Source organism: Festucalex cinctus, chromosome 8 (genome assembly GCF_051991245.1).
Source record: "Festucalex cinctus isolate MCC-2025b chromosome 8, RoL_Fcin_1.0, whole genome shotgun sequence".
In the NCBI taxonomy this organism is placed as follows: domain Eukaryota; kingdom Metazoa; phylum Chordata; class Actinopteri; order Syngnathiformes; family Syngnathidae; genus Festucalex; species Festucalex cinctus.
Genome location: NC_135418.1, coordinates 18111920 through 18252753, shown reverse-complemented (window position 1 = coordinate 18252753; position 140834 = coordinate 18111920). Strand labels below are relative to the sequence as shown.

The 140834-nt window shown below is 38.1% G+C and overlaps 13 protein-coding genes across 25 annotated transcripts in view; 6 read left to right on the top strand and 7 right to left on the bottom strand.

Moving 5' to 3' along the window:
* The window catches only part of arhgef25b (Rho guanine nucleotide exchange factor (GEF) 25b), a 28079-nt gene extending 23878 nt beyond the window's left edge, over window positions 1–4201 (bottom strand). The window contains exons 1-2 of one of the 2 annotated variants that reach the window (XM_077529883.1): window positions 3982–4201; window positions 1–80 (exon numbers count right to left, since the gene is read on the bottom strand). The exon at window positions 1–80 is cut by the window's left edge and continues 40 nt beyond it. The gene's annotated coding sequence lies outside the window, so the exon portion shown is untranslated. The remainder of the gene's footprint in view (window positions 81–3981) is intronic. The other variant, XM_077529884.1, reaches the window with a different exon arrangement.
* Window positions 2369–8662, top strand: ankrd33ab (ankyrin repeat domain 33Ab). Of its 2 annotated transcripts, none has more exons than XM_077529892.1 (5): window positions 2369–2773; window positions 3952–4250; window positions 4365–4494; window positions 5910–6050; window positions 7599–8662. In XM_077529892.1, exons 2-5 carry the CDS (start codon window positions 3996–3998, stop codon window positions 8414–8416), a joined length of 1344 nt encoding a protein of 447 aa, XP_077386018.1. In that variant the 5' UTR covers window positions 2369–2773; window positions 3952–3995; the 3' UTR covers window positions 8417–8662. The 2 variants fall into 2 exon arrangements, with proteins under 2 accessions (XP_077386018.1, XP_077386019.1); XM_077529893.1 differs by lacking the exon at window positions 2369–2773 and adding an exon at window positions 3766–3807.
* A 1615-nt stretch (window positions 8663–10277) lies between these two features.
* LOC144023928 (activin receptor type-1B-like) lies at window positions 10278–18396 on the top strand. The gene is made up of 9 exons (XM_077529891.1): window positions 10278–10498; window positions 11623–11871; window positions 13394–13663; window positions 13734–13964; window positions 15076–15243; window positions 15380–15536; window positions 15610–15734; window positions 15821–15951; window positions 17188–18396. The coding sequence occupies exons 1-9, from the start codon at window positions 10435–10437 to the stop codon at window positions 17311–17313; spliced, it is 1521 nt and encodes a 506-aa protein (XP_077386017.1). The 5' UTR covers window positions 10278–10434; the 3' UTR covers window positions 17314–18396.
* An 883-nt stretch (window positions 18397–19279) lies between these two features.
* Window positions 19280–27073, bottom strand: prkag1 (protein kinase, AMP-activated, gamma 1 non-catalytic subunit). The gene is made up of 13 exons (XM_077529899.1): window positions 26912–27073; window positions 25468–25519; window positions 25298–25398; window positions 24669–24750; window positions 24526–24584; window positions 24396–24441; window positions 24251–24305; window positions 23811–23937; window positions 23539–23704; window positions 22229–22266; window positions 21212–21358; window positions 20989–21088; window positions 19280–20909 (listed from the first exon to the last, which is right to left on the bottom strand). Exons 1-13 carry the CDS (start codon window positions 26918–26920, stop codon window positions 20899–20901), a joined length of 993 nt encoding a protein of 330 aa, XP_077386025.1. The 5' UTR covers window positions 26921–27073; the 3' UTR covers window positions 19280–20898.
* A 497-nt stretch (window positions 27074–27570) lies between these two features.
* On the bottom strand, window positions 27571–32839 carry rhebl1 (Ras homolog, mTORC1 binding like 1). Of its 2 annotated transcripts, none has more exons than XM_077529900.1 (8): window positions 32224–32839; window positions 31053–31124; window positions 30712–30779; window positions 30510–30592; window positions 30332–30388; window positions 30194–30241; window positions 28978–29059; window positions 27571–28877 (listed from the first exon to the last, which is right to left on the bottom strand). In XM_077529900.1, exons 1-8 carry the CDS (start codon window positions 32273–32275, stop codon window positions 28785–28787), a joined length of 555 nt encoding a protein of 184 aa, XP_077386026.1. In that variant the 5' UTR covers window positions 32276–32839; the 3' UTR covers window positions 27571–28784. The 2 variants fall into 2 exon arrangements, with proteins under 2 accessions (XP_077386026.1, XP_077386027.1); XM_077529901.1 differs by lacking the exon at window positions 32224–32839 and adding an exon at window positions 31991–32147.
* A 592-nt stretch (window positions 32840–33431) lies between these two features.
* LOC144023926 (zinc finger protein Eos-like) lies at window positions 33432–41105 on the top strand. Of its 3 annotated transcripts, none has more exons than XM_077529885.1 (8): window positions 33434–33795; window positions 34574–34632; window positions 34723–34830; window positions 34911–35147; window positions 35297–35464; window positions 35566–35715; window positions 36687–36818; window positions 38136–41105. In XM_077529885.1, the coding sequence occupies exons 2-8, from the start codon at window positions 34593–34595 to the stop codon at window positions 38978–38980; spliced, it is 1680 nt and encodes a 559-aa protein (XP_077386011.1). In that variant the 5' UTR covers window positions 33434–33795; window positions 34574–34592; the 3' UTR covers window positions 38981–41105. The 3 variants fall into 3 exon arrangements, with proteins under 3 accessions (XP_077386013.1, XP_077386011.1, XP_077386012.1); XM_077529886.1 differs by lacking the exon at window positions 33434–33795 and adding an exon at window positions 33802–34308; XM_077529887.1 differs by lacking the exon at window positions 36687–36818 and having other exon boundaries at window positions 33432–33795.
* Window positions 41106–41161: 56 nt separating this feature from the next.
* On the bottom strand, window positions 41162–42484 carry LOC144023939 (small ribosomal subunit protein eS26). The gene is made up of 4 exons (XM_077529905.1): window positions 42317–42484; window positions 41540–41717; window positions 41320–41450; window positions 41162–41240 (listed from the first exon to the last, which is right to left on the bottom strand). The coding sequence occupies exons 1-4, from the start codon at window positions 42317–42319 to the stop codon at window positions 41205–41207; spliced, it is 348 nt and encodes a 115-aa protein (XP_077386031.1). The 5' UTR covers window positions 42320–42484; the 3' UTR covers window positions 41162–41204.
* Window positions 42485–43172: 688 nt separating this feature from the next.
* fkbp11 (FKBP prolyl isomerase 11) lies at window positions 43173–48898 on the bottom strand. The gene is made up of 6 exons (XM_077529398.1): window positions 48500–48898; window positions 48355–48417; window positions 45920–46007; window positions 45777–45810; window positions 45575–45645; window positions 43173–43825 (listed from the first exon to the last, which is right to left on the bottom strand). The coding sequence occupies exons 1-6, from the start codon at window positions 48602–48604 to the stop codon at window positions 43620–43622; spliced, it is 567 nt and encodes a 188-aa protein (XP_077385524.1). The 5' UTR covers window positions 48605–48898; the 3' UTR covers window positions 43173–43619.
* Window positions 48899–49633: 735 nt separating this feature from the next.
* Window positions 49634–54566, top strand: LOC144023937 (ADP-ribosylation factor 3). 3 transcript variants are annotated; one of them, XM_077529903.1, is made up of 5 exons: window positions 49634–49694; window positions 51342–51562; window positions 51636–51746; window positions 51826–51950; window positions 53057–54566. In XM_077529903.1, the coding sequence occupies exons 2-5, from the start codon at window positions 51415–51417 to the stop codon at window positions 53216–53218; spliced, it is 546 nt and encodes a 181-aa protein (XP_077386029.1). In that variant the 5' UTR covers window positions 49634–49694; window positions 51342–51414; the 3' UTR covers window positions 53219–54566. The 3 variants fall into 3 exon arrangements, with proteins under 3 accessions (XP_077386029.1, XP_077386028.1, XP_077386030.1); XM_077529902.1 differs by having other exon boundaries at window positions 49694–49751; XM_077529904.1 differs by lacking the exon at window positions 49634–49694 and adding an exon at window positions 49856–49879.
* A 5846-nt stretch (window positions 54567–60412) lies between these two features.
* erbb3a (erb-b2 receptor tyrosine kinase 3a) lies at window positions 60413–89536 on the top strand. Its single transcript, XM_077529330.1, has 29 exons — window positions 60413–60690; window positions 68044–68201; window positions 68489–68675; window positions 70543–70668; window positions 71812–71877; window positions 71949–72067; window positions 74177–74318; window positions 74412–74525; window positions 75344–75461; window positions 75552–75625; window positions 75708–75798; window positions 75891–75908; window positions 75998–76215; window positions 77723–77855; window positions 77959–78052; window positions 78135–78289; window positions 78362–78415; window positions 78507–78648; window positions 79745–79864; window positions 79941–80039; window positions 81660–81845; window positions 81920–82075; window positions 82158–82233; window positions 83451–83597; window positions 83694–83791; window positions 83866–84066; window positions 84265–84333; window positions 86489–86750; window positions 88338–89536. Exons 1-29 carry the CDS (start codon window positions 60585–60587, stop codon window positions 89099–89101), a joined length of 4293 nt encoding a protein of 1430 aa, XP_077385456.1. The 5' UTR covers window positions 60413–60584; the 3' UTR covers window positions 89102–89536.
* Window positions 89537–91170: 1634 nt separating this feature from the next.
* Window positions 91171–101250, top strand: stat2 (signal transducer and activator of transcription 2). 2 transcript variants are annotated; one of them, XM_077528608.1, is made up of 24 exons: window positions 91171–91368; window positions 91696–91827; window positions 92139–92283; window positions 92453–92548; window positions 93604–93696; window positions 93782–93860; window positions 93973–94052; window positions 94128–94279; window positions 94497–94655; window positions 95796–95885; window positions 96195–96254; window positions 96377–96397; window positions 96491–96584; window positions 96772–96819; window positions 97379–97462; window positions 97583–97681; window positions 97765–97900; window positions 98465–98517; window positions 98956–99041; window positions 99128–99264; window positions 99343–99525; window positions 99598–99652; window positions 100029–100120; window positions 100933–101250. In XM_077528608.1, exons 2-24 carry the CDS (start codon window positions 91697–91699, stop codon window positions 101100–101102), a joined length of 2343 nt encoding a protein of 780 aa, XP_077384734.1. In that variant the 5' UTR covers window positions 91171–91368; window position 91696; the 3' UTR covers window positions 101103–101250. The 2 variants fall into 2 exon arrangements, with proteins under 2 accessions (XP_077384734.1, XP_077384733.1); XM_077528607.1 differs by having other exon boundaries at window positions 91172–91368; window positions 93967–94052.
* On the bottom strand, window positions 100845–108327 carry gpr84 (G protein-coupled receptor 84). Of its 4 annotated transcripts, XM_077528615.1 has the most exons (3): window positions 108161–108327; window positions 103151–104076; window positions 100845–103045 (listed from the first exon to the last, which is right to left on the bottom strand). In XM_077528615.1, the coding sequence occupies exons 2-3, from the start codon at window positions 104073–104075 to the stop codon at window positions 102864–102866; spliced, it is 1107 nt and encodes a 368-aa protein (XP_077384741.1). In that variant the 5' UTR covers window position 104076; window positions 108161–108327; the 3' UTR covers window positions 100845–102863. The 4 variants fall into 4 exon arrangements, with proteins under 4 accessions (XP_077384741.1, XP_077384740.1, XP_077384738.1 ...); XM_077528614.1 differs by lacking the exon at window positions 108161–108327 and adding an exon at window positions 105547–105683 and having other exon boundaries at window positions 100847–104076; XM_077528612.1 differs by having other exon boundaries at window positions 100848–104076; window positions 108161–108322.
* Window positions 108328–108484: 157 nt separating this feature from the next.
* LOC144023315 (zinc finger protein 385A-like) lies at window positions 108485–134718 on the bottom strand. 2 transcript variants are annotated; one of them, XM_077528609.1, is made up of 8 exons: window positions 134326–134718; window positions 122364–122512; window positions 119789–119899; window positions 112663–112840; window positions 111760–112071; window positions 111372–111559; window positions 110627–110713; window positions 108485–110290 (listed from the first exon to the last, which is right to left on the bottom strand). In XM_077528609.1, the coding sequence occupies exons 1-8, from the start codon at window positions 134462–134464 to the stop codon at window positions 110057–110059; spliced, it is 1398 nt and encodes a 465-aa protein (XP_077384735.1). In that variant the 5' UTR covers window positions 134465–134718; the 3' UTR covers window positions 108485–110056. The 2 variants fall into 2 exon arrangements, with proteins under 2 accessions (XP_077384735.1, XP_077384737.1); XM_077528611.1 differs by having other exon boundaries at window positions 111760–112005.
* Between the last annotated feature and the right edge of the window lie 6116 nt (window positions 134719–140834).

The following is a 140834-nucleotide window of genomic DNA, read 5'->3' as shown; positions in this document are numbered from 1 at the left end:
TGTACTTTTTGCCAAAGTCTTCATCGTCCTCCTCATGAATCAATGTTGCCCCTTCATCTCCAGATCGTCTCGTCACTCCACTACACATGGACGGAGGAAGAGTTAGACAAACATGCCAGTCGGTGTGTTTGGTTTTCACTCCGGGACAACAAAAGCAGAGACGCTTTCTTCTTTTAGGCACATGAAGATAGCTGGTCAGACGCAGAGGGTTCACTCCTCAAGCCATTGGAGTTAGGAGGGGAGGGGAGGGAAGGGGGATCGATGTGTCCAGACAGGCCCACAGCCACATCCCACAAGTCCCACGGACTCATTCCCACAGCAGGCCTTTGAACTGTCTCAGAAAACCTGAATAACTGTCATCGTGAACATTCATTGGAAATGTTACGATCACAGTTTAGACAGTTTACATCTTCTTACATTTCCTAAAAACATGCACATACTGTGAGTATACCAAAAACAAACTAATTGGTCCAGAAAAAAAGAAATTTCTGATTTTAACCAATTTCACTTAACATTTGAGTAGGATTTTGTTTATTTATTTATTTATTTTTACTTTTCTACCATGTTGTTTTCACCCATTCAACAGGAGAAGACAAGAAATAAAGACAAAGAGTTCAGGTAACACTTCTTAAATCCAGGAGGCTGAGGCAATGGCCCGAGTGGATTCTACTTTTTCAAAGAAAGAAATGGAAAGGACCCATTTTCCTTGTACAATGTAACCTCCGACTCAGATTTCACAACAAACTTTCCCATAGGAAATAATGGAAATAGAAATAATCCATTCCAGGGACCAGTTGTTGTTTTTTTTCTTTGTTAACTCTACCGGCATCATGTAACATTTTAAATCCTAAATGTAATCCAATTAACCAATTCATTAAAAGCACTAAGTCTTTATTAAAAAAGAAAAAAAATCTTGAAATTAATCTCTTCTCATGTTCTTGTTCTCTTTAAATCCCATATTGTTCAACCCCAGAAGCATTCCACTAGTTACACTGATTATAATTGTATTATTGTACATTTCATATTTGGCTCCCATCTGCCTTTTTTAGTGGTGGTCTATTTAAACCATGCCAATACATATACAGCTGAAATGTTATTCACTGTTGGGCCAAAACATAAGGGCTACAGTCTGTGAGTGCGGTAATGAAAAACAGGTCGCCATCTTGTGGTGCGTTTCAACAACGACGCCACACAACACAGGCTGCCATTGTTTATTTGCACTTGAGAGCTTGGAAAGTGTCCCATCTGTTGGGAGCGCCTCAGTTCTCACTGATGGGATTTATATTGTGCGTGAGAGCCAATACATGAGATTCCCCTGGTCTTGCCTGATCATTTTATGTCATATTACATCACTTCCAAATTGTTGACTCATCCATGTGCCCGCAGTCGTTACAATAATTATGGTACATGTAGGGAGAATGTTTTAACATACATTTTCACCGCGCAGAAATCACATTTTTAGGACAATTTTTCAGCATTGTGACAAAAATTAAATGTAAAGAAGCTGGTTACATTGCTACACTTCATAACAGATTATCAGGAATTATCCAATTTCATTTTGATTGGGCTGAGAATTTTCATTTGCATACTAATAATATATATCTTTATTCACCAATCCATTTTTGTGACGTAGAACGGCAGGCAGAACAATTACATACTCTTCCACTAGATGGCAGAATGTCGGTAAAGGTTGGGAAAACTGTTGTCAGTTTTGCAATTCAAATTAAAAAAAAATAAAAGTGGAAAAAATAGTTTTGTAATTTAACTGTTGGATTGACACTATTGAGTCAAAGGTTGGGTACGTGTTACTAAACACTGGAATGGATGAACTTATTATTTGGGCAAAAGGTCTACCACCCACAACATATAGAAAAATGCACTGATTTCATAACCCAACTATTGAATTTGATCAACAAAAATGGGTAGCATGCACACTAATATTAGTATTGGAAAAGACCAGACTTTTCAAATTTGCTATTTTTGTTTCAGAATCCCACTTTTTCACTCATTTGAGACTAGTACATGCTTTCAACTGGACAATTTTATTGAATGTTATCAATAATAACAGGAAAATATTTTTCCAGAATAAACAATGTGGCCTCTTAGTATGTTTTCTATATATAATTTTAATAGAGACATTGAACGGTTTTGATACTATATATGGTAAGTAAGTCAAGAATATCGATTCATAGATTAAAATTTGAATAAACAGTCCACTGGATTAAATAAAAATACATTACAGAGCCAAAAACACAGTAAAATATGACAAGCTAAGACAAAAATAGACTTTTAACATTGCTAAAATATCTTTAGCACAGTACTGTACTTGTTAAAAGTCCATCCAACATAGAAGAATGTCCATTGAGGGAAATATAAAATCAAATAAGTACACAATTGTCATATAATGGAGTCAGGTCAAGTTTTTGAAAGCCAAGCATAAGTAAGCAGTCTCCCCACACCCACTGTTGAAAAGAAAAATATGGCGCAAGCAGCAAGCAATCCTCCCTCCAACGGTTTACAGTAAGTGGGATGAGTTGCCAACAAGTGTTGAACAGACAGTTCCCTCCTCTCAGTTTCGTGTCACCGCGACAAAATCTGGGATGGAAATTAAGGCTATCCATTCGGAGGCACCGCGGGAAACTAACTTCTCGGCTGCTTGGCGGGAGTGTCGGAAGAAGTTGGAAGTCACCCAAAAGCAGAAGTTACACGAGGTGTCATCTGCATGCGGATATCTGTAGGCTCATATTACACTTGCTGTTTAATACATGATATGGTAAGTTTGATATCTCGATGTGAATTTCAGGTTGTGTTGATAGATAGATAGATAGATAGATAGATAGATAGATAGATAGATAGATAGATAGATAGATAGATAGATAGATAGATAGATAGATAGATAGATAGATAGATAGATAGATAGATAGATAAATAGCAAACTAGCTAGCTAGTTATCTACATATAGATAGATAGATAGATAGATAGATAGATAGATAGATAGATAGATAGATAGATAGATAGATAGATAGATAGATAGATAGATAGATAGATAGATAGATAGATAGATAGATAGATAGATAGATAGATAGCAAACTAGCTAGCTAGTTATCTACATATAGATAGATAGATAGATAGATAGATAGATAGATAGATAGATAGATAGATAGATAGATAGATAGATAGATAGATAGACAGACAGACAGACAGACAGACAGACAGACAGACAGACAGACAGACAGACAGACAGACAGACAGACAGACAGACAGAGAGAGAGAGAGAGAGAGAGAGAGAGAGAGAGAGAGAGAGAGAGAGAGAGAGAGAGAGAGAGAGAGGGGGAAGAAAGTCAAGTTTATTTCATTAACTCTTAATCACAAAAGAGTCTCAAAGGGCTTCACGTGCCCACAGTTGACAAATATTAACGACATCCCCTGATCAAAACACAAGAGGGCAAGGAAAAAAATAAAACAAAAAAACATCAATGGAATAATGAGGAACCTTGAGAAGGAACCGCAAATGTGGTAATCCCCCTTCTGGATGGCTAAATGGGAAACAATTTACATAGAAAGAAAGAAAGAAAGAAAGAAAGAAAGAAAGAAAGAAAGAAAGAAAGAAAGAAAGAAAGAAAGAAAACAGTAAGACAGACAGACATATCTGCTGTTGATGGTCACCACTCGTGACTGAGGTTATTCTGAGGTGGAGGGTTATTCCCTATTTAGCATACGTGTGCGCTCAGCAAGGCTTTTAATTCCTGATCCAGTTACTTAACTGTGAGGGCCCTCACATGGCGACACACACTCCATGACAGACAGGTAATACAGCCATAATCCCTCACAGGCAGACCTTCGCTACCACTTTCTCTGTAAACAAACTATTGTCTGAATGTTTTAGACCTCATCGTTGGACTGTAATGATCGCCTACAGCTCGGCTGCTTTATTCCATCCCGTCTGTGTAGATGTAGTCAGAAGATAGCGCATCATCTCACCTGCTGTTGGAAAAATGGCCACTGCAGCAGAGGACCCCCACTTGGGCGCAGGCCCCGATGAGGAGGACGAGTCTCCGTCGGGGTGGGACTCAGACAGCATCCTGTCCGACGACTCTGTCCTGCCGGACTACACGCCGGAGACATCCGGTGGGCAAACGGCATCCACGTTGTACCAAGCGTGCGCTCGCAATGACCTGGCCGCTCTACGGAGGGTTCTGGAGAGAGGGGTGACAAGAGAGGAGGTCATGGATTTGGACATCAATAACTGGGTAGGGGTGCTGGATTTCTATTCTGTTTAATTTTATCTGCTGTGTGTAGCAGTGTCTAAATTGCCTGAGCAAATGTTCGTTAATTGACTTCATCTTGTGAACTACTTCCTACAGAATGGCTTGATGGTGGCTTGCTGCAAAGGATTTATAGACATTGTATATGGTCTTAACACTTGCCCCTATATAGACATCAATCATCAGGACAATGAAGGCAACACAGCGCTGATGATTGCATCCCAAGCAGGTTGGTCACAACTTAACCCAACACAGTAAGTTTTGTAGAGTACATTTCACTCTAAACAGTCTATTTGGTGCCACTCAAAACAGAGTAAAAGTTCCATTTGGAAGAGAGTAGATATTACTCAAAGTATTTTACTGTGTACGACAGAATTAGACTATCACATGACAAACACCGAGTAAAGTTTTTTCACTCATAAATTCTAAGTATATTTTAGAATGATTTTTTTTTGTACATACTAGTTTATAAAAAAGAAAAAAATTACACAGGTTGAGGAACGAATACCCGACCTACAAATACACGACCTACTGTTTCACTCTTTTACCGCCAAAAACGCTTAATGGCGCATGCTAAAATCCAGATGAATGCCGCCAAAAACGTTAATTGACGTTAACTACGTTTGTTTGTTTGTTTTGTCTCTCAATGCGTAGTGCAACGTCTTGTGCGGCGCTGGTTTGTGAAATCCTAAAACACCTCCTAACTATGGCCAGCAAATGGCAGCATTGTATCGCTTTTCAATGAGCTCTTGTGTATCAGATTACGTGAAAACATGGCAGATCTTAGGATGTAGATCATTTTCAAGGATGACGTGAATAATCAAAGTGTTTGTCCACATTAAATCTAATTCACAAAGTGTCACTAAAAAAATATTAGTGTCAAAGTCACTGTTGTGCAGAAAATGTATCTTCACAAAAAGCTTGTTTTCTCCTTGTTTTCCATTTTCGCTTGATGTCACTCAAATGACCTATTTTCAAATGGTGATCAATGGTGATTACATAAGGTAGAAACATACTTTTTTTTTCTAATGAAAGAATGGAATGCATGCTTTCATGTGGTAGCCGCCATGTTTATGTAGTCATAGCGCACAATATTCTGTTAACCTTGAAAGATGAGTGAAAATGCTTGAAATCGGCTGCCACTGTCGGGGTTGTTTTTTTGGATAACGTTTAGCAGTAAAAGAGTTAATAATATCCAAAAGACCAAAACGATGTTTTTGGTCTTGGAGACGAATATTCCAGCTGACACGAGCAATATAATAACACACAGTAGGAGCAGCATGTCTCAGGGAGTAGATTGGCCGTCTCCTTAGTTGAAGTTGTGGGTTTGTTCCTCAACCCTTGAGTGACTTTTTTTTTTTTTTTAATAAACTAGTCAAATTTAGTCAGAATCTCTCCTTGAATTTCGTAGTAAAAAAAAAACTGTACACAATAAAATTACCCTAAATATTTTACTCTCTTCCAAGTGCTAATTTTACTCTGTTTAAAGTGGGACTGTTTAGAGTAAAATGTACTCTACAAAATGTACCGTGTACAAAACAGCCATAACAATTTGTCATAAATGGCGTTCACTTCTGGCAATAAAAAATGCATTCAAATAGTGTTTACATGCTTTTTTTTAATTTTTTTTTTTTTTATCCCCAGGTCATGTCAACACAGTCATGTACCTCCTAAACTATTATCCTGGAATTGACACAGAAATAAAAGACTGCCGTGGCTTCACTGCCCTCATCAAAGCTGCAATGACGGGCCGCGATGACGTGGTTGCTGCACTTGTGATGGCCGGTATGTAAGATAATTCAACAATGAAGTGCATATTTTCTCATCTTCATACCCAGTCAACATTTGCAACAATACTCCCACAGAAGAGCTACTCTACTATGACGACGCAGATCTTTTTTTTTTTTTTTTAAAGCTGGCCATTATCCTATTAACCTCCAAACGTACAGTTCCAGAATAGCTGGCCAGGCCGTTGAGCTGTGCATATTTTAAGCCAGCTAATTTTGTCCACCAGAGTATGACGCCAGACCGGTTTAAGGGATCATTCTGAACATATTATCACACTAAAAAAAAAATAAAAAAAAATCCAGTTGTAATCAGTGATTTTCTAATCTGGAACCTTGTTGATTAGCTACTGCAAGTCTGATGTTGCAATGATAATCAAGATCAGTTTTGAGTAAAGGCAGTATTTTTTTTAAACAGATCTCATATTGGATGTCATTAGATTGAGGACCAGTTTTTCCTCAAGCTACAAAACTATACTATTAAAAGTGTGCACCCACACTTTTCTACGGATACTTATACATTTGCACTGGACAACACTGAAGAAATGACACTTTGACACACTGAAAAGTATTGTAGTTATTGTATAGCTTGTACATTTATTGTTTCATCAAAATAACTAGAAATACAGCTATTAATCCCCTAGCAACAAAAGTGAGTACATCCCTTAGTGATTTTTTTTTTTTTTCTGGGCTAATAATGAGATGATTAGGCAAGTAGGCGACAACCGACATTTGGAGCCGATATTCTTTTGCTGTTAAGTAAAAAAACATTCACATCTAAATAGACAGTTTTGTTTTACAATTTAAACAATAAATAAATAAAAAATAATAATTAATTAATAAAAAAAATACTATTGTATAGGAAATAAAGTTTTACGAAATTTTTAACATAACTGAAATGTTAGCCTTTTACTTTTTTTCGTATTAATTTTAACAAAAGCAAAAACTGCAGGCAACTTCCAGTGTCAGCAACATCTTATAAAATTGAATGGAATTTTAAATAAATAATAATAAATAATGTTTCATGAAATGAACCCAGTTTTAAATTGATACCTTATGATGATATCACCCTGAGAGACGTATGTGACATAATTTGTGACATAAATATGTTTTTGACGAGTAAAAACTATGTGAACATCTTTGCAACATTTTACAAACCTTGATGAAAACGCAAAATTCAATAATTTCGCAAACATTTGCTGCTCAGAGAGAGACCAGCTTTATCAGCCTTCAGATTTGTAAAAAAGGCTGAGGCCGACAGTCGTCAAAATGTCAAATATCGGTGCCGATAATCGGTCTATTGCTAGTTACAATGTCCATATACACGATATATGTGATTCGACAAATGTAACATGTATTGCTAAATTTATAGACTTGGATTTGCAAAATGAGTTCTTGATGTATGGTGGCCCAAGAGGACAAAAAGACTCAATATTGGACTGGTGGCTACATACTGGACAAACATGGTCACTATAGCTAAATAACAAATCTAAAGGTGCTTAAGACTTTTGCACGGTGACATTCATCTTCTGCTCATCTTCTTGCGCAGGTGCTGACATCCACGTGACAGACACCGCAAGAGGAAAGTGCGCTCAGGAGTGGGCGCTAAAAACAGGCCGCTATGAGACGCTGCATCGTCTGCGCCGCCTCAAAATGAGGCCTAAAGCCGAGCAGTTTTGTGAAAGCTACATCCCGGAGTGGCCCGAGCTCAAGGAGAGGGTCGCAAAGGCTGTGGCGGAAAAAAGCGCCCGTGAGAAAATCACCCATCACATCAAGAGCACATTTGGATTCCGATTTCCTCGTGACCCGGAAGACAACGGTGTTTTGGACCATATGGTTCGCATCACCACCAGTATACACAGCCCGCTCATTTCCACTGGGTGCCGCCCACTGTGCCCCACCAGTCCCCCCGAGGTGGGCAAGAGGCGCCTCGCAGTACCGGAGCTGATGAAGAAACACTCCGAGAAGGAACTGGAGCAAAGTTCCGTGTGCCACAGCAACGGATCCGTGTCACACATTCGTCCCTCCATCCACTCGGCAGACTCCATCGCTACAACCTGCTGCGCTGACACCGAGAGGAGGGGCAGCGTCCTGTCGCTGGCCTCCACCAAGGTTGCGTCCACGTTCATCCCCCGAAGCATGGCCAGGAGGAACAGCGTGTTCCCCTCGGGATGTATCCCCCAGATCAACATCAACAGACCGACAGAGCCCACGCCAAAGAAAGAAAAGAAGAAGAAGAAGATGGACGAAGGCTACCTGGAACCACCAATTTGGAGATATAAGGAGATCAAGGAAGAGAAGAAGAAGAAGGAGAAACTGGAGAAAGAGAAAACTGAGAACAAAAAAAGCACAAAGGCCAAAAAATAACATGTTTCCTAAAGCTTTATTATTCCTTTTAAATCAAAGTTGTTTTCCCTTGTAATCACAACTCAGGGCTTGAAAACAGTAATTATTGATTAATGGTAACTTCAAACAAGAGCTAAGAGTTAAAGCAGTGGAACCTTGTTTTTTGTATGCCCTCGTTTACATACAGTGCAATTTTTGGAGACATGCTCCCAAACCATGAATGGTATCATTCCTTTGGAATGGAGTATTTTTTTCTCTCTCTCTCGAATAGTAGACAGATTAATTGATTATTTAAAGAATTGTTAGATTTACATTTATTTCACATTCTATTCTGTAAATTAAACTACAGTCATTCTCTTAAAGTATACTTTTATTAATATTTTTGAGTGGGTGGAACTGACAAATTGGATTTGGATTATTTCCTATAGGAAATAGTTCTCCAGTTTTCATACAATCCGGTTTTAATCCCACTTTAGGTAATGGTTTAATCACGAAAACCACTGTAAGTCGTTTAATACCTGTCCATCTTAAAGAACATGACAATTTTTTTTTCTTTTTTAGAGGACTTTTGACACAATATGCAAATCCATGGTTACTGATTTTGGTGCTAATTTATGCATCGAGCCATCACTACTGTATCTACCTCATGAGTTCAAAAGGCACAGACGTCAGGAGTGGGCAAACTATGGTTAGTTAAAATGTACATATTATTTTACTTTTTTATTATTAATGTATCGAATTACATAATTAGCTAATGGTAAACAATAAATGGATTGCACTTATATGTATAGTATTAATTATATTGAAATATACACTTAATATATTTTTAATTAAATTGTCTCATTGACTCCAAGTAAATTATGAATATACATAATCAAAATAAGAATGAATTATTTCTATAAACAAATTGTTTATAAATAAAATTTGTTAAACTTTTTATTTTTAATCTTATCTGCTAATGGCCTGGCCTTCCATCTGTCCGTCTTATTATATAGTTATATGTGGCCCATGGGCATAAAGGTTTTCCCATCTACATTTTCCATAAGTGGTGTGTGCGTAGGTGTGCATGCATGCAGTCTTAGAAATAGTAAATTAGGCTCCAGTTAAAGTCTTTCACTGCGTATTTGTGCACCAAACATTTTGGATTTTTGTTTTAAAGTGTGTTGATATTATTAGAACAAACCACAATGAGCTGTTTTGGGGACTCTCAAATCATTACTGGGCAAACACCCTCTTTGCTCCACAGGAAATATGAACGTTGCGAAGATGAGGACGGCAGCTAGTGTTGGAGCTATTTATTTATTTATTTTTATTTTTTTAAGCAGTTGCCACAATGGTTGGAAAGGTGACAATCTCTCTCTTGGCAACAAAGAAGACAAGTCACTGTTCCTGTTCACTTTCATTGTTGGCACGTGTGCACAGTGCACATCAAAATAAAAGCAGCGCATACTTTTTGTTTTTCTTTGACGTCATAAAAGCAGTGAGGGCCGCTCAGAGATTGTGGATGGGCCCAAAGTGGCCCACGGACCCTACTTTGCACAAATTCCTTTAAGTTTTAAAGTGCATCCATTCGGTCGGTGGGTCTAGGGAAAAATGAATGAGCACCACAAAACAACCTCTGGTGCTCATTTGAGACAGCTGTATCATTAAATATGTACATTTATTTTATCTTCTGTTTTGTAAATGTATTATTTATTGAACAAAAACAGAAATATGTGTGAATATTGTAAATATTTAGCAAACTTTCATTAAAACTGAGAATGCCAGAATCCTCATGTGTATACTTCGTTTCAGTTATTTACAGTATTATGCCCAATAAATTTAGATAGATAGATAGATAGATAGATCTATTTATGAGTTTTTTTGTTGATATGCTTGTAAACAATCAGTGTGTTGTACTGCCTGCAGGAGGATTCATGTCATGTGTCCTCGCCTCGTCTCACGTTAGCTAACTAACTTAGTTAGCAAAAAAAAAACAAAAAACGTGCTACGATGTAGTGAAACGCGGCTCAGTTTTTTTTTTCTCCTTTTCATTCGTAATGGCGAATTTACGCATCACGCTGGTGTTCGTCAATTGTCTGGTGGTGTACCGAAGCTGTGAAGGTGAGTCGCATCTTGTTTATGTTCACCTCCGAACCAACAAGGCGAACCATTGTGGCGTTCGCCGCTAGCATAATTATGCTAGTAGAGTTAGCCTTGTCACAAGATTGGGTCTCGCTTTTTGTGTTTGTTTTTAACGCTGTATTAAACTCTTGAATAACACCTCGATAGTGCATTCTTCCAGCTAACGTAGAGTTGTTTACAAACACGTAATTTGTGACGTTTTGTTCGTTAGATGAGTTATCACATCGTGGCAACAAGAGTTCCGAGTTTGTTTCAGCAAACATGTTTTCTTACCGTTCAGCCTCATACCATACGCTCTTCTGAACTAATCGCATGTGTCTAATAGAAGTAATGACAGCTTGTTTACAGTGAAGCTCTCGAGTAAATCATCTTGTGGTGACACTGGAGACGTTTGTTTTGTTGAATGTATAATATACAGCATTAGGTGGCTGTGAGCAGTGCACAATATTTTGTCATTTTTAGAAATCCCTATCCTAGCTGACTTCAGGCAAAAATCTGATTACACCTTGGACTCAGTGGTTACCAATCACAAGGCACATAATGTATCAGACAGATCACACTCACACTCACATTCACTAAATTGCAGAAGTGAGGTAAGTGTAGTGCGACACCATCAGTGAGTCTCACAAGTCATTTTCTCTTTTTTCTCCCCCCCTCATTTTCAAGTCAAGTCCCAAGTCAACGATTCTTATTAATGCAATTGTATCTTCTATATCTGGTTGTCCATAAAGACAGAAGACCAAGCCCAAATCGAGTCTCAAGCCTTTTAGTTTTATCAACTTGCACGTGTTCAAATCAGTTTAGTTTTCTTCTGGGTCATAAATGATTCATGTTAAATTGGTAAATTAATCGCTAATGATGTGATTTTTCTACCCCTGGCCGGAAGGTATTATAATGAAAGGAGTTTTTGTCCCTTTTTGCCATTACTGCTGTACTTCTGCAGTGGTCTCATAAATCTGCAACTAACAAGTCTCATGAGACATGCTGACGTTCCTCGTGTCGTCACGCATGATGATGGTTTGAACTCCTAAGTTTTGTTTGATTTTTTTTTTCAGGCATATCTTGTGACTCTCTTCATGCCTCCATCCACTGTATTTCCACAGCTCTTCTGTGCAACTGCACCACTGCGCAGTGTGAGAGGACAACAGGCTTCTGGTGCGAGACGGACGGAGCCTGCATGGCCTCCACGTCCCTCATCGATGGTCAAGAGCAGCATGTTCGTACTTGCATAACCAAGGACAAGCTCGAACCTCCTGGACAGCCTTTCTACTGTCTCAGTGCAGAGGGCCTGGTCAACATCCACTGCTGCTACACCGACTACTGTAACAGCATTGACCTCAAAGTGCCATCTGGTAGGGCTCGGTATTGATCCTAATTTCCTCAATCGATTCGATTTCTATTTTAGCCCGATTTGATTCACTTTAATTAATTATGGAACATCAATTCTTCTAAATATCATGACATGGCAATAACTGGTTAATTGATTTAGTTTATTAATGAAAGTAACATGTTATAATGACTTGTGTTTCACAAACATCAGCAAAGATGAGATGAAAATATTTTCAGAATTCTATTTAAGTACAGAGAGTCCTCGAGTTAAGGCGCACTCGACCTAAGGCGTTTCGACTTTACAACGGTTATGCCTGGTCCACCATTTTGGCTCCTCGTCCACCATTTTGGCTCCTCGTCCGCTAGTTAGCCCTTAGCTAGTGCTAGCGCTTGTGCGAGTGTTTTTGGCTTTTTTGCTCTTTTTTTTCTACATCATGGCCCCAAAGAAGAAAGCTATGTCTTCTATCAATATTGGTCCAGCCAAAAGAAAATTAATTACCATGGAAAAGAAGCTAGACATCATAAAAAGATCGCAGAAAGGAGAGACACTGACGAACATCGGGAAAGACTTGGGCTTCAGTCGGACAGCATCTTTTTTATTTTTATTTTTTTAAATGTATTTTAGATTTTTTATGCAAATTATTTTTGATGTAAATATTAACTTTAATGGGGAAATTCGACTTAAGTTGAAATTCGGGTTACATCGCTAGCGTAGGAACGGAACTCGAGGACTCCCTGTAATTTTAAATATTAATGAAAAATTTTCTGAATTGCTTTAAAGTGCAAGGTTAGGTCTTTCAAAAATGTAAGAAAAATACTTTTGAATTTATGTGTACAGTAAATTTCAATAAAATAGATACAAAAAAAATCAGCCTTTAAAATATTTTCTTAGGAATTTAAGGGAAAAGGAGATATTAAAATAGTTGGTTCATGGTTTTAGGAATCGATATCAAGCTCAAAGTAAAACCAATTCTATATCGATTATTCTTTTTTTTTTTTAAACTTATCCCTACCACCTGGTGAAAAGAAAAACCACAACAGTGAAAATGTGAATACTGTATGATTATAATACTGCCCCCCCTGTGGCAAAGGCGGGCACAACATAAGGAGCAGCAGAATGAATTGAAGCGAAACATTAAATCATGATGCGTTTCTAGTTATTTATGTTTATATTCTACGCTTTTATATAATACTATATTACCGAATGCACTACACTTAGCACGCGAGTGTCTGCATATGAGGTGACCACCAAGTTTACATGTTTCGTGGCCTCACAAAATTAAGACACAGTGTCCTCAACCAACTCAGCCCACACACATTCACTGCCGTCTGCTGGATTATGTAATTACTTCTACCAAGGATGTGATGATTTCATCATCAGTAAACAGCTTGGGCTCTACAGATTTGGGTATACGTAGTGTAATTGCAAAAATGGTTCCATTTGAAATTCAGCCTGCACACTCTTGTTTCTACTTGCTGAGCAATAAGTATGAGCTTTAGGTGCGTTATTGCTTTCCATATTAACACCAAGTTCATTCTCCTCAGTGACCACCCAGTCAGACCCCGATGAAGCTTTATGGCCAGGCGGGACGTGGGGCCTGCTGGAACTGGTCGCTGTGATAGCGGGGCCGCTGCTCCTGCTTTGTCTGCTGCTGCTGTTGCTCGGTTTGCTCGTGCGTCAGTACCAGCGGAGGGCCGGGGGCCACAGACGGAGATTGGAGGTGGAAGACCCCTCCTGCGACCACCTTTACATGCCCAACGACAGGAGCCTGCAGGATTTCATTTACGATCTGTCGACATCTGGTTCCGGCTCAGGTGAGGCAAAGTGTAATTACTGAACCGCGCGGTGATTTTCATGCGCACATTGTTTTCTTTTGCTGTTCAGGCCTGCCTCTGTTCGTCCAAAGGACGGTCGCCAGGACGATTGTTCTCCAAGAAGTCATCGGAAAGGGCCGCTTTGGCGAGGTGTGGCGAGGACGTTGGCGCGGCGGCGACGTGGCGGTGAAAATCTTCTCCTCCAGAGAAGAGCGCTCATGGTTCCGCGAGGCTGAAATCTATCAGACGATCATGATACGACACGAGAACATCCTGGGCTTCATTGCGGCTGACAACAAAGGTGAGCATCTCTCACGATCTAATATGATCAGAAAGATTTTTTTTTTTCTCGTGCAGTGGAAACTCCAAAGACTAGTTTGGAAATGAAACCAAAATTTTACAGATGTTCAATTCCATTTTTTTTCAGAGCGGTACCAGTACGAGTACTCAAATTTTGAGTAACCACCGAAATCACTAGTAGTACTGTATTTTTGAGAAATATAATTTACCTTTAAGTGGAAGTCAACCTTTAACATTTTTTGACAATATTTGTTATATGTGACCTTACTAGTCTAAACATAACATTCTAATTAATATTACATTTGTGCAATATGAGTTATGAAGCAAAATTCAGCCGTTTTTTTTACATCTCAGGGGGCGGCCATATTGCCACTTGTTGTCAACTTAAGATGACGTCACAGTTGCTCAGGCAACGACCAATCACAGCTAACCTGTTTTCTGAAGCTGTGCGGTGATTGGTTATCACCTGAGCAATGCTGATGTCATCTTCAGTCGACAGCAAATGGCAAAATGGCCGCCCCCTGAGATGGATAAAAACAGCTGGATTTTGCTGCTTAACTCATATTCCCCTAATGTAATACTAACCAGAATATCATGTTTAAACTAGTGGGGCTGCATATAACATATTATTGTCGAAAAAAAAAAACCTGACTGGTATTGGTAATGTTTTTAACATTTGGATACTTACAATGAATTTATTTTTTTACATGTGATTGGCTTGATGTGATTTTGCAATGGCAACACTTTTGACCCTGGAATAGATTTCCATTGTCAATGTTTCTGCGGATCCTTAAAGTCTTAACGGCATTGAATACATACATCTAAAAACAAGGCCTTAATTGGCATTTAAATGTCGAAAAGAAATCTTTCAAAAGTCTTAAAAGCATTAAATTGTTTGAAAGGCTCACGTGGGCGACTGCAGTTTGTGCACTACCAAACAAAAAAAAGTCACAAAAAGTAGAGCGAAATGCTGATCAGAGGTGATAGTGGAAGAGAATTGAATTGTTCAGTATGTCACTACACATCACAGGCATAATAAGATACATTATTTCCCAGCAAGACCAGTTAATGGCATCCGGCTGGTCAATTATTCTTTGTCTGTCTTTGTGAAGACAATGGCACATGGACTCAGCTGTGGTTGGTGTCAGACTACCACGAGTACGGCTCCCTGTTCGACTACCTAAACCGCTACTCCGTCACGGCTGAAGGGATGATCAAACTGGCCTTGACTGCTGCCAGCGGCCTGGCACATCTGCACATGGAGATACTCGGAACGCAAGGTGCACACACACTTCCTATTTCTTTGACTCTTTTAGGCCACTAGGGGGAAGCAATACTTCAGTTGCAAATAGTGTCAACTCAGACGCAACTGTAGAATTCTTGTGTACTTGTCGAGTTCATCTATCAACTTTGCAGGAAAACCGGGCATTGCCCACCGTGACCTGAAGTCCAAGAACGTCCTTGTGAAGAAGAACGGCACCTGTGCCATCGCTGACCTGGGTTTAGCCGTCCGTCACGACTCTGTCACAGACACTATCGACATCGCTCCCAACCAAAGAGTTGGAACCAAGAGGTGCGAGGAAAATACTTTTGAACGTTTACTTCTGTCCATCGGCAAAAATGTATTATTTTTTTTCCCCTCACAGGTACATGGCTCCAGAGGTCCTGGGTGAGACTATCAACATGAGGCACTTCGACTCGTTCAAATGTGCCGACATCTACGCTTTGGGGCTGGTCTACTGGGAGATCGCGCGCCGCTGTAACAGTGGAGGTCACGCAGGATGCGTTTGCACTCGAGTTATTCGACCTCTGTGCTCGCAGTGCCGCTCTTAATTCTGTGTTGCCTTGTGCTAGCAGGTATCCATGAAGAATATCAGCTACCCTACTACGACCTGGTGCCCTCGGACCCGTCGGTGGAAGACATGAAAAAGGTGGTGTGCGACCAAAAGACGCGACCCAACATTCCAAACTGGTGGCAAAGCCACGAGGTAATGATATGCGGGCTAAATGGACTTTCCTAAAATTAAGACCTTAAATATTATTAAATACATAACTTATGTAATATTAGTACTACTACTACTACTACTAGTTATGTAATTACTTTGTAATTTTAACATAATTTATCCTTCAATTTCCTTCATAGGCATTCAGCTATTAGCATTCTGTTTTCAGCATTCCCACACAATTTCTCCAGAAATTGCACTTAGTCTAGTGTTTTGTTGTTTCTGTAAAGCGCTTTGTCGCTATATAAATAAATTATATAAATAAAGATGACTTAATTGACTTGACTTATTATTAAACTTTATTTTTAATTTAGTTATTTAAATTATTATTATTAATTTGTTATACAAATATATTATTATTATTATTACATAATTTTACAAGTTGCTTTGACAAAGCAATGAAAAAAAAAAAAAATCCAGATCATAAAATGCAAACAACTATTAAACAAAATAGACAAATCCTTACATACATAAACACATAAGAAGAAGGGAAACCCAAACAAGGTAATACAGGGTTTTCTGCAGGTGTCAGCAAATAGCATTAAAAAACATTAAATATGATGTCCTGTGGCATTAAAAATTTAAATACCCTTGATGTAAACAATTGCTCTAAATTTGAAAAGAAAAATGTACTATTCCTGTGCCCAACATGAAACACTAATGCCACCTAGTGGCAGAAAAATTATCGCAACACAAATTTATGTTTCACACTTAGTATAGCTTATTAACTTCAAATAACTTCATGAATTACTTACTATAAAGTTACTGAAACAATTAACTGAATAATACAACCACATTTCTCTTTGGTAACCATATTTATCCACTTTTGTGTTAACAGTATTTTATTGTACATTTGGAACTGATGACATGCGATTAATCGCGACTTTACTACGAAATGAAGTGATTAATTCCGAATAAAAATGTTAATCGACGGACCTAATATATAATCAGCATATGCATGTATGTCTGTATGAGTTTGCATGTGTATATATGCAGTACGACATGGTCATTAAATTAGTTTTTGTTGCATTAAATTAGATTTGCTGATACCTGCAGAAACCCTGTAGTAAAACAACTGTGTCGTACAAGTAATGGCTTTTCCATTACTGTATAACATTTCTGCAGGCTATCAAGGACTATTTATTTTAACGGATGTTTTGTTCTGAATCCATTTAAAGTTTTCTCCTAACTGAATGAAATCTGCTCTTCCTACTATTCCAGGCTTTGCGGGTGATGGGCAAAATAATGAGGGAGTGTTGGTACGCCAATGGTGCTGCCCGCTTGACCGCCCTGCGCATCAAAAAGAGCTTGTCTCAGCTTACTGTCAAAGAAGATATGAAAGTCTGACCTGAAGGCAGCCAAACACAAGCAAAGAGCTCATGGAAGTGTCACACCCTCAAGTTAGCCTTCCTCAGAATATGTGACACTTTGGGGAAAAAAAAAAAAAAAGACTGCAAAGACAGTAACTTTGCAAGTTTTTCAAGGCACTTGATTCCTGACAAACCCTACCTCGCCTACCCAGAAACCTGTCTGGTTCCACTTCTCCACTACAAGCATCCCGGGACTTTCCCTGCACTTGGAAGCAATTGATGACAGCGAATGTATTACAATTTAAGAAAAAAAATGTTTTGAAGTAGTCAGAAGTTGATGGATGGTTTCACAGTGTTGCTCGGAGGCAAATAACTTATCTGGTTACCAGACAACCTCCTTCAGGTCTTCAATTTAAGGATGGACTGTTGTAGTCTATACACTGCCTACAGCATCACACAGTTTGTGTTACCGATGTAAATGTTTTCTCACAGAGTAGACGTAGTCAGACAAATCCGAGGATCACAAATGTTTTAAATGTCATCTCGGCATCTCATAGGATACTACTGGTTCCAATATGTTGACTGTATTTGTTGACTGTGTTCAAGGGGTGGAGAAGCTTTTAATTTTTTTTCCCTTTTAGAAAGTCCCCCATCATTTAAAAAAACAAAAAACAAAAAAAAAAACAAAAAAAAAAAAACCTGATGCAAATGACCTGTACACATTTTAGAACAGTTCATCAGTGTTAACGTTGTTTTTTGTGTGTGTGTGTGTGTGTGAGCACATATGTGACATGCTACTTTTAAGACTCCAATTCTCAGAAATAGGTTTTTGTTTCAGGGAACCGATGCACTTTTGTTTTTTTTGCTGTAATGTTTATTTATATTTGTCTGCTATTGAACAACCCCAAAAATGCCTCATGTGCGTTACTACTGACCTCGCATGGCTCACAATCGTCTGTAACCGATATTTAACATGACTACACTCACAATGGTTATGCGTGCGAGAAGAAAATGCTGAAACTGACCACTGTACACAAACTGTCGATGTATCCATTTTTTGTCACATGCACTGTAAAAGCTTGTCAAGTTATGCATTTGGACGTTAAAGGCAATAATGAAAGACGAGGTGTTTTGTCCAATTTTCCCCCATGTGAGCCAAAATAACAGTTAATTGTGGGAATGCTGAAGCATTCCCACATATGTTATTGTGATTTTTATTCTCCACACTTCTTTTTTTTTGCCATGAAACAACTCCCACATAATACTTCATATTTAAAGTGTTCAAATTTCAACTTTTGTCAAAAATTCTCACCTCTCGGGTATATATATCGTCTGATTCCACATTACAGTATTCGCACAAGTTAAAGTTAAATTTAAACTTTTCCTCATTCATTTTCAATGGAACTGACACAGAATTTTTTTCCAAGTCCCACTTTCCAAGCCCGCTTCCATACATTGCAAATATATCCATGGCCAATATGTTAACTAAGTGATATACATCTATACCATCTGACTATATCAGGAAATTGATTCTAATTTCACTGAAATGATTAAATGCACGTTAGCATTCAGTATCAGACGACACTTTTCAATAATAAATACGCCATTAGCCATGAATTTGAACAAGTGAAGTTAGCTCAGTACTTAGAGCGCTTGCCTCCCACCACGGAGAACCAGGGTGAAACCCCGCTTTAACCACGTCAGTACATTTGATGGTTCGATACCAACTGACTATCATATCAGAAAATGGGTTATAATTTCTCTGCAGTGATTAGACAGATTGCAGTTAGTTTGCTTTTTATTCATTTGCCATTTAACTACAATTAAAAATGTGTAATTTTCATGCAAAGTATCTTTCAATTTACTTCTTAAGCACGTGCATCCGAATCTTAGCATTCAGCTCTTCAGCATTCCCCCTCAATTTCTGCAGAAACTGCACTTTGTCTAGTGTTGCTGTGATGTTTCTACACAAGGAATCTGATAACATGACTATAAAACACACAAACTCTCAAAGAACATTTATTGCTCTTTACAACTGACTGCAGTTTAATACAAAAACTGCATTTCCATACATGTTCAAAACTCCAAGTGTGATTCTTTCTTTGCTTATCCCCAGAAGGAAAAGAAATGCTACACAATATATAAATGCAACATAAATAAAAGCAGAAACGTAGAAATAGTTTTTGTTTCAAATGACAAACACCAAACAAATAATGGATAAGTTTGACCATTTATATTTAAGCGTTGGACCCCTTTCCAAAAAGAGCCATTTCACAGCGCTGTCATGAGTAATATAAATCCCTTTTAACGTAGTATATGTAACAAAACGTGTCATTTAGATGTAAAATCTTTTAAAAAGTGATACACGATGCCACCAAAGTGGTTGCCATAAATCATCTTATGGTCACACGAAAGTTAGTGGTTAGTTAAACTGGCAGATTGGATGGTTCTTCATTTGCTACAAAGCACATCACAACCTAAGCCTGTCAGTTCAAATTCACACATTCAATGCAACAGGTCTTAGTGTATTTGTATAACAAAGGGGTGGGCCGTGGGGATGTATCAAATCAGCTTTGATGACAAAATATCCACCTGTATACAGTGTTCCCTCGTTTAGCGCTGGGGTTACGTTCCAAAAAAATACCAGCAATAGGTGAAATACGCTAAGTATTTAGCTTTATTGTTTACATTTATGTTTTAATTCTGTAAAACCCTGAACCACATACTTTATTCAATTTATCTGTTGTTTAAACACTCAATGTTAAATCTTCATAGATTTTAAAAAATAGGAAAACTGTCAGAAAAAAAAGCATGCAAAATTGCACATAAAGTCCGCGAAACAGTGAGGCTGCAAAAGGTGAAGTGCATTATAGGGAGGGACCACTGTAAGTAGCATATAAACAATACGATAATTCAAAGGGGAAGTCAACCTTAAACATTTCTTAACAATATTATGTTATATGCAACTTTGCTTGTCTAAACATGACCTTCTGATTAATATTACAAGTTATGCAGCAAAATCAAGCCGTATTTTATCCATCACAGGAGGCGGCCATTTTGCCACTTGCTGTCGACTGAAGATGACATCACAGTTGCTCAGGGCTCAGGCAACGACCAATCACAGCTCACCTGTTTTCTGAAGCTGAGCTGTGATTGGTTGTTACCTGAGACCTGAGCAACTGTGATATTTTCACTCAACAGCAAGTGGCAAAATGGCTGGATTTTGCTACTTAACTCATATTCCACTAACATTATTGTCAATATATATTTTGGGGGTTGACTCCCCTTTTAATCAATGTCCTTGGATGGGCTGCTTGGCTCACCACAACTAAGAAGAAATCAAACCAATGTAAAAATGTGTTATCCTTTAGCTGGTAGCTGACATGTTGTTCAATATTCATATCAGCATGTTGGCTACTTTGTGACGTAAAAATTTGGCTCGGTTGACAGGAATTGCTCACTCCATAAAGCTTGGTGACGTATTTTTGCACGGACGCAGATATGAATAAGAAAGATGGGATGACGATCATTAATTTTGCTGTCAAAATCACCCACCCATTCCCTCACGTCACTACTTTCTCCCTTTACTTCGGCCTCACCTCCTGTGTGGACACCGTTCGCCTCATGCGGTGCCTAAGGAAGAAAAAAAAAAACATCAAACTATCACTTTGAGTTGACCGTGACTTACTGTGCAATGAAACGCTTGGCTTACCCTCATCTCTGTCAGTGAGCACGAGTGCCTGAAGGATATCCGAGAGGGAGACGATACCCTTCACCACATCCCGCTCATCCACAACCACCAACCTGTGCACCTTGTCGACACACAAACACAATCGCTCTACTTACACTGCCCCATTTTCACTCTATGAAAAAAATATGTAGGTAATTTTCCTCATGACATTATTAGTGTGAAATTTATGACCAACTTGTCTCACCTCAGCCTCCACCAGTCTGTTGATGATGGCCTCCAGCGTCTCGTGGCGGTTGCAGGTCAGCACCCCTTCGAAGTATTGAGAGCGGTGCTGCAAGGCTTTGGTCACGGTCAGGTCAAGGTTGTTGTAAGTCTTCTCTGCTGCCAGGTTCTTCATAATGATATCGTCATCACTTTTGGTTGCTCACTGATGAACTAAATTGTCACTCAAAACAAATATTTTAAGTGTATGCGATGGAATTTTCAGACCTATCAACCTTAACTAATATGTTAAAAGACTCTTTCCACAACAGTAACAAATCCCTAATCCCCCCGCTGCTTACATAAATGAAGGAATCTCAACAACGTTCGATAATTCTTACAATATTAAATCTTTTACTGCAACACATTAAAAAAAAACAAAAAAAACAGTGCCAACCGATTTCAAGCATTTCAACTCAGTTTTCAAGGTAAAAAGAAGAGCTAAGGGCTGCAGCTACCAAATTTTTCTCTTTTTTTTTTCAATCTGCTATTCTACGTTGAAGTCACTGGTTAAAAATTTGACATTATTTAAGTACATTATGACGGGCATGTGAACTTGTGGTAGCTGTGGTTTTAAGTGTGAATGGCTTTAAAAGGTGTGACCTGGCCTGGTGAGTGACGTGGGTGTCAACTAATGAGTGTAGTTGGCTGGCTATTCTGTGGATGGATGTGCTTATTTGCTTTCTTACTGATTGTTCAGTAAAGAGACTGGAAGTGCACTTGTGGCTGTGTCCTTGACTACTTGCAGGTGTTACAATACATACAGTGTCACGTCGCATATTCAAAATTCACTACTTGTAAATCCAGCTTTTGGCTGGGTGTCAAGTATTCGTGGGTTTTCACAATTTGTGGCATGGGTTGGTCCCTATCCACCGCAAAAATAGCGTATCCATCATCATATGTCATCATTGTTCACCTACATAATATAATGCAACTGTGGATTTTACATTACTTCTAATCGGGAAAAAGTATAAACAAACATGGACTATTGTCAACTTACAATGACATCAAATTTGGAGTAAATGTCCACCACTCGACCTGCACAAGAGAGAAGGTGTCAGTAAATAACAACACAGAAGATTTATGCATGGTGGTGAGGAGTGATAAGGATATTATTTTTAGCAGGACTGCCAATGTTTAATGTCAAACCATCTGTGTGGCTGCCAGGAATTATTTACAAAAGATGATTAATTAAAAAACAAGAAGTTGCTGAGGTTATTGGGGAAAAAAGTATATGTAATTATTTAAATAACACAAAATGATTATTACTATATTTATAATTAATAAAACCTGATTATAATGAACCAATATATCTAAAATTAAAATTGTTATGAAAAGGTGTAATAAATGAAAGAAATGAATCTAATTTTGCTACCATTTACAATTAAATATTAAAAATTTTTTTTTTTAATTGTTCATAGGTAAAATTGAATTACTTTAACATTGACCAATTATTTAAAAAAATGAATACATATGTTAAGTAATGCAACAATTATGGCATCTTAATAATGTACATCAGTAGTTCTCATCTTACTCCAAATAGCAACTTTAAAAATACTAAAGCCACTGTAACATTATGCATAGTTTGAACACTGACATAGTGCTGCTTACGTAAAGGAAAGAAAAAAAAAACAAAAAAAACAAAAAAAAGAACAATGACCACTAATATAAGTACTCAGGAATGGAGCCGGCCATATTTTGCCCACTCCTGATTGTGGGGATGCTTCAGCATTCCCACATATGTTATTGTGATTTTTATTCTCCACACTTTTTTGCCATGTAACAACTCCCACATAATACTTCCGATTTACACTGTTCAAATTTCAACTTGCTTCAAAAATTCATGCCTCCAATAGTATATATTGTCTGATTCCACATTACTTATAGTATTTGCACAATTTAACGTTTAATATCAACTTTTCCCAATTCATTTTCAATGGGCTAGACATTTCTAAGTGGCACTTTCCATGCCCACTTCCATACATATAATTTATCATCATTACCAGGTGTTTGATACTGCTCGTTGGCACAGTTGGTAAAGTGCATTGTCCAGTAACCAGGAGTTCATCATTTCATAATTGATCTCTCAATTTTCTTCATAAGCATTCCACATTTAGTCAAATCTTAGCATTCAGCTTTCAGCATTCCCACGCAATTTCTCCAGAAATTGCACTTAGTCTAGTTTAGTATAGTATAGGTTGCCATGTTAATGAATTCAGTTCAATAAGTTCAGTTGCTAAGTGACAAAGTCCTGCTTGGCAACGCAGGCTCTTTCACATTCAACAATGTTTTCTCAAGCACCCCACCAACCTTTGTCGTCCACCACGGGGAGCGCAGACACTCGCTGCTCTACAAAAATACCCAGCGCCGTGTACAGAGGCGTATCTGTGCGCACCACTGCTATGTTCCGGAATGTCCCTATGTTCAGCTCCTCTAAAGTTTGACTTAGGAACGTCGGTTTTGGCATCTCCGATATCTGAAAACAATAAGAGAAAATGTTGATACTGTACAACAACTTTTGGTCGTTCCACGTTGAAAATTATGTACTTATGTTGGCAGAAGTGAGGCCAAAAGAAACGTACAAAGAGCTTCAAGAACTTGAGGATCCGTTTGTGTGTGAGGATGTAGAGGGTGTTTCCCGTTAGGGGGTCGATTACTGGCAGCCTGTGGATCTTGTTCTTGAGCAGCGACGATACTGCGTCATACAAGCTGAAACAGAAAGTGGGCGACCATTTTGTCTCTTGGTGTTGACTGAAAATGACATCACAGGTAACAACCAATCACCACTCAGCTTGCGAACATCACATGACCAAACTCAGAAAACAAGTGAGCCGTGATTGGCCGTTACCTGAGATGGATAAAAATGGGTGGGCTTTGTTGCTTAATTCATATTCCACAAATACTATTAATCAGAATACTGTTTAGACTAGTGGGGGAACATACAACATATCAAAGAAAAAATTTGGGTTGACTTCAGCTTTAAGAGGCGAAATTCAATCAAACAAAAATTTAAAAAACAAACCTGGCATTGGGTGATATGCTAACCAAGGGTTTGAATGAGTCTTGAAGATATAGCTCTGTTAAAATAAAAGTATAAAAAAAAGACAATTTATTGAGATTAGTAATAATTAAATGAAATACTTTAAGTGGTCAGTAAAAACTCACACCTCTCCATGTTTCTATTTTGTGCTCTTCCAACTCGTAAATCTGAACCTGAAAATGATTTCACAGCAATACCATTAAGTGAGTAAAGAGTTATCGAAACAAAACAGCACACCTGCATATCAACGATCTTACCAGAGGAGATTTATAGTAGCGATGAAGGATGTTAATGAAGTCTGTGATGGTTAGCATGCCTGTAGAAAATATCAGGTCATTTTTTGGTTTTGTTTTAAACAAACTAAAATTACGAAATATAATAATTTTCTAAATAATCTTACCGACAAAGCACTGCTTGTTACTGTCCCATAGGGGAGCTGCCCTCACCCCATTGGAAACAAGAGCAAAAAATGCCTTCTTGACCTGTGAAATTAAAAGATATGTAATTTTTTTGTTGTTGTTTTTCACAAAGTTCTTCAGTCTGTGATATTTTTGTCAAAATACTTCAAAGATCAGAAATTACAACACCATTTACCCTTATATATATTTATTTATTATATAATGGATGAAATTAGCCAGTTTTGAGAGGGGGCGGTCCTGTCTCATGCAAATGAGCCACTGCCCACCTCGTCCGCATCTATCCAAAGCTGAGAATGGTTTTTGTTACCATAATGACCTGCGGGTGGCGCTAGAGGGCTCGGATAAGTTGTGACAAAAAAGACGAACAAACCGAAAACAAATTTGAATGTAGTGTCTTGGTTTTTTCACTTGTGGAGGCGCTTCAGCAGAATTACAAAATAAAAAATAAAAAATGCCACCATCGACAACATCAATTTGAAGGTGACGGTTATCAGAAGCTAAAACTGATGACACTATTAGCTAATGATTCCCAAAATATTTCCCTTTCACACTTGTGTTTCTGTTCTATAAGGACAGAATTGACTTTTAAGAGTAACAGATTATACCTGACCTGGAGGGATGTGTCGAAAACAACCAATTTGGAGCTGGTGGGTACGAGATCATAACAGCGATGGGACTTCATGAATCTGGTGTACACATTGTGCTCAGGGTCTGATGGCAAGCGCAAGACAGAGGTTAGAAAACTTTTAAATGTCATCATTATATAATTTAGTCTCCTACCCTCAATAACAGGATCCTTTTTGCTTTCAAGATCTTCAATAGTTGCCGGGATCTTAAAGAAAAAATGCCAAGACAAGTTTTAAATAGCAGGATAATAATGGGCTTCATACACAGCTCATTTAATAATGTCACTTTTTACCCAAATGTCTTTTAGACCCGTGACCCTAAGTAACCTCCATTCCAGTGAACGATACAGCCTGTCAATGAGTTACATATTGCATGCTTTCGATATTGACACTCAGGGAATCTTGCTCGTTACCCAAAAACAGCTTGAATTCATACCCAAACTTCTCCTTTAAAATCACGCTTGAGTTTCGGTTGTGCCCCTTAAACTGACACAGTGGAATTTGGATAATAAAGATATTCTCGATGTTATTTTTATGCCGTTATTTAGAGCTCATGTTTTTATTGCAGGCCACATCGTAGTTGGCCGTTTGGGATTGTAACGGTAGGCTACGCCAAAAATTGCAGTTCATTACACACCTTGAATTTAAGTTCACTGTTCTGTCTTGTGCAATCGTGAATGGATTTATTCATATTAAAAAAACAAAACACATGGCTACTGTTTTTTTTCTTTTTAGAACAGTGAAACATCAGCAGATTCTCTCGGCACTCTTCTTTTTAGGAAATGACGCATGTTATTTTTATAAATTTGTTAACAGTCTATTAAGCTACAAAAACAATGATACTAGTACTCGATTAGCTTTGGATCCACCTGAAGCCCAGGAGAGGCCATGTAAGTTATCCTCTAGCCAGAAACTGAGCTACACTGTGTTTGTTAACAAACTAGTAGCTAGAGTGCAAGACAATTGTACATCTTGCTCTTTATATAATATGATTTGTGTGGACCCCATCATATTACATTATTGCATTTGGGGCTGGTAATTAAAATAAAAAATAATTCATGTATCCATTTGGTCCCATTTAACAACTTTGAGTTCAGGTCCAACTATTCAATGTATTAAATGTCATATTCGCATGCAAAATGTGTACCACAGCTGGTTCAGTCAAATTTGAGATGCTGTATTAGAAAAATGCCTCCAGACCGATTAAATTAACTTTTTTATGTCTTTACAGATAGATGACTTAGAAGACTTGACTGGGGAAACGACAATTGTTTCTTTATTGAGTACAGTAACTGCTTCGAACTCCAAGCTAATAACGTTAGCATTGACTAGTCAAAGCCTGTGTCCTCCCAAGGAGAGGTGACTCCTTTCGTCCAACAAAACGAAAGAGACATTTAAATTACTCACTAAACTCATTTCATTAATAGTTATGCAATAGTAACGTCACACATATCGAGCTAGCTACTTCGCTATGTAGTCCAAATAGTTGGTTAGCATCGGTGCTATTGTTAGCAGTCGCAGACTGTCGCGCGAGATAAGGTCAGACAACGTGTTAAATAGTTAAAACAAGACATACAAAAGTTAGCCAGCGGACTTACACACTCCATATTCCATTCACGGTGTCACGTCTCCTCCGCAGCCGGCCGGGTCGTGTGACAAACAGCCAAGGGCTCGCAAATCCGGCGCATCGGCTACGAGACAAACCAGAGCATCCTGAATGGCTGGCAGGTCATTACCGTAATACTGGTACAGTCGGCGCAGTGGAAATATCTAGCAGCTCGGTTTGGGTCAACCGCTTTCAGCTAGATTCTAGCTGAAAGCGGTTGACCCAAACCTCAAAGGGTCAACATCTCACTAGTGGTTAACTTCTGAAAGTGCCTGTAAAGTTGAGGTTTCAGGATCATTTCTAAATGGAAATATTTTTTTTTTTATTGTAACAAACTGAAAGAATGGCAGAACATATATCAATTTCCTTTTTAAAACTCTTTGACTGCCACACGTTATGAAAAAACACAAACCAAAAAAAAAAAAAAAGTGTCAACCGATTTCGAGCATTTTAACTCATGTTTCAAGGCAAAAAGAATATTGTTTGCCTTTATTACATATTCAATGTGAGTACTAAATGAAAGATCGCATTCCATTCATTGTAATTTTACTAATCGTTATTAATCGTCGAGTTAATATCCTGGGATAATGTGTGTTTTTTAATTGCATGTAACTAGGTAAATAATAATGCAGGACAAAGCACACAACCACATCAAATGAGTAACAGATTTTATATACAAACTGTTTACAGCAAGATTTTTGCATGAACGCTGACCATCATTGGCATTTTGGCGTCCATTTTGTGTACACCATCACCACCACTATCAACACCCATGAGATCAAGTTAACAGGCAGAAGAAGAAACCCTGTAAGAGCACCTTTGGTCATGAAGGGAACCAGATGTGAGAGTTTTGAAGATGTGTAAGGCACAAGACACAGCACAACCAGCCTCCTTCATCAACTACATACTCAGCAAAGCACTTGATTAAAAAAAAAAAGAAAACATTCCAAACTATAGGAGGAGAAAGATGAATATGTAATGTGATTATAGTCCACAGACGAGAGTATTTTAAGGCAACGAGAGCCAAGAAAAACTATATGCAAACATTGCATCTCAAGTGTCTTGACAGTGATTGATGAATCCAGAGTTCAGATTAAACCCACACAAAACGTCAAAATTACTTATGATAAATTACTGCTATGCACTACTTTTAATTGATGGCGAGCGAAAAAAAGCATGTATCACTCAAAAAAGAAAAGAAAAAAAAACTCTATAACTGACAGAAAGCCATACATGGCAAAAATCGACACTCTTTTTCTAACCTGTACTAAATTCATGAGCATTCCATAACAGCTTTGTTACTGGTGATGGAAAATTAAAAAATGTAGAAATGAGGGCAGTGGACTAATCTGCTCAGCAGAAGAGCTCACAGGTGAGTTGCTGTATGTATAAATAGCTTAAAATGAAACTGCTAAACATTACAATGGAAAGAAATGAGTTATGAGTGTTTTGTGAACGCTCCTAATAGAGCATCCAAGGCAGTCCACCACTGTGACATAATCAACTAAATACATTTTGAGCAATACACCAACCACTCAAAAATTACACAAACCAATGTTGTCTCAACATCAGGCATTCACAAATATTTACCATTACATGTTCAAGGGAATTCTGTATACAGTTAATGAGGATCTGAGTTTTCTGGGCTAAAAAATTATACCCACTCAAGAATATAAATATTGAAAGCAAAAGTCCAATGAAGGTGCTTCTCTGCCTGAGCATCTTTACGTGGAATAAGTTTAATGTGAATTGAAGATGGCAGCGCTGCCGGGTCTTGTTGTTGGGTGAGGTCGTCGTCGGTATGCTGGTGGAGCTGTGCCTCCTGTCTTCAGCAAGTGACTTTTATCATGTCCTCAATTACGCTCTTACATCACCGCACACTTCTTCTCTTCAGGAGGGGCATTCCCGTCGGCTTTCTCCATCTCCAATATGATTCGCTTGAAAACCTCCACGGCGGTCTGGAATGAAGTAAGAGGAAAGTGGAGAGTCAAAGTATGCGGATGGCGTCGACGAGACGTGCGGAAAAAAGAAAAGAAAAAAAAAGATGACTGGAATTACCTCATTTTCCTTGGCGGAGGACTCCATGAAAGCAGCACCCCAGGAATCAGCCAGCTTCTTTCCCTCCTCTGGCTTTATGACCCTGAGAAACAAGACAGTGAAAACACTGGTTATGAAATTACAACAGCACACAGTTGAGCACCAAAACTCCACCAAGGAAAAAATAATAAATAAATAAAAAACTGATTTTGCGAGGCCCACAAAATATTGCGTTGCATTGCTATAAAAATGAAAGATTAGAGTCTCTTTTTTTTTTCATCAGGGAAAAAAAAAAACCCTTACATTTGTATCTGTTTCTGTTTTGCAGCAATTAGCATTATAATATAGCTACGTTTTCACATTATTCACAAACCTGAAAACACTGGGGAAAAAGAGCTTGTTGCAACATGGCCCTGGTTGATCTCTTATACTCTGTTGCCACCTGCTGGCCGTTTTTTTTTTTTGTTTATTTTATTTTTTTTAAATAACTACCATTGCTTTAAGCAACCGATTTAGGTCAGAAAGAAATCAAGTAGCTAAATGAGTCAATTAACTGGATCTATAACTTTGTTTTTGTCTTGCTACACATCGCTATAAGATGAGAGGAAGAAAGCAAAAAGAATAAGAAAAAATATTTCCGATATAAACATCTGAAATAACATTACTAGTGCTGTCACTATCGAATATTTTTTTAGAATCAATTAATCTATCGATGAAGCAACTGATTAATCGATTCATTTTCCAAAATAAAAACAGATGTTTGCAAATATCTTATTTTGATTCAACACATCGGATAATTAGTCTTCTACAGAAATCGGTGAACAATTATGCTGTTGGTATGCTGAAATCAGAGAATTTGGACAATTTTAAATTAAAAAATAAACTATTGCTCGATTATAAAAAATAGCTGTCGATTAAGTTAATAATACATTACTTGTTGATTAAATGATTAATTTTGACAGTTCTAAATCTCCCCATTTCTCCTGTTTATTTGTTTTAAGCACAACATTATCCGTTTACCCAAAACTTTCTTCCTTGTATTCTTCCCCTCACGACATACCCACTCATCCCCGTTGCAAAGTTACTTAGAATACAGAAATTCGTCAAAATACATTAGTAAGTGCCAGAAATGAATGATCAATATCTACATCATCGGTCAGGCAAATGGACTGGACTCGCATACATCCTGATTCTTACACAGAGATAGTAAGTCCGTTGAAACAAGTATCATGCTTACCTTTCCATGTGGAGATCTTTTTTGTTCCCAACAAGAACGGTTGGAACTCTATGTAGAAAATATAAATGGTGAAACATTAAAAGCAGAATGTATTGGGGATCAAATGTTATTGTATTAAAAATATTCAAGATTACTTACTGAATCTTTCCAACCATATCGAGCAGTTTGTCGTGTAGAACCTGAACAACCTCAAAACTGAGAAGAGAATACATAAATCATACATCACAGCGCAACTGACTCAAGGATTAAATGAACACAAATGCAAAATATCTATTTTTTCAATTTGTAAAGGATTCATAAGCATGCAACTTTATACCTTTTCATGGATGTCACAGAATAAACAAGGACATAGCCGTGGATGTCCATTGAGTGGGACTGTGGAAAAATTGAGTATTCGTCCTACAAATGATAGGATGACATATCTCAGGCACAGGCCACTGTACAGTATTTGCAAGTCTTCATTTATTTTCACAAGTTAAGATCATAAAAACTTGAATATTGCTGAACAAACAACTCACTTGTCCAGCTGTGTCAACCAGCTGAAGATTGAAGTCTTGACAATTGACGCTGACCATTTTATTGAAGGCTGCGATAGAAAATTAACAGGTTTATTAAGCATTTCTAACACAATCCCAAATTTCCTCATATAGTGGCCTCCACGTGACTTGACGCCATGTCTCATTTAATTACTAGGTATGCCATACATTGGAACCACTTGAGTGAGGGTACCAAAGACTCAATAAAAGTTAGTAAACACTGCTATAATGCTATCAAACACCCCAGCCACACGATGAGGAAATTTTATTAATTTTATATTGTCCTGTACATCCTCAGTTCAATGCTGCATAGTGAAACTTACTGTTTTCAATTGTGGGGTCATAGGAGTCGACAAACTGTCCTTCCACAAACTGTATTGTGAGAGATGACTTTCCTGCAGAAGGAAAAATTGACATGTTAATGCGTTATTTAATGACAGTGTTTAACATACATATTAGGAAACTGTTTTGCAACTACAATCGAATCAAGATAAAGACTATTCCACAAATATCAGCTAAACACTTATAATGGAGTATAAAGCTGTTAAATATTGTAGTAAACGGGAAGGATTATGTTGTAAGACTTGATGAAGTTAATCAACAAGGGGTTCCTCCTCTAATATTTGGATCAGGCTAAGTTATGACAGCAAAATTGATGGTGTTATTTCTGAGGTATGTCAGAACAATTGCATTTCTTCATCGTTATTACAAATGTATCAAGACACGCATGTAATGACTTTAATGAGTAGTTGGGATCATTTATCCACTTGTATTTGCAGACTTTGAAGGGCAACACATGGAAATGGAGCAGCTTATGAAGCTGTATTTACAGTTATACAAGAAGTGTTTTTCAGAGCCCCACCACCGTTTGCATTGTCAACGGGTTCTATCAACAAAGCTGTAGAAAAATTTAAGTTACCATAGTTTAGGATTTTTTTCCCCCCATAAAAATGTACAGAATCTTATTGTTCAGAATAATTTGCATTGGACTCCCACACATTTTGTGTATTAATCTCTTGATTTTCTTGCTAATGTGGCCCTAAATTAGAAATACCCTCCCCCCATTTTTCATTTTATTTTTTTAAATAGGGATGACTGTTTTTGTATGCAAATAGCATGGGATACATCTGAACATAATACCAAGTTGGCACAAAATTTCTTAATTAGAAAAAAAACCCCTCAAACGTATGTTTATCGCTCTTGATCGGATTGCACGAACGCGCGTTATGAGCGAAACATTGAAATAATTGTTTTACATCACCTAAAGGGAATGCCCCGGACATTTTATCGCACACTGGGTTAGAACATTGTGTGCTGTTCCAGCCGAACGTCCAATTTGTTAGTTTTGTGAGCGGGAAAAACACAAGTGTAGTAAAACTACGTCAAAACACTGCGCGTGTTGCTGAGGTCAGCCACACACAACGAAAACAAAGCCAGGACTTTAGCCTGTTAGCAAGCTAGCTAGCAGAGCACGAGCTCGGGAGCTTTACTCACCTACAGATCTGTAACCGATCACAGCAATCTTCCGGTACTTCGGCTGCGGCATTGCGGCGGGGATGGCGTCGTTTAACCTCTCAACTGTATAGCACGCGAAGCTAGTTTGACGCTCTAAACTAACTTTTATCGCCACATTCGGCTTACGTCACGTGACAACAACAAACTTTTGGGAGCTATCTATCTGCGGGGCCTATACCAGCTCGAAGCGGTTTCACCACAGGAAGTACGCGTTGTACTTATGGAAGGGGGGAAATGTTTGTTCGCAATCCAGTACAGTCTGCGATAGAGTCAAAATCTTGATAAGTCAAAATCTTAAAACGATAGGCCGTTTGACAAGTTAACGGAATAAGCTCTCCTTTTTTCCCCAACGCGGTTACAACTCGCAGGCTAAAATAACGGAAATTGTCATTGTGTAATTTCGCACACCGTCGTAAATGGCAGCGCCTACGTCACAAGCTGTAAAGGTACTACACGGCACTGGGGGTCGCTCTCGGCGCCCTGCTTGCAAGTACTGACACGGGTGTTTGGGACATTTGAACTCGACCTTTCTAGACAGGACAAATACTAGAACAAAGTGTCATGCGTGACAAAAGTACTCACACGGTGTCACACCCTTACATACGGTTCATTTTCCCTCAATGCATAGTAAGTTCCCGGTCAACGTGTCTGACAAAAACAATAAATGTTTAAGCAATAATCAATGTTTCAGGAAAAGGAAAAGTGTATAGTATTTTTATTTACTACATTGCAGGCACAGTAGACACCTGTATGACTTACTATATATATGGTCATTCAAAAGTTCTCTCTCTCTCTCTCTCTCTCTCTCTCTCTCTCTCTCTCTCTCTCTCTCTCTCTCTCTCTCTCTCTCTCTCTCTCTCTCTCTCTCTCTCTCTCTCTCTCTCTCTCTCTCTCTCTCTCTCTCTCTCTCTCTCCCTCTCTCGTATGTTATGCCGTAAAAACAATGGCCAACGTGACCAACATTAAATATACAAATATACGTTAGAGGTTTCATTCCCATTATACATAATATTATTCATTATTTTAACACACTACCGTTATGCAGTTTAAACAGAAGTGCATTTAAATTAAAGGGAAATAAAGAGATACAATTAAAATGTAAAAAAAAAAAAAAAAAAAAAAATGCACGTGAAAAGTACAAAAGTAGAAGAAGAAAAGCTCTGCTGGATTGATTTTGAAAAAGAAAGGGTGTTTGTTTGTTTGTTTGTTTGTTTGTTTGTTTGTTTGTTTGCACCGCGCCACGGGGTGGCGCTTCTTTGTTTTTGTGTGGATAGGTAGCCCCCCCTTGCAGCCTCCGCGCATTACACACCATTGGAGAGAGCCCGCATTGATACATACAATATCAGTACAACGTACTAATACACGTGATGATGGTTATGTGCACAGTGTATTAATTCATGAATTCATTTAGGCTTAAAGGTTCTAGAAATTGTGACCGGAAATAGTTTGGCGCATGAGGTTGCCCTGCCGGCCGGCGATGTCGTTGTCATAAACCCAAACAAGCAGATGCAAAAACCGAATAACCTCACTCGTCGCCCTCGCCAGGCAAAGGTAATACCGCATTTACATGGGGTGTGGACTCATTTAAATATCGGTCGTCGTCGATTACTCGTGGAGAGTTTGTTATAATATGGCTAGTCCGTATAGTTGGCTTGTCATAGCATTCGGCTAGGCTGCGGGTGCCATAGCAACCATATAGGAAACACTGGCCGCCATGGTTAGCATGTAGCGGGCTAAATATAGCATTTGCCAGTCTGATAACTTGTCGCGCATGTCAGCCATTCACATTGTACCGTTCGCTACGTAACTTTGAAGCCACGATGTTCAATGAGCGATTTTGACAAGTACCAACGTTGTAGTGTTGGTTTTAGCTGCCTTAGCTTCACTTTTGGGCACAGCTAGCTTAGTTTAGCTTAGCTTAGTTTAGCTTTAGCCGCCAAGGCCGACCGGTGATTTAGCTGAAAACGCAGTAATGGATTCTTGAAAGTTCTTAATCTGAACTGAAGACTAATTGAGGGACATGAGTATTCGATGATTTTGTCAGAGGTGTCATGACAATTGCAAGTGAGTCGATCAGCTGATCCGTAGCCGGTAATGTTAGTTAGCTCCCGTGTAGCTGCTAGTCCAGCTACAGTAATTAGACGATTAATACCATTTGTATAAAGTATGCAATCCTAAACATGCTTTTACTGTATTTAAACATATATAATATAATTTAACAGTTCAGTGTCATTGATTTACTCGTTACGATTTTCTGCAGTTCTATAGCTGGAACAACCAGTGTATATTTATTAGCTGTTCATGTGGACATAACAAACTGTCATTTCAGTTTTGGGTCGAAATCTAGTATGGACGTTGATGACTGCAATGGCCAGTCTTACATGTCAGGTCAGCTGTTGATTTATTGTAGCGCATATACTGTTTCATTTCAGGCCATAAGTAACAATGTACGTTTAATCAAGTTTTGTGTATTTGCAGTTAATACTGGAGACATTTCAATGGAAAGAGAGTTTTCTGGGGGCCTTGGCGGTCCGACAGTAAGCACTCCAAACAGCAAGGAAACCTCACCTCATCGCTCACTCAGTGGTAAGTGATAAATACTGGATATTTCATCCTCAATATCTTTGTTGAAAATGGGACTGTTTTTTCCACCCCCCCACCCCTAGCAAATTCCATTAAAGTTGAGTTGTACAGTGATGAAGACCCCGGTCCTAGTAACGATGATGAGCGAGTGGAACGTGTCGAAGAAGGAGGTGTGGATCAGGGAACAGAAGCGCCTGCTTACAGAGAGCTTGCCAATCATGACAACATCCGATTGCCCAGTGGGAAGCTGAAGTGTGACATCTGTGGGATGATCTGCATTGGGCCCAATGTTCTAATGGTACACAAACGCAGCCACACAGGTAAAGAAACGCCTCATATGTCAAATAATATTCTTTCTATGAGGGCACAACTGACATGCTGTGAATGTCTACGTATTTGAAACGTGATTATGACTAGGTTTTGAATGTGAATTGATGACAGAGCAATATGCAATTTGATTTTTGTGTAGGTGAGCGGCCATTCCAGTGTAATCAGTGTGGTGCCTCCTTCACTCAAAAAGGAAACTTGCTCCGTCACATCAAGCTGCACTCCGGAGAGAAGCCCTTTAAATGTCCTTTGTGCAGCTATGCCTGTAGAAGAAGAGACGCCCTCGCCGGCCATCTTCGCACTCATGCCGGTAGAACATTTTTAGGCCTAATAAGTGTGCAGAACTGCACACACCCCCATACTATTGCGCATTGTGAGAAAAGTAATTCCCTCCTTCCATTTTGGCTCCAGTATCCTCTCCAACTGTCGGGAAGCCATATAAGTGCAGTTACTGTGGTCGCAGTTACAAGCAACAGAGCACCTTGGAGGAACACCTCGAACGCTGCTACAACTACTTACAGAGCGTGGAGCCCAAGCAGCCCAATAGCGCTCAGCATCTAGGTGAGTATGGGGTCATCTGAATCACAATACAGCACGCTATTGCAGATGTATCTCAACAGATACTGGGGTTGCTATGCTATAGCTATGCTCTATAGCTGTAATATAGCACTAATTCCACTTGTATTCCATATTTATGGGACCCTGACCTGTATTACTTTTACATAGTACCACCTAGGGTTAAGCCTGAGACCCCCACATTACTGAAATGACTTGTGCGTCAGGCAAGGGAAATGTGTGGCAACATTGTTAGGAAAAAAAAACACACAGTTGTATGTTAAAATGTCAGTATTGACAAGCAGTTACTCTAAAAAATATATTTGAGTGAAACTTGTGCCATGTTCAAGAAAGGTTTGTTTTTGAATAATATTTGGTTAAAGTGGAAGTAAACTTTTAACATTTCTTGACAATAATATGTTATAGGTGACCTCACGAGTCGAAACATGACATTTTGATTAATATTACATTTGTACAATATGAGTTATGAAGCAAAAGCCAGCCATTTTTATCCATCTCAGGGGGCGGCCATTTTGCCACTTGCTGTCGAATGAAGATGACATCACAGTTGCTCAGGGTTCAGGTGACAACCAATCACAGCTCAGCTTCAGAAAACAGGTGAGCTGTGATTGGTCGCTGCCTGAGCCATGAGCAACATCGTCTTAAGTCGACAGCAAGTGGCAAAATGGCCCCCCCTGAGATGAATAAAAACTAATACATTCACTGCAGTAGCTCTCCCTACCTAATTTTTTAATATCAATTTTGATTATTTTTGTTTTTAATGTAACATTCTAGCTTCGAGAGATGGGGAAGTTTGGGGTCGTTTATGTGTAAGATGACATCATCAAAATGATCCACCCATCCATCTGTTTTCCATACTTGCTGACTTTTCATACTTGCTTTGGTTTGAAAATGTAGCCGGACTATTTTAGGATTGGTGACCAGAGCAAATATTTTATATATTCTGTGTTTTGTAGGAGAGGAGATTAGGGAGATGGAGTACATAGAAGACTCCCCGCTTCATGCCTCCTCAGACAAGATGACGTTTGTTGATCGGCTCGCCAGCAGCGTCACCAAACGTAAAAGATCCATGCCGCAAAAATTTGTAGGTGAGCGTTCGGCCTCGGTTTAGTGAGTTTTGCGAAAATAGCTGCTTCATGGATGTGAAAACAAACTTCATGAACAAGGCTCACAGATTTGACTCAAAGCAAAATAACATTCGCTAACAATTTGTACAATGGAACTTCCAAAGTCGAACAGCCCAGAATTTTTACGACCAGTACTTGGACTTTAACCAAAATATTCTGGGGGGGGAAAATGGCTCAAAATTCAAACTGCGAGTTTAAAAATGATCAGGATTGATAATCTAGTAAAGCACTGGCAGAAGAATTATTTGGGGCTGTTTTGTTTTTTTTCCTTCTCTTTCAGCTGGACCAGGAGCCTTAGGAATAATGAGTAGCTCAAAATAAAAATAATAATAATAAACAAATCAAGGGAGGGAGAGTCCATTTTAATGCAAAAAAACTTTAGGCTTCTCTCAGAAAGAAAATAAAATGTCACTAGAAGAGTTTACATTTATTTGGGGTTAATTAATTAATGAAGAACTTTTGATGGTGGCAGGTGCCTCGTGAGTTTTAATGTGATTGGCTACTAGGCTAGTAAATCCAATATCAAATGATGTGCACACAATATGTAATTTGTGTATTTTTATTTAGCCTCTTTAGATTTAATTTCTCCCCCAATTATTTTCATAGGTTAGAAGTCACATTGATGTATGGAAGAGGATTAGGGCCAGCGAAGAGAAAAAAAACGTTTGGCAGGATTCTCACTTGACTAATCTCAGAATTCTTACTTGAAAGTGAAAATTCCGACTTTATTCTCAGAATTCTGACTTTAAAGTGAGAATTCCGACTTTATTATCAGAATTCTGATTTTAGTGAGAATTCTGACTTTAATCTCAGAATTCTGACTTTGTAGTGACAATTCCGTCTTTATTCTCAGAATACTTTAAAACTTTAAAGTGAGAATTCCGACTTTATTCTCAGAATTCTGACTTTAAAGTGAGAATGAATTATGACTTTATTTTCAGAATTCTCACTATAAAGTGAGAATGTTAGTGACAATTCTGACTTTATTCTCACTTTAAAGTGAACATTTTGAGATTCATGTCAGAATCCTCACTTTAAAGTAGGAATTCTGAGAATAAAGTCAGAGTCCTGCCAACCCCTTCACTGGCCGTAATTCTCTTCCATATTCATAGTATAAAAAGCTTTTAATTTTTTATTTATTTTTAATATCATGAAGAAAAAAAAAGGCATTTTGGACAGGCTTCGGCTTCATCCTTAAAGTAAACCCAAAAGCCCTAACCTTTTAATAATAGTGTATGTTATGTTTCAGTCTAATAGGATTGTCTTTTATAATTGCAGGACAGAAGCACATGTGTCATGGAAATGCACCTTATGAACTTAATGCTGCTTTAGACAAAGATGGAGATGCACATCCAGGAGACTTGGAAGTCCTACGCGTTCCTGGAGGAGAGTATGCAGGCAGTGGAGGAGCGGGGATGCCGGACACCCTGCAGCCTCTCCATCACCCCACCACTCACCCATCATGTTTACCCGAACTCCGATCCATGCACGGCGCCGCGTACGCGCCCGGCGCTCTTGGCCTGAGGCTGGACTGCATGGGGGCCGGTGCGGGGCTGGGGGCCGACAACGTGGGGAGAAGGGAGGCGGCGGAGGGCCACGAAGACCTGCCCGTCGGTCGGAGTCAGGCGACCTCCCCTAGCAACGGTTGCCAGGACTCCACAGACACGGAAAGCATGCCGGACGAGCCGTGCAACAGCACCGCCCCCGGTCCCGCCCTGCACCGGAACAACGGGCATCATCTCCACAACGCGGCTCCGCCTCCGCACTACAAGATTTGGGACGCGCACAGCCCGAGCCACGCCAAAGACAGGGAGGTGAAACGAGAGGACAGGGGTCACCACACGGCCCCTCCTCCCGGCCTCGCTCCTGCACCCAGTTCGCCCACGGCGCCCTCGTCCACCTCGAGGGAGACCCTGCGAGTGGTCGACGGCGAAGGGCGGACGGTGCGCTGCTTCCGATGCGACCACTGCCGCGTGCTCTTCCTGGACCACGTCATGTTTACCATCCACATGGGCTGCCACGGATTTCGCCAACCCTTCGAGTGTAACATCTGCGGCCACCGCAGCCAAGACCGCTACGAGTTTTCGTCTCACATCGTCCGCGGCGAGCACATCCTGGACTGAGGAACGGGGTCCCGATGAGCTCGGCCTGGCTCGGGTTTTTTGGTCTGCACAGCACAAAAAGAAATGATTTATCATGATGCACTTTGAAAACCGTCTTTGAACATGCACTTTCCCGTCCACACATGTGCCTTGCACCCCAAATTCAGGATTCCCACCTGATGCACATACTGTGGTTGACCAATCCGACCTGAAAACTCTTGAGCACTTTAACAGATTCTTCATCAAAAAAAAAAAGTAAAATGTGAAGACCTTTGCCTCATTTGAAGAAATACCCTGAAAAACCTCACATCAACATTCACTATTAAGTTTTTCAGTCCTTTGTTTTAAGTGCAGACCAAATAGAAGAGCCAGGTCGAAGTCCGACGAGATGTTTTAAAAGTTGTCTGTGAATCATAAATGCACTTTTTGTTTTGTGAGTAAGTGAGATGCACTTAATTTTCTGGAAGTGTGGCCTTTACTTGGATGACTTGTGAGTGTCGTGTGTCTGTTGTTTTTAATTATTTGTTGTATAACTGCTTCTGTTGCACTGATTCTTGCCCGAATATCCTGATTATATTAAACTGTTTTTATAGAATACATTCACGAGCTGCACATTTCTCTCAAAATATGAGGAAAAACATCACTGCCGCTGAGTTGGGAGGACAATTTATGACCTTATGTCAACTGCAAAATAAATCGTGTAAATTAAGTTAAAACTTTGCAATTATCTGTATTGTGCCTTCCCTCATCATAATTGAATTTCAATAGCTAGAGCTACATGTATGAACTACCAATCATGTCCTCAAAATGCCGGAATGAGTTACCAAAGAATTTAAGGTCTCAAGTAACTTGTGTCTACCAGGTAGGATTCCTACATAGATCTACATAAGAGCGAAAACTCCAGTTTTATCATCGTAAATGTAGAATATGGCAATTTACACATTACAATGTGGATGGCATTTAACAAGACCTTTGTCCCTTCTCAATCGTGTTTGCCTTGGTTATATGAAGGTGATTTTGAATTGTATGAGATGAAATGAAAAATGGATTCTGACTGTTCTTGTAAATCTCAAGCTGCATATTTTTTTTAAACAGCACAAGCCAAGAAATAACAAGCAACAATTGTTCAATTGAAACCTCAAAAGATAATCATAAATTAGTGTAGGTAGACTTGTCCATGTATATTTTTGTCTTACCCTTTTAGACAGTGATGTCAGAGATGCCCAAAAATACTATAAAGCATGAAAAGAAATGTTTTTATTTTTTTTATCGTTTCCAACAAGAAAAGGACATTTTGCTGTTATAGTGTGAGAAGTATTCGGTAGTAAAAAAAAATTCCGAAGATGGTTATGTTGAAAGTTCATGTGAGAACAATTTGAAGTAGGCTTCGTTAATCATAGATGTGGTTACAGAAATGCAAAGGTCAAGCACAACAATTATCATTAGACAATTTAAGGGTTCACTATCATATTATCATTAAAGTTAGCTTGCCTTACATTGAGTGATCAGACTGTTGTACCAAGAAATGTTTTACATATTAAAAAAAAAAAGTTCCCTGCTTAATATATGCTTATGTAACTAAAGGCCTAAGCAACTTAACATTGGTTTGCTTCCTGTATCTCATACTTTTGATATTGTGCCTTCATTTTAGTAACGTTTTCTGGCTTTGTGATGTGCTTACCACCAGCTTTCCCCTTGCTTAGAACCACTTTACACTTTTTTTCTACCAGATAGATGCCCATAGGATATAATGCTGCTGCTAAGAGCCAAAGAAAAATCACTGCAAACGTGACACCTTTGCTGGCTTTAACTATCCAAAAATCATTTAAAATAAAAAACACAATTACTCACATTTTAATGAGCTATTGGCTATCACCTATCCCATTCACCGTCAGTGTAATTGTATAACTGTAGTTTTGTGCTTCAAACCCTGTTGCATGTGCTACCAATCCTCAGCCTACAACTACTCCATGTTAAATGTATGATTTTTGAAATGCTCAGATGTTTTCGTAAGCCTCTCACCTCCTGTAAATGACCTGATATTGCTTTAAGCTAATACAAACTCAAATGTATCAGTTATGCATTTCACTACTTTGATCTTAACTACTGTAAGTTTTGTACTGTAAGGATTTACTCCAAATAAAAAGTCAACACATTCTTTTGTCTTCTGAGTGAATGATAAATTCAATCAACAACTATAAAGACTTTGTGAAGACTTTTATTCCTCAGGTGTAAAGAATGTCATTTACATTGGCTTTGCAGGAGCTCTTGGTGCACCAGCCTATAGCAAAAAAAAAAAAAAAAAGTTAGAAATGGTATTTGCACATTATGAGAAACATTTCTTTGTAGCGGTTCCTCACATTGGGCCTGAACCTGGGTGGCGGTGTGCGGTCTTTCCTGGCCTCACAGGAGCGGTTCCTTACCACTTTACTGTGGATGGCGCAGCTGACACAGTAGTGCAGCTTCACGTACAGCTTAGGCAGAACATATGCTACACAGAAGAGGAGGGCGGTTGGGGGAAAGAACATTAGCAGTAGAACGCGTTGATATTTGTGATACAGTTAACGAAAATGCACTTACAATCAAAGACACTGGCCTCTGAGATGTCTCTCACGGCTGCAGCCTCCACAATGTTTCTGATGACAAACTTCTTGATGGCCTTGTCCTTGGGGACGCAGCGGGCACAGTTGGTGCAGCGGATGGGCTGCACGTGCCCGCGGCCCTTCTTGGCACGACCGTTATTCCTTCTCTTTTTAGTCTGAAACACAAAACATAAACATTTTGATTTCTTTCACAAATCATTTAACAGTTTGGCAGAATATATCAACTAACGTATGTTAGATTTCTTTCACACATTATTCAACGGTGACAGAATATATTCACTAACAAAAGTTAGTACAGCACCTGAACATTATCTGCTATGACGTTAAAAAAAAAAGAATAAAATGTGACGCAAACCCTGCTCTAAACTCCCATAGGCAACGTGCAAAAAAAAAAAAAAAAAGGCTCTGAACTACACGTCATAATGTCATCTACAACGGTTGTTCCAATTCAATGATTATAAGAGCCTTATAAAAATATTTCATAGATAGTTATGTCATTTATATTCTCATACGATTTAGCTTTATCCACAGCACGCTACCAGAACGCATGCACATCAATGATAGCTCGCTAGCCGTTAGCATTTAGGCCCGGACACATTTTTAGTGTTTTACTGTGCTTCAAACGACAACACAACACGTCGTTGTGGGTTGCTGTGATGTTATTAACTACGAGTGACCGAATCGAAGACGTTCGTCGACTAATATATCTGTTTCTTTCATTTTTGGCGAACGACTGCCGTTGTAGTGAACTCACCATGTTGCACGGGAAACTGGAAAGAGGACAGGAAGAGGTTGTACCGCGCAAAGTAGTGCACTTCCGCCCTGCCCTGGGCACCAAATTATTGTTCTAAAAATAAAAGTAATATGTATTAGCCGTTATATTTTATATTATTGATACTGTATTATTTTTATTTATTGTATTTGAAAAGATGTTAAGTTTAAAATGAAATGACCAATTGGGTGATGCGGAAGGATATGACTTGTGTGCGCATGCGCGTAGCCACGGGTAGTTGATCAACTCGAAAAAAAATAGTGCCGATGATGTGCAAAAAGATCACAAGTAGTCGTTGAAAATTCCCCCCCCCCCCCCCCCCCCCCATTTAGTAAATATAAGCTAATATAATAACACAACTGAAATGCGAGACAGACTTTACATGTCTGCATGATCTGAAGTTCCAGTCCATCAATTTGATGTATCATCCAACACGTTTATACTTTAGTCTGAAAATCAAGAGGGAAAAAAAAACAGATTCAAATCTGTGGGCTAATATTTTGATATGTGGTAAAGACGTATAAATATAAAATTCTCATAAATAAAACATGTTTTACTCCCTTTAATGTAATTAAGTCACGTTTAGTTCACAACTATTTTAATTTATGAATAGCAATGCAAATTATTCAGCACAATGCTGATATCACACAATAATTTACTGTAACATCAGAATAAGTTTAAATTTTGACAGCCTTCAGTAATAAATACAGTACTATCTTCTGTATTTTGAAACATTGTGGCCTGGCTGTAATAGTAGTAAAACAAACAAACAACCAATGTTAAAGGATGTGGCTTCAACATCTTAAAAGCTAAACAAATAATAAAGACCAAGACCATATTAGAGAGTTTCATGAGAACAAAGATTTAATTTCCCCCATTTGATAATATATTTGCTGACACAATGTGGTGGTCAAAAGTCACAATGACTAAAAAGGCCTAATTGTAAATCATTTAAACACAAAAACGGATTATAACTCAGAAAATGCAGTCCAATAAAACAACAATTCTAAGATGAGAAGATGCGTCGTCTGTGTCTGTTGAATTTTGGTTGTGATGCACAGTTTAATCAAGCTCATGGAGGCTGATAATCTGTCTGAGATGTAACATCTATAGGCAGTGTAAACATCAGTGCCACTGAAGCTGCTTACTGTACAATCAACATCCGTTAAATGGACGAGATGTTATTTCCAGGGTACAGTATACCTTTACAAAGGGATGTTTTACAAAATCAACACAAACAAAACACATTTTTAAAAATGCAATTAAATAGTTCTTTGTACCGTCTTTATTTCTTCTTCTTCTTGTCCTTTGCCTTCTTTTTGCTGGGTTTGGGATCTTTGGCCTTGTTGTAGAGGTAGAGTCCCACCATGCCGAGCAGAGTGGGCACCAGTGCCAAACATACAAGGGGGAACACGTCGTTCACCATCTTTTGCCAAGGCGTCTGCTGTGTCAGTGAGATCACCTCCACCTCAAACTCAAGCGAAGCGTCACCTAGTTCACATCGGCGGCAACATTGTCACTGTAAGCATGTTGTTTCAAATGATGGGATTATAGCGCTCAGTGGGCGCGAATAATAAAAAAACATTTTGCTCCTGAAAAGAATCACATAATCCGCAAACACATGAAAAACAATGCAAACCCTTTGTTATAAAGCAGTGTCAGGGTCACACCAACACATATACCATATTTTCTCAAATAGTATTATTATTATTAAAAAGTAGTATACTTAAAAGTAAATACAACTTAGTTGTGCTTAACAAGGTTTAAGGCATGTAAATAGTCTCAAGTGTGAGATATTTATGAAACGAGATGCTTGCGGACAATTAAAAATGATCTTACATTACAACATCTTTAAGTTTAACGACTATTAGCGTTCCACTGACTAGATGACGTGACCACTCCACAATGTGTGAGTGTCCATGTTTATGTTGCAGGGAAGTAATGCAACCTAATTTTGCTGCTCAATTCTTGCCAGCTTGCCATAATAATATCATTTGATATCAATTATAATAGGTCTGTGCAATTAATCGAAATTCAATTACAATTTCAATTATTACACTCCACAATTACAAAATCAGCATAATCGTTAAAAAAAAAAAAAGATCATTACGGTAATAGTAATTTTTGAGTTGTTTAAATTTATACATTTGCACCTTTTTTTTCAATTTTAAAATCAATAATTTAATCCATTTTGTTTCATCCAAAAGTAACTTGCATAATTATAGTGTTTCAAACAAATTTATTTCTCTTAATATTTTTTATTTTTTTACATGTAAACATTTTCTTGTTTTGTACAAAAAATAATCGTCCTACTGCACAGAGCACACGCTGCACTTCAAGTTTTTGCCAACATAAAAAAAAAATAATAATAATAATAATAATAAATATATACATATATATATATACATATACATATATACATATATATATATATATACATATATATATATATATATATATATATATATATATATATATATATATATATATATATACACACACATATATATATATACATACATACATATGAACATATACATAGATATTTATTGGATGTTTCTTTTATTTTATTTTTTTACTTTTAACTTTGTGTTTATATAATTATACGTGTATATGTGCATATGTTCAATAAACTTCAAACTTCAAACATACATATATATATATATACATACACACATATATACATACACACACACACATATATATATATATATATATATATATATATATATATATATATATATTATGATATATTTTGTTTGGGCTCAAATTGACTTACATAATCATAGTGTTTCTATTATATTTATTTATGTATGTATTTATTTATTATTTGTATTTATTTATTTATTTATTTATATTGGTCTTAATATTTTTAATTTCTTAAACATCTTGTTTTTTTGCTTTAACCAAAAAAATAAACAATTGTTTTAATAATCGTGATTTCAATAATTTCCAAAATAATCATGACTATTATTTTTTCCATAATCGAGCAGCCCTAAATTATGATATATGCGAATGTAGTAATATTACAATGAAGTCATTTTATTACAGGAATAAAGTCTATAAAGAAATTGAACTGTATCACACTATTTAAACTTCAATCTGGTGTCTGATTCGAATGTATATGCCTTTCTTATAAAATGAAGATCTACAAATTGGATTTAGAATCAGTTTAAGCCTTCTTTTGACATAAAAACATACTAATAATGATACAATGAACATGTTTTGTGGGTTCTCTACCTGGAATCGTAGGCGGGTAACCTTTTTTCCCGTAGGCGAGGTGAGAAGGAATTGTGGCTTTGATTTTTTGCCTGCAAGAGAGTGGAAAAGAAACCAAAATGTACAAACTGAGAATGCCTTTTAGAGTCCATCATTAAGCGATATGAACTAAAGTAAGTTTTCAGCAGCACTTTATTGCATTTTTTTTTTTTTTTTTACTAACCCTTCACACACGCCGATCAAGCTTTGTTCCAGACCTGAGTGGAATTCAAACAAAAGACAAAGTCAATACCCAAAGTATGTGCATTCTTTTAATAGCTACAGACTTCAATGAACCCATATCAATGAATTTAACTCTTAACCCACCAGAAATGACTGTCCTCTTCCCCAACTCAACAACTAGAGGGTCCCGAGATAGCGATGAGTCGATGACCTTGCCATCCATCAGTTTACCCTGGTAAGCAGAAAAGATACTTCAAAGTAACTAGACATTACAATTTGCTTTACAACAGTGGTGCAATTGATTCTCAAAACAAATCTCAGAGGAATGCTTTAGAAAAAGCCCAACACTTTTCAACCCACAGATGTTTATAATACTAACTCATATTTATTATTTCTGCCCCTCAGTAAGAACTGAAATGGCCTCTGTCGGAAAAATGTTTCCCACCCCGCTGAGAATGCTAACATGCTGTCGTCACAATGCAGGTTACAATATTACAGAATAACAGATACAAAAAAAACAGCAAGATTAACTAATTCTTTCGACCGCTAATTCTTTTCAAGTCAGTGTTGAAATACACTGCAAGATCTTTGTGACTTCCATTGTGACGCATGGTGCGATTAGTCATAGTAAACATGACAGGAAACAATTTGAGGTGTGGCATTTTACATTTTTTCAAGTTGACGAATAATTGTGGAGTACAGTGAGGTCATCATTTGGATTATAGTACAGTGATTTATGAGTTAAATTAGTTCTGTGACCACGCTCGTATATGAAAGCATCACATTTACAATTATTTACAGTTCTTTCCCAATTGAAATGAATGGAAATGCCATTAATCAGTTCCAGCCATCCAAAAAACACCAACAAAATTGGGCGTTGTGCATCACGATTTCACCCTGTAATTCACTCTTCACCTCCTTCTGGCATGCACACTTTGGCCACCAGGGGGAGACATATACTATGCAGGTTTACGATAAGGTTTGATGATGAAACAGGGTCGCAACGTCACTGCAGTAATAAAGTTGGTTTTGCAGATGATAAAGAATATATTCATGTGAGTATTGCATGCGCTGTCTGCATGTCTTGCAAATAAATTTGTTGTTTAAAAGTTTATAACTCGTTTAGTATCGATGCGATTTTCGTTAGCCAAACAATGAAATTCTGAATTATCTGTTAGCATTAATAGATAGCGGACTTGGTTAAATATATATTATATAAAATTATATATATTACATTTATATTATATATTCACTTCACTTCGACTCTGTGTGGCAATACAAACTTAAAGCAACTACCGTATTTTCCGCACTATAAGGCGCACCTAAAAGCCTTCAATATTTTCAAAAGCTGACCATGCGCCTTATAATCCAGTGCGCCTTATATATGGATCGATATTGAGCCGCAACAGGTCCGCTGTCAAGACGCTATCGGTGGCCCTGCACGATCGGTGACGCGCATGTGCAGAAGATCCCGCCATTTTGGATCGCTAGCTAATACTGATACTTTACCTCAGAGAAAATAATAAAACAGCTGTTTATTCATTTTGGGAGTGAATGGAGTTGTCACAAATGTGGTTTGTAATCTATTAAATAAAGTTTGACTGACCTATCTGACTGTTTTGTTGACATTCCCTTTAGCGCAGCATCATCTAATGGATGCATAACGTAATCCCAGCCTCTACTGTAGCGCCTTATAAATGGAAAAAGTTTGAAAATGTCATTCATTGAAGGTGCGCCTTATAATGCGGAAAATACGGTACTTGGCCTCGCTTTTGACGAACCGCTCACTGTCTGTCTCCACAATCTGGTATTCGTACATCAATTTTTTGATCAAAACTCAAGAAAGAAAGAAAAATCAGCCAAGCCATGGCTCTTTATCTTGGAAAAACTCCACTGTATTTTAATATTTGAAAAAACTCCACTGTATTTTAACATTAAAGTAAATTTACAAAACATTGCAAATGATTGCTGACAAATGTCACAGAAAAAAAGAAAAAAAAGAATGACTATTACACTTGGCCCGCGACCCTTGTGAGGAAGAATCGGTCAATAAAATGGATGGATGGATGGATGGATGGATGGATATTACACTTGGTTCGAATCTCGGCTCTGGCCATTCTGTGTGGACTTTGCATTTTCCTCCATGCTTGGGGTTTTCCTTTGGTTGTTCGGTGGGAAACACTGCACTAGGAAGTCACTACATGTACCACTAATCTATATAGTGTGAATGAATGAGAATGAACGACTACAATCTGATAATTGATGAATAAACAGGAAAATACCGCGTTGTTGATTGCATTAGTGCGACTGTTCAGATTAACAGCGAGCGTGTGTGCGTGTGCATGTGTGCAGCAGTGCAGCCAGATAGCCAGCCTGGCAATGTGAACGCGTGGATGAGCTGCTCTCGCATTATTGCTGACGTGTTGCACACAAGGGCCGCCACACTCTCACGCCACACTTACAGCAATCGACCGGTATCTCTTGCCGAGGCTTGGTTGACTCACTAATTACACGTACATAGCATATTTAGCTAGGAGGTGTTGATTATGAATCGTGGAGTGCTTTTGATTGCGTCTTACCGTGTAGTGGATCTGCAACGTGTCCCCCATTGTCGAGAGTACGGTGCAAGTTTCGGGTTTCAGCTTGGGGCAAAATAAAAGACCGTTAGTATTGCTTTTTTCTCATGCATCGTTTATGTCGCACGGAACATCGTTTTCCACTCACCAAGGTCTCCACCTGCACATCTTCGGCTGCATTGTCGTCGCCGCGAACAAGTCCCCCCGTGCATGCGAAAGCTGCAAGCAGCAGCAAAACAAAGCTGCCCTGCATTGTGAACTTCTGCGGAAGGAAAAAAAAAAAACAAAAAAAAAAACAGATGTGAAGACAGCGATTTCCGTGTTATTCGCGAGCGAAATAATCGTCTGCCAGGGCCCTCAGGTGAAAAGTGTCTGTGCTCCGGCTAATGCTGATGTGCTCAAAAGCGTGCAAAGATAAGACCGAGCTGCTCGTGGACGTTGGCCCCCGACACTTGGCTCAGTGGGACGAGCCCGCCTGCACAGACCTTCCGCTAACATCATACATCTGTACATTAGCAGAGGGCGTGCTGCTCCTCGTGTACGCTGGGGGGCGCTGTGGTGTTTAGGCCTGCCACGTAGGCTCTCTCATTTTATGGCCACCCTGGCTTGCTTACCATGAATGGTGATGGATGAATACTGAATAGGCTATCAGACGTTACTTTTGTATTATTATTTAAGTTAAGCGTATAAATTAATAGAAACAAAATGCGTAAATGTCAGATGGATATTTGTCTAAATCAGTGGTTAAACAACTGTTGTCAACCTTTGCTGGCCTCCATGTTAAGGTGAGGTGGCTCGGTGATCTGATTAGGATGCCACCCTGGAGAGGATGCAAGGAGGGATAATAAACATTTTGTGAAATAAACACGTTTGTGACAGTGTCAATTCGGACGATAATTATCTACAGATGCTTGGTTTAGGTTATTCCCCTGCTAAAGTTAAGCTTTTTTTTTTCTTTTTTAAATTGCACATTCATTTGCATTGCATGTAGGCAGAGATTCAGGGAAATGAATGGTGTATGTATGTGTAATTTGTAATCACATGCTACAAGGTTTACATGAGGGCATATGCAAATTTTGCCAATTACTGTACAGTACTACAATCCGGTGAACCGTAAATCATCAAGAACCACAAAAAAAGCATAATCGAAAGCGGAAAGAATATACACGTTTCTCTAAAACACTTTTGAAATGTACTAAAACGTAATATAAAGCTAGCTCGTTAACTAGCTATTTTCAATCAAAGACTCTTCGCATCTTTTGGGGGCTCGCCACAGTCCGTTGATCTTGTCTCATTAGACCGTTGCTCTTGAGGAAATCTCGCGAGACATCTAAGCGAGCTAGGTAAGTAGTGGCTCTTCATACTAAGGCACTCGCCGACGATTACTAAAATCCGACAAAGTAAGTCCCAGCTGCTGATATATATAACCTCGTGTTAGTCGGTCGGTTTGTAGCGTATTCGGCATCACTCTTGGCCGGAAAGGAGTCACTGTAGACGGCCTTGTGACAGCATGATGCCCGCGGAGGAGGTGGATGAGAAGAGCGGATGAATGAAGGGATGGGGTGGAAAGAGACACTTGCTAGCGCCGACACGTCTCATCGATTCCGCTATTAAAATGGCAATCATCTTGATTTATCGTCGTATAATACGTAGGATAATCAGGACGTGTTCTAGCGGAGATTGCGGAATAAGCGGCGACTCGCTCGCTACGGCGTCGATCCAAGCGGGAGCAACGTAACGGGTTAATTGCGACAAGTTAGCTGGAACGTTAACGACGGTAGCATTGGTGGCTAACGGAGCTAACCTGGGTCACCCTGGCCGCATTCCTATCATGTGACCGACCGGCTTACTGAGGCCCTGCTGGCACAAACACCTTTATTATTTATTTATTTGTTTTGGTTACTGTTGTATTAAAACATTAACGACGGCGAAATCATTCAATCTTGCAGTAAAACTGCAACGCGCCTCTTCAGGACCATGGACAGGGCTGTTACTGACTATATTCTTATTTATTTATATGTATATAGTTTTATTCATTTTCTTATAGGCTTAGTATTTAGTCTGCTACCTGAGTAGGTAAATAGTTGAACAATGAATACAAATAAATTAAGATATTTTTACATTTTAATTTGGTGGATCTCAAAGTTTTACAAATGCCACCTAAAAATAACCCTTCCAATAGTACAATCATGACCAATTAAAGTATAATAATGTAGTGCCTACGTTTTCACTGTACTGTGCTTAAATATAGGAAAGCAATTACAAAACTGTACTTAAATAATTATCCTTTTAAATGTGTTGCAAAACTTTATTTAATCAAAAGTGTATATATGTAAACATTTTAAAACAATTCTGAAAGATTAAATGCAAATGTGTTGTACTAAAACTGAGAATAGTAAATAGGCAGTTTAATGTATTTCAAAGCAAGTTTTCCCAGGAAATAAAGTGAATTATATAATTTCAGGCTCAAACTGTCACCACCATGAAGTCTTTATTAACCCAAAGACAATATTCTAAATATCATTTTAACATTTATTATGTGCCATGTGATTGACTGCCAATCAGTCCAGGGTATAGTCCACCTTTTGCCCGACGTCAGCTGGCATGTGGGAAAATTAAAGGATGTTATTTGCAATAGCATTAATCCCCATCATTCCCAGCCCAAAGAAAGTGTTTTAAAATGTTAGGTTTTCAAGGCAGTCCTGAGAATATAGGACATTCAGCATTGGTTTGTGAGGGCATTTCATTCAGGCTAATGTTTGAGGGAGCAAAAACCAGAAGAAGGTTCTGAACAGATTGCTCTGCAGCCTGGAGCTATTGCGCTGACATGCCTCTCTTCCACTCACTATGACCACCGCTGTGGGCGATGAGTGGATCTTGCTTGTGTCTCATTACGTGTAAAATGTTTAGATAGCCTGACTGTTTGATGTGGTTGTTTGTATGTTTCATTCGATGGTGATGTGAATGTACAATTTGTTTTTCTCATTCAGCCCTCCGTAACGGATCCCTTGCTGGAGACGTTGCATAAAGGCATCTAGAGTCGTTACGAAGCCTCTCTGAATCATGGGGAACATTTTTGGGAATCTGTTGAAGAGCCTCATCGGGAAGAAGGAGATGAGGATCCTGATGGTGGGCCTCGACGCTGCAGGGAAAACTACAATCCTCTACAAGCTCAAACTGGGGGAAATAGTCACTACAATCCCAACCATCGGTATGCGCAGGCTGTCCAAGTTTCATCGCACCGTAGTTGTTGTATGACCTCATGTGGTATACTTTGTTCTCAGGCTTTAATGTGGAGACAGTGGAGTACAAGAACATCAGCTTCACTGTGTGGGATGTGGGTGGGCAGGATAAAATCCGCCCACTCTGGAGACACTATTTTCAAAACACACAAGGTGAGCTGAGTATAGCGAGAGAGATGATGCCAAAAGTTTGAATCCATTTATTTTTGTTTTTTCTTTTCTATCCCGCCAGGTTTAATTTTTGTGGTGGACAGCAATGACAGAGAGCGTGTCAACGAGGCGCGAGAGGAGCTGATGAGGATGCTGGCTGAGGATGAACTGAGAGATGCAGTGCTCCTCGTGTTTGCCAATAAACAGGCAGGAAACGCTCACTCACACGCACCTGCAAAATTTAAAGCGGAAGTCAACCTTAAACGTTTCTTGACAATAATATGTTATATGTGACCTCACTCGTCTAAACATGACATTCTGATTAATATTACATTTGTGGAATACGAGTTATGAAGCAAAACCCAGTAGTTTTTGTCCATCTCAGGGGGCGGCCATTTTGCCACTTGCTGTCGACTGAAGATGACATCACAGTTGCTCAGGTAACGACCAAGCTGAGCTGTGATTGGTTGTTACCTGACACCTGAGCAACTGTGATGTGATTTATTGATTAAAAACTGCTGCATTTGGCTGCTTAACTCATATTCCACTAACACAATATTAACCAGAATATCATATTAGATTTGTGGGGCCGCATAGAACATATTATTGTCAAGAAATTGTTGTTGGGTTGATTTCCCCTTTGCTAAGATTGTGTTGTTAACTGACAAAATATTAAGACAAAAGAGATGAGATAGCTCACAATTCAACTGGATTTCCAAATTCAAAAGTCCAGAGAATGGTACACTTTGTGAAATAGTCAACAAAATTAAAAAATTTAAACCATAGATATCTATAAGAAGACTAGATGGCTCAAGGTGGAGTTGGCAGCCATCTTAGGACAGGCTCAGTTGCGCTCAGCTGTATTCGGTGGTAAGGTGGATGATTTACCCACTTGAATACTCATAACTTGCTGAATTATTACAAACTGATTGGTTTATTTGAACCTTTTTAACATGGCTATGATTCTGGTTTAATTTTTAAATTGCAGATTTTTTTTTAAACACGGCATCGTTTGTTGTGTTATCTTTTGTGTCATATGTAACATAGAAAATGAAAATTGGCTGAAAATTTAGGAGAGTTAAGCAATCTATAGCTATGTCAAAGTCTGTGCTCCTTTGACTATGTTATGCGCCCTGTCCCAAGATGGCCGCCCTGTGATGACATTGCTTCTCATTGGCTCACAGCGCGCACGAGGGTGAGAGGGTGCACTTAAAACCCAATCTCGGAACCCTAACTGTGTTTGATAACCCAAGCTGGGAACGCAAAGACAATACAACACAACAATCCACTTACCAAACTGTTCCCTCTTGTAGGACTTGCCGAACGCCATGAACGCCGCCGAGATCACAGACAAGCTGGGTTTACACTCCCTGCGCCACCGCAACTGGTACATCCAGGCCACCTGCGCCACCAGCGGCGACGGCCTCTACGAGGGCCTCGATTGGTTGGCCAATCAGCTCAAGAACAAGAAGTAGGAAGACGAGAAACGTCCGGCAGCCACAGCCGTCCGACTTTTTGTTGTTTGTTTTCCGTTTTATTGGGGACTGAGGGTGCGGGGTAGAATTTGAAGGAGATTTTAATCTTTCATTTTCATTCTGTTGTCGTCTGAGCCCAGGTTCAACCACACAACACATACACAAACCATTAACAATCACTCTGGCATGTGCTTTTCTTGTGTCCACATCGTGTCTTTTAGTACAGTATGTATGTTGGGTCACATGACTCCGCCACATCGGAGAGGTTGACTTGTGTGTTTTCTCACTGAGGCTCATTCTTCTTGTGTCTCCTCTCCCTGCGAGCTGACAAAGCCATGTTTGACAACAACCACTAATGGAAAACTTGAGTGTTTTATTTGATATCCTTGATATCAAAAAGTCGTATTAGCGTATTGTATCGAATAAATACTCAAGCGGATTTCCACGTACAACCACAGGCGGCTAATTTATCAACACCCCAGTTTGAGTTGCGTGTATTCGATCTGGTTGGTACAAGACAGACATTTTCTTATTTTGGCGGGAACATTGAACACACTCAAAATGTGTTGTCATTCTTGTTGTTCGTCTGATTAGTGGGAAGGTTTTGTCATTTCAACCTCATACATGTGTTTACTGAATATGAATGTTATGTTTTGCTGTAGAAAAGGCAGTTAAATACAGTATATTTATTTTACACAAAAGTCTTTTATTTAGGTGATGTGTCAGTATAGAAAAGAAAGCAGGGTAAAGCAGATCAAAATGTAGGCACAAGCAAGCGAGTGATAACCGGCAGATTTCTGTCTTGTGATAAAAAATAAAAATAAAAAAAAAGATTCTGTCTATGCTGTACATGACAACGATTATACTGCAAGTGTATCTGTGCATCTTATTCTATGTTCGACCATGAGTTTGATGATTTGGGTTTCGTGGCCTTATATGTAGTGACGGCTAAAATTGATTTCATCTTTTGCTTCTGAATATTTATAAGGAATAATGTATTGATTATTTCTCTCTTTTGCTGTCAAAACACAAGTTTGTGCACTGTAGTTTGAGATGAATAGGCAAAGGTTTGTCCTGCTGTAGCTTTTGTTTTGCCTGTATAGTTGATCCATATTTAGCAGTAGGTCTTATTTGTTAGGGTGATGGGGATGTGGGAGGGGGTGTATATTAAAAAAAATAAATAAATCAACATGTGACCACGTCAGTAAAGCGAATGTGAAAAGTGAAGAACCCCGGTATTCATTCTGTACCGTTCTAGTTACACATGTAGACGACCATGTTTCAGTGCTGAGTGCATGGAGACAGATCACTTCCTGCTGTATCACAAATAAACCCATTTTCGGTAGGACCAGTCTCATCAGCTTGGACTCATCTTGCTTGTAAAATTGATGTATACACTGGATGTTTTTACATTATTGGGGACTCATCTTGAACAGCCAATACAATCCTGTACTGCCTTTAAATTAAAAATTATTATTATAATGAATTATAATGAAAATGACATCACAGTTGCTCAAGGCTCAAGTAACGACCAATAACGGCTCAGCTTGTGAATGTCACACGACGAACTCAGAAAACAGGTGGGCCGTGATTGGTCGTTACTTGAGCCTTGAGCAACTGTGATGTCATTTTGAGTTGACAGCAAGCGGCAACATGGCCGCCCTCTGGGATGTATAAAAATGTTGCTGCTCATAATATTTGGCTTGACTTTCCCCTTGAAGTGTGATGATAATTACTGAAGAGGTAAAACAACGTATTAAAGGAAAATAACTGGCGTCTCACTATTTTGCGCAGTTGATTTAATTAAAGATAAATTAGCAAGTAAATGTTTCCAAGTAGATGCTAGTGTTACTTATTACACTTAATTTTATCATACAGGAGTACGTTTCTCTTTATACATAGCCTATACGTGGTGAAGGATGTTCAAAAAAAGGCACCTAATATTTCATTAAGATTAAGAATACATTCATGATGGAGGTTTGAGCCAGGAGCAAAGCGATTCTTATTAATGTTACCATCATGTATCATTCTTAGAAGTGTAGTGGAGCATAGTTTTTAGTTTGGTTTTCAATAAGGAAAAGTGCAAGGGAGCACCCCGTTCTGTGGACGTTTGTGTTACTGTGACAGACTCTAACCCTTAGAGGGCAGTCTAAACAACAATAAAGCTATGAAAGATTACAACCCGTTCTCTCTCTCTCTCTCTCTCTCTCTCTCTCTCTCTCTCTCTCTCTCTCTCTCTCTCTCTCTCTCTCTCTCTCTCTCTCTCTCTCTCTCTCTCTCTCTCTCTCTCTCTCTCTCCATGATTGAAGAACGTTTCAAATTTAATTCAAGAGCCATTTAACTTTGACACTTCAAGTTATACAGGACTTGGGTCAAAGTTATTTTTACATCATTGTAGATTTGTATGAAATTATTAAATTCGAACTAAAGGTCAAAAGACAATCACATACAGCTACAGCATCATAATAATAAAGTCACACATGCTCATTATAGAAATACTTCTTGACCTACAATAATTGTATCTCAAAATGTGTACTTGTGGTTCTTATGATTTATTTGTTTTAAAACCATGAAAAACAGATTTCTTAAATTAGATTTTTTTTTTTAAATCCAGGTTATTATTGTCTTTTTTTAAAATATGTCAATAAATAGAATTAAATAAATATCTCTTTTTAATGCCTGTGAAGGCCACTTTTTATTTTATTTTATTTTTTTTATGTGTAAATGGGTCGGTAAAAAAAAAGTGTGTGTGTGTGTGGGGGGGGGGGGGGGGGGGTGTCCTCGTGTGTGCTTTGCTTTCACTCTGTGACTTCATGTTGTGTTTGCCTAAGTAGCCTATTCTTTCTCTGATTAAAAAGCGAGAGGTGGGGTGAAGTATTGTACTTGTAGCATAACTTCCTGGTTGTGGTGAAATATTAACCATTAGTTTGTGGCACTTCTACTTTTGGAAGGAATCTCCCCTTTTCGTCGATCTGCGGCCATACTGGATCATTTTCAGTTATTTGATTTTGTGTTAAAGTTGAGCGAAATCTTGAATGTGAGCAAGCTGTTATGAGGCAAAAACAAGAACAAGAGACTGGATCTTCAGGCCAAGCGGGTTTTCACAAAGCAGTTCGGCTGGCTCGCCCTCTCTCACGGCAACAAGTTGTTTGCAGGACGTTTAGATGGCAAAACAGCAAGAGGATTTTCAAATAATATGATATGAAGGTTACAGAGAGGGCAACTTTCAGTTAATGCTACCTGGTTTTATTACTTTTACTTCCTTCTGCTAATTGTTGCTTTTTTTAAAAATGGATTACATTTGAGGTTATTTGTGTATTATTTAGCATTTCTTGGAAATGAAGAATCATTCATCATCATCAGACTCAAACACAAACATCTTTTTGATTTCTTTATTTTTAATATGTGAGAAATTATTGAACCAGTGATTTAAATAATTACCATAAAAAAGATAAGTTATTACAAACAGCTGCATCTGCTGTGATACAATTTACAGATATTCATTTATTTCTTTGGTCGTACAGATTAAACGGGGAGTTTGCAGTTAATATGACCCAGGAACATGGTGGCCATTGTGAATTTTGGGAGAATCTTGAACGGGCAGTCCAACCCTCCTGTTGACGACGAATGACGGCCGCGGTGGGATGGTTAGGCCTATTCACATTGTAATACATGGCAGTATAAAACCTAGAGTAAGTGCAACTAAGACATGTCTGCCATCTAGTGGTAATTGGTAATATTACAACTTAAAACTAGAGTCGACCCCTGCATGTTTGGCACCCACAGATTGGAAAAAAAAAAAATCAAATTTTCTTTTCCTCCTTTTTTTTTCAGGATTTCCCCACCCTCAATTTCCCCAAACACATATTTAATGTTTATCTATGTTTTTTGTAAAGAATTCTTTTAGTTTGTAAAATAAATAAATAAATAAATAAATAAATAAAAAGCTGTATTATTTATTAAACATTAACTTATTATCTAAATTTATTTAAATGTATTTTTATTTTAAATTGAGGGGCCACTTGCCCATACCATCGCTTTAATCTAGTTAACATCTAATCTTCATTAGTCGTACTCGGAGCACAACTAGTATACACAGTTTGCCTGACAAGTCATTCGTAGTTGTTCTACTAATGTGCCCCTAGTCAAGCATACTAGTAAATTGACAATTGATCACACTATAGTCGGATATCAAATAACTGCTTGCTCACTATTTTGGATTGCTTCAAGCCACAATAATCAATGGAAGGATGAATGAAAATGAGGTGTTATTTTTACGCTTAAAATTGTAACACCAGCCAGTTTCTTATACTGTCAAAGTGCAAAGAAGTGAAGTCACACGTAATCTTCAGGCCATTTGTGTGAAGGAGTGGAAGGGTCAAAGTCCCTCCAAAACATCTGAAATAAAGATTATGAGCTGCGTGCTAGTTCTGTGCGCAGGTCGAGATAAATGGGATTTTTCAGTTTTGCCTTGGAAGTTTTCAAGTGATGATGTTTAACAACTCAACTCAACTCAACTCAACTCAACTCAACTCAACTCAACTCAACTCAACTTTATTTATAAAGCGCTTTAAGAACAGGCATTGCTGTATACAAGTGCTGTACATAAACATAAATATCGGTTGTGCAGTAAAGAATAAGGTAACAAAACAAGAACAAAGCAAACATTTTGAAGTGCGTATACAAAGTTTGTTTGTTCTTTCCAAGTAAATACATTTTACACCACAAAACACCAAAAACAAGTCTCATGGTGCGCCAAAAGCCAAAGAAAACAGATGTGTTTTAAGACGTGTTTTAAAAGAGACAACAACAAAGACGGGCTCACCCGGTGAGACGGTTAAACAACAAAATCTACACGACAGTATCCTCTGACGTAGCATGAAAGGAAGTTCCTTGTGTATTATCCTAAATTTGAAACCATTGTCGAATGAAATAGGATAGGCAGACACCATTGGCTTGTTGTGGTTTGCACGACATGTGAGGCCTCTCAAGACTCATCGTTAGTCATCTATGATAAAGCCGGAACGCACAACCAAACCCTTTTTAATTGCAACTTTTATGATAATTGTAACAACCTTTGTCTTTCTTTGGGACTGCAAGACACGTCACACATGCGACAAGCAAAATTAGCTCGGAAAATAGATCGGAAATTCTTTTGTTGTCATTCGGCCAAACCATGGACTGAATGAAGAATCGTGATGTGAAACTTAGCTTGTACTGTTGTTTGAGTGGTTATAAAACATGTGAGAATGAGATATTATAGCCTAACTTCTTCAATTGTTTTCGACGCCTCTTTTTCATCTTTGAATTTGGGTGCCATGTGGCACTATGCTGCCTCACACAGGTCCGTCTGAAAATTACAAGTGGCATTGCTGTATTGTGCGGTGTGCTGTGTCGCTCATCTGGAGTACGCCACACATGATAAGAACAGTAATGTGTGGATTCTCATAAAAAAATAGGTATGTATGTATGTCAGGATTATGATGGTTTTAGATTTGTCATTATAGTTTGTTTGTTTTTTATTTTGTTTGCCTTTTTTTTCCTCCCCATTTTTTAAAATCCAGCTAGTTTTAATTAGTTTTTAGGGTGTATTATTTATTTAGTTATTTATGTATTTATTTATTTATTTATTTACAGGTTATTGTTATTTTGTGTGTTTTTTTCCCCTCCTTTTGGTTGGGTTACTATTTTTAGAGCTAGTTTTAGTATTCCCCTCAATATATGGTGTATTTGTTGAGTGCTAAATTAGAAATAGATAACTTAGTATTGTGTAGTATGGCTATACAGTAAAGCGGAAATAAATACATTAACCCTGAAAAATGTATGAAATTAATTGACAAACATAAAAACAAAGGACATTTTCACCATAATTATAGCTAGTAATAGTTTTATAAATGTTTTTTTTTCTCAAAATCACACCTATTTTACTTTGTAAACAAAAATGTTTTTCAACTGCAGCTTTATTTTTATTAATTTGTATTAACTATAATAACCTTGATGTGCATACTATGACAGAGACACAAAAACAAAATACAGTGCTTCACTTTCATTTTATTTTATCACAAATCTTTTTTCTTGTTTGAATCACAATGGAAGCATTCTCTTGCACCAGCATAACAAAATGGTCCAGTTCCATTAACTCATTCACTCCCAGCCATTTTCACAGAAGCAATCCCGTTCGCTCCCGGCTGTTTTATTGGATTTTGACTGATTTTGCAAGGCCCACAGAATATTGTGTTCAATGCTATAAAAACATGGAACCTATCAAAAGAAAGATTAAAGTCTCTTCTTTCATCAGGAAAAAAAGTACGTTTCTATCTGTTTCCATTTTGCAGCAATTAGCATTAGAATAGAGCTAAGTTTCATCAGTTTTCGCAAATCTATTTAAAATTCTAAGTAATTGAGCTTTTTTTCTACTTGGCCCTGGTTGATCTCCTTTGCTCTGCTGCCACCTGCTGGCCGTTTGTGTAATAACTACCATTTCTGCAACCGTTCTTTGCAGTTGAGAGGCTGCATCAAAGCCTTCTGTATGCTCTAGCATAAAAAAAAAAAACATAACAAAAAAACGTATAAATACGTCTTTGGGACACTTAGAACATTAAAAAAACGTATTTATACGTTATTGGGAGTAAATGAGTTAAGTCATACCAAATGTTAAGATTTATGATACTGAGCTCAGCTTGTTGACAACAGGTTCAACATTCCTGAAACGATACAGAAGCGATTCTTATCAAATCCATTGATCTGTGAAATAGATTGTCTGTTACGAATCATAACAACGTAAGCCAAATAAGGTGAAATGGACGCTACACACCTCAATGCAGTATATTGTAATAGACTAGTATACTTTATTATAAGTAAGTAACCTCTGTATTAATCCATTTTCTACTGGGAACTGGAGCCAAGGAGACTGAGTGAGAGGCAGAGTGCGTTCCATGTTCCAAATTTCCAAGTGCAGTAAAGGGTTATGACAAGTGGGAGATAATAATAGTAAAACAATAACCTCTGATGCGAAACAACATTTGAAAGTCACAATTTATTCCTGTCTTCCAAGGTGTTTCAAGGTTTCCAGTTTTGCAAGCTGTTGTGTGCTTGTATGCGCGCGCGTGCGTTCACACTGGTCCCTCCCATTCAAATCAAAGCAAGGGAGAAAAAACGCGCTCCAGTCTCTGATTGGCCTCCAGCGACGCTCCAATCACTGCTGGATTCATTTCAACTTCACACTATGAGCCGGAGACCGAACGACTAGGACTGGATCTACTACCGTTTGCTGCTGGATCTACTACTTTTAACTGCTCTAAATGAACTTTTTGGCCCTTTTCTCCATGGGATGGTAATGCCGCTTCGGAACAGCGTGACGTTTTGAATGAGGATGACCACGCTTGTGAGGAAGGGCCAACAGGTGCGCCGTGTCCTGCTAGTGCTGCTGCCCTGCTTGGTTCTGCAACTCTGCAGTGCTCAGACACAAGGAGGTAATCACACACGCACACGCGCACAGTTAGTAGATGTCCAAATTTAAATTTTTGTCTAATCTTTACTTCGTGCTGTGATGTAGAAAGAAAAAAGAAAAAAAAAACACCTGTCGGGCCACACGATCACAACCTGCTCTACAAACTTGAAAACCTGTTTGCACTGAGTCACCTGCACCTCTCCCACAACTCTGTGGGTAGACGCTTATCTCACCTGTCAGACTTTCAAGGTTCTGGAACGCGCACAGAGTTGCTCAACTCATTTCAACACACAGCAGCCTTACATGTTTGTAATGTTATTACCGTAATTTCATTCATTTGTGAAACAAGTTGAGTAATAGAACAGATAGATACAGGTTGGTACAGCTAGCGAGCTAGCTAGCTAGCTAGAAACTTAACACGGAATCTTAATATTTGTTTCTCACTTGACACTTTTGAACAATAACACAAATGCTACATTGTGTTACATTGCGTCAACCCAGAGGAAGTGCACGGCATCACGTTAGCGCCACTGAGAGAGTTGTTGTGATTTGAATCCAAGAGAGAGAGCCTGTGAACTTTGACCCCACCTACTTGATTCATACTGTCACCTGCTGCTTCAGCACACCGGTGGCGCCAAGGACTGAGAAAAACAATGTAGTCAAAAGCAAAAATAGTCATCATATTCACATCATCACGCTGTTCCAGCCAACAACAACAACAACATGATTTGCATGTGACCACACCTCCATGTTAGAAAATAAATAAAGCATCAGAGCAACTAGCACAATTTAAATCAAGGTTAACGTCATTGAGGCTGCTGCTCTCTTGGCCTGTTGTTAAATTGGAATTTACTGTGCAGTAAACAGGCCTGTTGTGAAAGAGCTTTTTTATTTTTATTTTTTTTTATGATTTTACAATGCGGAAAGATGAGTCTGTGTATGAAGTTGATTAGCACTGTGAGTCTACTGTGTGTCTGTTAGTTTCATTTCTCATATCTTGCTTTATCAAGGACAGTGACCTGGTGGTTAGTAGGTGTGCCTAACAATTCTGCTGTTCTGTATTTAAATCTAAAACTAATACTAAAACTAATAAAAACTACTCCAAAAATCTTTGAAAAAGATAGAAACTAATAAAAAGTTAACAAACCTGAATACAAACTAACAGAATGTAAAAAGAAAATTCAAAATGAAAAACAAGTTAACTTAGTTGAGAGGAGACCTTTATTTGTGTACAGCTAAGTTAAACATGCCAATCTCATGACTGATGCCAACATGAAAAATGTGTTACTGAACGACGGGAATGGAATGTACAACCGCCTCACATGAGCAGATTGTAATTGCATGTCCCTTTATTTTCAATTCCAATGAATAATGTAGTACCGGTAGTTAGTTAGGCGCAGTTAAGTGTTCCTGGCTTGAGTTTCCACGTGTCACGAATGTTAGATGAGTGTTCCTGAACAACAAAACAGTACACAAGAACAAAATAATTAGGGTGCTCTTGCTGATGTGCTTGGATTTATTATTTGGTGATTTTTTTTATTCCCCCTCATAGCTTGGTTTGTAATAAAAATAAATCCTTGTTTCTCTTTGGTTTAGTGTGCTACTTTGTGAGCCTTACAAGAATTGAGGAAAACACAAACGTGCCTTGTAGAAATTGCAGCAAATTTTGTGTTGTCCTCTGTTGCCATGGGCTGCAAATCAGTAGGCAAACAAATCAGCATGTAGTGTGGTGAACTGAGAACTCCTTCGTGCACAGGTGTCAAATTCAAGTCAAGCATTCATTTAATGTGACCCACTAAGCAAATTATTCTTGCAGGATGTATTCATTCTTTTAATTTTGACAGAAAATCAAAACTAATGAATCATTCTTTATTTTCTTTAACCAGTTTTACAACTGTTTACATTAGGGCAGCACAATATATCGAAAACATATCGATATTACGATATTGGTCTATGCAATATGCATATTGCAAAGACATGCAATAAGTTTGATATGGAATTTTATGCTTTTATCTGAATTTGACCAGTCAGACTGTCAGGTTGACCTGTTTGACATTTATTAAACGTGACAAAAAAGGAGAGAAGACACTCGGTTCAAAGCTTGCGAGGAGAGAGGAGAGGAACTGACTGATACAATTGCACTCTGAAAAAATTCCCTCCTCGCCCTCTCTTTTTACTTGGTTTCCACGCCCCTAGTTCCATGGGTGTTCCAACCCTAATGATGCAAATGCAAAACATAGTTAGAACACGGTGTACTTAACGAAAATGTGCACTGTTGAATTGTATCGAGAGGGAATTACAATTAATTAAGAATACATTGAGTTTGATTATTTTGCCATTTGAAAAAAATGTAATTCTTTCATTCTAATAAAAATATTGCTTCTTTAGGTACATCACAATAATATTGATATCGCTATATTCAGCAACTGTATCGCATATAGCATGTTTTTCCAATATCGTGCAGCCCTAGTTTACATTTCGCCAAATCCCTTTTAACATAATTTGGACAACCGTTGCACTATATACTAAAATATCAGGTTGCCACTATTTCATATGTTAATAATACATGCAGTGGAGTAGTAATCAAATGCAGGTGCAAATGTGTCTTTGAAATAACATATTGACCTAATTTATATGGTTTTCACAGTCTGACTACAATGTGGCCCCTGACGAAAATTAGTTTGACATCCCTGCCTTAGTGTAAACTATCGTAAAGGTAATTAAATCTGTTCTGATGGGAAAAAAGCGGCATCTATTTGAGGAGAAGAGTTTATTTGTTGAAATTGACAACTTGCTGTGCAACTATCTGAGGCACAGGCTCTATTTACGGTACAGGAAGTCTGTGGTTTACAAATGAGTTCCGTTCACATGGTGACCTAACCAGGATTTGAACTAGTTTATCAATTACACTAACCAGTACTTTAGTAAAAATTCCAGTAAATAATTGTATAAAAACGCTTCTAGTCTATAAATATAAAACAATGAGATGAAAAACAGCCCTGGAAGTTTGGAATCTTTCTGACACACTTCATATTGTGTTTATCTGGAGATTTTAAATTAAGACAACCTTAAGTTATTTCACGTCAAGAATGATTAATTGAAGCAAACTACTGTTCTCCTGTTGCCAAAGTTTGTGCAGTTTAGTAACGCCCACTGCCAACATTAATTGACCTGCTTTAATTACAAGTCCTGATTATCAGGGACAATTTGTTTGTGCTGACGACGGGGTGGCGCCTGCGCTCAGGTATCTGCGCATGTGAGCTTGCTCATCACACAGTAATCTCTCGCCGCTCTTTGCCAAGTTTCTGTTTACGTCGCATTGTTTCAAGCGCTTTGCTTGGGTTGTCTTCACCTCCTCCTTTTGTTTCTTTTAAAACTGAAATCTTAGTTACGCCAACACGTAAACCCGATATGTGTTGTGTTTTCCTCCTTCCTTGTTGGTTTACAGTGTATTTACGAGGACAATGACCCCCTTTTCAGGCCGTCCATACAGTTAGTGGTGGAATGATCCAACACAGCATCGAGTCGCACAGAGGTCGGCTTTGCGACACTGATGCGCTACAGTTTTGACATCTTTCAAAAAGGAAGCCATTGTTTTTCTGTGTGCGTGTTGACTCGAATCCCTCCGCCCCGTTCACTTTTTTTTTCTCGCCCGGCATCCATCTGCCAGCTCTGAAAGTCGTCCTTTGATAGAAAACCCACTCACCCTGTTGACATTCTCAGCCTCCCCCGGCCGCAGCCTGTGCATTGTTTGCATGGTGATCATTGCATTTTTCTGCTACGCCGCTGCTACTAGCGTACACGTGCATCCGTCCGTTTACTTTGGAGTGAAGTAATAAATTACAAATACTACTTGAATACATTTTTACAGAGCAGTATTTTACTGCAGACAACAAATGTTGGATTGTTTTGTTAAGACGCTCGCTGGGTAGCTGTGGATTTTGAACAGATTTGGTTAGTTTTTATCCAAGGTTAAGCTAATTATTTTTGACCCAGCAAATTGGGTTGAAGCTCAGATTTGGCCGGGCCATTTTGAACACAGTTTTGTTGTGTACTGAAGTGTTGGCAACAAAATTAGCATTAATCTTAACCAGGGTAGTTTTATATATGTATGTATGTATGCATTTAATTTAATTTAATTTAATTTAATTTAATTTAATTTAATTTAATTTAATTTAATTTAATTTAATTTAATTTAATTTAATTTAATTTAATTTAATGTCTTACCCCCTGTTGGATCAAAATGCGGTTATTGAAAAATAAGTATATTTCTATCTGTTTCCGTTTTGGAGTAATTAGCATTAGAATCTAGCTAAGTTTCATCATTATTCACAATTCTGTTTAAAACTGCGGGGAAAACAGATTGTTGCAACAAGGCAACGGTTGATCGCTTATATTCTGCTGCCACCTGATGGCCGTTTTTGTAATAACAACCATCGCTTCACCTGTTCTCTTCAGTTCAGAGGCTGCATCAAAGCCTTCTGTATGCTTTAGCATGAAAGAAAAGTATAAATACGTCTTTGGGACACTGGTCATATTTAAAATAGAACATATTTATACGTTATTGGGAGCAAATGAGTTAAAGAGATCAGACAATTTGAAGGTGGTTGGCCAAAAGTGGGTTTCTAACACTGTAAATGTTTCAGATGCAGCAAAACAGAAAATAGGCCAGACCGAAAACAGCAAGACAAAATTCAAGGGAAGATGTTCCTCAAGGGGAAAATGCACACAGTTGGTTTTACGCCTCCACCTTTCGCTATTGTTCTTAATCAGACGAACTGGAACTTGCCACCTCTGTCAGGTTGTCACCCTGTTCCGTCACCTTTGCATTCTGAACATACCGGCGCATGCATGTTTGCATGTAGGTGTTTTCGAGAGTTTCACAACATGCACTATTTGAAGCTGTGTTCCGTTCGTGACACAACTTACTGTGTTTAAATTTAAATTTGGTATAATTTCACAATGTTTCAGTGGAACTCCACTGAACATTTGCGTTTGTTCTAAGATATTATTTAAAAAATACATAAATTATTATTATTTTCTTGGCTAACATTATTTCTTAAACAAATTGCTTGGTGATGTCAGGGGATAATAATAAAAAAATATATATATATATATTTTTTTTATCACATCTGTCCGTGACAACCCCAAGTTCTTGAAAAACACAATAAATGGACTCTTATCACCACTTTATGGACGCATAGGTCACGTACGCTGCTGACACTAATCATTATAATCATTAACCTTTTTATTTCCTTGTTCTATTTTGACCCTAATGGAATGTTTTTCTGTGTGTATTAATATTTGTATGTCCTTTAACTTGTTGTAACCTCAAGCCTGGAGACTTTTTCCGACTTTAAAACATTTGTCACCTTGGAGTCTAATAATTAATAATTAGCCCACTATGGTCAATTAGTGTTGATTCGGCTCCTACTTTTATGTCGCCGTTTAAAAACAATTTTTAAGGGAATAATGTAAAGTGACTAACAAATATGTTGGAAGCGCAAATTGACTACATCATAAAGCCTTTATATGTGTTATGTATGTGAAATAAGAGAAGTTAATGTTAGAATTAAACTAAAAATGAAATGAAACTACACGCAATGAAACACAAACAGGAAAGTGCTTGCGGAGTACCGGTATTGCAATTTACAGTAAGTTAGCGTCAGTACTGAAATGAATATGTGTATGATAAAGAATAATGAGTAATTGATATACTTTATTGTCTTGCTCATTGTACTGAGATTGTACTGAGAAGCCAAAGCAGTTCCCAAATCACAATAAGTTAATTTTCTAGTCCTTTTGTCGTTGAACAACATGATGTGGTCACACCACAAAATAAATAAATAAATAAATAAATAACGACGATTTTTGCTGTTTGAGGCATTTTTTTTTAAAGAAATTGGAAATGAACTCTTAAGTTGTAACCCTTTTTGGGTTGCCCAATTTCCACATCACACTATATTGCTGTACTGCAAACTCTTCTTTCTTTATTTCAATTCACTGACTCCATACAAACAGAGACCCCCAAATGATGAGTTTTCATCAGACTGTTAGTGTCCTGCTGCCTGACATTTGAATAGCAAAGCAGCCTCGTAGTGATTCTCAATGAATGAACTCCCCAGCACATAGGCAAGACCTTGTCTTATGATTTCTTGTTCAAGCTACACCCTTTATATACAGTCGAGTCCTTGTTGAAACAAATCCATTCATATTCTGCATAGAAACTTCTGGTCTGTTCTTGCACTTTTTGTAAGCATGGGCAACTGCCATTGAAGCAGAATTACAAAAAGATTTATTTTTTTTCCCCGTCCCCAACTGCAGTTGGCCAACACAGTGCTCGTCCAATTAAATTAACACTATCCATGACAGGTTTGGAGCAGTGTTTGTAATGCGTTGGAGGCTGATTTTGCCATGGACGGCGAGGCGGGATAGCAACACACAAAAAAAGGGAGAGCAACTTACGTTAGCAACATTTATTTTAAACTAACAACAAAAAAAGGAGCGGGCTCGACGCCACCGTGCATTACAAAAAAAGACCGTTCAGGGAATACAATGCAATACAAAAAAAAAGGTAAAAGGAAAAACTACTAACACACAAAGAAAAGAAAGCGCCACCTTGTGGTGCGGTGCCACACTGCCGATTGTTACATGTTACAGCCATAAAGGCAAGGCAAGGCAAGGCAAGGCAAGTTTATTTGTATAGCACATTTCATACACAAGGCAACTCAATGTGCTTTACACGAGGAAAGACAACACATAAGCATCAAGAAACAGTAGTTAACATTCAGAGGAAGAAAAATAAATGAAAATAGGTTACAAAATTTACTAAAAAGAACATAACAAACTTTAAAACATTTAACATAAGGACGTTTAAAATCATTTAAAAAAAACACTTAATTAAAGCTGTTTAAAAGTCCCTAATCAAAGGTATAAGAAAAAAGCAAAGTTTTTAACCTGGATTTAAAAGCATTTACACTCGGGGCTGACTTCACTTCTGTTGGTAGCCTATTCCATCTGTGTGCAGCATAATAGCTAAATGCAGCTTCACCATAAAGATTCTCAAACTGGCGCTGAACTGCAACAATTTCTTGCTAGGTGACAATTTGGCAGTGCTGCTCATATGCAAGGGAGTGATATGCTTGGGAATACTTTTTCTGCCAATCACTTAACCATCACAACTGTTAAAAAAAAATAAAAAAATAAAAAAAATGGAAAAGCATCACACTTTCATCATTGATCCTTTGTTACTTAAAGAAAATCGTAGCATGATTGGAACCAAATGTACAACCGACAATGACGTTCTTGTCTGTGGCCCAACTCCATCGGAATTATAGTGAATTGTCATGTTTATTTCAAATTATTTCTTTCCCAGTGGTAGTTTGTAGCGGCACCCAAAATGCTCTGAGCACGACGGGAAATTCCGAGATCCAGTACAACTTGATGCGGGAGAGGTACACTGGTTGTGAGATCGTCATGGGCAACCTTGAGATCACTATGATGGAACACAACAGAGATTTCTCCTTCCTGCAGGTGAGCCACTCAAAATGAAAATCAAATCAAAACAAAACAATAATACACAATACAATTACGTCTGTAATCAAAAATAACATTTACAAAGATGATGATGCTCGATTGTGAATGACACTGTCAGAGAGTTATCATTTATAGGGATTAGAACCAGGTGATTATTCCCAACCAGTCTGCAAAGAAAGCTAATGATAGTATTAAAAGTCCAATAAAATAAAATATATAGAACACTTCCTTCAGAGTGCAATGCCAACCCAAACCACAAATATCTGACGTTAAATCCCATGCAGTCAATCAGAGAGGTGACGGGCTACATCCTGTTCGCCATCAACGAGTTCAGCCGCCTGCCGCTGGATCACCTTCGTGTCATCAGGGGCACCACCTTGTACGAGGACCATTACGCCTTGGCGGTGATGGTCAACTATCAGAAGGACGGGCAGCACGGCCTGCAGGAACTGGGCCTGACGCACCTCACAGGTACACAAGGAAGTCGTTTTTGTTCTTAAGTGGGGGTCGTGTTCACCTACGCATGCGCCAATATATTGAATTTCTTAAAAATCAGATTAGAAGTACACGTGGTGCCAGAGAGATCTTTTTTTTTTTTTTTTTATAATTTTTTTTTTTTTTTTACATATCATTTTGTACTATTGTCAGGTTTATACAGACACAGTTTGAACAAATATAACAAAACAGGATTTTTTTTTAAACTGAAGTGTAAAAAGTGTATACGTGCATATGTTAGCGTGCATAGAGAGAATATATTAGTATATTATATACAGTTTAGGGTAAATGTTTGAGTGCATATGTTACAATGCACAGTACAGTATGTTTGAAGGTGTATGATAGTATATACACCATGTTTCAATGTATATTTTACAGTGATAGTTTATGGTTTTAGTGGATGAGTACAGATGTATATTGCATTCACTTGAGAAAAAAAAAATCAAAATGTTTTTTGAGTATTTTTGTCTTGGGGGTTGAATTGTTTTTCTTTTCTCTTTTTTTTTTAAAGATTTAATTTTATTTAATTTTTTACATTACATTGAATATTTTCCCTGTTTTTCTGAGTACATTTCCTCCCCCCCCTGTTTTTGGATTTTTTTTCTTTATTAAGTATAATTATTTTCTTTAAATGTTTTTCAGATTTTTTTTCCCCAATATTCTGAATATTTTTTTCAGGTTTTTTTTTATATTATAAAAAAAAACACAAAACAAAACTTATTCAATAAAACAAAATAAAAAAATAAAAAAATAAAAAAATAAAAAATATAACTAAAATACTCAAAAAACAAAGCCAACCCAAAAAAATAGTTATAAAAAAAGGAGTGTTTTTTTGTTTTTTTGTTTTTTTTCCCCAAGTGAATACAATATGCTTCTGTGGATAAGTGTATAACTACATTAAGATGTACAGGACTGTCTCAGAAAATTTTAATATTGGGATAAAGTTCTTTATTTTCTGCAATGCAATTAAAAAAACAAAAATGTCATACATTCTGGATTCATTACAAATCAACTGAAATATTGCAAGCCTTTTATTATTTTAATATTGCTGACTATGGCTTACAGCTTAAGAAAACTCAAATATCCTATCTTAAAATATTAGAATATTTCCTCAGACCAAGTAAAAAAAAAAGCCATAATCAGCAATATTAAATCAATAAAAGGCTTGCAATATTTCCGTCGATTTGTAATGAATCCAGAATGTATGGCATTTTTGCTTATTTAATTGCATTACAGAAAAGAAATGACTTTATCACAATATGTATTCTAATTTTCTGAGACAGTCCTGTAAATCATTTCTGTACTGTATACTCCATGTTAGAGTGTTTGTTTTAGTGATACATTAGAATACAATATATGGTTTAGTTTATGTTTATGTACGTACTAAGTGTGTGTTTTTGTGTGTTAGTAGTAAGTGTCCAGTATATATTCAAGCATATATATTAGGGAGTATATGTTATAGTGTATACATACAGTAAATGTGAGCGTGTATGTGTATATGTTCGAATATATCCGTTAAAATATAGTATGTTTAAGCGTGGGCGACTGCGCAGATAAGAGGCAGCTTGTTGCAGCTCCCACACTTGCCACGCCTTCAGCATACCTGTCGTTGAACAGCAATTGTATGTGTGTGTGCGTGTAGCGTGTATTGTTTTTGGTGAGGTCACAGCAAGACTTCGCGTAAGCCTTTCAACTGCCAGTGAAATATGAACACTTGCCCACGATAGTTTATTTCCAGTGCTGGGATAGCTAATAATGTCTGAGAATGAAATGATGAGTCACGGGCATGTTGCCTCACGTTATTTGTCTCTCATCATTTACATGCAATGTCTGCCAAACACAGAGATACTGGAGGGAGGAGTCAAGATCATTCAAAATAAGTACCTGAGCTACGCCCCGCAGGTCAACTGGCTGGACATCGTAAAAGACAGCACAGCGCAGATTGTGTTGGAGGACAATGGATCTGAAAGTGAGTGAAGAGTACACCAAAATTCAATAAATTGCTGAAGGTTGTCATAAGTGTAAAAAAAAATGATGTGCTGATGCCTGCAGAAAAGTTCTTCAATTTTTGTTGATCATGCCAGCAACTTGAGAGACAAAAAAGTGTATTTTTAAACTAGCCAAACTAGCTTCAGCTACAATAGATACAAAAAGTCTACACACCCCTATTGAAATGTCAGGTTTTTGTGATTAAAAAAAAAAAGACCATGATAAAAAGTTTAAAAACTGAACGGTTTAACTTTATTTGATTTTATTTAAAGGCGCTTAAAATGATGGCAGGCGTTTGCTCGCTTTCATTTAACATGAGTTTGAATGTGATTGGTTAAATATGAACACAGCCACATCTTCGTTTTTAAGAGGGTGTGCAAGCTATTTTTTAGTTTATTTTTTTACTTTAACTCTTGAAAATATTTAGGTTTTTTTTCCTACTTCAAAGTAATGGTGGAAAACCTTTTGAAATAATCTTTGAAGCAGTCATTTTTTAATATCTTAAACATCTGGCATTTTAACAGGGGTGTGTAGACTTTTTTTTTTTTTTTTTTTTTTAACACCAGCTATATGTTAAAGACAACACAGTTTGCTAACTATGGTAGACACTCCAAGCATTTGCATTGTATGCATTAAGGGCGTAGTACAAAATGCAACAGTGTGAGGAATTTGATGAAGTTTGTTGTCAGCCCAAATCTCTAACTTGAAATATCACAAAGGCCTCTCAGTGAGTTTTAAGTGATATTATCTTAGCAGCAATGTTGTTAAAGTGCCTTTTAGTGATAAATGATGTTACAGGTAGTCCACACTTTAATCCCCTGTACACTCAAATGTTGAACGTCAACATGTGATATCGAACGATTATCTTGTAAAGTTGAATGTAACTTGAGCTTTATGTTTCTGTGTGCAGGGTGTCACAAAAAAAAAAAAAGTCACAAAAAGGATTTAGGATGATTATGAAGGAAATATTTATTAAAACGCATTTTGTACTTCAATTGGGTTTTCATTCCCATTATTATCGTAATGTTCTTCTAAATGTCATCAGTGAATTAAGATGCAATTTTGTAGAAAGGTGTTAAATCAATAAAGATATTAATCTTACTGAAATGAATGTATGTGTCAGAGCCTTGCAGTGAAGCATGTGAGGACGTTCCATGTTGGGGGCCCGGAAACGACACGTGTCAGATCTGTGAGTGACATCGCCGTCTTACTTTGCTGTGCGTCTGCTTGTTTAACCTCTTAACTTCAAATGTGCTCCAGTGACAAAGACGGTGTGCGCTCCCCAGTGCAATGGCCGCTGTTTTGGCAGGAACCCGAGCGAGTGTTGTCACCCCGAGTGCGCTGGAGGCTGCACTGGTCCACTTGACACTGACTGCTTTGTAAGTCCTGATGGTTGGCTTCCTTTTAGTTGAGGCAGGGTCGTGATATTCAGATCGCAATGTCAAACCAATGATTTGACCAAAGTGAATGTCGTCTGTTGGCGGCCATTTTACTGTCAACTGAAAATGACAATGGCTTAGTGCTCATGTCACGACCAATTACAGCTCAGTTTTGCGAACGTCACATGACACTCAGAAAACAGTTGAGCCATGGCTGGTCCTTACATGAGCAATGAGCACCTGTGATGTCATTATCAGTCGACAGCAAGTGATAAAATGGCCGCCTCTTGAGATGGAGACAAAATGGTAGATTTCGCTGCTTAATTCATGTTCCAGAAACACAATATTAATCAAAGTATTGAAGCTGTGTCAAGGTGCGATCGGTGACCCCTGCACGATCGGTGACCCGCATGCGCAGAAGATCGGCCATCTTGGATCGCCAACTACGGCAACCACACTAGAACAAATACTTTTATATGACTGCACGATAGTAAAAACATGATACAACATGAAAAAAAAAGTTTATTGATGCATTTTAAAGTAACTAAATAACTTTTAATCCTATAATATGAACATTTTACTTTTGACCTCATTAAATTATAGTGAGTCTGCATTGTTATACTTTACAGTTCGTCTGCGGTGTGTGTGTTTTAAATACACAATCCCCCCCCAACCTCAAACCCTATGATATTGGCCACACATTGTTCTGTACCCACGCTCAGAGCAAATTATAATTACAGTAAATAAAGTCTTTCCAATAAGACGCTATATTTGTTGTGGGAGTACACCGGTGAGAACTCTTCAGACGCGTGTCGTTGCCTCAAAAAATAAAGCCGATGTTCGGTCGCGTGGTCAGAAACAATTTAATTGCAATAAAGTCCAATCCATGATCATTTTCGCATACCGATAAGTTAACGGTATAATAATAATAATAATAATAATAATAATGATAATAATAATAATAATAATAATAATAATAATAATAATAATAATAATAATAATAATAATAATAAATGTTATCTTCCAAGGTTCACACACACCTGACGCTCATTACCATGATCTTCATTTAATCCTGAGGGCACATGCGCCACCATGCTGTCAAACTCAGAAATCACATGAAGAGACGGAAAAACAAAGAACACTGTAATATGGCTCCAACAGTATGTGTGCTACCTTTCGTACAAGACATGCTTGGTTACAAAGCTGCTTTTATTAAACTATAAAATAGAAACAAAAACAAACGTGCACCTGTCCTGTACCTTTCGCAATGTCTGTTTCATTTTGCGTGTGTGAACGTGTTTGGACCTCTTTAGTTCGCGATTCAATCATCTTTTTTTTCTTGTAATGTGATTCAAAGGTTTTGGAAGGATTTTCAAGATTGGCTGCAACACAAGGGTATTCAATTTAATGGGCTGTCGATGAAAGAGATCCAATTTGGAATCAATATTCACGATAGGAAAGTTGACTTTGGGGTCAATGTCTTGCTTCTATTGAGTAAACACTTTATTCACAAATGTCGTTTTTTTAAAACAAATCCTAGTATGGCTCACTTGAAGAATGAGATTCTGCTCTTTGAAAAATCGTTAAGGTTTATGAATCAGAAAAATGCCCTTGCTTTTGAAGTTTTTTTGAATGACTTTGCCTTGATTTAAAAGATTTATGGGATCCTTTAATTTTGACAATTGGTAACACTGCCCCTTGTTCTTTTTCTTTTATTTTTCTTATTTTTTTTATTTATTTTTATTATTATAATTTTTATTATTATTTTTTTTTTTTTAGTGTATGTGTCTTGTAATGTGCTGTAATCGACTTGTGTGTAACATTTTGTGGTGCTTAATTTGTTTGTACTGTATTTGATGTTGGTGATGTCGAAAAAAAAAAAAAAAAAAAAGTTCGCGATTCAAGATGGCCGATCTTCTGCACATGCGAGTCACCGATCGCGCAGGGGTCACCAATCGCGTCTTGACAGGCTACATACAACATTACTGTGAAGAAAATGCTAATATAACTAATGCTAATATTTAAAATCTTTCAGGCAGTCTTAACTGTTGAGAGCCCCACAACCAGGCACCCAAATGACAAAATTTGACCCTCTGCTCCATTTTACAGGCTTGCAGGAACTTCAACAACTCGGGTTCCTGCGTCCCTCAGTGTCCCCAGACCGTCATCTACAACAAGCACACTTTCAAACTGGAGCCCAACCCCGATGCCAAGTACCAGTATGGCTCCATTTGTGTGTCCCAGTGTCCCAGTGAGTCTCACAGCAATCGTTGTTTTACCAATCATAATGTATTAAGTGCTGCGTCTCTTAACGATACATGTATATGCGTTTTTATTTTTATAGCAAACTTTGTAGTGGATGGCAGCTCATGCGTAAGCAATTGTCCCGCACATAAAATGGAGGTTGAGAAAAATGGGGTGAAAAGGTGCGAGCTCTGTGGAGGCCTCTGTCCTAAAGGTATGTATTCAAAGGTGTGTTATTAAAATGACGTAAATGCAACATTGCCATTCGAGTGTAGTGTTAATGATAGAGCCAATATAACAGCTGAATTTGTTGCATTAACCCTATAAAGCCTGAATCATGAAATAGATGAGAAAAAAATTAGATTCTTTGTAAATGAGTATTTATTGGTCATTTTGAACAACGACAACAACAAAAACTAAAATAAATAAATAAATAAACTTCCGTATATGACTTTTGATTTGTGTCATATTTGATACATCCGGTCACAATGCTTTAAATTCATACATTTATTACTGTCAAAAATCTAATAATATACATACATATCAAACATATTAGTAATTCCAAAAATCAGAAAGAACATATCTCTCTATTAGTAAGGCCTTTCTCAACTGGGTCGATCTTGCAAGGTCGCTAGAAAAGCCATCAGCTGGATAATACTGCCCTCTAATGGTTCATCCCTGCAATGCATGTGTCAGATCATATACGTCAGGGTTAATGGGAAAAAACATTTTACTCATGAAATAGAGGGCACAAAATGTCTTATGTTTAAGATGATTGTTTGGCTTTGGTTTTATGGTTTTAGCCATTTGCCCCTTTTTTGTTTAATTTATATGTATTTATTTTCATTACATTTTAAACTATGAACATAAAATACACAATTAGTAAAATAAGCAATTTTGTTTTTCTATAATTAAATCATTCTATAGTCAATTTATCATAATTGATTTAAAGTTCTGTCGAGTAAAGCGTCCGAATTGCAAGCACATTATTTCCCTAAAAAGGGATTCTTCAATTGAAATGTTTCCTCGCAGCTTGCCGCGGTACAGGAACTCAGAACCGACAGACGGTGGACGCTCGTAACATCGACAGTTTCATCAACTGCACAAAGATCCAGGGCAGCCTTCACTTCCTGGTGACTGGGATCCATGGGTAAAAAGACTCTTTGTGCTAATTGATGCTTGTGTTCTTGACGTCTTGCGTGATTTGAAATGACATGTGTGTCTTTTCTGCCAATGAAAGTGACGATTACAACAACATCCCAGCTCTTGATCCAGAAAAACTGAAGATTTTCAACACGGTGCGAGAGATTACAGGTTTGTGTTTGTTCAGATGCTAATTTTTCTCTGGGATTATGTTCATTTTTGTTTGGTCTGACACACAATATAATATTTTCAGACATCCTCAGTATTCAGTCGTGGCCTGAAAACATGACTGACTTATCCGTCTTCTCCAACCTGCAAACCATTCAAGGCAGAAGTCTTTACAGGTGATTTATTTATTTTTTGCCGTGTTTTTATCTACTCTGGGTGAAGCTTATTGTAATAATCTTTTTTTTTTTATCCATTTGAAACCATTTAGAGGAGTGAGCTCTAGAAGGTAAAGCCCACTTTTTTTGCTTCTTAATCTTATTACCAAATCTTGCAATGTTTTCCCCTTCCTCGCATTAAGTTGACATTATTTTTCAGGGGCTACTCACTGCTTGTGATGAAGATCCCGTCCTTGACCTCTCTGGGCTTACGCTCGCTTCAAAAAATAAATGACGGAAGCATCTACATCACTGGAAACAAGAAGCTGTGCTACCATGACACTGTCAACTGGACGCGCATCTTGAACAGCAGTTCGCGCCCGCAGCGACGGCAGAAGTTCATTGACGTGAAGGAAAACCGGCCAAGAAATGAGTGCAGTGAGTTGATTTGGCAAATATCGCTCCGGGGGCCACGTACGGCCCGCTGCAATCTTTAATTTGGCTCATTGAACATTTACATTATTGGCAGTTATGCAGTAGCGATTGTTGTATTAATTTTAATTTTTAATTTAATTTTATTTATTTTAATTTTATTGTATTCATTTGTATTAATTTAGCAGTTTTAGCATTTTTTCCCCCTAAAAACGATTAAATGCATTAATTAATCAATTTTATTGAAATTATTATTTTTTAAATTCTATTGGACTTTTTACTCTTTTTCAGACTGTATATGATATTTTGTTTTTTGTTTTGCATGTTTAAAAAGTTCAATCAATCAATCAGTCAATCTCATTGACTAAATGGTTTATGACTTTATTGTGAATGTTGTTGCTGTGATTCATTAATTAAATATTGTAAATAATATAAAAATATTGTAAAATATATACATTTACATTTCAATTTATTAAACAATTAATTTAAATTATTATTTTTTTGATGATTATTTTTTATTTTGGACTATTTACTCTTTTTCAGACTGTATATGATATTTATATTGTAGATTTTTAATTTAATTTCATTGTTTTTTGTTCTGCATGTTTAAAAGGATCAATCAATCTCATTTACTAACTGGTTTATGACTTTGTGACAAAAATGTTTTACCTAAAAAAATAACTTTCTTATTTTATTAGTCAATTAATCAGATAAAGTATATCAAATAAAATTGAATAATTTTAATATTAAAATAAAGTATTTTATTTAGTTTACATATATATGCACATTATATTTATTTTTTAGTGGTATTGTTGCTGTGACTTTATCTAATTACCTAAATATTGTAAATAATATAAATATAAAAAATATAAAATATATAAATTTACATTTTAGTTAATTAAACAATTTAGTATTTATTCCTAAAATAATTGGTGAATTGCAATTAAGGCCTATTATAATCCAACAGTTTTGTTCAATTATCATTGTATTATGTTAATCTATTTTACACAGTATACATCCATCCATCCATCCATCCATCCATTTTCTTGACCGCTTATTCCTCACAAGGGTCGCGGGAGCTGCTGGCGCCTATCTCAGCTGGCTCTGGGCAGTAGGCGGGGGACACCCTGGACTGGTTGCCAACCAATCGCAGGGCACACGGAGGCGAACAACCATCCACACTCACACGCACACCTAGGGACAATTCGGAGCGCCCAATTAACCTGCCATGCATGTCTTTGGTATGTGGGAGGAGACCGGAGTACCCGGAGAAGACCCACGCGGGCACGGGGAGAACATGCAAACTCCACCCAGGAAGGTCCGAGCCTGGACTCGAACCGGAGACACAGTATACATACACATTTAATTAAATGTAACCTTTTTTCCCCCGACCTCATCTACATTTTTTCCCACCTTATACAAATTTGAATACGACAGAAGTTGGCCCATTTGTTGTTTGGAATCACCTCCATTGTTTCATGCAATTTAGATGTCTGTTTGTGCCGATGTGTAGTTGAGATCGGCCACGTGTGCGACCCCCTGTGCTCATCGGACGGCTGCTGGGGTCCAGGCCCGGACCAGTGTCTCTCCTGCAAGAAGTACAGCAGAGGAGGAACTTGTGTGCCGGACTGCATGTTCTTGAAAGGGTCAGTTTTCATTCTTGTTTCAGTCCTGCCGACCCGACGTTGCTTTTTTTGTTGTATGCAATGTGTGGGTGCATTTCGAAACATTATTTCCATTCTGATGTAGGGAGATACGAGAGTTTGCGAATCCATCGGGAGAATGTATGACTTGCCACCCTGAGTGTAAAGTACAAGAGGGAAAGGAGACCTGCACAGGCCCGGTAAAAAAAAAAAAAAAGTCTGTTACCCAAGCTCCCTCTAGTGGTACAAGAAGTCAAATGTTCACTATTCACTTGTGTGCAGGGAGCAGATGAGTGTGTAGCGTGTGCCAACCGGCAGGACGGCCCACATTGCGTCTCCTTGTGTCCTGAGGGTGTGATGGGAGGCGAAGGTGTAATTTTTAAGTACCCGAACAAACAAGGCCGCTGTGAACCGTGTCACATCAACTGCACTCAAGGGTAAGGCAAACATCAGAGATGTTATGAACCCACTGTGATTTTGTGTTTAGCTGAAATATGATTTCTCACTAGGTGCTTTGGTCCGGGAACTGGAGGCTGTATTGGTTCCTCCAGATACATTTCTGGGTAGGGTTTTTAACTCATTTATCCCCATTTACGCTCATGTTAAGTTTCTGCAATGTGAAATGTCTTTTTTTTTCAATTTTTGTCTTTCTAGACAAGCAACTACAGGCATCGTGCTGGGAGTTATTGCCCTGCTGTTTGCCAGCTTCTCTGTCTTCGTGCTGAGCGTTTTGTACCGCCGAGGCCTCGCCATCCGCCGCAAACGCGCTATGAGGAGATACATGGCCAATGGAGGGGTGTGTTTGGCTAATGGCTACGTTCTTGTGATGAATTTATTTTTACGTGAATCTGAGAATATATTGGATTTAGTAAAAAATAAATAAAAAATTTGGGTGAAATTTCAGGTTGAACCTAAATTGGTTAACTTTAAACTGATCTACACTAATATTTTGATGTCCAACTGGTCACTGTTTCATGATTTTTATGTTCTCTAATAACAAGTTGAGCAGCAAAATTCTAAAGTGTGGTACAGTACCAATTCCTTCTAGTGGTACGCAGAGAAATGACTAAATTACAGTACATCTACAAACTGCATTATATGTGAAAGTGGCATCAACTTAAAAAATAAATAAATCCAGTACAGTACATTTGTTAAGTACTGTTCAGTTGTATTTAATTTTAAGTGCAATATATTCGCAATTAATCACTTTGTTTTAATCTTTGTTTTAAACTTTGTTTTTGTTCGTTTTAATCAATTGTTTTATATAAAACATTTTTAATATTTAATATTAACTACATTTATTTCCATATATTTAAGAGTAATACTCTTAAATTAAAAAAAAAAAAATTCAGTTTCTTTTACTTTTAAAGTACTTTATTTATAGATTTTCGGTTTAAAGAACAAACAGACCAACAAAGCACAGACAATATGAAAAAAATATTAAACACAATAAATATATATATATAAATATATATAAATATAAAAAGAAAAAAAAAATATATATATAGATATAGATTTTTTTTTTTTGCAGATTTAACAGTATTTAGATAACTTTCAGGGAGTATTTGAATAGATTTCGGCTGATGTTATTGAGTATTTCATAGTATTAAAGTAACTTTTAGAGAGTATTTTTTTTAGTCATTTGATTACAACAACAGATATTGAGGTCACATTTTACATAAGGTTTAGAGAAAGTAAAATTAAGTTCGCTGCCTTTTATCTATCCCTAAATATTGTGAATAGTGTCCATCTTGAAATATTATTTGACCATCATTTGCTTCTTCTTTTTACAAAAAATTGGGAGGCTGTCCAGTGGCACACGTTACAAATATGGTCACCTACAACTACAACAACTAATCCTTTCTAGGTTTAAAAACTTTGCGTGCTTTCAGGGTTTTGAGCCGCTGGATTCTGGTGTGAAGGGCCCCAAAGTCCACGCTCGGATCTTGAAGCCCACGGAGCTGCGTAAGATCAAGCTGCTGGGTAACGGCGTGTTTGGATCGGTCCATAAGGTAGCAAGACTGTGCCAATGTGAACAACATTCTTACACAGATTAAAAGCATGCTGAAGTCCTTCTGCATTTCACAGGGCATTTGGATCCCAGAGGGAGACACAGTCAAGCTTCCAGTTGCCATCAAAACGATTCATGATCGCACTGGGCGGCAGACATTCTTCGAAGTGACAGATGTGAGAAACCCAAACACGGTTCATTTCAGAGAGAGAATGGCTTGGGGCTGGCCGCTAAAATAATTTTATTGATTGATGCAATTTTTTGTGAGGAAGATTATTATTATTTTTTAATAGCAGATTCCGTAGCTCAAAGTCTACTTGTGCTTATAACATGATTGCAAACAGACTGCAGCAAGTTTATAAAAACACAGTCAGTGTCTGTGCGCCAAATCAGTGATTTGTTCTTCCTCATTTTTGTTTTTCAAAAAAGCTACTAACAACTTAAATTCACACAAGACACAAATTTTGATTCAAAAAGAAAGGAGCCCAATGGAAGGCAATCTCGGTCTCAATAGGTTATTGGTGTTGTATTAGTTTCAAAGCCGAATGGTCATAGCAAATTATAAATTATCGGTGTCATAATTAGTGTGTTAAATATGAGTTAATTTAAAGTAATTAATGACTACCCCTGACTTGGAAAGCCTGCACTGGGGCAATTCTGTCGCAACGTAGCAGACATGTCATAAATTTAATATAATAGTACTTATATTTGTGGAGACCCAGGTCATTTTAATTAACTAAAACTAACGAAAAAACTAAAATTCAAAAATCAATTTCATTAATGAAATAATGCTTTTTAAAAAACAAAAACTAACTGAAACTACTTTTTATGTTTACAAAACTAAAAGTAACAATAATTATAGCAAAATTGTACTTTATTTTAGTCTTTGGTAATTAATTTAATGCATGAGCATTTGGGGCTGATTTTTAAATGTGATTTTAAGTAGATGTATTTTGATATAAACCAGAAAAAGGACGTTTGAAAGTGTGTCTCACAGAAGTGACGTCATCGAGCAGCAGCCAATAGAAAAGCACCTTCAGATGATGTCACTCCCGTCGTGTTGTTTAAATATTGCACACAAGTAATACACATAAAAAAAAAATATAATAATAATACTGAAACTAACTAAAACCAAACTAAAACGAAGCATTTATTAAATAGCTAAAACTAATAAAAACTAACAGAACACCCTGAAAACTAATTAAAACTAAATTGAAAAAAACAAAAACCAATTCTCAAAATGAAATCAAAACTAACTAAAATGAAGAATTCCAAAACTATAATAACCCTGGTGGAGACTGGGATCAAGTTGTATTTTACAATTTAAAAAATATGCAGAACTTCACAAGTTACTTCATGTTAAAGATTAGATAGCTCTTAATATAAAAAGAAAAATGCAGGGCTGTCACCAAATTACCAATGCAATTATGCCATCTAGTGGCAGAAAAATGACCAACACAAATCAATATCACACGACACAGTACAGGGCATCCTTTTTATTTTAACAAAATGTTTTGAATTATGAAATTGCTGTATCGATGACTAAAAGATGTGCCATATTTCTATTAATTTAACATTTTTCCACTTTTATGTTAACAAAAGTACGAAAAGTTTGGAAAAAATATTTTATTGCACATTTAAAACAGATATAAAATTTGCGATTAATCGTGAGTTAACGCTTGAATTCATGCGATTAATTACGACAAAAAAATCGAATCGCCTGACACCCCCCACACAAATGTGCTGTTATAACTTAACTGCCAGCAATCGTGATGAGTTCTCAATGTCAACGGCAGCACATGATGGTGATGGGGAGCTTGGACCACATCAACGTCGTCAGGATCCTCGGAATCTGCCCCGGCGCCAACCTGCAGCTCATCAGCCAGCTCAACAACCAAGGCTCCCTACTGGAGCACGTCAGGAACAACAAGAACAAGCTCAGCCCACAGAGGCTCCTCAACTGGTGTGTGCAGATCGCAAAGGTAAAGTCAAGCGGTTTGACTGAGCAACACTTAGGTGGTGGTGTATTGCATTCACTGTATTCCCTTTTGTTCAGGGTATGTATTACCTGGAGGAGAACAGGATGGTTCACAGGAACCTGGCAGCCAGAAATGTGCTGTTGAAGAATAACTACACCGCCCAGATCTGCGATTACGGCATCGCCGACCTGCTGTACCCGGATGACAAAAAGTACTTTTATAATGAAGTCAAGGTTGGTATACTGGCTGAAACATTGACTTTCAGTCAAATGAAGATGACTGTGATTTATTTGACTACTTTAAATGTGTATTTAGACACCAATCAAGTGGATGGCCTTGGAGAGCATCCTGTTTCGCAGATACACGCATCAAAGTGATGTCTGGAGTTATGGTGAGTCGTGTTTTCATTGACATTTGCTGCATCAATACAGTATAGTATTAGATTGTGTTTTGCAATAACAGTCAACTACATTATAAGTTCATATGTGCTTGTGACGAGAAATGTACAGTTGCAATCAGTACATTTTTGCTCTTTTGCGCAAACTGTTTCTTCCTTGACAATCACAACATGTTTTTATGGTTCAATATAAAATAATGCAGAAAATTATTTGAAAAATCGCACTACAAGCAAACAAGAACAGCTCGCCGTACCTGGCTTTATAAATAGATATTGATTAACCAAATTAAGGAAAAGACAGACAAATTATTACAACAAATATTACAGGATTTGTGATCGTATGCTTGGTGGGTCGGAATAAAGGTTATTTTAGTTAACAAAAAGTAACGACAAAACTAAAATAAAAAAAAAACAATTTCGTTAACAAAATAAAAACGAAAATGCTTTAAAAAAACGACATTTTATAGTTACACAACTAACTATAATGATAGCAAAAATGTCCTTCATTTTAGACTTTTGTAATTAATTTAATGCATGAGCCATTGGGGATGATTTTTACATGTGGTTTTAAGTCGATTTATTTTGATATTAACCACAATAAGGACATTTGAAAATGTGTCACACGGAAGTGATGTCATCAAGCAGCAGCCAATAGAAAAGCATCTTCAGATGACATCGCTCCCATGGTGTTTTTTAAATATTGCTCACAAGTAATACACATAAATAAATAAATAAATAAATAAATAAAACTAATACTGAAACTAACTAAAGCTAAATTAAAATTAAGCATTTATTAAATAACTTAAACTAATAAAAACTAACAGAACCACCCTGAAAACTAATTAAAACTAATTAAACTTAAAAGCAAAACTCAAAAGAAAATCAAAACTAACTAAAATGAAAATTCCCAAACTATAATAACCCTGGTCGGAGTAAAGAACAGAGCGGACTGTGCAGAGCCTTACTTTGCCCACTGCTATTTTGTTGTAATGTAGATCAGGGAGAACGACGTTAATCAATTAGATTAACTCATTTAAGATTAATCTTTGACGTCTATACCCGTCAATGGCAGCGAATGAACTAAAAGGACAGGACTGTACTATTTTCATTTTAGAGTGGGGGAAATATTTCATTGTGACTCATATAGCAAGGGCAATAATATTTTGTTCTCTATCATACAATATATGTTGAATGTTGTCATTCATTCGTAGGCGTAACAATATGGGAGATGATGTCACACGGAACGGAGCCGTACTCAACCATGCGCCCGCAGGAAGTTCCCGATCTGCTGGAAAAGGGGGAGCGACTGTCCCAGCCCCCCATTTGCACAATTGACGTGTACATGGTCATGGTCAAGTGTGAGTTGATCAACTTTTGTTCCTGCTCAGAATTACAACCTAATGGAAATGATGGAAATTGTATTTTACATTGTGAAACGTGACAACAAACTGCAGGTTGGATGATTGACGAGAACGTCCGTCCCACATTCAAAGAGCTGGCCAATGAATTTACCAGAATGGCGCGAGATCCTCCTCGCTACCTGGTGATAAAGGTAAGACAGCAAAACGGCTCACGGGGTTTTGCGTTTGTTTAATTAGTGTCACTACTTTTATTTAATGCCAACAGGAGGACTGCAGCCAGCCTGACGGGCCCCCTGATGAGTTTACCCAGCGTAGTGCAGACCTGGATGACTTGGAGGATCTTGACTTTGAGCTGGAGAACCAGGCGGAGGAAATATCAATGGACGACCTCAACCCGCCCGCCCACTACCTTTCTCCCACTAAGTCTCGGAGTCTCAGTGGTCTGTCCAGGATGGATTCTCACAAAGTAATTCCTGACTATTTTTAAAACACAAAGTGTTAGGAAAGTCACTGTGCAGACATGTTCAAGTACAATTAGTGTACCTTCTGTATTCGACATTCAAATGTTGTTAATAAAAACATAAATGCACAGTGACTGTACGAACACCGTGCATATATTCGAGTGTAACTTCCTGTAATGTAAATATAACTTGTGTCTGTTAAGGTGGTTCTGAGTTCACCAAGTGTTGCTGGTTATCTGCCAATGACCTCAGGTGTAGACAATCCAGGACAGGTAAGAACATTTGCTTTTGAGCTGAGTTGTTTATTTTCTACCACTACGCTGGCTAAACCACTTTGAGAGCCATTACTTGTGGGGACTAGGACTGCTTGATTCTAGAAAAAGTAATAATTACGATTATTTTGGCAATAATTGAAATCACGATGACTCAAATGATTATTTATGTTTTGGTACAAAACAAGAAAATGTTTCAGATTTTAAAAATATTAACACCAATTAAAATAAATAAATAAATAATAATAATAATAATAATAATAATAATAATAATAATAATAAATATATATATATATATATATATATATATATATATATATATATATATATATATATATATATATATATATATATATATATATATATATATATATATTAGGGGTGTTAAAAAAATCGATTCGGCGATATATCGCGATACTACATCGCGCGATTCTCGAATCGATTCAATTAAAAAAAATCGATTTTTTTTTTTTTTTTTTTTTTTTTTTTTTTAAGAGCTCAGAATTGTTCATTCGGTAGTCTTACCGATTCAACGTCTTATCATCATTGCCTTTTTTTTTTGTGTGTGTGTGTGTGAATCAATTTTTAAACTTCCATTTTTAATGGAAAAATATTCAACAAAACGTCTGACTTCGGGTTAGGATTCACACCGTGAGCATGGAAGAATGTTATATGAACGGAACATTAAGCCTTAATATTTTATTTTAATGCTGTTCAAACATGAAACAGATTACAACCTCTATAAGACTGAAATTTCAGATAAATAAATAATACATTTTCATATAAATCTTACACTCTACAAGCTTACTGATTAGTATTTTCTAAATTTGAATGAAAAAAAATCGCAACAATCGACTTATAAATTCGTATCGGGATTAATCGGTATCGAATCGAATCGTGACCTGTGAATCGTGATACGAATCGAATCGTCAGGTACTAGGCAATTCACACCCCTAATATATATATATATATATATATATATATATATATATATATATATATATATATATATATATATATATATATAAACACTATAACTATTTAAGTTCCTATTAGACCAAAGGAATTAATTAATTAATTTATTTATTTATTTATTTATTTATGTTGGCAAAAACTTGAAGTTGGAGTTCAGCTTGTGCACTGCACTGTGCAGTAGGACAATCATTTATTTTTTGGTACAAAACAAGAAAATGTTTACAGCTTTAATTAAAAATATTATGACCAATGTTTTTTTTTTTTAAATAAAAGAAACACGATAATTATGTAAGTTTCTTTTGGACCAAACAGAATTTATAATAAAATGTATTAATTTATGTTGGCAAAAAGTGCAGCATGTGCACTGTGGAGTAGGATGATTTTTTGGTAGGTACATACCAAGAAAATGTTTAAAAGTTAAAAAATAATAATAATAATAAAAAAATAAATAAATAAGACAAATAAAATTATTTTAAACACTATGATTATGCAAGTTCCTTTTGGATGAAACAAAATTTATTGAATTAGTTATTTTAAATTAAAAAAAAAGGTGCAAATGTATAAATTTAAAAAATAATAGTATTAATAATCTTTTTTTATGAGTATGCTGATTTTGTAATTGTGGATTAAATGTACGGGAGTCTCAGTTGTCTTTGTTGTCTTTACTCCAACTTGCACAAAAAACAAACAAACAGAAAAACCCAACTACAATATGAACGTTTTTCCTTTCTTTCTCTTGCGATCTCTATTCTTCTTAACTCTTAAAAATATGCGCAACAAGTGTATCTTTTTCTTCATATCTGTTTCGAAAGCACAGTAATGTCCTAAAGCAAACACTACCACCACCTAGTGGTAGAAAGTATTCAAACACATCCATTTCAACACAAGAAAAAAAAAATCAATGCTATTACTCTCTTTTTAACTAAATCTTAATATATACTTAAATATCAAATAACTGCTAATAATCACTATGGAATTACTATAGATTAACTATAATTAATTAAAGAAAAAAACATTACTTCATAGATGCAGTATTTCCCAACTTTCATTGAGCCAAGGCACAGCCTGTATTTTATATGTGAAAACACCACCAAACAAAAACGTCACAAAAAACTATCTTGTATCAATATATTCACGTACTTATACAATGTGAAATCATTCATTGTCGCCAATATTTCAGGCTCCCTGGCAGTCCCGTTCTCGACTCAACTCTGCTCGCACTGTATCCGAGAGTTCGGAGGGCTGCGGCACCGCCACCGAGCTGGAGATGATCGAGGACTTATCTCTGACTGGGAGCCCGAAGCGTGGGCGTCAGCGGCAGGACAGCGCCTACATGTCCCAGAGAGACAGCTTGTCCGGTGGGCCGCCTGAGACGCCGTCCCCAGAGATGGACGAAGAGGACCAAAACGGTTACGTGCTGCCTGGAGACAGCCCGGAGAGAGGTGAGGTGATATATTTGAGTTTAAATGTGCTGCCTTAATGCTGCCTTTATGTGGTATCGTAATTATGGTGAATACCACATGTCGAGTAGAAAATTGCACGTGAACGCCCCCTCATATCGTATTTTCTACTGGACAACTGGGAATTTATTTCGATACCCGAGTTTCAGAGTTGAGAGAACTTTTCAACATGGCGGAGAGCGCAGAAGGATTTGTGAATGGCAAGAAATATTAAAGGGATACTTCACTTATTTAGCCCATTATAGCAATAAAAAGTTAATATTTTGTCTGTAATTAATTTGATAATTTCATTATTTTTCACGTACAATTAAGTACCTTTATAAACACATTTTGCAACTTGCCGTCGACTGAAAATGACATCACAAGGGTTCAGGTAACCAATCACAGCTCACCTGTTTTCTAGGTTTGGTCATGTGATATTCACAAGCTGAGCTGTGATTGGTTACCTAAGCCCTTGTGATGTCATTTTCAGTCGACAGCAAGTTGCAAAATGTGTTTTTAAAGGTACTTAATTGTACATAAAAAATTATGAAAATATCAAAATTACTGATTTACTGCCAGAAATGGCTAAATAAGTAAAAGTATCCCTTTAACACATAAGGCCGTTAACATCCCCTAACACAGCAGGCTATTTTAGAATTTACACAATTATGTAGCATACACAATTTTGCTATAACAACAAAATCACATGAACTCTGTCATAATTCCGAGTGGTAACATCCATCTTTCCCATAGCACTTGAAGGCAGGGTAAGTTTTGACCGTTTCTGTTTGTAAACAAACAATTCAAAACAGACTCCTCCCATGGCTCAACCCCCCACAATTCTTGTGCCTGCCTTCAGCGACACGCCCCCCACTCTGTGATTGGCTGGAGGGGTAAACATTAACTTTCTGCCCAGAAACGTCCCTCTTGTGGTAAAGCACAACAAAATGTCAAAATACAGACTGGGGTGGTGGTGGCTGATGACAAAATCACCACCACACATTAACAGAAGCCCAGAGGTGCTGATTGAGAAGGCTTTCATGTGTATACATCCAGTGTTTATGAAGTGTTTATTTCTGAGTGAAAACAAAGGGATATTTGACTCATTGAACAATTTTTAGCAGTAAAAACGTATTTTTTTTTTGTCTATAATTTTTGTGGTAACTTCATTATTTTTCATGTACAATAATTAATACCTTTAAAAAGTAATTTTTCTACTTGCTCTCGACTGATGATGGCGTCACCTGAGCTGAGGAAGTAGGTAACGACCAGTCATGGCTCAGTTTGCAGACAAACCCCATAAAACAGGTGAGCCATGATTGGTCATTTTCTACTTCCTCAGCACAGGTGATGTCATCAATCGACAGCAAGAGGAAAAAAATCGTTTTTATAAGTATTAATTGTACATGAAAGATAATGAAGTTAAGTTATTTCTCGACAAAATATGAACTTTTCACTGCTGAAAATTTTTCAATGAGTCAAGTATCTCTTTAAGACCCCACCTTTAAGCAGTATAGAAAATGAATGGACGCGTTTATTGAACCGAATGAGTAAATATGACGAATAACTTACCTCCTTTCTTCCCAGAAACCCTGCTGTGTCCGTCTCGAGTCATTCCCGGCGGGATGGGCAAGTCGCACTCGTCCGGGCTCTTGTACAGCATGAACGACGAGGAATACGAGTACATGAACAAGCAGACGTGCCTCTTGCCCCGAATCAGCAGCCACCTCAAGGACAACGGCCACTGGCGCAAGGCCAACAAGAAGCGAACATCCTCCCTTTCGTCACAGGTGACGGCGAGTTCGGGCGATGTCACGCCGTCCATCAGGAACAATCCCAGCTCCCAACAGCTTGGTTCTCAAGAAGTTAAATATGAATATATGGATATAAGGTGTAGTGAGAAGGACGAAGACCCTCCAGCACATGACCCTCCTCCTCCTCCTCCTCTTATAGCTACTGGGATGACGGAAAAAGAGGAGGATGAAGAGGAGTACGTGGAAGACAGTAATGATCATTACACTAACAGACAGCTGAAACTGAGACAAACTCTTCGGGACAACAAGGCACAGAAGATTCAGGATGGGGACGAGGGCGAGGCTTATGAATACGAAGACATGGACTGCTTCACCGCCGCGAAGCCTGCAGACGCAGCGGTGTACCAGAACATGCAAAAAGGAGGCGAGGGAGAGCCAAGCGGCGCCCGTACGGCTCGTCAGCTGGGCGTCGACCCCTTTGTAAAAGTGCGAGCTGGAGTTGAGGTGGGAGATCCCGTAAGCGGGGACAGATCCTTTGACAATCCCGACTACTGGCACAGCAGGATGTTCCTCAAGCCCAAAGCAGTGCCCACATGAAGAAGCCTCATCTGCTCCTTGCCTATTTTCTATTCATGAAGGACTTGAGAGAACATTACAGTACATCAAAAGCTAAAATGTAGCCCACATCAACTGACAGAGAAATATTAATATCTATACACTACTGTATTCAGGACTACCAGTGGGGCATTTCCACACACTTATATGAGCACTGAAGAAGAAAAAAAGAACACATAACAAGCTATATCCAGTATTTTTGTTTACAATTTGACATGAACAAAATTGTTTTTTTTTGTATATTTTCTACCTAAAATAAAAAGTTTGTAATATGTTGTCCGACTCATGTTGAATTAATTTAAACTACTTGTACATTAGTCTTATCCGCTGCATGAATTGAATACAATAAAAATATAAATAATGTCATGAATGCATGGAATGAAAACAAAATAAATGCAGAAAGCAGTTTAGACAATACTGTATGTATATGTGTCTTATTTATGAATACAGACAAAACACAATGGAATTGAATACACAATAGCAGGCGCAGGTCCAGGATTTTTTTTCTCTCCCAGAGCTAAAGGGGAGCTTGACCGATACATAGCTGACAAAATAATTTTAAAATATACTAAATATAAAATAAAATGTTGAAGGGACGTAACTGCTACTACAAATATTTCTGATGGGGCTATAGCATGTAAGTGTAGGTGGCATCAGAGTCTTGGTTTGGTGTTGCGCCAGGTTTAACGAACATTAACTAGTTATGCAATCAGCAGCAGTAGCAGCAAGCGTATAATCAGATAAATTGTTTTGCATTCAAGTTTATTGCAAAACATCCCCTCTAGATGTTTAGTAATCAATTTTTGTTTAAAGTTACATTTTCTCTCTCTCTCTCTCTGCATATAAAATATTTTTTTTTATTAATGTTGATTACGTTTCTTATCAACTACAGTAAAGGTGTTGAGATGATTCATCCGTCCATCCATTTTCTTACTTGAAAAGTCGTGTAAAATCAGATAAAAATTGTTTAAAGTTTATTACACTGTAAAAAAAAAAAAATTCTGGCAGCTGGGGTGCCACGTGCCACAAACACTGTGAAATAACACAAAATTATTTTCTTGTAAAAATGAATAAATAAAAACAAAAACCCTGTAATTTTTCCGGCAGTAGTTTAACTGTCTGCGATTGGCTGGCAACCAGTCCAGGGGTGTACTGCCCAAAGTCAGCTGAGATAGGCTCCAGCACCCCCGCGACCCTTGTGAGGAATAAGCGGTCAAGAAAATTGATGGATGGATAGTTTAACTGTAATTTTAAAAAGATTCATCCGAAGCTGCCAAAACTTAACATATTATTCACCCTCTCAAGCTTTCCCCTCTATTTCCATTTTCATTTTATTAGTTTAATTATCTCATTAGATGTCCTTTTAAAAGAAATGTTAAAACAATAAATGCTACCATTTACGACTGGAGAAATTGTAGTTATTTTCACTTTAAAAAAGGTTAATTCACAAATAAATTGTGGTAAAATTATGACTTTTTACTGTTTTCTCAGTAAATATAAACGTTTTTACCTTCTTTTTTTAAATTGCGAATTTTTACTGTTAATTTCTTAATAGATATAAATGTTTTTTCCTTCTTTTTTAAGGTTTTAAAGTTGAATTTTACATTTTATTCCATTAAACGTACATTGTGAACGTTTTTAACAATCACCCACCCCCATGTGGTCTTCCATGGAATTTGTTACGTAGTTCAGGTGTGGTCTGACAAAAAAATGGAAGTGAAAAAGAAAAAAAGAAACAAATCGTTAATACGTGGGTGTAGAGGTGTGGTAAATTTAATATATCTAATAAAGGTTGCAGGGATGCTTTTTCGCTGTCACTTTCATTACCTCGGAAATGTCCCATCCGTGTTTCATAGTTTCGATTCCCTACGTCACTCTTTTGATTGACGCGCTGCTCGACCAACCGCACGCGCTGCTCTGATTGCAAATCCACCAATCAGCTGTTTGATTTTACTCGGTGACGGAAACTGTAGAATTACAGAAGTCCATTGCGGCTCCTAGTGGTACTTTAGTTGAGTATTTCGGAGCCAAAATGGCTTCTTCGAGTTTCAGAGGTGTGGGAGGAACCCATTCGCCGAAAACGAGACCCAAGGAAGTACAGTACTGTCCATAACAATGACACGCCTACGTTATGTTCTCACTAAATACAAACCATTGGTCGCTTGCAGGCTGCTTATTACGGCGAGAAATTGAATATTAAATACACCATTCTCGTGATAACCAGTTGTCATCATCTCATATGAAGCAAGGTATGGACATGTTTTGTTTAGGCGAACTTACCACTTAGTTTGCGCTTTCGCATGTTAGCTGCCGCCTCAGACTTATGAGGATTTCAAGTTACCATCACTAACTGTTGTCATTAATTAGTTTTATCAAGAAAAACGTCAGAGCTATCCAATATCAACTTACAAAACAAATACTGTAGCGCTGCACACACTAATAGACTACGTTTGAAAATTTAGCATACTTGTATTTTTGAATGTTATTTGGGATTTTTGGACCTGACCACAAATTGAAATTACTGTACTACAGTAATTTCTAAGGATGTATTATCACCACTTATCTCCTGCCCTCAGGATGTCTCAGTGGGAGAGGCTGAAGAAGTTGCCAGCTGCCTTCACTCAGCAGATATACGACCTATATGACAGGGATGATCTCCCCATGGGTGTCCGCCATTACCTGTCTGTATGGATAGAGTCACAGGAGTGGTAAGCTTGGACTACTTCAAACAAAACACATGGTATAATAATATTAGATACAGTAATTTATGGGATGGGAGGCTCACAAGAGAAAATGTGTGTGCCATTCTAAAGAAACACATGCAATGATCATACATATCCCACATACTATAACTAGATGATGAAAACCTGCCACCTTGTGGCAGCTTGGTGACAAAGCTGCACCCACGAGTGAAAATACAAATGATGCATTTACTTAGTTGGTATCTTTAGTTACTATAGTAAACCTTGAATTCACCCTGCTTATTACACACTGTTTTGTTATGTGTGCTCCTATCTAGGCAGCGTGCAGCAAACGACGACGACTTGGCCATGGTCTTATTCCAGGTCCTGTTAGAGAATCTAGATAACCAGTACAGTCGTTTTGTACAAGAGGATTCCTTCTTAATGCAGCACAACATTCGAGGCTATAAACAGCACTTTCAGGTGTGGACTAAATGTTTGGAAAATGAAGCCACAGTATTGTAGTATTGACAATAGCAGTTGAGAGCAACACATTTCCACTACGACGCAGTGATATGATGTTCCGTTTTTGTGTCCAGACTGAAAATGATCATTTATTTACATTGTTTCTGATGTGTCTAATCTCTCTCAGAGATACCTGGAGAACCCTCGTGAGTTGGCAAACACAATCTATTGGTTTCTTGAAAAAGAGAAAGAGATCTTGCAGACTGCGGAACTCGCTGAGCAGGTTGGAGCAAATGTATTCTTGTGGGTAAAATCATGGCTACCAAGCATAGTCCGCTGAACACGTTCTAAGGTATCTAGTAGCATTGTGTTTATTTACAAGATAAGTCAGCCAGTATAAAATTTAAAGTAAGAAAACAACAAAAAGGCACAACAACTTTACATGTTTTTCTTCCATTTTCCCTCCTATTTTTTTCTTCTCGTTGCTAGGGACAGTTTTGACATGTATACAAAGTTCTCCTGGGGGTTACATTAGTAAATTAACAGCGACCTCCACAGACTGCGAGCAAGTTTTAATCAGCGAGATGAACATGAGGCTGGGTGGATTTGGGACTGTTTTTAAGTATTAAATTATTACCTCTAAATCCATGTTAGCTTTTCTATTTTAAGAATTAATAGTTGTCAAATTATTCACTGAAGATTTCATCTTGATTTCACTGAGTGAGTGAACCTGTTCCGTTGTTTTCCACTCATTATCTTGGCATTCAGTAGTTAAGTTTAGTTTTCCAGTTCATCAGGAAGTTTCATTTTTTCTATTAGTCATGGGCCAAAAGTTGCATTACCGTAATTTCTTGAGAATTACACATTTTGTTGAACACTCCCATCCATAATCGAGAGGGGCATTATGCATGTTTTTTTTTAAAGGCAAAAAAAAAAAAAGTTAAATTTTATAGATGTTTACTGGTACCTAGGATTTGTAATAAAAATGTCTCTTACAAATTTATATTTAATAATGTGGTGGGTTTGACATAACAGTATGTTCCACACATGTGTCTTGAATGGCTTGCATATTTTCAATCCTTTTGAGAAACACTGAGCCGAAGCCTTGATGTAGTTCCTTCTCACATAACGGTGTTTTGACCTCCAAGTTTTGTTAAACTTTCGGCACATTGAGCACGTTGAACACCATATATCAAAACAATCTTTGCTAGATTTGACTCAATTCTACTTGAATACAATTGATGTGTGTTTTCTCAAGTTGTTCTCTTTTGTGTCCATAAGTTTGATTTTACATAAATCATCTCCTCTTCCTCCTTCTCCTCCTTTGTGTCTTATTAGGTGCGGGTTTTACAAGTACAACAAGGGGGCTTTGCGACCAGCACTCACAGCGACCTTGACCAGAGAATGGCCAGCCTTAAAAATGAAGTGCAGGTGCAAATATCGTTGATTTAGCGTTTTGAATATGTGGAGGAAACATGTGATGGGACAGTTTGTTTTTTATTCGTGGGTGTTACAGTGTATGGAACGTACATTGATGTGTCTGGAGGAGCAGCAAGATGAGTTTGATTTTAAGTACCAAACATACATGATGGAAGGTAAGCAAAGTGTGATGCCTATTAATGTATATTTGAACATTTTTTTTTCATTATGTTATTTTGTTTTTTTGTTTGTCTTGCAAACTGCAATCCCACTGTGGAAAAGCCACAGCAACAGGAACAGACAACTCTGCGAACCCACAACAAGCAAAATTTCAGTTACTTATAAACGAACTCAACAATTGCAGAAAGGTTCGAGATGATGGATCCATGAGAGTGTCTCCTGGTTGTATTATTTCCTTTCTCATGTTTGAATTTTGGATCTAGAAGACTCTGATCGGTCTTAATAAGATTCTGGACAGAGCTGGGGACCTGATAGATTCTTTGGTGAACAAAGAGATGGTGAAATGGCAGAGGAGGCAGCAAAAAAGCTGCATCGGAGCTCCAGACAGCGTTTGTCTGGATCAGTTTGAAAAATGGTATGCTGCACTTTGCGAATGCAGGTTTATTTAAAAATTTATTTCAATGATCTCAATTTAAACCTGAAAATGTAGTTTATTTTTAATCTTGTGACCAGACTTTGGGACGGATGCAAGTTAAAAATAGCCAAAAAGATGTCACATGCTCATTTGAGGAAGTGGTCTCGCTAAAAATGAACCCGATAGATTTGGTTGTTTCATTCGCTCTCCCTTGTAGGTTTACTGGTGTTGCAGAATTTCTTTTCCAAGTGCGTGAGTTCCTCAGTAAGCTGGAGGAGCTGGCTGGAAAGATCACCTATGAAAACGACCCTGTGAAGACCCAGAAACCTTTTCTGCAAAGGAGGACTGAAAAACTTCTGGGAGATTTGCTCAAGAGGTTTTGATTTTAATGAACTTTTGTTGTGCTACATTCCCTTTTTATAGCAGAGGTCAGCCCCAATATTTTATTTACAATATATTTTGTATGCATTCTGATTAACTCTCATTTGCTCCCAATAACGTGTAAATATGTTTTTTTTGTTTTTTTTTTTTTAATGTTTTAAGTGTCCCAAAGACGTATTTATACGTTTTCTTGTTGTTGTTTTTTTTATGCTAGAGCATACAGAAGGCTTTGATGCAGCCTCTCACCTGCAAAGAACGGTTGCAGAAATGGTAGTTATTACACAAACGGCCAGCAGGTGGCAGCAGAGCAAAGGAGATCAACCAGGGCCATGTAGAAAAAAAGCTAAATTACTTACAATTTTAAATAGATTTGTGAAAACTGTTGAAACTTTGCTCTCTTCTAATGCTAATTGCTGCAAAACGGTAACAGATAGAAACATACTTTTTTTTCCTGATGAAAGAAGAGACTTGAATCTTTCTTTTGATAGATTCCATGCTTTTATAGCAATTGAACACAATATTCTGTGGGCCTTGCAAAATCAGTTCAAATTCAGTAAAACGGCCGGGAGCGAACGGGATTGCTTCTGTGAAAATTGCTGGGAGTGAATGAGTTAATGGTTTGTCGAATATGAATTAAGCAGCAAAATCCACCCGTTTTTATCTATCTCATAGGGCGGTCATTTTGTCACTTGCTGTCGATTGAAAATGACATCACAGTTGCTCAGTTAATGACCAATCTCGGTTCACCTGTTTTCTGAGTTTGGCCACGTGACATTCGTAAGCTGAGCCGCGATTGGTCGTTACCTGAGACCTGAACAACTGCGATATGATTTTCAGGCGACAGCAAGTGACAAAATGGCCGCCCCCTGAGATGGATAAAAACGGGTGGATTTTGCTGCTCAATTCATATTCCACAAACGTAATACTAATCAGAATGACATGTTTAGACTTAGTGGGTGCGCATTCAACATATTATTGTCAAGAAAATTTTGGGGTTGACTTACCCATTTTCAGTTGCTGTTTTAACCACAAACAAATCCACAAACAATACTAATCAGAATGCCACATTTAGACTACTTTTTAGGTTGACTTGAATATTGAATCATATTATTGTTTTTGTCGTCATTTCTTTAAGCTCCTTTGTGGTTGAGACTCAGCCGTCCATGCCTCAGGGGAAAGGGCCGCTGGTTCTCCGCACAGGTGTGCAGTTCTTTGTTAAAACCAGGTCAGTACTGCCTCTGGTTTGCCACACAAGTATACAGTTCTGTGTTCAGACCAGGTCAGTTTCCAATTCTGGTAAATGCTAAGTTATTTAAAATTACGTAAGTCCAGCCCAACTGTTTTTGTGTTTAATTAACTGCTCCATAAGGAACATGCGTAAAATTGTTTTTTACTAAATCACACAAATAATAAGCAGCACATTTACTTCAGAGAATGTTGTACTCAAAGAGAATTTTCTAGTGGCAAAAAAACGTAACTAAATGTTGCCATCTTGGATGTTTGTGAACAGTGTAAAATTTCTAACATTTTCCAGACTTCTCGTCAAGTTTCCTGAGCTGAATCATTCCATGAAAGTCAGCATATCAATGGACCGGTAAAATCGTTGCTCGTTTCTCAGCGCAGACTTCTATCGATGTTTAGTTGCTCTTGTGTGTTTAATGTTTTTCTTTTTTTCCTCTCTCCTCGATCTTTTTTTTTTTTTTTTTTTTTAATCAGGGATGCACCACAGATAAAAGGGTAAACATTTTTCTGTTGCCTCCAAGTGACGTGGTATTACAATTTCGATTGTTTCTAGTGAGTTTATATTGATCAAGCCTGTTATGCTTGCAGATATCGTCATTTCAATGTCCTGGGCACCACAAGCAAAGCCTTGAACATGTCAGAGAGTCAGAGTGGCGGCATGGCGGCAGACTTCAGGCACCTCGTGAGTCACCTTAATTCGAAATAGAAACTACATGTGGTGCTGATTAAAATTGGGGATTTAACTACCATTTCTTGAATGACTATGGGGAAAATAATCAAATGCTGTTTTTTTGTATTATTACTATAAGAAGTGGTTCGAGTCATTGTCAATTGTCCAACCACTGCACAATGCATTTGTTTCTCTGTAGAATTTGAAGGAGCAGAAATCAGGAGGTGGTGGGAAAGGAGCCAATGATGTGAGTTGACCTGCTTAACTCATTCCCTCCCAGCCATTTTCAAGGAAGCAACCCCCTTCGCTCCCGGCTGTTTTACTGGATTTTGACTGATTTTGCAAGGCCCACGGAATATTGTGTTCAATTGCTATAAAACATGGAACCTACCAAAAGAAATACTTTTTTTTCCTGATGAAAGAAGAGAATCTATTTCTATTGTTTTCGTTTTGAAGCAATTAGTATTAGAATATAGCTAAGTTTCATTATTATTCACAAATCTGCTTAGAATAGTGGGGAAATCAGCTTCTTTTCAACAAGGCTGAGGTTGAGCTCTTATACTCTGTTGCCACTGCCACCTGCTGGCTGTTTTTGTAATAACTACCATTGCTTGACCTGTTCTCTGCAGTTCAGAGGCTGCATCAAAGTCTAGCATAAAAAAAACGTATAACTACGTCTTTGGGACACTTAAAATATTGAAAATATAACGTATTTACACGTTTTTGGGAGAAAATTACTTAACACGGATACCTATCATTTAATAAGAGTTTCTAACCGTGCGTGGTTTGTTGTATGTTGATGACAGATTTCTCTGAGTGTGACAGAAGAGCTGCACATCATCTACTTCAACACTTTATTTGAGCTGAAAGGACTGTCGGTTGAGTTGCAGGTAAAGCGTCTTCATTCCATATAAAAGAAAAATAATATTCACCTAAAGCAATGTGGTTAGGGAATGGGTTTCGCATGTTGAAGCTGTAAGTAAAAAGTGAATTCCTTGCACCCTACCCAGGCCACCTCACTACCAGTGGTTATCATCTCCAACTCCAGTCAACAGCAGAGTGCTTGGGCATCTGTGCTCTGGTTCAACATGCTCAGCCTGGACACTAAAGTAAGACATGCCAAACAAGCACATTCTAAGGCGTTCCAATCTCCTCCCAAAAAATATATAAAAAAAAAAAAAAAATCCTACAGGATGTGCTGTTCTTCGCTAAATCTCCAGTAGCCACTTGGCCACAGTTTGGAGAAATGCTGAGTTGGCAGTTTCTTTCAGCCACCAAACGTGGGCTGAATGATGGTCAGCTTGAAATGATCGCACAAAGACTTTTTGGTAAGCGTTACCATTTATTGATAGATAGAAAATATTTCTTACACTTGATGATGCATTCCCACATATGTTATTGTGATTTGTATTCTCCACACTTTTTTGCCTCGTAACAACTCACACATAATACTTCCAATTTACATTGTTCACATTTCAACTAGCTTCAAAAATTCATGCCTCCCGGGATATATATCGTCTACTTCCACATTACTTACAATATTTGCACAATTTAACATTTAATATGAACTTTTCCTCATCCATTTTGAATGGGACAGACATTGAACTTTTTATAAGTATCACTTTCCACGCCCACTTCCGTACATATAACTTACCGTCGTTACCAGGTGTCTGATACTGGTTGGTGGCACAGTTGGTAAGGTGCATTGTCCAGTAACCAGGAGGTCATAATTTCATTATTTATCTCTCAGTTTACTTCATGATTCCACATGCATTCAAATCTTAGCATTCAGCTTTCAGCATTCCCACACAATTTCTGGAGAAATTGCACTTATTCTAGTTGTTGTTGTTGTTATTATTATTATTATTATTATTACTATTTTGTCCATCCAGGAAAACAACAGAGCTACGACATCTGTAGTGTGGCTTGGTCCAAATTTTCAAAGGTAAGAATTTTATCTCTGTATTTGTTAGTGTCATGGCTTCTGCAAAAGTTCCACAATAAGACTATAAATTAGGGATGTTAGACGCCGCTTTTTTCAGACCAGTACGCATACTCAGTTCTTGTTTAGCCTTTGATACACGGATACCAAGTCGCGATGCCACTAATATTTCCAAAATTTACCCTCCAAAAAACAATGACAGATCATTCTAAATATATTTGCTAATATAGCATTTTCCCTTAAAATTGCATCAAATTAATGGAAATTTTCTATTCTACTTTCTAATTTGTAGTATTGATACCTTGAAGCAAGGCCGGGTATTTCCCTATATAAATATATAAGGGAGCATGGCAATAACATGTTTAGTTAATTGACAACCCGTATCTCCTTTTCCACCTGATTTAATGTGTTGCATTCGTTGATTGACCTGTCCTGTTATAGGAAAACAGTCCTGACACATTCTGGGTGTGGTTTGACAGCATTGTGGTGATGGTGAAAACGTATCTTGAAAACTTGTGGAGGGATGAGTATGTATATAAACACGCAGGCTGGATTCAAATATGAGCCTTTCATTTTTTTAAATCAATTAGTTTCTCCCTTATGTATATCGCAGGCTCATCATGGGCTTTGTGACCAAAGGCAAAGAGAAGACCCTCCTAAAGAAAAAGCAGAAGGGCACCTTCTTGATCCGTTTTAGTGAAAGTGTCATTGGAGGGATCACATTCTCCTGGGTGGAAAATAGCGAAACTGGTGAGCATGGTTCATTCGGAAAGCATGATTTACAATGTATCTATGGCATGCTAACGTTTTCCCATGCGCCATCTGTAGGTGAGGCGGTCGTGAGGACGGTCCAGCCGTTCACTAAAATGGACATCTCCCAGATTCCCTTCCCTGAAATCATCAGGCATTTCCTCATTTTAAAAGAGGTTCCACAAAATCCCTTGGTTTATTTATATCCAGACATTCCCAAAGATGAGGCTTTTGGAAAATACTATGCTGATAAGAGTGGAAGTAAGAAAAACTGTTTTGACAGTACGTTTTCTTACTTTACAATAGTCTCTGACCTTCTAACTTATTTTTTAGATGACTCTCCTTACCTCAAGTACATCAAAACCAGGCTAGTCTTTGCTTTGAAAGGGTACGTTTAATCCACTTTACCTTTTTGCTGAATTTACAGGTTCTAACTTGAACCAGCAGGGGGCAGCATTGCACCACATACATTTATTTTTTTATGTCAAGTTCTTCCTCATGCAATTAGTTGGTGACTGACTGACATAGAAGTCAGCACATGTGCCAACAAGTTTAGGGAAAGTAGCTTCTTTGTTCTGGCACTGTGCTAACGTTAAGATTAGGTGGGAAGAAATTTGGTTCTCACTTCAAACATCATCCCATATACAGAACATATTGGGGAAAAGAAAGAACCTATGAAGACAATGACAGGATTTTCACTCACGGTGGCAGCACTTCATTATAATAATTTAACCATCATTATGTATTGACACAATGACATGTAGGGACACGCTGGAGGCTGTGTTACCCATCACCTCAAATGTGACAGAGGATGAAGTTCTGCAGCCAATGAGTGGCCCATGTGGAGAGGTTGTTGGTGAGTGATCGCACGCTTTGCTGTCACAAATGCAGTCATCTCCATTTGCAGTTTAAAGTTCAGAAATTCACTTAAGATTTTATTTAATTTTTTTTAATCTACACCTATTTACCAAAAGACTCACTCATATATGAGTTTTGTGCGCTTTCTGAAATGCCACCAAAGCTCTGTCAAAATGGCAGTTGGTGTCAAAGAAGTATATTGCAGTGATCCATCTGGACTGAGAGATCAGCCTGAGTTGTTACTGGAAGTTAAAGTTTAATTTACAGGGCTCTAAAAATGCTGCTGGGTAATCTTTCAAAATATTTTCAGTATATATTGTCAGAATACATTGCTTGGATGAAATGTATGCATTTGTACATGCTTGGAAAAAATGATCACATGACCAGAGCTGTTTACTTCCTGGTTACACTTAAAGAAGATGGCTTCAACTCGTTCCAACATACATTTTCACCTGTGTGTCCATATCTTTTTTTATTATTTTATTTATTTTTTTTATGATTATTTAAAGGGCTATCAATGACACCTGATTTGGGATTAAATGGGGCCCACAGGCACACTTTTGTGTCAAAAATATGACATGGTATTTCCATTGATGCTGCAACACATTGCTGAATGTATTTTTTTTAAATCTGCTTTGTGACCACAATTGAAGCAATATTTGTGGTGATGTGTAAAGCAATATCATAAGGAATTCATGCGGTGTGGTTAATCTTTAATGGATAATATTTCAGTTAGTAAATATTTATCCCACCAGCATCAGCATAACGTTGCCTTGCTTCAGTTCATTTCTTTTAATTTCTTGCTTTCAGGGCAAACCGGGGATTCTCTAGCGTCTCCTCTGGATAATTATCATCTCGACCCCATGCTGTGTGACTCTGTTGCAACCCCAGGAGAGGATCCGATGTATCCCAGCAACGCTAATCACTTTTTTGACAATGACATCTTTATCGATGAACCTTTGGTACCTACCAGTCTATAACAAGTTCAGTCATCCTGCCAAGGTGTTCACACATCATCATCCGTTTTGTGTTCCTCTACAACGTCCTCTACTCTCACTCTTTCGTGTTAATGTAAGAACTCGTTAATACTTGTTTCCAGTCAGACATCCAATAAATAAATGAAACATTTGGAAATGGTGTCTCTCTTCGAGTACTACACTGAATACTCATACGACATTATGAAAAGCAAATATAAATTTTAATTCAATATACAACTACAATGTGTGAGCAACAATTGTTAAATAGAGAGTAGGCAAGATCTTAAATAACAAAAATGGAACTTCAACTACAAGCTTAAATTTAGGGTGATATATTCACCCCTACTTTCATTGCCGTTATCTTCAAAAACAACTCGCCCTGGAACATAATTGTCACCCATGAGAGGGAACGAGAGTTGAAAGCATCTTGATGGTTTCAAAGTGAATCGCAAGTTCCTCAATTTACAGTACGAAATGTACGTCTTGCACCAAATGGGAAATTCCTGCTGATTCTGCAACATGGTGGCGATTCATTCATAACGTGACACATGGTGTAACAATGGAATGTGAATTATAAAGTAAGAGTTAGATACATCCTGAAAAAGGTCAATGTGTATTTTAACAGTAGTCATCTCAGAGTAAACTTGAATCGGGCTTGACTAATCAAAAAAAAAAAAAAAAAAGTACATGATGGTGACTTTCTGTTCAATTTCTTAATGAGGGAGCATCAACCTTGTGGAAACTAACTACTTGGGTAATGATGAATGAGAAGGGGGATTAACTTGATGCACATTTCTATAGGAATTGTCTTAAATTACCTTTAATTATGCGAGGTTTGTCAGAAAAGTTCTCGACTTGTGTAACAATTTGAAATCTATCTTTTACTAGATAGATTTGAAATGCATACTATACTACAGGTTGTCCCTGTGACACCAGTCCTGGAACTTCTCAGCACTCTAAAAAGTGAATTGTTGAACAAATTTAAAATTGCAAATTGAATTGCTGACTAACTTAATAAACCTGCCTCAATTGGGAACACATGATTTAATTAATCTAAAGTGTGTATATATAAGTTTAATTATGAATTCGTTAAACTCACTGGATTAATTTAATTCAAGTGAATATACTTACATTTAATGAGCTCATAATTAAACTTAATATATTCATTTTGCATTGACTTAATTCAATCATGTGTCACCAATTAAACAATTAAGTTGGTCAACAATTCAATTTGAAATCTTAAATCCGTTCAATTCTCTTTTTAAAGTGTGACACATTTGGTATGTTTTATTAATAATTATTGATATATATATATATATATATATATATATAAGGATTTCTCATAATTAATCCAGTATCAGAAATGCAAATAACATTTTCTAGATTTTTATTTTTTTCTTGCCAAGTCTGAATTTGACCTCGTTTTTTTTCCCCTCTCGAACTCACCAGGTTTTATTATTTTTACAGAATTATTTTTCTGGATCTTATTGTGTAAGCTTTTATAGGACAAACTTATATTTAAAAAAAAAAAAAAAAAAAGAAAATAAGAAAATCCAATTTACTTAAAACAAAAAGTAAAATTCATTTTTTAAAATCAGAGTCAAAAATACATTTAGGGACAGATAGAGTTGTCTCTTTTTTGCTGTTGACCAGTGCTATCTATTAACCATCATTTAACAATGTAGAAAACAAATTTCAATACTTCTATAAGTCTCTGCAAGTGCTCACATTCAAAGGACACTAAGTAAGTTTTTACATTGAGGGTCAGGGTTTATAGGCCCTCTTACTCCAGAGGCATGTAAATGGCGTCACTGCCCTGGTGAGCAGCGATTGGTATCCCTTTCGGAATTGTCTGTTCATGACAGCGTAGAGCACCGGGTTGATGCAGCTGTTGAGCCAGGTGAGGTTTGCGCAGAACATGTGCAGCACCTGCGGGGCGCGGCCTCCTTTATCCACAATGTTGAGTATCAGGAAGGGGACAAAGCAACACACAAAACACAGGAAAACTGCAAAACACATGCGCGTCACACGCTTGAATTCTGTGTCTTCACCTGAGGTTGCTGTGTGAGATTCTGCCGTGGCGGGCGCAGGTACGCTTGAAATCGGTCTAGCAGATTTGGGCTTGCCTTCGTCTCCCGATTGATTTGTCGGCTCGTCCGGCGTTTTGGGGCGTGCGGTGTCACCGTTGACGTCATCCTTACTCTGCGTGCTCTGGATGCTCAGTTCACTGCTCATGGTGGCCATCCCGCTCTCCACGCTGTCATCAGTGCCTGGCGCTGAAGGTGCCGGCTTCTTCTTGGAAGACCGCCGGCTGAGCCTGTAGCGCAGCAGGGCCTTCGACGCAACCCGTACGCGACGGTAAATGAGGAAGTAGAACGTGCCGACGCAGCTAAGTCCCACGAAGAAGTAGAAAAAGAGCAGGATGGTGGTGTAGGGGCGACCCTCGGTTCGATGGAAGCTGCACGTGCACACCTGAGGCACAAACACAAAAACCGGCCAGAGCGGAAGGAAGCTGGCCAGGCCGAGCGCCCATGACGCCAACAGGAGGGAAACGAGCCCGCAGTTCGAAGAAAGCCGTTCGAACAGGGCCCTTTTTGCAACCAGGAGGTATCGACTAATCGCCACCAGGCAGAGGGTGATAATGGAGACCGAGTTGGACAGGAAGAGAAGCAGGCCGAAGGTACTGCACAAGACCTGGCCGCTGCGCCATCTGAGGTGCAGATAGGAATCAACGGAGATCGGCTGCAGGACGGTGCAGTAGAGGAGATCAGCCAGAGCCAGGTTGACGATGAGCACGTTGAAGCGGGTCCGCAGTTGGGAGTCCAAGGCAAAAGCTAAAACGGTCATCAGGTTCCCCACCGTGCCAACGATGGTGACCGCGCAGCCCCACAACACGGCGAAGTAGCGGTAGCCTTCTACTGAAGCGCTGTAGCAGGAGAAGGCGTCCTCCGTTTGGTTGGTGACGTTCAGCAACATTCTGTCAAATGCAAAATTCTCATTTAAGTGCAGTCATTAAGCCAAATAAAGTCTTTACAATATGTTTCATGCGCCCCAACTAGTCCAAACGTGGCATTCTAATTAATATTCAGTGTGTTTGTAGAGTATGAATTAAGCAGAAAAATACACTCAGGGGGCGGCCATTTTGTCATGTGCTGTCGACTGAAAATGTCGTCACAGTTGCTCAGGTAGCGACCAATCACGGCTCACCTGTTTTCTGAGTTTGGTCATGTGACATTTGCAAGCTGAGCTATGACTGGTCGTTACCTGAGCTCTGCGCACCTGTGATGCCATCTTCAGTTGACTTACGTACTTCTTAATTTATTCATGTTAATTTTACTTGTATACTTACAATGTTCATTTTGTGTTTTATTTTCTATTCCATGTACAACACTTTGTATATGGCAATGTTTGTTTTAAAATGCTTTATAAATAAAGTTGAGTTGAGTTGACAGGAAGTGACAAAATGGACACCCCCTGAGATGGATAATAATGGCGGATTTTGCTGCTTAGTTCAAGTTCCACAAACACAATATTAATCAGAATACCATGTTTAGACTAGTAGCGCAGCGGTCACATAACAAAATATATGAACCAATTAAGTGAAATTATTGACACCTGATGATATCTTGAGGTACATTGCTGGTTGGGAGTCACTGGTTAAACATTTTACAGATAGCAGAGTCTTAATAGTCAATTGTTTGTGGTCTAATGGTTCATTTTATGAGCATTTTCTGGTGAGAGTCTTAAGTTTGAGAAGTTAATTTCTTCCTCTTCAGTTATTTTGCATTTACTTAGTTAACAAATCATTCTTCCTCTAACAAAAGAGGAACACATTTGCAGGACAGCATGGACTAAAAATAGCATTTAGTCAACTATGGCATATGACTCTCACTTGTGTTGGATTTCAACTCAGTAATTTGCCAAATAAATATTTATTTCGATGTGTGTTGGTAATAGTACAATAAGCTTTGGGGTCATTTGTGATGCTTCACCTATGTGACTCTAACTATGCATTTGCTTTTTATTGCAATGATGCAAACGTTGAGGCCATGGAGACGTGCTCATTGCCTGTCTGCAATTCAAATGTACAAAGAATGCTGAGTTTTATTTGAAGCACTGATACACAATCCCATTTATTCTATTTAATATTATTTTTAAGTATTATACAGTATGTAATTTGTGTCATATCAACCATAGGATTCTTAAAAATCCATAAATCTATAGTGAGATTATGTAGTACAGAGAACGGTTGGATAAGAGTTAAGAAGCATACTGAAATAAGTCTCATATATATACATACACAGCATTAGTGTTGTTTTAATAAAATGTCTAAGTATTATTTAGTCAGGCGGTAACATTCCACAGGCTCTATTACATACCTGTACAAAACTACAATTAGAGCTGAAACAACATTAAAGCAAAAGGCGATTTTCAAACATTTACTTACCTCCAAGCTTCACTATTTCTGCAGCTTGTCTGAAAAGTCGACAAAGAGCTCTTTCTGTGCACTGACTCGCTGTCTGTTTTGCTTCCACTCACATTTCAATTTATGCATGTTTTGCGTGTTGCTACAGTGGCCTTGGCATGATGTAATTGAGGCAGGGTTTTTCCGCATTCTGACATGTCAACATCACGAAGAGTGTCAATGTTGCATAATCATGGCCTCTTGGTTTCAAAGTAACGGATGTAGAGGTTATTAGATCATGTATCTTTCACTCACCATGTGTTTTACCAAATAACCACAGTGACCAGGTTACACACCACATTCAGGTATCATCTCATAAACACATACAAGACTAAAAATCACATTTTGCAGATGCTTTCTAAAACATGATATGATCCTTGGCAAGTAAATTGGGTGTGTTATTAAGTGATCATAACTGCGTTAAAAAGGCAAGGACATTAAATGATGATAATGATGATTAATTGTTAACATGTGGCGTGAGCAATCTATGCACACCGCTGACTACAAATACCAATAAAATAGGTGTTAAGTTTAAAGTGTATATATTATATGTATTTTCTAAAATGTTTTACACTCATATGAACTGCTTTTTTTTTTTTTTTTAGAACTGTACCAGACAGTGTGGCTATGTTTAAAATGCGTCACACCATCTGGGGCAGAAGCGGAAACGAGAACTTTTATTGCTAATGGATAATCACATGTTTATTTGCAACACACTTGCAGTACATCCAAGCAGAAAGATATTAGTTATAGATAGCTATAGATATTAGTTATTTTTAGATAATGTAGCGTTGCACTATTGCGCTTTCCCCACCCCTTATAGTGCAACGATATTTTTTGTAACTGGACAGGAAATAATCCCCAATAAAAAGAGAGGGCGCAAGAGAATTGCCAGAGCATCTTTGACAGCTTGTACCTGGAAACTCTGCTCGCCTCGCTGTGAGTAAAAATGAATAAGTCTTGTCTTCTAATCCGTGTGTTGTCATTCTTATATGTTTTGGTGTGTAAACCTAACAATAGGTCATTCAACTTCATCAGAATACTGTCAAATTAAAGTGAAAATCAACCTAAAAAGGTTCTTTATGTTAGATGCTCACCCACCAAGAGGCGGCCATTTTGTTACTTAATGTCTACTTAAAATGGCATCATAGTTCCTCAAACAACCAATCATGTCTCACCTGTTTTTTGAATTTGACCCATGATTGGTTGTTACCTGAGCCCTGAACAACTGTGATGTCATTTCCAGGCGACAGCATGTGGCAAAATGGCCGCCCCTTGAAATGGATAATAATGGGTAGATTTTGCTGCTTTCAATTGTAGGCCATTCAAGTTCACAGTATTCTGTAGAAGTCACAAATGTCATAGTTTTAGGCTAAGATCAAGGAAAATATGCTTCAAAAGTTGAGGTGTCAGAAATGATAACGTGGAAAAAAAACAAAAACAACTTTGCATAAAGCATTACTCAAAGTCACTACACACTTCATTGTAATTAAAACAATAAAAAAAAAAAAAAAAAAATCATCTTCCTTTCTCATTTCACGTGCAGTTAACATTTTATTGTCTTACCTTTACTTGTAGTTGACGTCTCCCACGGAACAAAAATCTCTTCGTTAGAAGTCCTTATTTAGTTTACCAGTAAAGAAATGTAGCACTGTCATACTCTTCTGTTGCTTTATTTCCAGTAACAGGATGCACATTCATTCAAGAGCTGCAATCGAACACAACTCGTGCTGAGTTACTCCGTATACTGACTCCTCAGACACACTTGCAACAAAGAGCAATAACTTTTTACAACTATTTACCAGGAGTGCTGCAAAGCATGCTGGGAACAGCACTGCCTGACTATTGCTACAGAAAATTACTGGAGTTACTTTGTTGCCGCAAGTAGCTAACAGGATCAAATACTTTTTGACGCATTCATTGCTCTCTGTGAGTTCTACTGTGGGAACTTTTCACAGCTCAACTACTTCCTGTACTTAACACAACTCCTTTGTCTTTCATGATTGGACAAACTAATTAATTCAGGTGTGTCTGGCCATTGTCGTGGTCACTGAGGTCAGGCACACCTGGATTAATCAGCTTGTCCACTCATGAAAGACAGGAAATTAAAGAGCGGTACTGAGTTCGGGAAGTAGTGGATTTGTGCAAAGAGCCACTCGGATCTGGTCAGCTTTACTCTTTAAAAGTCAAACAACCTCAGCCGGCTAGTAGAAGAACACCAGTGTGAACCAGTAGCTTTTGTACGCCGACTTCAGCGCCTCTTTTCTAGATTTGGTCATGTGACGTTCACTACCTGAGCCCCGAACTACTTGTGATATCATTTTCAGGAGGCAGCAAGTGTCAAGTGGAACCTTATTCAGTGATGTGGTCCAATCTCCTAACATTAAAATACAATAAAATGTCAACTGTGGAACACTAACCAGATGGATACCTCTCCGCAGTAATTTTGTCGGGAAAAGGCGGGACATTCTGTACAATAATTCGAGCTGGTTGGATAATGCGTCATTCCACACGTTTGCATTAATAACCAATCACGGCCACGGGTGAAAATTTCATGTTCGTTCCAGGGGCCGGGGGTAAAGCACGAACATCTTACCAGCTAGAAATGCGCGAAGCCCCTCTCGCTGTTCAACATTCAACAAGGAAATGGTGAGTAAAACTGTGAGAACAGAATTAATTGTAGCGTCCATTCGTCCATGTTAGGTTTGTTTGTTAGCTCCGGCGTCAGCGCTGGCTTCCTGGTTTCGCACAGTCGCATATCCCGCCCTTAAACACAATGTCGTTCTGTGATTGGTCCGAACCTGCAGTGGTTCGGGAACGGCGGTTATCAGCGGGAGCGGTACAAGAACTCACAAATACCGCGAGAATTCATCTTGCGAGAGCAAGGTTAGTGGAACACAGATTCAAATAAAAAGTCCACTTGCAGTAAAATCATAAACTGAGTTTAATGATTTTGCTTACAATTCTATTAGAATTCAACAATTTGGAAGCCCCCCTCACGTTTGCCATTTTTTAAATAATCTACATTTACAGCAATGTTTCTACACATCACTTCTAAAAACATTGAATATATCTTTTGACACAATCTTTTTTTTTTTTTTTTTAAATTGCGTTTCTTGCATTTCACATAAAAAATAGAGCAGAAAGTATTGCTAGTTTCTGTTTGCTGAAGTTTCCCACAAGTGTGTGACATGCTGCTGTGACAGTTTTCGTCGGGATTCTTCAAAGTTGTGTCGGGTCACGAAGCAGAGCAAACAAACCTTTGCTTTATCCTATACCGCACACCTGCAAAGCTATCTAAAAGGATGTTTTTGCTACTCGTGTATGTGTGTGCTTGTGTTTCTCATATATGTATAACATGATGCTGGTGTATTTTTATATATTAGAACAATTATTATTATAATATGCATACAAGTATTATTATATTTTGCATTGTATTTGTGTGTTTGTGAGCTGCATATGCTCATATTGCAAATAGCTGCTACTATATTACTCACTCATTGTACTGCTGTGCTCACAGTGTTGAAAGTCTTTCTCTGAGATACTGAAACTTTTTCTGTTTTGTGCCGTGAAACGTAAATTAAAGCATTTAAAATCACTTACATGCAGACGTTTACCCCAGTCACACTTAACATTTTTTTAAGCACGTTACCAGGGAAATCTTGGGAATCGAATCTGGGGTTTTATCTGACAATTAACATGTATGTAGACCTAAACCTAAAGATACTTGCCTAGTCTTCCCTGATGTTCTTTTAACTTTTTTCTTTTCCCCAACATCGAATCAGACCACAAATATAAACACTGATAGCTGCATAGTACTTCTTCACCACAACTACAACTTTGTCAACCCATTGACATGGTTAAGGTGCTTCACTGACTATCTTCGTTAAGACGTATTTGTATATTCTGTTCCTCTTTTCGCCCTCTGTTTGTGTCCCACAGAGGTTAAGTACAGACCCCCTAAGCCAGCTGGGAAGATCTAGACATACAGTACAGAGAAATGTTGCAGGAGACTCCAGCAGCAACACAAATTCATTGACCACAAAAAAGTGGGGGACCCATTACACAGTGATTGCTAACAGCTAACATCAGAGGAGACCACGATATAGAACCCAGCGGGTTACTTCTTCTTTTCTTTTTTTTCTCATGAAATAGATGCATCGGATGTGGAGAAGGTTCAAATCACTTAAGAGGTAGGGTTTGAAATACGGCGGTTAAGACAGCTGCAAAGTGGAAGTCCATTTAATCGTCCACTTCGTCATCTTCGCAGGGTCATGATTGGGTGACATTTGGGGAAGTGGGGAAGATGAAAACGTACGCTGTCTCTTTAAAACGAGTCGTCGGCTACTTCTGGTTCTCCCTGTTAGCATAACAGCAGTGGTCTGCTACTAAGCGCCAGTCACAAGTTCGACTCGAACGAAAAACACCGCCTGGGTTCGGCTCTCCGCTTCACAGTGTGCTCCTTGCCCGACACCTCCTTTTGTTCGCGCTATCAGTACGGAGCGAAGAGAATTGGCCCGTGCGTAGTGCGAATGGGCCCCGGGGCGGGCCTCAGCAGCCTGAGGGGCGCCCCCTGTAGCAGGTGGTGATGGGGGTGAGGGTGAGGGTGGGTTGGCGGTCCGGGTGGTCGCAGTGCCAACTGATTTGAGGACGCCGCAGCGGCCATGGCTGCCGCGACAGCCAGAGGGTTTGGTAAAAGTCCCGCCCCCAGAGTTTTTGGAAGTTCCTTTGGGAGAGACAAGGAAAATGGCACGTGACTTGATGAGATGGTGAATAAAATACACATGGACGAAAAATTCAGGATGTAAAAATGTCTTCTTGGATGACTTTCTACAACATGATCGAGTGTCAGTTTGAATTCAGTCCGTTATGTTGTAGTTCATCCCAAGGTGTTCGATTGGGTTGAGGTTGGCGTTATGCATGTCAATGGGAAAATTTAATCCAAAGAGTCGTAAATGTCTACTTACTCGTCTAGCCAAGTGAATGATGAATTACAATAATTGTTTATGATGTGTGGCCCAAAACTATTGTCCATATGATGAAGTAAAGGTGAACGGTATACCATGAAGTCTACACGCTTCTTGTGACGGCTAAGTAGAGGATTGGGTTTCCCCGCAACTCCATCTCGATGCCTCCGGCTGGAAATATGCTGCAGTGCAAAATGAAGCAGATAATAGATTTGAATTGCTTTTATTTGTGCTGGTATTTTTGCTATCTAAAAAACATTCAAAAAAGGAGACAAATAAATAAATACATGTTATTGTATTATTTAAAAAAATACATAGATTAATAAATTATAAAAGTTTAAAAATGTATTTTAAAATATAACAAATGTTATATTTAAAAACATCTAAAATTGTGTTATTTACAAAAAATTAATTATTAATTCACAAATAAATTAATTATATTATATATTAATATCGATTGCTTTTCTTTGTACTTGTATTTTTGCTATCCAAAAAACAATTTAAAAAAGGAGAAAAATAAATAAATAAATTGTATTGTATTATTAAAAATTTTTTTTTATTAATTATAAAATTTTAAAAATGTATTTAAAAATATTCAAAATGTTATATTTAAAAAGAACGAAAAATAATAACAAAAATTAAGTATTAATTCATGAAAGAATTAATATTTAAACATCCATCCATCCATTTTCTTGACCGCTCATTCCTCACAAGGGGGGTGCTGGCGCCTATCAGCTGGCTCTGGGCAGTAGGCGGGGACACCCTGGACTGGTTGCCAGCCAATCACAGTATTTAAACATATCTAAATGCTAAATAAATAAACAAATAAATACGTCTCACCTGTTTAAGCTGCAGCTCAGAGTTGACTCTGACATTACAGATCTCACAGTGGAAGGTTCGTTCCTGAGCGTCGGGGTCAGACGACAGCTCCCCGCCCTGCTCGGGGCTGCCTTTCAGACCCAGACGTGGGTAGGCTTTAATGGGCCCCAGTCCACTTCGTGCCTCCAGAATTGTTTTGTGTTTTGTACCTAAGGTGATTAAAAAACTGTTATGGAATCCAGGCCATCTTTCTACGTTTTATGATTTGCAATATCTCTTTTAAACCACTAAGTGGCAGTAGTGGTCCTGCTTTCATCTTTGTTCTACTGTAATCCCAAACTTGAGATTCATAGCAGCTGTGAATCCATACGGTTCCAACACTGCATATTTCCTCACATGTACGGCTTACCTTTGTTATGGGCCTCCAGCTGTGAGAGGGAATTAACTGCAACTTTGCACGAGGAGCAGTAGAGAAGCTTCTTGGCTTTCTCTTCCTCGGACTCTCCAGAGGGAGGGCTGGGAGCAGGAGACGGCGTGTCAGGAAGGACCGCTGAGTCCGCAGGTGGCGTGCTGACGACGGCGGCCGGCGAGGGGGAGGACGGCAAAGGTGCGCCCGCGGCCTCCGAGAAGGGACACTCTGCTTCCGCTGAGCTCACTGAAGGTGTTGAGATGTGGCTCGGGGGCAAAGGTGACTCAGAGTTGGGGCAGGATTGGGTGTCGTCTATAAACAGCACATTTATTTCAGGTTAACTCATTCACTGCCATTGACGGAAAAATACGTCAAATGATGCATTTTTTTCTGGTCTGGCAATGAATGTGTTAATAAATAACTAAAAAATAAATAAAAATCAAAGTGGCCCTTGCAGCTTTCTATTTTTCTGTATGTGGCCCTCAGAGGAAAAAGTTTGGACACCCCTGCTGTACATTATATCAACAATTTATAATTGCTTCATTGATTTTTACCATGTTTAACTCATTCACTGCCATTGACGGAAAAAGACATCAAATGATGCATTTTTTTCTGGTCTGGCAATGAATGTGTTAAGTAAGAATATAAAAGCCCCTTTAACGCGTAGAAACTTTATATAAATGTGTGAAAATAATGAGACAGTGCTTTGCTGTCAGGACATGCCTAAAGGTCTGTCCACATCAGTGGTGACACGTTAGCAATATCTGGCTACTGAATAACATTGGAACAGCAGGATAATATGAGAAGGCATCACAGCAGATGTGTTGAGCATCTGGCTCGTTTTATGCCAGATTTTGTGTCTGTTTATACAAATCATCGCGTCACAGGTGAGGCTCGGCTCACCCTGCTTATCCGGATCAGGATCCAGGTTGGATGGTGGTGAGGGGCCCGACGGTGAGGGTGAAGTGGTGGGGGGAGGGTGCTGCTTGTCGGCGTCCTGAAGACGAGCTGACTTGGACGTCTCAATGCCTTTAACCCTGCGAGCGTGTCGGTTGCCCTTATAGTGAGCCTCTGCCTGATTCTGGAAGAAAACACAATTTGATGTGGAGATTTGTGAGGATGTTCGCTTCACTTCCATCATCTTCACTCCTCATCTGTCTGCTGACAGCCAAGTGAGCCAGAGAGCCAGTCACATAAAAAAAGCATTCTCGTTAAATCGCCTGAAGAGTTTGCTTTAGTCTGAGATGGCCATTAGGTACACTTGAAAATTCTTTTATTGCAATTTCTAAGAATAAATCATTAAACTTCCACTGTCTCCAGTGTTGTTTGACTTTCTAGTTTAAATGTGAAATAGTGCAGTAGGAACTCATTTGCGAAGAGGAACGTTTATCTCTCTTAGTGTGTGTGAGAGAGATATGATTTTAGAATTACAGTACTAGCATTCTTAATCTTAATTTTTAAGAGGGCATATTTTTCTCATATTCTCTTCCCTTACAGGAGCATCGCTTAGGACTGAACCCCGCCTCCTTATGTTTTTCTTTTTTTCATCGGTGAAATCTGGATGCCATTTTGGGCATTTCTTTTTTTTTTTATTTCTCTTGGATGGGTTGTAACTGTTAAGTGAATTTTGTTGTTATGTACTCGTGACATGTGCAAAGACAGTAAATTGGATTTCATTCCAGACGTTACATGGCATTGTGTATATCTGCCAGTCTTCTTCGTCTCTTATTTCTTTCTACTGTATGTTCTCCTCCCCCGCCTACTGCCCAAAGCCAGCTGAGATAGGCTCCAGTACCCCCCACGACCCTTGTGAGGAATAAGCGGTTGAGACAATGGATGAATGGATGTATGTTCTCCTTTAACAAAGTGCCCCCTAGTGTTCAAACCGAGACACTACATAACTGAAATGCCTCATGTTATAGGCTACATATAATTGAGTCAAGACTGTTTAAAAAAAAAAAATGAGTTTTATGTTTCTGAACAATATTTGATTAAAATGTGAGATTTTCATTACAATTGAACAATGTCATGACATTATCCAGTATCAGTAAGTTACCACTCAAATGTAAATGTATTCTATCGAAAATAAATAAATAAATAAAAATAAACAAAAAATAGTGGTATCAGTGCATCCCTAGTATTAGAATGCGCAAATACAGTCTTTAGACACATCACAAAATACAGTTGCACTATCCATGAAGATTCAGTAGAAAGCTAACTGTAAAGCTAGCTAACTTTCTAGCTAGTTGTAACGCTAGCTAGCTATCTTGGCAAGAACTTCTAGCTATCTGAAACCTATAAAAATGTGCCTGACCAATTCAGCAAGGTTCAATATAAGTCGATACTTTCAGAACATCAATCTAGTTGTGTTTTTTCAATGTAATAAAGGCAGAATAATAGATATTGGTGTATTGGATCACATTATATGAGGTTATTGTTGCCAATGTTGTGACCACAATGCTATAAACACATGATTAGATAATTCAAGATTATGTCAAAAAGAAATTAGAGGAAGGCCATAATGCTCTTAATGGATGCACGGTTGGGGCTTGGTGGACCACTGGGTCGTGCTCAAGATGCCTCTGTGAGCCTCATGTATTAGCTGGTGATGATAGTTACCCATATAGCAGTCATCCTGATTGGTGATGACAGAATGGCATGCATAGCTCGCTGCTTGTGTAACTCAACCCAGTGGCCACAGCTTCCCTCAATTAGACAAGGGGATGATGCTTTACCAGCCCACAAACAACTGATAGAAGAGCGCAAGTCCTTTTATTTTCTCAATTGTTGTCTTTCTGATGGAGTTCGGAGACTTTCACTCTCTTTGTGACCTTCAAGACCAGGTCCTAAGAAATCAATGAAGGTCGGCCATTAATCAAACGTAGAATCTGGACAGCCTTCGGAGATTGGCGCGAGGATGCAGTAGCTAACCACAAAGACAGATCAAGCTGTCAGATCATTGAGGTTAAGGGGCAAAGTGAATAATGATCAAATATGAAGAGCAGAAGAGTAAGCTGAGAAAACGAATGACGTATATGGAAGGGGATTAGGATACATGATTGAGGAGGCATGGATGGGATTTTAAAGGGGAGGAAATGGGAGCAAGCAAACGTCCCTGAAATCCTTTTCTCTCGAAGCAGGATATGCTTTGATGTTTTATCTATAAAGTGACAAAGGCACAGAAAATGGAGCGAGCTGGTCTCAGACAAATCAGGGTACAGGCGGCAGCGACAGGCATGTGGAGGGGGTTGGGAAGAAGCTGGCGAGAAGGCGACAGATGATACAGTAAACCCCACGGAGGATGAAGGAGAAACGTTATAAACACGAGCAGAAAACAGGCAGAGAACGAAAGTTGTCGACAAGGAAGGTGAAGGGAGAACAAATGTTTGGGATCGAACGGTGTGCGGCGTGTGCCCGCTGTCGTTCTGCAGTGGTGACGACGGCTAATGCAGCATGGCGTGACGTCAGCCTTGCAGCAGGACTGTGCTGAACACTGGCAGGCTAATATGTCCTCTGTGGCCCGAGATGAATTGGCAATGTTATAATTACAACATGTAGCGCGAGAGGGGCGCCATGAGAGGCACTTTATTCTGAGTGGTCACATCAATCACTTAGTCACTTCTACTTTTACTTCTTTTTAACAACGGCTTCCCTCAGGCATAAACAAGAAATGGTGGAGGTGAGCTTTGCAAATTGAAAAACGTGTCACTGTTTGTCCACCTTCCAACTGCAGAAACTCTACTCCAAGCAGATTATTCATTCATTATTAAAGTGTGTTCACAAAGTTCCCATCCTCTCCGGTTACTCTGGGAAGTAGAGGTGCAGTGTGACCAATCGTACAAGACAACAGGTGGCGGGGGATCGGACAACCACATGACAAAGGTTTGACTTGCATGAGGGCATCTTTTGTAAATAACATTTGCGCTTGAGTGTAAAAACTGCCGTATCTTGATTTTTGTGCCAGTGCGAGCCTCGTTTTGCCTGTTCTGGAATTTAGCAGCCCGCTCTGCGTCTGTTGGGCCTTCTGGTGTATCGAGAACATTTCCTTTGTCATGCGACCGGCACACCTGACAATTTGGTGGCTGAAATTAGACGAAGCTTGACACATGCTGGAACCGTGTCTAAGTATTGGGGCAGGTAGTGTAATGCGATTTTCTGACATGTGTGGTTGATGTCATCGTATTTCATTCAGTAGTAACAGGAAAAGCGACCACTATCTTTTTCTAAAAAAAACAACAACAACAACAACAACAAAAAAAACCATGAAATCCTCCATAAAAAATGAATCATACTCAGTTTGACGTGGCCAGACTAAGTAGTTTTGACAAAGTGTCATTTTGAGAAATTTTGCCACGTTGCTATTCATAGGTAGGACGCTGGTGTGTGTGGATTTGAGCAAATCAGTTTCTTCTTCCACCAGAAGATGGACGCGCAAATTTTAAAGGGAATAGAGGAGCCGCTTTGATTGGCGGCGAATCAAGTTGGCTCTGGTCACACAGACATTTTTTTTTTTTTTTTTTACTCATTTGCTCCCAGAAACGTATACAAACACTCTATTTGAAATATTGACATGGTCCCAAAAACATATTTATATGTTTGTTTGTTTTTATGCTACAACATGCAGAAGGCTTTGCAGCCTCTGGCCTGAAAAGTTAGCTTAAAGCTTAAAATGGTAATTATTACAAAAAATGGCTAGCAGGTGGCAGCAGAGTATAAGAGATCAACGAGGTCCATGTTGCAAAAAGCTGTTTTCCTCAGTGTTTTCAACAGATTTGTGAACAATGATGTAATTTGCTATATTCTGATGATAATTGCTGCAAAATGGAAACAGATACAAACATACTTTTTACATGTTCTTATAGCATTAGAACACAATATACTGTGGGCCTTGCAAAATCAGTCTAAATGCAGTAAAACAGCCAAGAGCGAAAGGGTTTGCTTCAGTGAACATGGATGGGAGTGAATAAGTTAACGGCGCCAAAGCGCATATATCTGCAAAAATACCAAAACCCAGTTTATCCTGCCCCTGCGCAGATTCAGACCGCGCCTCTCGCTAGAATTTCACTGGGCATGAAAATAGAGCCCTGACTGTGTATGGTATGTAAATGCAGTCATACTGTCGTGAACAAAATGCTCCACATTCTCACATCTACTGCACTTGTGGACCATGTGAGAACACAAGTGGGGGATATAATTAAGTGGCCCCTCACGGAGAACAGGGCTGTGTTACGCAAGTTTCAGATGACTCCCCTGCCTGTGTCCTTTATACGCTGCTGCATTTAGAGGACAAGTATTTAGCACCCAATTGTCACTACGTATTTATATTTCAGGCTCTGCTTGTACGTTATTTCAGAGTTTTGCTGGAATGCTATTTCTGTTTTGGTTTGTGGTTCCAGTGACAGGCTTTTTAGAGGGTTTTAGTGAGTTTGTATCATTTAACTGTTAATAAAGGAAACATAGCTTACGTCATTCTTTTCCTGTGTAGCCCAGACAATATCAGCATGGATTTCAGAAAATCACTGAATCACTGGCGTTTTGGCGTTTTGGCGTTTTGTTTTTAGAGCACCTGCATCATTTTAGAGATCTGTATGAAAGTTACATTACATAAAGATTTTTAAGTACGCCATTTTTCTATCTTTCTTTTTATTATTATTATATTTTTTTTTTACTAGATTTTTTTTGCCATGTAAACATGCCATGAAGTTGATGTCAAAGGATGGACATCATTGAAGCAAGTCAGTTCACAGTGAAAATAAAAATCACCATTTTCTTTTGGCATTTGCCGGAATTACTCAACCACACACAACCACCTTTTTATGATAATCCTTGTAAGGACACTAATACCTTCAAACCAGCCGTTACTTAAATGCACACAGTTTGAAAAAAAAACAAACATTTATCTTACAAGGTTTATGTCTTAAAGTGGTTTGCCCAGAGACAGCTGTACAAGAGCTCTCTCACTGTAAATGTCAAACGGCCAACATATAAATCGTCTTCTTGGATGCTTACGTTAAAACCAAAATCTCCATTAAGAAATACAGTTCACTTTAGCTTACTGTGGAATATATACCTAATGTTTTTCAATCACATGGTAGATATGTGTGATAACATAATTGTGTAAGCTATGGACACTAATAAACTAGTATGCATTCAAATCAACACACATAATGAAGGATAGCAATGAAAAGCATCCCTAAACGTGTCTTTTTTTTTTCCCTTGGCAAATGGCTGCAGAAGTCAAACTTTGTGAAAATTTTTTTTCTTCTTTCCTATTATTATTAGTGAGGAGATAATACGCTGCATTGTGTTTAGCACCAGTCTTTCCATGACATAAACAAACAGAAGTTAACCTGAAAAGAAGTGAACTAATCTGGTGAAAGATGATTTTTGAGTCATCATTTAGAACTGGTGAAGCTGCAACTTTGTCCTCTGGCAGTGCACCATCTGTCAAAAAAAATGCCTAATCAGCTTTAATGTAACTTTAAAGACACGCTGCTGTTCACTTTCCTTCTTGGCCTTGTGTCCTGTCTCACACCCCTTCCATTAAATTCTCATCAGAGTAAATCTAATAGTCTCCCGTACCCTGACACTTGCTAGCTAATGCTGAGCTGTGATGACCAAGCAAATCAACCAGGAGTCTATGCTGTTCAGGACGTGACTAGCCTCATTCGTTTGAATAGAAACAATTGGATCTATGGCAATTTAAACAGGTGGACGATAGCATGTTGTCGCGTGTACTAGCGTCACACGAATGCTAGAAAGTTGTCATGTGAAGCTTATTCTTCAACAACGGCACTCGGACGTGTTTAGCTACGTGTGTTTGGGAATGCCGTCCTAGCAAGAAGAAAGTTTGCAAACTCGGATGTTGGAGCGGAGAGATGAACCCTCACAGGTTAGTTTTAGTTTATTTACACATACTTGAAGAAAAAAATACAAATATGAAAGCAAAAATCACATGTGAAGGTGAGGTAGAAACCCATTACGGGAAGGTTAGCTTAGCACTAGAATAGCTAGTACGATAGATCACAGTGGATTGAAAACTTTACCAAAAATGGAAAAAAACAAAAAAACAAAACAAAAAAACACGCTGTGTTCTGCCATTGGCCAGTGTATAGCAAGGTTAAAGTTACTTTAAACAAAAAAGGAAAACTGTAGGTTGGCACGAACATTCTTGGTACACTCAGATGAACAAGTGAATTCGAGGCTTGGTGAAGCACTTTGGACAAAATATGGTGATTATAAAGTTATTGTTTCATCAAAATATGATAAAGCGCTATATAAGTACGCTCCATTTACCATAATGATCAAATTGGATTTGTCTTTTTTTTTTTTTATACTATGATGTGTTTTTTGGCAAAAGTACAACCTAGTCAAGATGATTCAGCAGTCGCTGCTTAAATAGTAAACAAATAGCGAATATGGATTTTGGATGCGGAGTTCTAATCATAATTAATTTAGTTCAGTTTTATTTCTTCAAAATTATTTATTTTGGATTCGATATGTATCACATACATGTGGTTCAGTAGCCACAGATTTTTTATTTTTTTGCAGATTTTTAAATATATATTTTGTATTAAATATTTAGTATTTTTAAATGTATTTATTTTTGTATTTTAATTTTTTTTTCTAGCTATTTTGTTTGTTTGTTTGTTTTTTAGGGGAGCCCCTGTTTTTCATGGAAAATAGTTATTGGTGGTTTATCCCCAGGTTTTCAAGAATATATTTTCAATGCATTTAAAATGGGCACCAATTATATACTGCTTCTGTGAATAGAAGGCATCATCTGATGTTGCTTTCAGCTGTGTGACTGTGTTCCTTACCAAAGAGCCGTTTATGACTACTAGGTGGTAAAAAAAAAAAAAAAAGTAAACAAGTCAAGGTCATAAAAAAAATATATTAAACACAAAGCAAACATCAGTGTCACCTGGTAGTAGAAGACCATCTGTGAAACCTTCACACTCATTTCGACCTGTGAACTTTGAATGGACATTCATGACTTGGGTGAGAACCGTAACGTCAAATTTCATACCTGCGAGTTGAAGCGAATTTGACAGACATTGCAGGAGATTATGGGTCGCTTTGTCTTCACCATGGGATGCCCGAAGTTGTGCGTCATTACGGCCTTCTGGATGGGGTCCATCTGAGGAGGGCAAGCACAAAGGTCAACTGATAGATTCAACAACACAGCACGAGATCAGGGCTTGCAGGTGAGCTGCTAAAAGAAGCGATGTAAACAAGAAGCGTGAATTTGGGCAGAGCTGATTGATGTGGACAAACGGGGCTTGGTGAGGGCTCTTTCTCAGCAGCTGTTGTTGTCTGGGCCTCACTTCCTGGGTGCGGTTCAAATGCTTTAATTCACATCGTGACTTGAGGGTGATAATTACAGACTCCCTTCATCCAAAAACAGACTGTACAGTATATATGTTTTTGGGAATCTACTGTCTAACATAGATTAGATAGAAATTCTACATGTGTTACTGTAGAAATAGTTGCTTGTAATGTTTGTTTGGGTTTGTTTGTATTACGATTGTATACTTGGGTGTTGAATTATGGTATTTATAAGTGACATACTGTTAACTGTGTTGAACCAATTCATTACTCTAAATGCAAAATACAAAAAAAGAGGTCAGAACCAAAAATCAGTTGAGCTTATCATTGTTGGAGCTCATATGCAGGCCGCTTTATGAGATGTGAGATCGCTGGTGCCTCCTGTTGATATTCAGAAACTCACAGACAGTGCGGGTGTTGCCCTCAGCAACCACCAAAAGTTCTCTGTGGTTTTACTCAGCCTATCATCTGCTGGACGCATGCAGTCAAAATGAAAGACTGTTTACGCTCCACAGCTGCAGACACCCGAGGAAATTGTATTGGTCTGAAAAACCTGAATCCTGTCGGAATGCATTGCTGGCATATTCATGTTTTCTGTTTATTTTTGGCTTTTTTTTTCTCTCTCTTCCTGTCCTTCTCCTTTTCAGTTTGTGTAAGAGAGTGTTTGTCAGTCAATAAGCTGAATGAGTAATCAACGTGGATGTAATCTGAATAATTGAGCTAATTCAAGGCAACTCTGTTTTCATTTCAGCGTTCAAGTCATAATTATTTAAATTTCAGTAAGTTCTCAATGACTAAATTAAAAGTAATTCATCAGATCCCAAATGTGAATAAATTAGATGGCACAAATGCAAATTGAACATAGATTGGTTACAAGGCTTGGAAAAAAAAAACGGTTTCGCATTGTAGTTTGCGAGACAAGATTTACAATTTGGGCCTAATCAAAACAGAAAAACTGAGAATCAAACATTTTGAAGACTTTCCGATCCACATATAGAGACGGTCCCAAAAAGCTTTACCGGACTCACATCACCTACCGCGGGTAAGTCGGAAGTCAAGGGAAGTTCTGTGCTAACAAATGGCGCAGCAGCTATAGCTAGCAACGAGCTTTTGCTGGCTACTACTGCGGCTAATCCCATTGCAGAATCGCTCCCAGTAATCCAATAATCATCGCCTCCGTGGCGGTGAATAAGATATAATTCTCATGAAGGGATAACAAGAAAGATGGAGAAGCCTTGCTAATTGCTAAGCTAACCTCAGATTGACACGGCTAGCGTGTTTAATGCTGCCTTCATGTGGTATCAAAATTATGTTAAATACCACATGTCGAGTTGAAAACTGCACGTGAACACCCTCTTATGTCATATTTTCCACTGGGGAACTGGGAATTTATTTTGCGCCAAAGGATTCATACATATAAAAATGAAAAAAATACACTTAAACACGTTATCGTCTGCTAGCAGGTTGTTTTAGAAGCTACACAATTATGTAGCATACACAATTCAATGTCCTGTTCTTTACAACTCATTATTTGCCATAATTGTTTTACAAGCAAATACGAAGCCAACTGCCATGTGTATATATATATATTTTTTGTCACGTTGCATTGTGGACTAAGCTTTGTTAAATATGGATGCACCTTGAAACATTCGTTACTTTTTACGAGTCCGTATGGACTTAAGCTAAAGTAACTTAAATTTAGAGTTCAAGAAAATTAATATGTTAGGATATAAGGATGTGATGACACCTTCTGATTTTTTTTTTTTTTTTTTTTTTTTTATTGTATATACAGCTGTGTTTAGAAGACCATTCAAGAACAATTCCAATGTAATCCATTTATTGTTTATTCATAGTAAGCTGGAGAGTGATTTGTGAAGGTCTTATGACATGCGTGGCCACACTCCATGTCCTCAATACTGCCGGATGAATCATAAACTCACACAAGGGTCCTTTTTGCCCGAGCGCATGCAGATGACCGAGATGATGATGTGTGTATGTGTATGTGTGTGGCCAGGCTGACCTTCACATGAAACTCAATCTGGAAATGAAAACCAGGAAATGCTGACTGTGCGAGAACTCATCTTGGGCCTCTTACACAATTGATTAGCTCAAAGTCATTTTAGTGCTGTGGAACACTCACTGAGGCTTTTATTTTTTAATGAGTGTCACTGTTGAAGAAAAATGTAAATAGCTGTCACTTTGCGGAAAAATGTGTAAATCCTCTTCATTCAGTTTACTTAGCATTCGTGCTTATTGACATGACTCGGACCACTTACTGTATTAAAGTTGGGGAAGAGACCCAGAGTTGCAGGGTGGGGCGACTCCAGGGGGAATTGTAGGAAGGGCTTCATGTCCAGGGGGGACGGCGGGAGGACGGCTGGGCTCCTGAGGAAGGCAGGGACCGGCCCCGCTCGGCTTACACTTCCTGTACACAAAAGAGAATTGGAGATTCAAATAAAGACGCGCTCTAATTGATTATTCTCACTCGCTAACAGAATTACCCTTGACCCCCGCGACCCCACACATCATTTGAAATCAATACAATTCTTCCTCTGACTCAGACCAGGAATCTTTGAAAGTCGAATTTGACATTTAATAAATAATTACACCTTGAACTGAAAAGGAACCTAAGACACAAAGGATAGCTTCATCTTGGTCTGATATATGCTATGAAAAATGATGATAGGTGCGCTTTGTCAAATTTTGCTTTTGTCGTCATTTTTTATTGTAACTTTTCCCCCATTATTTCCATCCATCCATCCATTTTCTTGTTGAAATAAAATCAAACTGAAAATTCAAATTATTCTTTCATTTCAGAAGGTTAATTGAGAATTTTCATCCGAACAACAGCATTAAACCAAGTTGAACTTGCAGAAAACAAATATGGTGCAAAATGTCTTGCTAAAATGAAGATTCAGGGGGGAATTCCCAATTTCTGATTGATGAACATCAGATTCTTAAACTAAGTGAGAGTATGAACGATTAATTGCATCCCCGCCCCTCATTATTGCAATTGCAATTTAATATATTTTGTCACGGTCCTATCATATTAATTATAAAAATTAGGGATGATTGATGCCACTTTTTTAGTACTCGAACTCTTGAGTAGTCACCGATACCAAGTACCGATACCATTAATATTTGTGATACATAAAATTTATTTCCATATATCTTTGCCTATATAAAGAGCTATATATATACAATTATAGCATTTCACCTTAAAATTGAATGAAATTATGGTAATTTTCTATTCTAATTTTCCCATTTTATTCATGTATATTTTGTATCAAACACAAAATAAAATTAATTTAAATAAATTAATTAATTAATGGACATGTGTCAGACATGTGTGCCTCATGTAAACGGCTACGCGAGTACCGATACCTTGACAAAAGACCAGGTATCGGCCCGATATCGATACCTGGTGTCCATATCGCCCATCTCTACCTAATACAAATGATTTGGTTTTATAGGTTAGGCTTCCACTAAAATAAAGACAAATAAACCATGAATTAACATGAAAGGCAGGTTATTTATCTACTTCACTTTGAGTTCATAACTTATGTAACGCTTTGACTTTCACGTTTTTTTTTATGTGGTCACTGACAACTGTAAAAAAAATTCAACCAAAACTAGGGTGGCATAAGCATAAATCAGTTAATCAAAATCCAGATTACAACAACAATGCTAGCAAGTTTGTGGTTTTATCACTTCAGATATTCATTGTAGAACTTTCATGCAATGTAAAACATTTTCCGTTTCCAATTTAATTTACAGTATTACGACGTGCATAAATTTGTGTCCACATATATTAAAATTATCTTATTTGTGTACCCAGTTCTAGTCATAGCTAATTATGAATGACTTGCACCTGTGTGTATGGGGTGGGCGGGGCACTCTATATATGGTATCTATGTCGAGCTGGCTTGTTGTTGAATGTCAGGACCGGGACGCCTCGACAATTTGTGTTCAATTACTATAAAAGCATGGAACCTACCAAAAGAAAGATTAAAGTCTCTTCTTTCATCAGGAAAAAAAAAGTATGTTTCTATCTGTTTCCGTTTTGCAGAAATTAGCATTAGAAGAGAGCTAAGTTTCATCAGTTTTAACAAATCTATTTAAAATTCTAAGTAATTTAGCTTTTTTTTCCTAGATGGCCCTAGTTGATCTCCTTTGCTCTGCTATCACCTACTGGCCGTTTGTGTAATAACTACCATTTCTGCAACCGTTCTTTGCAGTTGAGAGGCTGCATCAAAGCCTTCGGTATGCTCTAGCATAAAAGAAAACAAAAAAACGTATAAATACGTCTTTGGGACACTTACAACATTAAAAAACGTATTTACACGTTATTGGGAGCAAATGAGTTAAGAGGCATGTACTTTCATTGATTTTATTTGGAATCAAAACCTGCACTTGAATTGAAATGCTCATCCACTTCCTGCCTGCACCTCTCCTCCCACGACGCCTCTTGCTCACTTTCCTCTCACTTGCAGCTCTGCCACAGCGGATGCCTGTACTTAAGGACTCTTGTGTGATGTGCAGGGAGGGGGCTAAGCTCCTTTAAGCCTCACAACTGGGGTGCTGCAGATATCTGCCTCCTCTCACTTTTCTCCGCCGCTTCATTCCGACACCAGACGTTGTTTTCTGTCCTCATTTCATGGTCCCTTATTCTGCTCGCCTGCATCCGTACTTTCTCACTCGTGCGGCGAGTTTTGTTTCCCCTTATCTCCAACAATATTTTGCATGCTATTCCCACTGTCAAGGTCTTTGGTGGGGACATGCACAGGGTCCAATCTGACAGCACGAGAAACAATTTGAATGTAATGCAATCCTCGTCTTTTTATTGCTACTGTCTTGAGATGACTGCTTACTCCTTCTGTTATCTGGGTTTTTTCACAGGGTTTTTCCTGGCTCAAATAGAGGCAGATGTGGTATTATCCTGACTATGATGGATGACTACCGATACCAGGTATCGGGGCCAATACCAGTCATTTTAACTCATTCACTCCCAGCCATTTTCACTGAAGCAACCCCCTTCTGGATTTTGACTGATTTTGCAAGGCCCACACAATATTGTGGTCTATTGCTATAAAAACATGGAACCTACCAAAAGAAAAATTTGAATATCTTCTTTCATCAGTATCAGTAAAAGTATAGTTCTGTTTCCGTTTTGCTGCAATTAGCATTAAAATATATCTACATTTTATCATTATTCACAAATATGCTTCGAATTGTGAGGAAACAACTTGTTTTCATCATGGCCCTGGTTGATCTATTATGCTCTGCTGCCACATGCTGACCGTTTTTTTTAATTACTACCATTTTTCATCCTTTCTATATAGTTGAGAGGCTGCATGAAAGCCTTCTGTATGCTCTAGCATTAAAAAACAAAACAAAAACGTATAAATACGTCTTTGGGACACTTACTACATTTAAACTAGAACACATTTATATGTTTTTTTGGGAGCAAATGAGTTAAGGTATCGGTACTTGCGGTGACAGATTATTATTGGCCGTATTCCTGCAGCCATTTTACAATCAGGGACAAGAAATTAGAAATATGAATATAGTTGCCATTAATTTTATGTGATTTTAAGGAAAAATAATATATTGGGATAGTTACATAGGTCTTTTTTTTTTTTTTTTATAATGTCATTTTTGGGTAGGGAATTTTATTTACTAGTTGTATCGGCATTTTGTTATCAGTATCGGTTGTCGCAACCAGGAAATGCTCTGCGATCTGTTTCAATAAACAACAATAAAGTTTACAAAAAATAAAGTTTACAGAAAAAAAAGAAAAAAAAGAGGCGATATATCCATTATTATTATTATTATTATTATTATTATTATTATTATGAATGGCGCAATAGGGCCACTGCAGTTAAAATAGCGTCGCTGCCGAGCTCAATCAACGCAGCTGGAGCGCTGTGTTGAGCGATATCAGTTCCTCAGGCTTGAGGTGGCGAGCAAATTAGGTGGAGGTGGCCGCCTTCCAATTTTGTGCAAAGGGAGAACCCTGGCTATACAGTATGAAGAATTTTTGGATGGCAAACAGGGAAATCCCGAAAGTCCTGCTTATTTTCTAATCAAAGAAGTCAGAAGTCAGGGCAGTTTTCTAATTTAGTAACAATAAAAAATATTTAATACAACATATGATAATGACAAAAAGAGAGACAAAATAGCCATAATGAACATTAAGGCTAGAATTCAAGGTTACCTTAATAATCTGCTTGCTGTTCCCTGCATCAAAACAATCAAAGCAGGCTGGAAACCTTCTGCGATGTAATTAAATGCTTGGTTAACAATGCAAATGAAGGACAACATCTCAAGATGTATGGATTTAAGAGGGAGGTGTAACGTTTCCTCTGTGTCTATCGAAGCGTGGTCCCGCTGCTCATTTTACGCCACATTACAGTTTAAAAGTCAAATCATTTCTGCTGTTCCTTCATTAAAGTTGCATCATGCCACAATACAGTCATGTATTTCAAGATAGAGTCGCATCCTTTGCCAGCTTGTCTTCCGCGACCTATACGCTCTTCCTGAGTGATTTACAATGACATCAGATAAAGTGAATGCGGCGCAAGCGCATATAGGACGACTGGCATTGATTGGACACATTCAAAGGAGAGTTAAAGTGTTAAAGTGCTGTCAAACTCTATAAATCCAGACCTCCTTCCCTCAGAAAAAAAGGGAACGGGTCGCCTTTCCCAGACCCTCACCGCAACTGCCTTTTGTTTTCCCATGCAAATGTTTGGCTGCGAAAAAGATCAATTCCCATGTAATAGCTTATTGAATTTTTGGGGTAGATTTGTGAGAGCCGGCCTGAAATGAAGAGATGCAGACGGAATGCGGGGGAATAAAGGGAGGGGAAAAAAATGACAACCACGGGCCAGCAGCTTATCACCACAAAGCACGTTGGCGCACGCGCAGGCACGCGCACGCCAACGTGCTGTGCCTAAGGTCTCTCAAATTGGCAATTCATTTGGCCAATTTAGCTTTAATGATCACAGAGGTAATGTCAATGTCAGCCACGATGGTGCCGCCTCTCAGGATTCCCTGCCTGACTGCATTGCTGCGCTTCATGGCGGGACCAAGACAGCGAGTGGGAGGCACCGTTGCCAAAATAAATGTAAAAAAAGAAAGAAAAGAAATGCAGCCATCTTTGCTTCCTGCCTCGGCGCAAAATGCCAGGCGCCTCACATCTGCATCTAAATGGGCTGCTGTGCGCAGATACCTCCAGAATCCTCCCCTGACAACGCTGGTGTGTACAGAGCCTCCAATGTGGTGCCTGCAGGTCTGTCTTGACCCACTCTGCTCGTGTTTATTTTCTCCCGCAGTTTATGCGGCGGCGTCACACATTCTCAAGTTGATTTGGTGGTAAATGACACCGTAAAAAGTGCAGATGATCATTTATGAGCATCATTTACCTCTCCTGCTGGTGGAGAATTTTTAATGAATTTGAATTGGTCTCACTCTTTACTGTATGTCTGCAACTGTAACTTTGTGTTCTTTTGATGCTGCTTGTCTTGGCCATGCAGGTCTCTCCTGAAAAATACATTTTTAATCTCAACGGGATCAACTAAATAAAGGTTAATAAAATAAATAAATAAATAAAGAGAGAGATTTGATGAAGTATGGAACTGTTCAATGTGAAGTAAACATTTTTGACTGGCAAATATGTTCCAACTTATATTTAGGCTAAATGCTACAAACTTAGCATTTTTTTCCCCATAATGCCACAGTGCATTAACCTGCTAATGTGTAAGGAAATTGATTTTTTTTTTTGTCAGATTTTAATTTATTTATTAACTTTTTTTTTTTTTTAGCATTATAGACTTTTTAGTAGATTTATTTTGATATAAACTGGAATAATGACGTTTGAACGTATGTCACACAGAAATGACATCATCTAGCAGCAGCCAATAGAAAAGCACCTTCAGATGATGTTGCGCCCATGGTGTTTTTTTAAATATTGCGCACGAGTAATACTCTTTTTTTTTTTTTTTTTTTTAACTAATACTAACAAACTAAACTAAAACTAATCATTTTTTAAAGAACTAAACTAATAAAAACTAACAGAACCACCCTGAAAACTAATAAAAACTAACTAAAACGAAAAATTCCAAAACTATAATAACCCAACTGCCATATTTACAAATAAATTGGTTTATATACAGTAGCATTTTTCTAAATATGCAAAAGCACAAATAAATTATTGGTACAATTTTTAGGACTAAACACAATTTCTCTTCATAACATTATGTGGCCCTTGCGTCCTTCTGTTTTTCTGTATGTGGCCCTCAAATGAAAAAGTTTGGACACCCCTGCGCTAAATAAACACTGCAAACTTTGCTGCAACTGCAGGGTGACTCTGCTGCCACTATGAAGGACTAAGCATGAAATCCAATTTACTGCAGCTCAGCTTACCCCCAAAGTCATTCGAGAGATTTTTTAACCCAAGCACGGGACAGACGACAAAGCACACAACCCACTGCAGTGTAACTCCTGGGCTCGGTCCTGATGAATGTCGCGTCAGTGTGTGTGAGATCTGGACAGCGCGGCTTGATTTAGGTTTGCACTTTGTTTTAATGATAGATGTTCTGCGCCCTGGTGGCTCGCCTTAAATGCTGCCTGCCACACAACTCCCATAAGTCCTTTCACTGAAAGAGTGAATGTGTGTGCGTCAGCTAAATCTCTGAATTCTCACAGTTTTTGCAATTACCAAGCACTTGTTTTTATTTTCACCACTCACATGCTTATGCAAGTGTCCTGTCAAATTGCTTTAGTCCAAATATTCACAGACAAACGTGAAAATTGTGACAAGGCCGCCATTTCGGATTACCACAGTGGCAAACATCCCCTTGATTAGCAAGGAGATGAGCTTGTGGAGGAATAATAGCAGCCGAGGGGGATGGAGTCGATCGAGCACGAGTGAAAAAAAAAGAAAGGGAAAGAAAAAGCACTGGACTAAGAAAGGGGAAGCGAGGGAAGGCATATGAGGCTGGTGAGGGGGGATGGGAGAAGCCGCATGCTTTAAGGTGAGTTCAAGGTGAACAGAGGATGTAAAGAGCCGTGTAACCTGCAGGTTAATGTACAGGAGTAACATCAGTGGTGGTTGCAGCAGAATATGGCACACGGTTGCCATGTTATTACCAAGCGACGTCCACATAGCTAAACAGTACCTGCCTCCAAGGCTTAACTTTTGGCTGTCACATGCAAAATGTCACATGCGCATGAGAAATTTCGGATTATTTTTTCATCTCTCCTCACAGGCTGGATATGTCTTGTCACATTTTAGCCATAAAAAAAATCTGCAGCAATATATCCAAAACTTGGAACATGTAAACATAGTGTAAAACGACAGAAAGCAGCACATTAGCCCAGCGCATAAAAAATGTCGCTAAAAGTCCCACAAAGCTGCCATTATGGAGCGTGCGTGAAACTGCGCAAATTTCACAAGGTCTTAGTTCAGAAAGCGTCTACAGATTTTCCTTGGACCCTTTCCTCTGTTATTTGCCAATAAAGTCACCTATTTTCTGTTTTTGTAATCAGGTCAAAGCTGTTTACGAGAAAAGCAGCGCTTTGCTAACATTTTGGGGCAGCTAGAGGTAATTAGGGCTGGGCGACATGGCCTAAAACTCATATTACAAGCTAAATTTTACCACTTCACGTTCACAGTCTCTATCGGCTATAAAATATTTCTCAATGGAAATTTATTTGATTTACCTTAAAATGCAATACTCCAAGGTTACAATTGAGCAAATGAACACAAATACCATTGCTACTTAATAAACTTTTGACCTTATAGGCTCCTCGTCCCTGACTGAATATGTTATGATTCATTTCTGGGGTTTTGGATGTGTCTGGACCGTGTAACCGTTTCCTGTCTAGACACTCATTAACCCGATAATTTGCTGTTCATAGTTGGTTCCTCTTCACTGTAATGCGGTACCAGCCAGACCTCTGTCAAAAGTGTGCACTTATTTTGATGTTATTATTATTTTTGATCCACTACGCTACATTTTACATTAGCTTAGCAGTTAGCAAGGGAGCAGGGCTTCTCGGTCTTCTACGGCTCGCTTCTTGCTCAGTCTGCCGCATGCTTAGCTATTTGTCACACGTGTAGTTTATTTGCCAGCACTATTAATTTACCTGCTAATTTTCTGTTCATAAAGTAGTTGTTAACTCTTTGCTAAAGCCAGACCTTGGTCAAAAGTTTACAGTACCTCCTAAGCATTTATTCCGATGTTTCATTACTCTGCATTTTACGTTAGCTTAGCGGTTAGCAAGGCTTCTCCATCTTCTCCTGCTGTTCACTCTGTCGAATGCTTAGCTATTACTCGTCCTGATATTTGTCAGAAGTGTAGCATATTCGCCGCTATTGAGGGATTTGTGACTTAGAGGAGCGAATTCGCACCATAGGAGGACATTGATTAGCTGTGCCAGCTAATAGCTATTAGCATTCACTCAACAGTTCCTAAGCACCTGGGAAAGCAGGGAGGATGGGTCGCTGTTTGACGTGGATGTGCCGTTATACGGACCGAGCCTTGCCACATATAGTGGGGGAAAACTGCACTCTTAAATATTGACTATACAGTATATGCCTTTAACCAGGCCAGTTTGTGTAATAAACAGTGGTCCACCCATCTTTATGTGAAACATCTCTAAAATATACTTTGGAAGACTGGTAAATGGAAACCCATGGATACATCCACAAAGCCATTTTTTATAATTACGAAAGAGATAATTATGACTTATCACCAACCAGTAGAATAAAAACATATGGTCACTCTATTCAAAGAATCTTCTTAACAGCTCTCTAAGTTCCTATCTTGCTTTGGTCCTTTAGGGAGCTGTTGGAACATCCCACACCTGGTTGCAGAGTCTATTTTCATTATACAGGGGTCACCGTTTTGTGCAGTTTGAGGCCAACAGACGAGCGTACGGCATGAAACCACAGTGAAGGTCATTAAGAAATCCACTGTGTCAACACGAGCTGCGGCCTTGCCACTCTACAGTATTATTATCCTTTTATTTGAGCATTTACACACCTGCTGGACCTTGACTAATAGGGCTTGCACGGACCCAGTGCAGTGCAATCTGAGCGTGCAAGGAACCCACGGAAAAACATACGCAAAACAGTCAACATACATTGATAACAATGGAGCCAGCAGGTGCATCCTCCGCTGACTTATTTCAAATGGAGGAGACAAAGGAAGGATGTTCAGGTGACAGACAATATAGAAGTAGGTTGTCATTTTCTAGGGGAGCAATAATTCCAGGTTATATTTTGAGAGCCTGTGTGGTTTGATGTAATAGCGTATTCTTGAAGCACACAAAGATAATGACGGGTAGGCGCCAGGCTCACGGCCCTCAGACCTTATTTGGCAACCTTGAAACCAGTAAATGACACATCTACACATTTCTGCCTTTGTGCTGGAGTCCTTATTATTATATATATGGTCACCACACGTTTGGCTCAGCAAAAGTCTTTGTCTGTGCCTTAGCAGATATTTTAACTGGTTCAAGAAATATCAACTGGCTTATTTTCACTATAAAAAACAGTATTTTCTGATCATATATAGATACTGTATTGTGTCTATTATAATACAATGTCACAATGTCATCTTAAACATGTCAACAGTCCAGTCAATCACACAAATGAAATGCCATTGATCTGTTTCAGCCTTTGCGCTACATCTAATGTCTGCACTTGACTACCAGTGGGCAGTAGAATAGAAACAGACACATAAAGATGACTTCACAACTGACTGCATAATCATCAATAATAGTAGCCTAAAGTTCGTCCTTTTAGAGGATAAAGAAAATATACCTTTGTTTGTGTGTACGTTGACAATCAATGCTATTATTTGTTATCCCGTCAAAGATGTTTTGGATTGTGTGTTAGCAATAGCATTAAGCTAGCGGAGAGTCTTTATACAAAGTTATGTGGTTGTTTTAAATACACAGTAAACTTCAACTGGCAGTGGCAATAAACTGACTGAAGCATCTTTTTTCTTTAAGAAATCTTCTCAACTTCTGCTTGTTGGGAAGTGAGATGTGTTGAGTTTGTTGCCATGATCATTGTGATCTACTGTTCATTTAGAAGGTTAAAAAAACAACAACTCCTAAATACTCTAATAATACAAAGTCTTCAATGAGGATTGTAAACGTAATAGGCATAAAAGGTAAAGAAAATAAGCACTTACTACCTTTTAAATTCAACATAATAAAAAAGCTCACAAAACTAATAACAAACAGAACAGCTGCACATGCTACCTCAAGCAGAAAGAACCCTGATTACTTTTGTAAAACTGCTTTAATTTAGGCACCACAATTATAATACAACATTAACATTCCCGACAATGCTCTGCATCCTTGGCCTCTCATGCTATACTTATTCATTAACTCTCCTGTCTGTTCTCATCTTTCCCTTTCCAGTGTTTTATTGTGTAAACATGAAGCTGAACAAACAAAATGCACAGAACTGTGAACAATAACGTTACACTGAGCAACACAAAATGGTATCCACGCTGGTCCACTAATATCTAGCATTAAGGTTGCCAGGGCAATGATGGAGATGCTATTCTCCGTAAGACAAGCTAGTGTACTCGTACAATGATTTCAAAGCTTTTCTTGTACTTGTTGCTGTAAGAAATGTGCTATTTTTCCCTTTTCAATCAAGGTAGATTTCTGCAAGACTCAGTCAGTCTGTGGGAAATGTGTGTCAGTTTGTTAAGCATACATGTCAAATGTCAATACTGGTCATCCTTCAATGAGTTGCCTTTGATTTAAAGGTCATGTTGTTTATCAAAGGCAACATACCTCTGTGATTCTTTTAGGGGGCTTTGATCAGTGGCACACAATGAGAGGAAGGTATGCGTGAGAGTAAAAAAAGCCTGGGTTCTTTATTTTAAATAAGTAACGGCCGCAAACCTCTGGATGTGAAATATTTATTGTAAAAAAAAACTAAAAAAAAACTTAAGAGTCACCAAACGCTGCTCCGCGCCGAGGGAGATGAGTCATATTTAGCACATGTTTAGAATGTGTGAATCTTTGCTCCCCGGTGTTCAAATGGTGTCTGGGCAGAGAAAATATGCTGATGTGATTGTGACTGATAATGACATGTGAGTGTGTTTCGAGACAAAATCTTATTATGCTCGTTCCAGCTCAGGGGCTTTGAGCGTGAAAGCTAAAATAGATGTAATAAAATATTCAGTCACATAATCTACAGAGACAACACTGTCATTGCAATTTATCCAATTAATATTTTATGACTCTTCAAATGATCAAAACCAACATAAATGTGTCTCTTCAATAAGAATTAATCCACGCAGTAATAAAAAAAATAAAATGGATGTGAACTTTGCTATTTGCAACTGTCACGTTGTCACCTAACCCTAACAAAATGGACCACAACAGAAGAGGTATAAAAAAATTCAAGTACATTTGAGGGAGCCTCGTGGTGAAATTGTATATTGTTCTCTCACCCCTCCCATTTTGAGCGAGGAGAGGAAATGAAGATGACCTTCAAGCATTGTCATAAATTGTCCTTGCATGATCACATCAGCAATGCAACTGAGTGAGCACTTGGATGTCACAATATCAAATGTTGACAAAAGCACCGCTTGACTGACAACAAACATCATCTACTGTATTTGTGCATCCACGGCTACTGTAGAAAAATGGCGATGCAATATGGCGGCTCTGTTAAAAAAACAAAACAAAACAAAAATTGCTATATGCTTGGGTGCAAAAAATTCTTCGTCCCAGTTTTGAATAATGTTAACGTGCATATTCTTAAATTAAATGTTCTTTTTAATCAAATCTCCTCACTCAAACTTGATCACAATAAATAAATAAAAAAGTTTACATTCTGGCTTTGTAATGAATTGAACAATGACTAAATGCATTTTGAATGAATTGTTGCTGGCTATGGGAGTATTTTTGTGTTCATAACTTATAAGGGAAAGCACTAAACTGAGATGACTGATCATTTCAACTCTTAAATTAAACGTAATAATGTGTAAATGCACGTCTTCTCTAACATTTTCACATCCTCAGTGACATGTCAAGAAAATTCCGTATAGCTGCTTATGATAAAAAATTGTCAAATGCACCAATTATCAAGGAAAAAAACCATCCGTTTCTTTGTTTACTAGTCTGTAACTGAGTGACCACATGCATCAAAGTTGTACAACGTACAAAAAACTTTGACAACATAAACATAATTCTCACCCAAGATCATCCTGAATCCTTCCACGGTGAACTTATTCCTGTCCACCGCGTCGTCCAGATCTCGTCTCCTGTGAAGTGCGCTAAAGCTCGAGTGCGCCTTCTCAAAACTCAGCATCAATGCGTAAGAAGCGTCCGACATCACAAGCTCGACTTTGCATCCCGCTATCGTCGCTCCTCTCCTGCTGCTTCTGCGCCTGGGAATCGGGATTCACGTTGTAGCTGGAGGACAAGCACGCCGCTCCTGCTGCAACATGCGCTCGGATTCTACTGCATGCCAGCCGCTAAAATGTCTTCAACTGGTTGACGTTCAGGGACGACAGCGGATAGAGCTGAGATGAAGCTTCACTAGAGGAACCTCTGCACTAACTCTCTCACTCCCTCTCTCCCTCCTCTCTCACGCACATATTTGGGGTTTGGGTATAACCTAAAGGCACCTTGCGCTCCCAAACTGTGATTGGCTGCCGCCTCAGCCAATGAGAGCAAGTCAGAGCGGTGCATTTTCTTGGGGTGTTTGAATTAGGAGGCAGGGGTTATGTTGCTCTCTCCTTCCTTTTTACCAGCCTGCTGTTTTCACAGCCCACCCCAAGAAAATGAAGGCATTTGCTCCCATCTTTCTGTGATGTGTTTTAGCGTAATGCATGAAAAAAAAAAATAGGAGCAGAGGTGTGACAAGAGATTGACAGCCTGAGAGAATGGATAGAACAGGGGTGTCAAACTCATATTAGCTCAGGGGCCACATGGAGGAAAATATATTCGCAATTGGGCCGGATCGGTAAAATTGTAAAATAATTTTTAAAACATTGCCGTCAATTACATGCAGATTTTCGCTATTTGTGGGCCAGCCCTAAATTGTGGGGCGCATCTGTGCAAATATTGTCCTAAATTTTTTTTGCATAAACCTGTATATTGTTCACTGATTGTGTGCCGGGTGCCGTTAATGAAGTTATAAGGACGTTAATCCTTGTCATATGTGTAGTTGAATGTGTCTTATTCAGCATGTTTGTGTTTGATTCATGTTTTTATTTTTTAAACAAACTAACTTTAAATTGTGTTTAAAATAACGAAATTGAGAGCAATTCCATGTACACGATGCATTGCTCAACTGAGACTTACTTGTGTAATTATGAATTTATAAGCTTTGATTGTGGTTAATTGATCTGATTAATTGGGCCGACAGTCTTTTTTTTTTTTTTTTTTTTTACTTTACAAAACCATCTCGCGGGCCGGATTAAACCCCATTGCGGGCCTGATCCGGCCCCCGGGCCTTATGTTTGACACCCCTGGGATAGAACGTTTGAGGGAGCGGATGAGAATTGAGTTTAATGCGCACTGACTGGGGATGAAAGCGCGGTCTGAGGAGACACTCTGACAGCTGTTTTGACAATGCTGATGGTGATGGGGTCCCGAAAAGCAGGCATTTGTAAATGAACCTGCTATTATTTATATTATATTGCAATACTATTATATATATATAATATTCCATTGTGCTATTGTAATATACGTGACACTTGTATTTTGAAGTAAACAGGAAACAATGTCAAAAATCGAGAGGAAATGACGTAACTAACCGACGTACCGCCTTTAGTAGCGTCGTCTTCCAAGGTCAAGAAAGACGTGTGCGCCAGAGAGAAGAAAAACAACTAAAGTTGTTAAGATTCACCGACCTATTTATTAGCACCTGGTTGAGAAGGGAACGAGGTTCGTAATAGTCATGTTTATTGTTTAATTATTGTTACAGTTCACGTTGTTTGTGTGATTCACTGCATAGTAAATCGCTATCGTTTTCACCCACTAGAGTGTGCTAACGCACAATGCTATGGCTCAAGATTCTGTTTTGTTTACTGAGAATTTGTATTTCTGTGTGGTTTATTTTTGTTTTAAGGAAATGGCAAAGGGCAAGGTTCAAATTTTTATATGCTATGTTAATTGTAGGCAAAGAAGATATTGTAAAGGCTATAAAACCATAATTTAAGGGAATTCATTTACAGTATATGGCTTAAATATGATAAAACGGACGCACAGAACATGCCGTTTGAGTTGTTAATGGTATTTTATTTTGTATTATAGCTCTTACGGTGTCTTCACACGAAAAGGAAGGTCAATAAAAGTTGTGAACCATCAGTTGGAGAGACCACCTTTATTTCAACCCAGGATGTTACAGCATTTGCCACTTTAAGAAGACAGATGTGAATGTCAAGACCTTCCCACATGACCTCTTAACTCAGTCCTGCACGTTTCATCTGATAGACTTCACATGGTGAGGTAAGGTTTCCTCATTAGTGGGCCCGGGTTTAATAATGCAGGTAGGTGTATTGTTGTAACCAATGGGCCAGGTGCTAATGCGTGCTCGTTGAGTATAGGGGAAGGAGGAGGCAGGCAAAACACGACTTTAATGGATGTCACCAAAGTAAACTGAAACCAGACCTGCAGACTCGAGTGACATGCTATCCAGTGTGTGTGTGTGTGTGCGCGTGTGTGTGTGTGTAAAATTTGTTTGTCTATATCAGGCAACTTTGATTATTATAAGAGCCACAAATGTTTTATTCTTACCCTGTGAGGTACTGAGCAGTGTTGACCTAACTAATCATGCACCTTAAAAGACCCGTTAATAACTTTTGTAACTGTGACTAGCTAGCTTCTTTAAATGGGAGTCAAGTCATTTTTTATTTATTTATTTACTTATTTATTTTTACAGTAATATAAAGCCCCACTAGTCTAAACACGGTATCCTGATTAATATTGCGTTTGTGGAATGTGAATAAAGCCGTAAAATCCACCCGTCTCAGAGAGTGACCATTTTGTCTTTTTACTGGCATTTACTGTCAACTGAAAATGACTTCACAGTGCCAAAATGACTCAGGTTGCAACCATCATGGCTCACCTGTTTTCTGGGTTTGGTCATGTGACATTTGCAAGCTTTTTTTTCTTTTCCACCCACTCATACAAACTGACATGGTCTTCCGGGCGGGAAAGTGAACCCACGCCAACCGGCACTGAAGGCAAGTGATGGTTCCATTTCTCCACCCGGAGCCCTGACATTTGCAAGCTGATGTCATTTTCAGTCGACAGGAAGTGGTAAAATGGCCGCCGCCCTGAGATGGGAAAAACATTTGGATTTTTCTGGTTAATTCATAGTCCACAAACAAAATAGTATTTGAATACCGTATTTTGACTAGTGGGGGCGAATCAAACAAAATTATAGTTAAAAAAAAAATAGACAATTTGAAAATTCTATATTATAACATATTTGCTAGCGCTTCACTATTTTACTAATCTGTCATTGTTTTATGGGTTGGTTTGTTACCCTTTGAAAATATTTTACTTTCAACACAGTTTACACTTATGTGACATTGGACTAAAACATTACTTAAAACAATAGCTGGACAGTCGACCCGCACCTACTCACGTGGAATTGCATATTTGCAATATATTTTTTCAATACACTACTAAAAAAACAAACACATGTATTTATTTATTTTTGTTTATTTCCTCCATTTCATATTTATCAGCGTTTTAGAATACATTTTTGGTGTATTTAAGAATGTTTTTTTCCTTCCCAATGTATTTCGTAGGCCCCCATTATACCACGGATGTTCGCTATGTGTGAGCCAGCCCAGTCCCTCAAGGTGTAAAGCTCATATTGATATAAGCAAAAAAATGTGCTGCTTGTAAAATGTATACTTTTATTCATCATATTCATTTCGTCATTAGTTGCTTCTAGTGCCGCTTTTTTGTGTGTGCAAAATAAACAGATATCAGGGTCAATTTTTAGGATGCAGACTTGTAATTGTTATACAGACTCAGTCACATGAATGTGGAACACAAATGTGAGGTGAGACTCCTCTTACTCAACAAAGACACAGGAAAAGTGATCAATAATGTATGGTATAAATAATGCTTGAAATGACCAAGTGGGAGAGCGAAGGGTATTCACTAGACTATATGTGTCCCATCTCGGAGACAGCAGGTCACACTTGTCGTATTCTAAATTTAGCTGTGATCGTTAGCACCGGGTCCTCAAGAGGCCCGCCAGTGTTGAACAAAGTCGTCATTGGCCTACACATGTGTTGGTCACCACCTTCAGGTCAAAGGCAGATACAGTATGAGCAAACTATTTAACACTCCTCCTGAATTTAACTGGCAACCAGTCCCGGTTGTGTCCCGCCTCTTGTCCAAAGTCAGCTTGAAACGCTGCACCCTTAGTGATTACAAGCACTATTGAAAATGGGTCGATATTTAATACTCAGTTTATGGCAACTATTTCACATTTAAAAAAATATCGAAACATTCTCCTCATGGACAATCTTTTTACGGTGATCAAAGGAAGAACTGAGCATGTTGTGGTTATTAGACAAGATCTATCCTGCATTCCACAATGAGGCTCCAGGTCTGAAACGTCAAGCAATTGAAAGATCCTCTTTCAGTGGAATGAATGAATGTATAGTTGTGGTCAGAATAATGGTGGTGTGAAAGAAATGAGGACTTGTGGAATGTAGTCTAATTATCCTGGGTTAAAATAGCATTTGACGGGGGTCAGAAGTTGGTTCGACTGTCTAACACATTGTCATGTGCTGAAGGTTGGATCCCAAAGCGCAGACACAAATAAGAGTTTAACTTTATTCACATTGAGAGGCGTGGAATAAACTTGACTAGACGAGAAACAACGAGAGTTGCACAGAGGACGGTGGTAACAGAAGTAATAATCCGACAAAGGCACACACTTCTCAGTCTGCTACCACAGACAGTGACTAGATCTGATTGGTTGTGACTAAGTAAAGGATTAAAGATTGACATCACATAGGTCCTGGCATCACATAACATCACAATAGCGTTTTTCCAGGTGAAACCAGATGATGGTTACATCAGTTCAAAACAGGCACTTGACCTCACGGTCATGAACTCAAACTTAACCCTGGCGTGACCCCAGCCATGACACACATAAGCGAAGTTGTTGAAAAACAATGGTTCTACAACCAAATATGATCCGGCCATCTATCTTTTATGTTGCTTGTCATCATTCGGGTCACTAGTGAGGTAAATCTGATCCCATCTCACACTTACATACACAGTTTTGACCATTTCGAGGCTTCAATTAACCAAAATTTGACTTGTGCCTAAATCAAAATGACAAACATAGTATTAGTAATGCTCATTATGAAGTCAGATGTCACTCATGCTTGCTAAATATTAAATATCGAGTTTATGGATTTTGCTGGCACGCAGTCACTGTGGAACAGAAAAAAGTAACTCCACATCCTCTTCCCACCAAATCTTATTTTAGAATGAAAAACTAACGAAAAAATCAAATTCAAAAAACGAAAATGCTTTTTAAAAAACAAAAACTAACTGAAACTACATTTTTTTTTTTTTTTTTTTACAAAACTAACTAACTATAATTATCGCAAAAATGTCCTTCGTTTTAGTCTTTGGTAATTTAATGCATGAGCCTTTGGGGCTGATTTTAAATGTTATTTTTAGTATATTTATTTAGATATAAACCGGAATAATGACGTTTGAAAGTTTGTCACACAGACGTGACAGCAACTTCAGATGACGTCGCCCCATGGTGTTTTTTTTTTTTTGTAATATTGTGCACAAGTAATATATGAATTAAAAAAAAAAACTAAGACTGAAACCGAAACTAACTAAAACTTATTAAAGAGCTAAAACTAATAAAAACAGAACCACCTTGAAAACTAATTAAAACTAACTAAATTTAAAAACAAAACTCAAAACGAAATAAAAACTAACTAAAATGAAAATTTCCAAAACTATAATAACCGTGCTTCCCACACAAGTGCCCACAATGTCTTGACAAGGTAAATAATTAAAAGTTGTTGACACATGCGCATACAGCTGCTTTTCTTCTGTCATAGCGCATAGCATCATGTGCTAAATATTCAAGAAGGTTTCCACCTCGAAAATGCTGATGCACTCAAAATTCCTTCGCGCTCTCAGCATCTCTGTCGCTCTTCGCGATTGAGTTTGTCATGCAGCGAGACACGCGCGCTCATGTGCTGGAATTTAATTTGGACCCGCTACGCAGTCGCACAAATCAAACATGATACTTGCAGCACTTGCAACGGTACCTGCGTTCCTCCCCGTTACCAGTTGAGGTGTCAAATCGGATCAGGTGTCATTTATGTGCTTGCAAGTGATGTTTTGGACATATAGGGGATTATTAAAGTGGACGTGCAGGAGCCAAGGGCCGAGACTGACATATGGCACAATGTCGAATAAATGTCAATCTAATTCTGATGGGATCAAATATCAGTTTAGGAGACAGCAACGCTCGCTTATGTGTTTACACACCTCGCACTGAATGAGTTTGATTATATGTGAACAACCTCATGACCTTTGGTGCTTCACGAAAGCAAACAGTGGTGTCCACAATATTGCTATATGGCACATTCAAATAACATTCGCATGAGACAAAACGACTCTGTCGAGAACCTCAAGAGTATTCCCACAAAAAGAAGAATGGGAGGCAGTAGCAAAAGATTTATGAG

Coding starts and splice junctions, on each gene's coding strand:
- fkbp11 (XM_077529398.1), bottom strand. CDS start 48,604: ATGCAGGGCAGCTTTGTTTTGCTGCTGCTTGCAGCTTTCGCATGCACG. Junction 48,418..48,499: donor ATGTGCAGGTGGAGACCTTG/GTGAGTGGAAAA, acceptor TTTTGCCCCAAG/CTGAAACCCGAAACTTGCAC. Junction 46,008..48,354: donor CGTTGCAGATCCACTACACG/GTAAGACGCAAT, acceptor TCTGCTTACCAG/GGTAAACTGATGGATGGCAA.
- LOC144023937 (XM_077529903.1), top strand. CDS start 51,415: ATGGGGAACATTTTTGGGAATCTGTTGAAGAGCCTCATCGGGAAGAAG. Junction 51,747..51,825: donor CTATTTTCAAAACACACAAG/GTGAGCTGAGTA, acceptor CTATCCCGCCAG/GTTTAATTTTTGTGGTGGAC. Junction 51,951..53,056: donor TCGTGTTTGCCAATAAACAG/GCAGGAAACGCT, acceptor TCCCTCTTGTAG/GACTTGCCGAACGCCATGAA.
- gpr84 (XM_077528612.1), bottom strand. CDS start 104,075: ATGTTGCTGAACGTCACCAACCAAACGGAGGACGCCTTCTCCTGCTAC.
- ankrd33ab (XM_077529892.1), top strand. CDS start 3,996: ATGGCCACTGCAGCAGAGGACCCCCACTTGGGCGCAGGCCCCGATGAG. Junction 4,251..4,364: donor ATTTGGACATCAATAACTGG/GTAGGGGTGCTG, acceptor TACTTCCTACAG/AATGGCTTGATGGTGGCTTG. Junction 6,051..7,598: donor TGCTGCACTTGTGATGGCCG/GTATGTAAGATA, acceptor CTTCTTGCGCAG/GTGCTGACATCCACGTGACA.
- stat2 (XM_077528607.1), top strand. CDS start 91,697: ATGTCTCAGTGGGAGAGGCTGAAGAAGTTGCCAGCTGCCTTCACTCAG. Junction 98,518..98,955: donor CTTGGTCCAAATTTTCAAAG/GTAAGAATTTTA, acceptor GTCCTGTTATAG/GAAAACAGTCCTGACACATT. Junction 100,121..100,932: donor CCCATGTGGAGAGGTTGTTG/GTGAGTGATCGC, acceptor TCTTGCTTTCAG/GGCAAACCGGGGATTCTCTA.
- rhebl1 (XM_077529900.1), bottom strand. CDS start 32,275: ATGCCGCAGCCGAAGTACCGGAAGATTGCTGTGATCGGTTACAGATCT. Junction 31,125..32,223: donor GATCGGTTACAGATCTGTAG/GTGAGTAAAGCT, acceptor TTCCTTCTGCAG/GAAAGTCATCTCTCACAATA. Junction 30,780..31,052: donor TGACCCCACAATTGAAAACA/GTAAGTTTCACT, acceptor TTTCTATCGCAG/CCTTCAATAAAATGGTCAGC.
- prkag1 (XM_077529899.1), bottom strand. Junction 25,399..25,467: donor AAAGGATCCTGTTATTGAGG/GTAGGAGACTAA, acceptor GCTTGCCATCAG/ACCCTGAGCACAATGTGTAC. Junction 24,585..24,668: donor TAACAAGCAGTGCTTTGTCG/GTAAGATTATTT, acceptor TATTTTCTACAG/GCATGCTAACCATCACAGAC.
- LOC144023928 (XM_077529891.1), top strand. CDS start 10,435: ATGGCGAATTTACGCATCACGCTGGTGTTCGTCAATTGTCTGGTGGTG. Junction 15,537..15,609: donor CAAAGAGTTGGAACCAAGAG/GTGCGAGGAAAA, acceptor TTCCCCTCACAG/GTACATGGCTCCAGAGGTCC. Junction 15,952..17,187: donor ACTGGTGGCAAAGCCACGAG/GTAATGATATGC, acceptor CTACTATTCCAG/GCTTTGCGGGTGATGGGCAA.
- LOC144023939 (XM_077529905.1), bottom strand. Junction 41,451..41,539: donor AGAGGCCAGTGTCTTTGATT/GTAAGTGCATTT, acceptor TCTTCTGTGTAG/CATATGTTCTGCCTAAGCTG. Junction 41,241..41,319: donor CACCCAGGTTCAGGCCCAAT/GTGAGGAACCGC, acceptor TTTTTGCTATAG/GCTGGTGCACCAAGAGCTCC.
- LOC144023315 (XM_077528609.1), bottom strand. CDS start 134,464: ATGTCGGACGCTTCTTACGCATTGATGCTGAGTTTTGAGAAGGCGCAC. Junction 119,900..122,363: donor TCTTCCCCAACTTTAATACA/GTAAGTGGTCCG, acceptor TGCCCTCCTCAG/ATGGACCCCATCCAGAAGGC. Junction 112,072..112,662: donor TCCTGATCCGGATAAGCAGG/GTGAGCCGAGCC, acceptor TGCTGTTTATAG/ACGACACCCAATCCTGCCCC.
- erbb3a (XM_077529330.1), top strand. CDS start 60,585: ATGAGGATGACCACGCTTGTGAGGAAGGGCCAACAGGTGCGCCGTGTC. Junction 82,076..82,157: donor ACTTTTATAATGAAGTCAAG/GTTGGTATACTG, acceptor ATGTGTATTTAG/ACACCAATCAAGTGGATGGC. Junction 84,067..84,264: donor CCAGGATGGATTCTCACAAA/GTAATTCCTGAC, acceptor GTGTCTGTTAAG/GTGGTTCTGAGTTCACCAAG.
- LOC144023926 (XM_077529885.1), top strand. CDS start 34,593: ATGGACGTTGATGACTGCAATGGCCAGTCTTACATGTCAG. Junction 34,831..34,910: donor ACCTCATCGCTCACTCAGTG/GTAAGTGATAAA, acceptor CCCCACCCCTAG/CAAATTCCATTAAAGTTGAG. Junction 35,716..36,686: donor CAATAGCGCTCAGCATCTAG/GTGAGTATGGGG, acceptor TGTGTTTTGTAG/GAGAGGAGATTAGGGAGATG.